Here is a 132,669-nt window from a genome sequence, read left to right on the forward strand (position 1 = left end):
TGGATGAGGACAGGGTCTAAACCAGGAGCTAATGAATGAGGACAGGGTCTAAACCAGGAGCTCCTGGATGAGGACAGGGTCTAAACCAGGAGCTCCTGGATGAGGACAGGGTCTAAACCAGGATGAGGACAGGGTCTAAACCAGGAGCTCCTGAATGAGGACAGGGTCTAAACCAGGAGCTCCTGGATGAGGACAGGGTCTAAACCAGGATGAGGACAGGGTCTAAACCAGGAGCTCCTGAATGAGGACAGGGTCTAAACCAGGAGCTCCTGGATGAGGACAGGGTCTAAACCAGGAGCTCCTGGATGAGGACAGGGTCTAAACCAGGATGAGGACAGGGTCTAAACCAGGAGCTCCTGGATGAGGACAGGGTCTAAACCAGGAGCTCCTGGATGAAGGACAGGGTCTAAACCAGGAGCTAATGAATGAGGACAGGGTCTAAACCAGGAGCTCCTGGATGAGGACAGGGTCTAAACCAGGAGCTAATGAATGAGGACAGGGTCTAAACCAGGAGCTCCTGGATGAGGACAGGGTCTAAACCAGGAGCTAATGAATGAGGACAGGGTCTAAACCAGGAGCTCCTGGATGAGGACAGGGTCTAAACCAGGAGCTCCTGGATGAGGACAGGGTCTAAACCAGGATGAGGACAGGGTCTAAACCAGGAGCTCCTGAATGAGGACAGGGTCTAAACCAGGAGCTCCTGGATGAGGACAGGGTCTAAACCAGGAGCTCCTGGATGAAGGACAGGGTCTAAACCAGGAGCTCCTGAATGAGGACAGGGTCTAAACCAGGAGCTCCTGGATGAGGACAGGGTCTAAACCAGGAGCTAATGAATGAGGACAGGGTCTAAACCAGGAGCCACGTCCTCCAGGATGTTTACCTCAACAATCTTCTCCACAGTTATGACAGATTCAACCTTTTAGAAGCGAACAGGCTCCAGAAAAGCACCCGGCAGGTGAACCGGATTTAAATAATAAAGCTTGAGAGAGGAGAAGGAGCAGCTTTGGAGGCTGCGGTAGAAGAGGCTTTAAAGAGCCTGAGGGCAGGAGAGGGAGGTGGGGGAGAGCTGTGGCGGTGGTCTGGGTGGAGTTCAAGGACTGAGGGGGAGAGGGTGAGGAGAGCAGGTCCTTGATGCTTCTACAGCAGAAGTGGGAACATCGACGAGTGAGAAAGACGAGCAGAACACGGGAATCCGTGTTTGTATATTCCCACATCTCCGGCGTAGATCCACGGAAGGATACTTTTCATCCATATATGTAAGAAACATCTTGACGCCCCCTTTGACACCAGTTAGCTTAGCCTAGCCTCTCTGGGTCATGTCCTTGAAGACCTCCTGGAGGCCCTTGAGGGGGGCATTATAATCATGAATCAATGAGTGTTATAACTGGAGGTGGGGGGGCAGATCTCCAGATCTCTGATAGTCTCCATGACCTGATAACCCCTTTGAAAGAAGATGGTGGTTCTGTTTGGAGTTCTCCCTCAGAGTTCTCCCTCACGCTGGAAAGTTCCCGGGGCTGATTTTCCATTCGGAGTGGATCCCACCCTGATCTCTCCGCTGGACTTTGACACGAGGACTACAGACACTCTGCTGCTGCTGTGCGGATCCTTGATTGGAGCGCTGCTGGGGAACTATCGATCGGTTCTACCCTTGTGGGTGGGGGGGCAGAGAGCGAGGGCATGGAAGTCTTTAAAAAGGGGCCGTCGCCTGCATGCTAACCATCCCGTTTCCGTGTTTTCTGCTTCTGTCCTTCAGCAGGAAGAGAAAAAGATCTTTTGATGTGTCTTGCGTCTGTTATTAAGAATCTCTTGGTTCACGTTTGGGAAACCTGTAACGTATAATCGTCCTATATGGTTGAGGAAAGTAGCATCCTATAGAATGTACTCTAAAGCAAGGTTCACCTTCAGTGGGGGGCATTCGGGGTCAAAGGGCCTCGCTAAAGGCCGGGGCAAGGTGTGGCGTTCACCTCTCGTGACCTTTGGGCCTAGAGGTCGCTCAATATTTCTCCGGCGTCGCCCAATATTTAGGATTATTTAGGGAACTGTGGCTGCAGTTTCCACTGTTGGAGGACGTCCAGATGCAAGAAGTCCTGAGGGTATAAATGAGGCAAAGGAACGTAATCTACAGCAAATGGAGCCATTAAGAAGATGGAACTACTGGAACCCTCGCAGATATGCAGCACCGCATGAATTCAAGTCAAAGAGGCGAGTGTGTTTTGAAGGCTGAGAGTGTAATATACGATCCTGGCGCCGCGTTTTGATGATATTTTCAGAGGAGGAGTGGAAATCTCAGCCTCGCCAAAAGGTCTCGCAGAACTTTCTGCCTTTCTTATCATTTTATTGCCGTTTGACTGAGTTGCTCCTCTGCAGATTAGATACGGCGGCGGAGCGCGGCGCCGCAAATACGGATATTTATGCCACTTCCGAGCGCGGGAAAAAGCCGTTTCTTTTAGCGATTACAGCCCAGTTTTAATGAAAGCGCGTGTGTGAAGTGCTTCACACGCCTGTGGAGGAACGTGGCGCTCCGCGAAGAGCCCGACGGAAACGGAGGCGCCTTCGTCGGGGGCCGATGTTTTTAGCCGTGGCGCTGGATGGACCCGGCTGGCCCCCGTAATGAGGCGAGGGAGGTGGGGGCCGGCTGCTTTCACAGGTCAGCAGGCGTCCCGGCGCGGCGCCGCCGAGCCGAGCTGAGCGTACGTGCGTCTGCGTGGAAGCCATCTGTATTCACCGCCGCCCGTCTGTTTAATATGAGCCGGCTGTAGCCTCCCCGCCCGCCGTCACCGCACCGCAGAGTTCATTCGCAGTGTGTTTTTATCAGCGCCCCCGGGGGCACGTGTAATTGCTCTGTGATGATGAGAACAGCCCCGGCTCAAAGTACCATCTCACACCACAATTACGCCAGTGGTAGTGCAGCGTGTGTGTGTGTGTGCGCGCGTGTGTGTGTGGGGGTGGGAGGGTATAAAAAACACAGTGTAGCAGGTGAAGGACTGCGGCCTTACCTCCTGCTGAGATCACGCCGCGGTGGCTAAAAATCCGCCGTCTCCTCGGGGATAAAGCGTTTTTAAGCTGCTGATCCTCGTCTGTGGATGATTGAGGTGAACATCTGACATTTAAAGGCTCTCACGTCCAAGTTTCCCGGGAGTGGTGGCGTGCGCGTGAGACAGTGGCGGCGGTAAACTTTCAGGAGGCTCCTGTGTCTGACGGACGGGGGGGGATTGAAAGCGCCGCTCCGGGCTAATGTCGACAGCCCGCCGCTCCTCCGCTTATGAAAACAAAGGCTGACATGTGTCGGCCCGGCCGCAGAGAGACGCTTCTCCGGGCTGACAGGCCGACGCCCTGTTTGCATTCCGACGCGCGGCATGTTCGGCCTCGGCGGCCCCGCGGTCGCTGTTGCCCGGCGTTTTTTTGGAGCAGTTGGGCGATGTGATCAGCACTCCGCCTTGAAAGGCGCTAACGCCGCCTGGACGCTTCAGTTTTGGGCCGTCGTTGCAGCTATCAGGCAACATTCGCCGCTTCCTTCAGCCCGTCCTTGCACGTGTCATTCCTTTGTCCGGATGCTACTCAAAGATGCGGCTGGCAGCGCCGTGACAAGCGTGCCGGAGCGCTAAGGTGTCAGGACCCTGGATCCAGCCTCGCCTGCTTCGGTATCAGGTAACCCCGTTGTGGCTGCGCTAGGAAACAAATTGCCTTCTCTTTCCCTCGGCAGGGAGCAGCAACATTCATTCGTTCATTCATCCGTGGTGGCGCAACAGAGACATGAGGGAGTCAGAACTGCTGCCCAGGCGGCCGGACATCACGGGTCAGGCCCGATGGTCCCGCCGCCGTAATGGAAACGGGTCCGTCGTTAATCTGCAGCCATTAGGCCGAAACACAAACGAGGCTTCGCGCTTCTCTTGACGCGTCTCGATGAAATCGGGAAGTCGGCTTGAAGAAGCGGAAGGATCTCGCTGAGCGCAGCAGTTTAGAGTAATCGTTGTTATTTCATCGTTAACCTCACGATGCACCAAAGTTGCCGTTAATAATGGAGTTTTCAAAGGTTCCACTTCTTCAGGGATCGCTAATCTCTAGTTGTGTTCCGCAAACGTGGTTCTGCTGTCGTAGGGAGGAAAACATGGAGGAGGAACGGTCGTGAAAGCGCCTCTCCCACCTGTATTCCCAGGAACTTCAATTACCAGGAACTTGACTAGAACCTTTTTCCAAAGGCATTGAGTCCATGAAGTCGATAAAGTTTTCCGAACACACTCGCAGCAGCTCACTGGCACGCAGCCCTGAGGAATTCTGGGAAGTCCACCTAAATTACTGACAAGTACGCCCAAAGTTTCCCAGAAGAGTACTAGCCCCGCCCATTTTAGGAAGTATGCATCACAGCTGGGGACAGCTGGGTATCCCACAATGCATTTCACCTCGACCAGCGAACGTACAGATGTAGTAGGTATGTCCGAGTACGTCGGAGATTTTCAAAATCCTGGTTAAATTGAAAAGTTCCTTCCAATGACGGACAGTCGGCTTTATGGACACAATTTACCCCCATCTGAGACGACTTCCGTCTCTTCACACGTCGGTTCGGTTCAGCTCGACCTCTTTAGCGTTCGTTACAACCGAAGAGTTTTCCAGAGACGTGACGCATCCCAGAACCAGGAACTGGAATCGGCTGCCTACAAAGAAACATCGAGTCCTCAACGCTGCTCATTTTTAAGGCTGATCCTGTTTCCGAACAGTTGCTTTAAATCTGCCCGAGAGCAGGAACCTAAAACCCGCCGATCTTCACTCACCTGCGTTTATTATGTTTATGTTGCCAAGAACGCACTTACCGCCGCCTCCGGCCGCTGCGCCGTCGCTTGGACGAGCTTTGGCCGTTAGCGTTCGTCCTCCGATAAATAATTACTTTCTCGTTCCAAATAAAAGCTTCACTTCTGTCGTTATTCACTGAGCTGCTGGCTGCTCGCCCAACAGGTTGCAGTTTATTTTTGCTTTAATCTCTTTTTTTGTTTAAAAAAACAACAACGACTGAACGCCAGTTTGGGGGCGGGGCTTAAACCGACAGCACGCTAGCTCCACGACAGACACCAATTTGCGTTTCTTTGGGAAGAAAAGATCTTTTTTCGCAGGATTTACTGCAAGATGTTGCTTCTCTTTGTGAAAAAATGGACTCGGAGCCCGAAACCACATTAAACTCCGTTAACAGTGATGAGTAGCTGTATAATACGCGTCGCGCTAGGACAAACCGCAGTTCTGGTTGATATACGGACCCAAGAACGACCGTGCACTCGGCTATTATTTCCAAGAGGAGTGCTCTTTGAGGGCACGGTGACGGCACATTTCTCACCCGCCGCATCCTGGCGTGGACGCCATGCATCGCATAACAACGCGACTTCAGGCCGACGCGAGCAAAAAGCTAAGAAAGTAAAGGGAAACAACCAGACCCCCCCCCATCATGAGATCAAGGTCTGTTCTGTGGCTGTTTGAGAGGAAACCACAACGCCGACCAACCAGCTCTGTGCTTTGATCTGCTGCTTTCGCCCTTTGATGTCTAGCCGCCACCACATTAGCGTCAGCGCTGTGTGAGCATGTTTGTAATTGCAGTAATTAAACGCTCTCCACGCATTAACCTGGAAACACGAGTGTTTATTCAGCCCCCCCCCCCCACCCCCGACCAGCGTTGATTACAGTCCGGTTTATTGGAAAATGTGGGAATGGAATCTCTGGCCACGAGACACCACCTAAAGGCAGCGCCGCCGCGGGGAGGAGCTTCCACGACATGTTTGATGTCAAATTCCTCTGACGTTTATACGCCTTCGTTGGCTAAAGCAGAAAACTGAGATTTGCTCTGTTTCCTAACTTCCTTTGGTAAATCTTTGTGTTACCTTTGTTCTGATTGTTCAGAGCATCGTCGTATTCTCCAGTTCAACGGCGTCCACGAGCTTTCAGAATCTGGGTTCTGATGGTGTTTCGGCGCCGGAGGCTGATCTTCCTCCCGTCTCCTCGGAGCTCTTTGAAACGTTTTGAACCTTGATGCACTTGTTTACGTCTGGCCGATGTGCTCGCTGCCGTTTCTGCCGCTAGCTTGATCTCATTTAGCCACCGGAGTTGTGGTTTGTATCGTTTGACGCTCGAGGAGGTCAAACAGACAGTTATGCCGTGCCCCCCCTCCAACACACACACACACACACACACACACACACACAGTTATGGTCTTTAAAGTTCCATTTGTTTCATCAGCAACGAGTCAGGAAGGTGGAGGGACCTTTTATCACACCCACAAAGAATAAAATAACACAAATATCAGCGATTCGTGGTAGATACGAGGAGTCCGGGAGAGATGAGGAGACAACAGAGACCTCCTGAGAGACCTCAGCTGACGTCTCTGTCCAGTCGGCCTGGAACCACACCAACAACCGGAAGTTCTCCTGATTCATTTATGCTACATTTTACAGGTTTATTCTGTTCTTTTTTTAGTGTTTTTGAAGATTTAGTTTGGAGCTCTGATCCTCATTTAGAGCGAAACGACTGCTTTAATGAAGCAACGTGGAGAACGGCCTCCGTGACCTCCGGCGGCGGAAGGAAGGAGAAGGCGGTACAGGTGCGGCGTCCTCCGTCTGTACGTCCTGCAGGGCCCGATCCAGCTGTGCAGCAACATCTGATCTGCTGCCCAAGGAGTCAAAACCAGAGGCCACAAAACCCCAAAACGCTGACGCCTTTATTACCACCCAGTTTAATCACTGGCGATGTTAAACGCAGCAGATTTTATGCGGCTACAGTAGCGGGTCACGTGGCGTGCTGTAAACGGCCTTTACGAGCTCGCCGTTAGCATAAACGCAGAAGGGCCGTTAGCTCTGTGGGCCACGTGGACGCCAAACATCAATTCTGCCGGTAGTTGAGAAGTTCACTTGAATTATTACAGCAGAGCAAATGAAGCCGTGCCCCCCTCCAACACACACACACACACACACACACACACGCGCAAGCACAGAAATAAATATCTTGCAGATGTGAGTTAAAAGCCCGGAAGCTACAGAATCAATATTTCATAGGTGTGGGGTGATAAAGAGCCCCGGTCCTGCTCTTCCAGCCTCAGAAGCAGCCGGTAGTCCAGCGCTGAGCAGCATATTTGTGCGGGCCACCACACAAATATAACAGGTATACGGAGGAGCTGGCCACCAGAGGGTGACGTCTCCCACCGGGGGGGGGGGGGGGGGGGGGGGGCAAGGGTCATGGAAATGACGGAACAGTTTCAGATTTAAATCCTGGGAAAACTGCATTTCCAGCTGACGCTGAAGGTTGATGGCTGCTCTCCCAATGCTAACGTGCTTTTCGGCCAGAACAGTCACATGATGGGATGAGACGCTTCCTGGTCCCAATAAATATCTGTTAATGTTGGAATAGATTTAATCACACCTGTTAAAACCTGGTCTTCCTCTGCAAAGGCCTTTGTGCTTACTGTGCATTCCTCATAGCTTAGCATTGTTAGCTTGAGCTAAACACGATCTTTGATAGAACTAGAAAAGAGCAACAGTGGAATGTGCAGCGGAGGTTGCTAGCACCAGTAGCTGTAATGTTAGCCCACAGGCTATTGATAAGGGCACGCAGGAGCTGCGACGCGGTTCATTACGAGCTTGACGTGACTCTCGACTCGCTTCTATCGTCCTCATTTCATGAGCTCCTTTTTAATTTCCCTCTTTACTCCTCAGAATTTTCTTTGGTTCAATAATCTGTGATAGAGATTCTAAATCCCAAAGGGTCCATGAGGAAGTGACTCAAACCAAACACACATTGATGTTTCTATTGTCGAGGCTTAAATGCTAACCAGAGTCCCAACTGGTTCCACTGGGGTAAAGAGCTGAAAGGACTGGTTAGAGTGGACCAGAGAGGCTGTTTATAGTGGGGGAGACGGGATAAATGGACCAGTTTTGCTCAGTTAGGGGATAAACTGTTTTTACTGGGACCGGGAGGATAAATTTGCCCCTCGAACCCAAAGCGGCTCGGCGGCAGCGATGCAGTTCCTCTCCCGGCCACATGGAGGCGCCGCAGACCCGCCTTCCTTCCGTGAGTCGCGCAGTGTTAAAAGTGGCAGAGCCGTTGGTGAGGGGGTGGGCGCCGGTGCGGGGGTCTCTTCTGGAGCGCTTCAGCCGGAGCTCAGATGCTCCCTGTGCGGGCTGCGGAGAGCAGCAGGCGGCGGATGGAGCCCCGAACACAACTTCTGGCCGGTCCCGCAGCTGCTGCTGGAGTTTGTCGGAGGATTTTCTCGGCGTGACTGGACTTTACTTCCCCGCCACAGCCAACATGTTCCCGGCAGCGCTGGTGCTGGTTCTGGTTCTGGGCGTGCGCGTCTGGGCGGACAGCATGGAGGCACCGTCAGGTAAACGCACCGAACATGCGGAGTTCGGCGGGGTGACGCAAAGCGCGCACCTGCGAGCCTGCTCTCACGCACAGTCCCGGGTTAATGTGCGGGATTAAAGACGCTGAATGCGCGTTTCTGCTGTCAGAAACTTCGAATAAAAGTTGCGTTGGCGCAAGAGTCCGGATCGTGATGCGTTCACAGGCGTCAGCTTCCTCCTTTGTGTCCATAATCCCAGAATTCCAGTGAAAACGGACCCGTCTTCATCCCGCTTTGACTAATCTGAGAAGGTTTGCCTCGCAGATTAAAGTTAAACACGAGAAAGTGGATTAATTTCGGGCTGCGCGCGAGGAGCCCATCACCCCTCTCTCGGGTCTCAGGTGGTGATGCGTTCGAGGCACTTTCATTCCTGAGCAAACATGTTGCCTCATGATGCTGCTGGTGCTGGTGACTGGATCTAAAACGGGTCTCTGCTGCTGCTGCTGCACCACTGGTGCCACAACATCTGCGGCACACACAGAACAGAAGGTTCCACGGTTCTCCGGACCCCCGGACCTTCCTGGGTCGCACCGCTTCGGGTCCTCTGAAGCAAAAGTGGCCGTGTCAGAGGAATGCCCCGCAGCTGGTGCGAGAGCCGCGGCTGTTTGGTATAAATACCACGGTGTCGGTTACACGGTAACCAGCTAACCCTCCACCAGTTGCCCGACAGATGCGCGCTCCGCTCTGCTGGTTCCTCTGGGAAACATTCCCAGTCTGGACACGAGGTCGCAGGTCGGCTTTGCCAGAAATCTGGCCGTCGCTGAACCAGCGGGTCAGACGGATGCTAAGCCCTTAGCATCAGGACGAGCAACGACGTAGTCAGTGGGATGTAGCAGCATCTAGTGGTGGGAGTGTCGATTTAACTTTGCACGTGAGTGCGCCCCCTGCAGGCTGCAGTAGAAATGCTGTGAAGCAGTAGCTGTTAGCATTTTCCTTAACGTGTCGTTTGTGTCTTGTCTGTTTCCACCCAAAATGCTCACAAAATGTCGGGGCGGCCTTAAAGCTAATGTCGTCATCGGTCGCTACAGCGCTAGTCTCTGGGCTGGTAGCCCGATTCATCCATGCAACACCAGAATAAGCTGACCTTTTAGCTAGCAGCGGGCTAGCTCAGACTCCTGAACAGTGATTCAGATTAGCTTAGCCGTGTGCTATCAGAGCCTGACGTTGCTCAAAGGTGTCGTGACCACTGGCAGGATGAAGACGTCGGGTCCTGCCTCAGAAATGCTGCGGCTGCGTGTTTATTTACGAAGAAATGCAACAGCTGCAGGATTCCCGTTTGAACCACGCAGCTGTTTTCCACCCCGGGCAGCTACATAAAAGCTCTGGCAACTCCGAGATCGCGTCCTGCCCCCCCCGTTTGTGTGGTCGGACTTTGGCTCCGCCTCCTGACATCCACAGCGTGTGACTGTAGGGGTGAGGAGGAACCCGCCCTGCTATCTAAGCCCCCCTGACCCCCGTTAGCACGGCCCCGAAGACTCAGAGCAGAAAGGTAATTTAATCCGGGGATGAGCCCCCTGTGATCCCCCCCCCCCCCACCACCACCGAGCCCCGCTCCACACTCACAGAGGCCGGGGGGGGGAAAGGTCGCAAAGACCAGACTGAAACACAAGAAGGTGGTCTTTGAGGAGCGGCGGCGAGGACGTGGATCAGAGTCGGCGTTAATCCGACAGAAAATAGCCGGATCTCTGCAGGCTGTAAATGGAGAAAATGGAGCGTCTGCTCGCACAAAAGGAAAAAAAAATCTAAATATCTCTGCACAATGGCGACACGCGCGCATTGTTTAAGGAAAGGAGCGGCCTGTAATGACGCCTGTTACAGCGGCCGTTTATTAAGCAGGAGACGTCAGACGCCGTTCAATAATCGCGGCGTTTAACAGAGATTTCAGGGGCGGCGGCCTAAACAAGCCCACTTTCTCTGTTTAAGGCCAGATAAACGGGCGCCACTTAGCCCCTGATGGCTAAAGATGACCAGTTTGGGAGGAAGAAAGGCGGCGAGAAGGCCGGTGCAGTCGTTGGCGTCATCTGGGACTGAAGGACTCGGCGCCGTTGTTGACGCTCCTACTTGTTATGAAATCAGCTTTCCCACAATGCTCGGCTGTGACACGCGTCCTGACCGCGTCCCCTGGCCGTCTTCTGATGTGTAGGCAGGCAGACAGGTGGACGGCCGCTGACGTGCTAGCTCAGCGCTGCGGCTTGTTTTGTGCGTGAGGTTGCATCATCGTGGATCGTCGTGGCAACGCTGCTCTGGTTGGTTGCTACATTTAGCCACTCAGCTAACCTAGAAAGAGGCCATTAAATCATTAATATCAATTTCAAAAGGACAAGACTCCCTCAAGGTGCCACGTGACCGGGCCAGCGGGGCCTCTTCTCATTGGTCGCTAATCAAATCACCTTGATTTATCACCTCCTGGAATCTGTTTACGGCGTTAACTCTGCCGCCCACCAGGGGTCCTGACAGGCGGAGGCAGCCACTGTTTTTGCTTCTCCGGGCGTTTTGGAAGATGGAGCCGCTGATCCGGCGGTTTTTGGCGCCCTCTGCTGTCGGTGTCGTGGTTGTTTCAGAGAACGTTGACCTGGACTCGGGGGGGAATGAGGGGCGCGGCTAACTGCTAGCTCAGGGGTCCAGTGACTCGATGATGGCACAGGCGGCGACTCCCTTCTTTTAGCAATTTGATGGAAAATTGCTAAACCCCCCCCAACACAAACACAAACACACACACACACACACACACACACACACACACACACACACACACACACACACACCGCTTCTGTTCTTCCCCGCCAGGCGTCACATCTGAAATTGGAAGGGGGAGTCATGGTGCTGACAGCAATATCACGCACGTGAGGAACGTGGGCCTGAATCCCTCCACCATCCGCCGCTCTCTTCCTCTCACGCCGGCCACGGTCTCCTCGGGAACGCCGGCTGGTCAACAGCTGGCACCGTCGGGACAAACAGGAAGTTAGCTGCACCAGACTTTAGCTCTAACCTGTTTAATGTGCTGTGAGACGTGTGGCGAACCATCAGTGCACGTTGGAACCTGTGGCGCCATTAATGCGCACGTGGAAATGATGACCCCTGTTGGACTGGTTGGACTGGGACGAGTGGTGGCCTGAGGGGTCGGGGGGGGGTTGCTTTGACCCCACGTGAGGGTGTGACGTGGACCTCTGACCCCCCCCCACTTCAGCCGTCTGTGGCTGTGAAACCTGCAGCCGGACCCGTCTCCACTGACGGCTGCTCGATGTGACTGGCGGGAAGCTCCCGAGCAGGCGGGGTCGGAGGTCAGATGAGGGACGAACTTCAATGGCGACGGCGTTGTCAGCGAATGTCGCCTCGGATTGAGCCGACGTCTGAGGCTCAACGGCGGGGGTGGGGGGGGGCGGGGGGGGGGGGGCAGTTCCTCCTGCTGCAGCGGCTCCCCAGACCAGTTTTAAGGTCTCGGATGTTTAAAAGCCCTGAAAGGATAAAAACAAAGTTGGACCCAGACCTTTGGCTCGCCGCTCCCTCGGTAGCTGCAGGCGTTCAAAGTTATCAAAGCTTCGGGCCTGGGGGGGTCCCGGCGCCCCCCCCCCGCAGGCCGGAGGAGTCCAAAGACAAAACTTGGGAGAAGAAAAGTCCAATTATTAAATTAATAAGGTGACGTGTCCCTCGGAGTCCACAAGGGCGCGGCGGCGGCGCCCCTGTCAAGGTTAGCGGTGACCCCCCCTGTGCACGCCGGGGGGGGCGGTTTGAGCAGCAACACCTGTGCGTCTGCGTTGGCTGCAGGGCGCCGTTATCACCTGCGGCTTCGCCTCATCCTGAAAAGGTGTCTCTGAAAAGGCAGGGAGGTGTTTGGTGCGTTAATAAAGTAGCGAGCGCTAACGGCGCTCCGCCGGGTCGTCGCCGCGGCGATCTGTAAGAGCCGCCTGTTTGCAGCAGAAGGTGCGAGCGAAGCTGACGTCTCCTCCATAAATCAGCCTGACAGCAGAATTAATAAACGCGACTTCCTGTTGGGGTTTGAACCTCGCTCCCTCGCTCCACCACCTTCCCTCCTTCTGCCATCTGTCCTTTCCTTTGGCGCGCACGTCGACGCCCGTTCTGCTTCTTCTCTTCACGGCGCCGCCTTTGGCAGCGAGTCAGGCGGGCGCGATAGCGTGGCGGCGTGCTGCGGCGCCCGGGTCAAACGGCGCCGTGTTTTTACGCGCGTTGATTGTTCTGAGGGTGTCACATGACCCGTTCAATAGCCGCGACCCGTCAGGTGGGTCTCAGAGGAAAAGAGGCAGAAGTCGGATCAGGTGGACAGACGGTATCGATCCCGCAGGTGAGCGGCGCTGCGGCTCAAATCGCCTTTCATTTCCCTCCGCCTGACCTTGTAGGAGTGAAAGGCTCCGCCGGGGGTGTCTCATGATTGGCCCCCAAACACGCACCCTCCTACGCCCCTAATCTGGGCTTCAATAGAGCCGGAGCAGATGGCGCCGCGGCCGCTGTGGCGGCGCCGCGTCGATAATAGGACAGGAGAGGATGATGAGGCTGACCCAGACAGCAGCACCAGCACACACTGGGAACCAGGAGGACATATGTTGTTTGTGAGCCGGATGAGATCCCGCCGCCCCCGCCTTGACCTTGGAAAGGTGACGGGGACGTGGAGAAAGCGCCGACGCCCGTGGAGCTCATCGCCAGCCCCCTCAGATCTCCGCCCGAGAGGACGCCGGAGCATCAAATGACGCGATGTTTCGTTTTTCTTGATTCCCGATTGTGGGCAAAATTTGTCAGTTTGCTGCTTTGATGTTTGTGAAAAAGTCTTTGATATTTGTGCCGCTGTCAAAGGCCAAGCTAACCCGGCGAGCTAACCCGGCGAGCTGAGTCCACACACGTAACGTTACGTAAATGTGGCTGAAGGGACAAAAGTAGCAAAACCATTTTAGCCATTTTTAATAGCTGTTAGCGCTGCTGTTGTCAGTCCTCTCTGTGTAGCCGCCGCCCCCCAACCCAGAAAACCTTAATTATATGCACTCAAAAATAGGCTGCGTATTGTTTTCATACCCCCCCACCCCCACCCCCAACTACCCCCACCCCCATCCACCCACGCCGTCAGACTCGGATAACTCGCCAACTTTGTCGCACAGTTTTGTGCCGGGACGCAGGGCCCCGTCGTTAATTAAACCTGCCAATCACAGGGGGGTGATTTACGGCCGCGCTTGCTTTGTAGTAATGGAATCAGTCACACCTTTATTTTAGCGCCGCTAGCAGCAGAGCCGCCGCTAGAATGTGTGTACGTGTCAGTATCCACATGAGCGCGTTTAGAGAGGGTGGAGCAATTAATGGGGGGTGGTGGGGGTGGGGGGGTACAGATTAGGACCACTGCCAAACATGACAGCTCCATTTTCTTCTGTCTTTAAAGGCGGCGAGGACGTTGAGGGGCGCCAGATTTGACCTCAGGTGTTGTCTGTGTTTAATTAAAAGCTCCACTGCTGGGGGGGGGGTTACAGTACAAGCTGAGGTGAGTCTGTGGAGACCAAACAAGCAGAAGGTTACAGTCATGATGGGTTAGCGTAGCTGGTTGTCCGGGCGCTAGAGTTTAGCTAGGCTACGGCGGGAGGCTAACGTTCCCAGGTTTTTCAGGTTTCTGTAAATCCTCCTCTAAGTGGTCTCCTGCCTCATTAAGTTGATTTGTTTGGGCCTTAATGGAGGTCGCCAACGGCTGCTCACCGCCGCACAGTCGCTTTTAGGAAGCGTGCGCGGTGAAGGACACACGCGCTTGGCTGAGGGGAAAAGAACAAGTGCACGCGCGCGACGGCGGTGGCACGAACTCCCCCGCTGGTGGCCCTGAAAGGTTTTTTAAAACTTGACCACCTCCATTAGTCCTCTTCACTGCTGCCGCTAGCGCTATTAGCCACGGCGTGCAATAGCGGGCGCAGTGATGTCACGAGAGATCACGCGTGGTGCTGTTGCTCGTCAACGCCAACACTTCTTCTGTGTTTACTTTCCTTCGAGAACACAAAGTGCGCCGGTATTCCGCTCGCGCGCTCGGCTGTTTTAGCATCCGAGCCGCCGCGCATTAGCTTCTGATTGCTGGCAGTTTTTAGCATTGATTGCTGCGGCTCAGCGTTCCCTCACTCCGCTCTCACTGGATCTCACTGGGATTTGCTTGGTTTGGAACGCCGGAGGGCTCGGCCCTGGTTTGTCGGTCACGGCGCCGACTGTCTGCTGGTGGAGGCGCGGGACAAGAGGCTGCGTTGCCATCAGCTCTGACCTAGCCTGGGGCCTGAATAAGAGCGTGCGCTAATTGCCCGATTCTGTCACCGAAATCACCCGTTTGTGGAGTCGGCGAGTTTATCCTGTTGGGTTTCAACAGAAAGAAGCGTGCGGTGGTTTTAGTGCGGGCGCGAAGTTGTAATGATGACATTGGGGGTGGGGGGGGGGTGGGGGGGCACTGACAGTCGGTCTTAATGATCCTGACATTTCAAATATGCTTGGGAGGAAATGTTCGACCTCTCCTTTCGTGTTACGGCGAACAGAACCACTGGCATGTGAAATCTTCATGGTGGCGGGGGGGGAATGGGGGGTTGGGGGGGGTAGGGGGTTTGGGGGGGGGGGGGGGGGGGTAGCGCGGAGTTTTTTTTTTTTTCTTCTGCTTGATTAGGCGGCTGAAATCATCCTTTGTGAAGGAAAGAGAAGCTAACCCTGCCAGAGGAAGGCCTTTTGGGTCCGCTGCTGCTGGACCGATGCGTGGGGGGTGTGGGGGGGCTCTTGGACTTGCTTTTAGGGACACTGGTCCATTCACAGGCAGGACCGGAGGCTCTCAGATTTATTCCAGCACAGTGGGTAAACGCAGCGGAGCCGTCGGGCTGAGCCGGAGGATTTAAAGCCCCTGTCACCGCGGTGGAGAAGCACGCTAGCGCAGAGTAAACGAGAGCAGGGGAGCAAAGCTGAATACTCATTATCAGAGTCCACACTGGGGGGGGGAGTGTGTGTGTGTGTGTGTGGGGGGGGGGGGGGGGGTAGACGCAGCCATCACTGCAGAAACGGTACCGGAGTTAGCCACAGGAACAAAGACGGCAGCGAGACATCCAAAGTAGGCTTGGGCAACTATGGGTGGCGCCGGCTCCGCGCTGATGAAAGAGCCGCTCAGTGGTGGGAGATGAGTGCCCCCCCCGCAGATAGATGAGTGCCCCCCCCCCGCAGATAGAGGGCTGGTTGTCCGAGCACACGCACAGCGGGGGCTCTGTGTGCAGCTGCCTGGGCCCTGTGGCGGAGCTCCGCGTGTGGGACCACCGCCACCACAGCAGCCAGAGAGAGACGCGGCGAGGATCGTCGCTAACGCGGATTTCTTTTCCAGGCCCTCTTCTGTCTCGGCCTTCTTTCAAGACACCCGAGGGAGCCGCTTTGTTCCTGCAGCAGCTGCAGCAGAGGTGGTTCTGGGTTCACTTCCTGTTCCAACGACACAAACGGTTCTGCCTCTGACCTGATACGGTCAGGGTCAGGGTCAGGGTCAGGGTCAGGGTCAGGGCTGGAGCCGCTCCCGTCCCGCGTCACGGTCGGCGATGATGGAGGGACAAACTCAAGGACGGCGTCCTGAAGTGGCGTTCTCTCCTGGACTGTTGTGACCTTGGCGGTAAAGTCCAGTGTCCACAGAATCACATGAGCTAGCATAGCTCAGCCTATCAGGGAGCAGCACCGAAGCCCCCCCGGTTCTGCACGTCTGTCGGATCAGGTGTGTCGGAACGCTCCAGAAACAAGGCCGCCTCTAAAAGATGGATTAGCTGCGTGCGGACCGCCCCCCCGGCCCCCCCGGCCCCCCCCGGCGTGACACGGCGGCCGTCAGGGATGGTCGTGATTACTTCAGCCAATAGCACAAGCAGAGCTGATTGCAGATACCGCTGCATGAATGCGCGTGATTACCCACAAAAGGACGCGTTTCACGCACGCCGGCGCTATCTGCGCTGATTGCTACGTCGCTAGCATCTTCCCGATACCGATGATAATTACGGTCCTTCACTTTTATTGAGCGGCGAGTGGAAAATGAGAAAATTGTTGTTATTTTATCCTCAACAGCAGCTTTTTTTCCCTATCCGGTCGTGCAGGAAAATAAAAACCCGCTCCGACGCGCGGCGACGCTTCGTTAGCGAACTGGTGCTCAGCGGCGCCCCCGCCGGCCGGCTGCCTCAGCCTTCTCAGAGAGCAAATTACCGGATTTGTGGGTGACTCATACACAATCTAATTAGAAGCGTCCTGGAGGCGTCGGGACGCCTAAATGGGCTCAGAGGTCCCCAGACGGCAGCGGAACCGCGTTTGAGGCGTCGCCGGTGTGGGTTTATTCCAGGCAACGCTCCACAGGCAGGTTGGTGACGGGCCCCCCCCCCACCACCATCCCTGCTCTTCTTATTCCCTCTGATGTTCTAGTAAATTCCAGCGAGTATCTTCGGAGGAGCGCGGCGCTCCGCAGGGAGCCGCGTGTATTTGTAGAAGCAATCGGTCGAATTGAAGAATGTGTCTCCGGAGCGTCTTAACTCTCATTCCTGCTCTCGCTGCCGGAATGAAGGAAGACGTGGAGCCGACTGCCCGCTATCCTCGGGGCTTAGCCTCTCCTGTCTTTGGAGATGAGACTAGACGAGTGTGTGTGTGTGTGTGTGTGTGTGTGTGTGTGTGTGTCTGTGGAGGAGTATAAACATTTGTATCCATCTACCACAACAAAGTGAACTGAATGATGATATTTAGTCTCATCAGCTTAGAAAATAGATCAGAATATGACACTTTAGCTCCGGTCCAGCGGGGCCCCCCGGGTCCTGCCGGGTTTTCTGTCCTACCTGCCGGTAGGTGACCATGTCGGTGGGCAGCTAATGTGGATGAAATGGTTCTTCATCGTTTAGTAACAATAAATTAGAATTTACGTCACATCGAATGGGCTCCAGATCGTCTGAGAGCCGACGCGCAGGAACATGCGCGTAATTAGCTTCAAACTTGGAAACAAAACACACAAAAAGATTTTGTTATTGTTTTGAGGGTAAAGATCCATCAAAAATAGCTTTTATAGGCTCTTCCTGCTGAGGCTACATTCGTCAATTTAGCCGTTTCTGCTGGTAATAATGAAAAAAACAAGCTAGCTGACGAAAGCAGATTTTATCGAGTGCTAACGTAATAAGCCCCGAACGATTAAATCACAGGAAGAAACAATTTAGCTAACTGTGTTAGCAAGTCACACCAAAGGAATGTGTAATAAAGCTACAAGCTAGCGGAACAGTCGTCAATGATTCATCACAGAAATGTTTGATGTTGAGTTTAGAAGCTTTAGAAGATCCACCTGCAAAAAATAAGTTTCAAGAAAAAAGGCAGCGTACCGAAGTATCGGAGGAGGCCTGATTACGATGCAAATTGCTTTCTGCATAATAACAAACCGAGTGTCAGATCCCCCCCGACTGGATGCACTTTTGTCTTGTTAAAGGCTTCGTTTTCAGGCCGGCAGCTTATGAAAACATAGTTCAGGGTTTTATCGTGTTGCCAGTGAATTCTGGCACGCCGCACGATGCGCGCTCTCCGGTCCGATAGCACTTAATGCTAATTTTCTTTCTATTGTTTGTGAAATGGTGGTGAGAGGCTGAAAGTCCAGAAACAAAAACATGCCACTAAAAATCAGTGAAATCCTCCTAAAAAAACCTCCAGATGACGTTTTTCCCACGGAGTTCAGCCACTGACGGGGAAGTCTTAGCAGCTAAAGGATGCTAACGGAGCCCAGCTCGCCCATGAATGGCGGCGACAGGTCAGCGTATTTGATCACCATATCAGCCAAACACCTCCTTTAACCTGACTCCAGTAACCGGGTTATCATCCCGCTACGAGCTAGGCTAGGCACACTTTTAGCAAGGATAGCGATCAGTCGCTGCGCCTTAGCTGCTTTAAGAACCGCCACAGCAAATTTCTGCCTGAATAAATTCCCTTTGAAACAAAGGGAAAGGCGACAGCTTAGCCTCTACCGATGCTAAAAGCACCTTTAGCTGCTAAAAGCACCTTTAGCTGCTAATTGCTTAGCCGGCATAATTTCGATGACCACCCCCCCCCCCCCCCCACCACCACCACCAACACAAACCCTATTTAACTGTCTTGGAAAGCTCTGAGGATCCGAGCAGCAGGAAGTCTCAGAAGCTCACGCCGCGCTAGCTAAAAAAACAGGAACAGCTGAAGGCGCCTCTCTTCCTCCCGCACGTTCACACTCGACAGGTTTTGTCTTTATTCCTGCTCTTTCTAAGTCGTCTCCCACGGCCCCGCCCACCGGCCCCGCCCACCGGCCCCGCCCACCGGCCCCGCGCCTCTCGGATGTCCCGGCCCGTCACTCAGACCGTCTCCGTCAGCGGCTCTGATGCTGAGCCGGAGCGATGGAGCGGCAGCAGGGAAACACGCCAAACAAACAGTCAGGAATGTTGCGCCGTGCTTCCGCTCGCAGCCCCTCGGAACGCCGTCAGCACTCCGACGGCGTTCCGAGCGCAGGGGCGGGTGCCCCCGCACAAAGACTGCACACGCAGCCGCATTGTAATTGGATCATTTCCCACTGATTGAATCCTGCGAGCTTTTGTTTTCATGAATGCCAAAACTGTATTCAGCCGGTTTCGGGTGTGCGGCTGTGCTATGCTAACCCCCCCGCGAGCCTCGGCCGTGTTATTTACACAGCTTTTGGTGGAGGATTATGGCCGCGGCCCCGAGTTTTTCCCCTCGCATGGACGGCATTAATGTGTCTGGCGAGCTAAAAAGGCCCGGGCGATGCACAGAAATGCACAGGCTCTTACCTCAATCAGGGCCCGGATGATCCCGGATTACCGGAGATAGCATCCGTTCATTCCCCACGGGCTGAGGTTTGCGTTTCTCCAAGATGTCGCCTGACGCTACATGCTAATCGCCGCCGAAGCATCTGGCTGATTGTGCCAAAGCATGCGGACATAAAGAATTCGGCTGTAGGTGGCGTCTGGACCTCCTCGCATTCGGGATCTTTCTGCTTCTCTCAGGCAAAAATCCCGAACGTGTGGAGCCCGTCGGGAGCGTCGGGGCTCAGAACGATTCCATCAGCGAGCGCCGCTGTTATATTGACCGTGTGAAATCGTCCTCTCTTTGCTGGAATCGCCATTGTCTCCCCGTTATGTGGAACACCGACCAAGGAGATTAAGAGGCTCTAATTCCTCTCAGAGATCCACTTCAGTGCTCCAGGAGCGTCTGTCCGGGGGGGGGGGCTAACGGGACGGGAGCGTCGGGATGCTGGGCTCCGCATTAATCTGGACCGCAGGTGCATTATTTAACAGGCTGTGTCTAGTTTTAGGTGACCTTTGACCTCGGCTCTCCAGCGAACCCGCCTCAAAACGCGGCAGACGCACGGCGGATGGATCCGAACCGGCGTTCCCAGGTTGCGTCCGTCTCCGTGTCGTAAATCACGTGGAGGAACCCTGCCGATCTTTCCTGGCGGGCGCCCGCGGCCAGATGGAGCGCGTTAGCAGGTCGTTAATTTACCCCTCGGTTGTGACGGACCCCCGCTGGAGATGGGCGGCGCCGGATGCCGTCTCCGTTAATTACTCCTCCGCTCACGAAGTGGCGCCCGATGCGTTTGAGTGGGATTCATCGCGCCTCGCTGTCGGGCTAGCCTCGCGCGGGAAGCTTCCCCGTTAGCCCGCGTTAAATAGCACGGTTTAATAAAACCGGCTCGCCATCGCCCGCCCGCTCCAAGGACGGGAGGCAGCACCTGTTGCTAACATGCTATTTATTCCGCTGCTTCCTAGCTTGTCCGGCGCCTCCACCGCTCGCATCATTACCAGGAAAAATATCCGGTTCGTCCTTCGGCGGAGGTCCCGTGGGCCTCGGTTGCCGTGAGACTGAAAAGAAATCCAGTCATTAGCGGAGCGCGGACGCAGTTTTCGAGGCCCCCTGCTGAGCGTTAGCACGTGAGTGGGCGGCTCTGTTGAACCCCTCCATCAGAAGGGGGGGCAAAAGGGGGGATAATCCGTCGACCTCGATCCTTGATCGTGTTTATTTTTCCTGCCGCCACTTTTTACTGAGCAAATGTGCCAAAGTTCTCCAGATTCCGGGTCGCCTGGTCGTCCCCGACAGACGGCGTCAGTCTGCATCAAAGTTAATTAAACACTAAATCGCCGAGGGCCGTAAACTTTAACGGCTATTTGTCCACCTGCTGCTCATTTTATGTCTCCTGCGCAGCGAGACGAGGGTTTTTATGTCGACCATCGATTTGAAAATGAGCTTTTTTTGAAAGAAAATTCGTTCTGGTCTCACGTTAGCGTGAGCGCTAGCGTGAGCTAGCGTGCCGCGAGATCGTACCCCTGAGAGATGAGATGTGTCCTCTCTGCCCGCTGGGCTCTGATAGATGTTTAAACGGCTCATTTAATTCCTGTTTTTCCAGAAGAATTGGTCGATGCGTTGCTCCGCCTCTGGGCTCCTATTGGATATCCATAAATCCAGTTGGCGTTCCCATTAGAGCCCGTCAGGAGCTGGACAGGTACAGGTCGGCCGTCCAGCGCGTGACAGAGATTAATAGAGGCGGGGGGGGGGGCCCCCGCGGGGCCCCGGGAGGCGTCTCCGCCCGCCCTAAAATAACCCCGCCGTTCCCAGGCACCTTGCCGGCGGAATCAGGTAAATATTTGATGAACCGCGGGGATTTAAGAAAAGCCGCTAACGATTTTCTGAAGTGAGGATCCAGCGGCTGGAGATGGACGAGCGAGGGCTCGCTCTCTCTCCCGTCCATACGAGGACGCGTCTGCTCGTCCCGCAGGAGGAGACAGACGGCCGAGCTTCCGCCAGAGGAAGCGGAACCGCGGCACAGATGGCGGCGCTTCTCGCCGTTGTTTGCTGATCGTGTCTCAGGCGATCTGGGACTCGCCAAACACGGCAGTTTCGCTGCTTCCTGGAACCATTGCGGCCTTTGGCTGATGATTCCGAACCACTTTAATCCCCTAACAAGCATGTTGGGAGAAACATCTCGTAAACGGAACCTCTCGCTCCTGAGCCGGGAATGCTGGGAAAACAGAGCTGTGACCCGTGAATCACCTGTTCTGGTGTGACGTGAGGTCGGTATTGATCCTTCCGGGGTCACCGCCGACCGCTCTGACCTCTCCGGAGTCTTGATTTTCATCTGTGCTCCGGAATGGATGGAGCCGGTCTGGACCAGTAGGTTGTTGGTTCCGAGGTTTGTTTTGGGATCCTATGATTCCACCGGGATTGTGTGAAGGGAAGGTTTTGATTTCCTGTGGCTCAGCGCAGTCACGGAGCGGAGTTCCCTTATCCCACCTCCTGAATCGGGCTTTAGCGCAAAAACGAGAGCGGGATCGTAATAATAACGAGCATTATTCCCTAATCTGTCTGTGATTCCTCACATCCCGGGAGGATCAGAGCACAGAGACACAACAACCCGAACCCACTTCCTCACCCACGGAAGCAGGTTTTTCCCAGCACGAAGGGAAGCAGATGGTGCCGGAGATGGGATGTATGAATCCAGCCGGCCGACGAGCCTCCAGGTGCGTTTGATTTGCTGCCGGGCGCACGCAGGTGCTAGCTAAACACCGCGCCCCCGCCGCTCCGCGTGAGAGCGTTTCTGTGCGACTCCGACCGCCTCCCCTTGAATAGATGCATGTTTTTTTCAAATTGCACTCCATAAACGTCAGAGCGGAGTACATCAAAAGGCTCATTGCCCCCCCCTTCCTCTTCTCCCCCCGGCCCATTTCACCTACCTGCTGGAATTGCGTAGCCTCTAAATCTCGGCTCCCGCTGCTCCATTCAGGCTAAATTACCTTTTGTACACAGCGACGCATCGTTGCAGGAGAAACTTCCGAGGTTTCATCACCCCCCTGTCTCTCCCCCACCAATTTTTTCCAGCTCTCATTTCCGTTCTGATGAACCTGGGCGGGGGGGGGGGGGGGGGGGGGTGGAATAATTCCAGTACAGCTGGTGGGGGGTGAGGCCAGGAAGCGCTGGTTTTGGGGGGGGGCAGATCTTTGGGGACCGTCCCTGTCCTTCATCCCTCTGCTCGTGTGAGGACGCAGACTTGTTACCCCGGAGACACTTCAGCTGTCAGCAGCATCGATGCAAATGACCAGCTGGAACGCTGGCGTCCTCACAAACCCCCCCCCCCCCCACCGACCCCTCAGGAAAACTCTGAAGAATTCAGGCACCAAAGGGTTTCAATCCCAAAATTCTGGAATGGTAAACGTGATTCCCAGATGATGAGATGGGATGTGAAGCTCAATCTGAGTGCTTTGAAGGTTGGAGAACTAGCCTACAGCGGGCTAGCCTCCGTTAGCTAGCCTCCGTTAGCTAGCCTCCGTTAGCTAGCCTCCGTTAGCTAGCCTGCCTGACTGTGGAAACACATTTTCCAAGTTAAACTAGAATTTAAAAACAAAACAGCTTTCCAGTTTGGCTCCAAACCAAGAACAGCACAAAATCCTCGATGCTTCTGGTGACGGAAGCAGAAAAGTCCTGACTTGAAAAGGAATTGAATCATTAATTATCGAGACACTTGTTATTATTCTCTATGCCAGGTAATTAATGAACTAATTTTCATGCAGATTTAATTATGTTGGGCCCACATTTTCTACCCCTGGTTGTTATTTTCTGTTTATACTCAATTAATCAGCCCGCGGCTAGCTAACTCTCTATTGACATTTTAATGTATGTAACCAAATAATAATTAAAAAGCGACAAAAAGCCTTTTTTCCAGCTTCACACGTGGCGTCAACGTGTTTAATTTCCTCAACACGCAAACCGACCAGCTTCTACGCAGATGATGTGATGCTAACGCTATTTGGTGATGATTCCGTTAGCAGACGGATGTGCGCGAGCCATAATTCCTGGTTCTCGAGGTGTCAGCTGCGACTCAAACCGGGGAATCGGATGTTCCGGCTCTGTGGGGGGTTTGGCTTTATCCATTTAGCTCTGGTCTGGGTTCCAGCCGGGAATAGAGCTGTACTTCCAGGAGGAGCATTAGCATTGTGAGCTAATGCTAGACAGGCATAACAAGCATTTGGAAAGACCCGGTTAGCTGGTAGCATTTAGAACTCATTTGCAGCTCATGCTAGCGCCGGCCACTGGTAAACGTGTGGAACCTTTTAAAGAGGATTAAAAACAGGGTAAAATTTCAAGTGCTACGTGTAGCTTAAAGGTCAGTCCACGTTAAAAGAGGAACGTTCTTTCTTTCCACGTATTTGTGTCAGAGCGATCACGTACGGAGGCACTTTAACGGGGCCTGTTGCATTAACGCCGCATTAACTGCAGCGAGGTGCCTAATTGACCGTCTCTGCTCCAGCGAAAGCTAATGGCGCCGCCGCCGTAATGTAATGAGGTTTTAGCAGCTACAACATGCTCGGGAGCCACTTTAGTCCCGCGGCGTTTGTCGTAACGTTGGCCTTTGTTCAGCCCGCGTCCAGACTGTCCGCGCGCTCGCTTGAGCCCGATGCTAACGGCCGCTGCGTACGGCCACCTGCTCAACGGCCACTCCGGTAAATCAGCGGGAGCAGCCGGCGAGAGGGACGAATAAACTGTGGTGAAGACGGTTTTAATGTCGGCTAAAATAAGAACGCGCCTCGCGGTGCGCCGAGCTAGCGCGCTAGTTCGGATCATGTTTTATTTGAAAGACGGCGGCTCACAAATCAGTAAAGACCCACTTCGGTAGCTGCTTTTTGTTTCATCTTGTTTTGCCAACAGGTTTTTTTTTAAATATGAATGAGCACGTGTAGCAAACACGGAGGCTGGAGTCTGACTCCGAGAAAGCCTGTTTTCTCGCGCCTCCCGTTCCCCCGGAACGCCGCGGCGTGCCAGGCTGGAAGCGACGTTAATAATTGAGGCTGTGAAAGTTTGATGGCGCAACAAAGGAAAACCGAAGCGTTTCTGTTGTGCTTGGCGTTAAAAATGAATGACGCCACTCTGGGCGGCGAGACGATGGCGTCGCTCGTCAGACAGGTGACATTCAGGCTGCTCTCTTCAGGGGTCGTGACCTTTGAACCCCCCCCCCCCACACACACACACATCAAATAGCAACGTCAAAGAATAAAGCCGTTTTCACTGAGTTGATGCTCGGAGCTAATTTAGCGTAGCTACTCTCTCCCATTGCTGCTGGTGTCGCTGGTGAAATGCATTGTGGGATACCGGGCTGACACTGTTTGTGTGGTTTATTCTGCATCGTTTAACATTGAATAAAAGCCTGGGAAGAAGAACCCAGAACATTTGTTTAAAAAAACGGATCATCCCGCTGGGATCGGTTTGGCGGAATCAAAGCCCGGGCCTGGAGCAAAGCGTGCGTCCACATGCACGACGCGGCGCTCGCGGAGTCGCCCGATGGAGCTAATCTTTGTCTCGGCGGCGGTCAGATCGCCTCCACACGGAGGCCTCGTTAGCCCCCGGGAGGCTCTGCGCTAATGCTGTCTTTGATTCCTCTTTAAAACCGCTAGCGGCGCCTCTGAAGACGGCCTCCGAATACAAAAGGATCGTCTGTGTCTTCACGGACGCAATCGCAGCACAATCGAGGACGCTTTGATCAGCGGGTTAGCTTTGATCAGCGGGTTAGCGCTCACGCCGGGAGGCTAAAGCGAGCGCCGAGGGAGTCATTCGGACAGACGTGAGGTTCAGCTCGGTGCCCCCGTGTGGTGATCAAGGGTCTGTGCAGCTGGCGTGATGGCGGCGGTGACCCCAGTCCGGCCTCTTCCTGGCGTTCCGTGCTCGGAACCACCGCTTGAGGGGAATTCTGCAGCATCCTCGGCATCAAACGTTCACATTTTAACCTCCACATTCAAATTAATTCCCACCGAGTCGACAAAATGCTGATCCGTCCGACTCGTTTGGCCTTTTATTCGGTTTTTTTTGACATTTTTAATTCTTGTAACTTGATTTTTTTTAATTAGCGCCATTTTTTTAATTAGCGAGTTTTATTTAAAGCAATTAAAAGGTGGTGATTGACAGTCGTGTCGGTCGGTGATGATGTCACACGTTCATCAGCAGGAAGGTACATTTTAGCTCCGCGGCGGCGTGTTATCGGGTTTACTGATTACGGCGTAATTACGATACTCTTCAACTCTCTCTCTGCCTGTCGGCCATCGCTAATGACGTCTGGGCAGCGCTAACTGCCCTCGCGGCGTCGAGCGGTTAGCAGCGCTCAGAATTCCTCAGGATCCGGCCGTAACCTTCTTTTATCACCAAACATTTGCGATATTAATCCCGTTTCTGCAGCTCAAACGTTCCGTCTGCTCAGAGCGCCGGTTTCTCCTTCTTGTAATGAAAATGGCCGCCGTCGGGCTAATCTGCGCCTCTGGGACGGGGCCGCGGTATCCATAACGCTAAAAGCTTCTTTTTTCACTTCATACATGCGATTAAGGCTAAAAGGCTAAAAGGCTCATCGGCTGCACCTGAACACAACTTTTACGCCTCATTGGCGCCCGGGGCCGCCCTGGCTTCTGTCGGGGGGGTCGTTTTTAGTTAGCGGTCGACCTGGAAGGACCCGAGCATCCGAAGACATATGGAGGAGCCGCTGCCACACGCCGCCGTCGACACTGATGGCGGATGTCAGGGCGCTGGAACGAGGCCCGCCGCCCGACCTTGAGCCACCTGTTCTCCTACGTGCGTGTCGACGCGTTATCGGAACGTCGTTTAACGTGTTGTTGGCCACAGCTGTTGGTCGCGTTTCACGACGGAAACAATATGAACATCTGGCTCCGTTTTTATGAACATTTTGGCTCCGGAACGGAAGATGAAGCTCGTTGTTTAGCGTCTTTGTCCCGCGGTCACTGAAATATCAGCAGATGTTTGAAAACGAGGGCTCTTCCGTGATTCACCTGATTGATGAGGCCCTCGGTGGCCCCCCCCCGTTCTGTAATCTTATTACCGGGTCATAAACTGCTCTCCATCGTACTTGTTGCTCCCGTGTGGACGGGCACCGACGCCAAGAGATCGCCATAAAAACGCCGCGGAGCTAACGGCTCCGGTTAACCTCTGCAGGGCCCCACTCGCTCTCTAACTCGGCCCAGATGTTCCTATGAAGCGTCGACACAGTCTCAGTATTAGCTAATATAGCTATTAGCTAACCAATAGGCAAACGATTCACATCTCCTCCCCCTCGAACGCCTCGCTGCCGTCCGACCTCGGCTAATATGATTTTACACAGATGATGCTAATTTACGTCAAATTGCTGCAGATTTTCCCCGAGAGGTTAGCTGATGTAACGCTGGACGCTAGGCTATCATTAGCAGGGGATTGAACGTCACGGCGTGCTGCGTTCAGGAAAATCCTGTTCCTTTTGTTCCATCGCTCTTCCCTTCAGTGTCGAGGCAACTTCTCTTCAGCGAAAATAAGCCTTTCGGAAAAAGCTGTTTTCTTTCCGCGTCATCTAATCCAGAAGGATTTGGATTGTTGCGGGTTCTGCTGACCTGAGGTGATCGTGACCCCAGAAAGACCTCAAAAGCAGAGTCCGCCATCTTCTTGCTTCTGCGGTAGGATAATATTTATCACGCTAACATTTGCAGAGGACGAGTTTCCTGTCAGGAATTGTCTCCCGGCTCATTCTGGTTCCTCTCAGGTCTTTTTTTTAGCTCTGGCTGGTTGGTTGTTTTGGAAATGGAGGCTAATGCTACGCATGCGTGGACGGGATAAATGCTCCTGGAAGTAGCCTGCGCCGCGTTAGCGTTTAGAAACCCCCCAAAAAACTGAGAAAGAGGATAAATGTGGGGAAAGTCAAAGGTCGGGACCTGGGAACGGCGACGGATGAGGACTAATTGGGCCGACGTTGACGCTCTGTGTTTCCCGGCAAAGTCGGGCTGTTTGGGTGAAGCTAATTTTCCCCCCAATTAGAAACAAATGTCAGAGGGAGACTCGGCGGTGGCGGAACAAAGGCGGAGTTTAGCGTGGAACAAGCAAAAAGAACCGGGAACTAACTTCCCATGAAATCCCGTCAGCAGGGGCGGAGGATTGACCAGAACGGGTCGTTACCAGGCCGCCCCCTTGATAACGAGGCCCCTCCTAACGGGGCCGTTGTGGAGACCAACTCTTCCTCCGCTACTCCTCCATTCCAGTCCTCATTCCCTTCAGTGAAATTGGAGTTGCTCTAAATAAAAGCCGCCGTTCCTTCCCCGCCTGCTGCAATTAGGTCGGCGACAGAAAGTTTGAAGGGCAATTATGTGGCATCTTGGACGTTTGTGCGGCGTGTTTTTAATCAGAATAATGGACCGCTCTCCCGGCTAAGCCTCTTATTACAAGTGCTCATTTAAATGTATATGTGTTAAAGTAGTCCTGCCTATAATGGATGCAAAGCCTCTCCCGACACAATGGCGCTCCTCGCCGTCGCCACTTCCAGCCTCGCGGCGGAGCGGCCACGAGGCTGCTCGCCCGCCCGCTCACCTGCCCTCCCGCCCTCCCGGCGTTGGTACGAGCGATGGAGAGAGAGAGGAGAGTTACCGACGCCACCGGAAGGATGAAGCGTTTGTCTGGATCAAAGACATCCCCCCCCCCCCGTGGAGCGGGAGGGGGTGTGGGCTGTAATTAAGCCGAGGCGAAGGCGAAGGCGCCGCTCTCTCCGAGGAGCGCCGCTCTCTTTCAAAGACGGGCCTCTCGTGGCGGCGGGTTCCGTTACGTGAGGTTAGCGTGTTGTTCTGGAACGTCACGCTAACAGCTGCGCCGCGCTGAGGAGGAGCAGAGGGATCGGCCGATCGGATCGGATCGACTGACAGAACCCTATTTGGATGATTAAAAAGGTTGCAGGTTCAAATCCCGGCCCCAGTGGGGTCTCAGTTGTGCGACACGGTGCTTCAGTGCGATATCGGGGTCGTCGAAAATCTCTCATTCTTAAAATTCTGATGCTTTTCATCATGATTGATGATGTTTTGGAATCATGACCGTTGCCACGGTGACCATCTGTAACTATAGACTCAAATCCTAAATAGGAAGAGCACAGCTTCTCCGTGGCCCGGGGACCGTTGTCATTTGAACCGTCACTTCTATTTTCGGTCGTCCTTCCCCTCCAGTATTTTGCATCCAGAATGCAAAAAATAATTAATATTAAAAGCGTATAAAAGCAGCGGAGCGGCGCGGCCCTGCGTGTGACCACCTGCGGGGGCCGCGGGCCCCCGGATGCATAATGGATTCCACAGAAACGTGGAGGATGAAGTCCCTCCTGAATAAGCATCACTACCACCACACTGCAGCGGAGACGCTCCCTCGCTCCCAAGTGTTTGTGGGCATTTTTACCGTATGGAAATGGACGCTTAAAGCAGCCGGTGGCCATGGCAACGGGCACCTTGTTGGCATTAATACACTCTTGGCGTATACAAGCAGCCCCCTGCTGAGCCGGGCGGGGATTTTAGGTTCAAATATTCCAGATTTCCAGAAGATCCGCGATGGATATGCCAGGACGGGCAGGAAGGAAGAAGCTTCGGAATAGTGGATCTGGGTCGGGATGAGCGTTCCCGTCATCCAGGGGGTGCAAGAGCCTGACGGGGGCCGCTAATCCACTAACGTCCCACGCTATGTCTCCGGGGTGACAGTCTTGGAGGCGATCTGTCCCGTCCCACCTTCCCTGGCGCTGGGGAACATTCCTCACTTTGGGTCGAAGTTCTTCATCGGCAGCACGAACCGGACCTGGGGGAGATGGAGGGGTAATCGATGGAGGGGGTGAAATGAATGGACACGCTGGGACTCTGCGGACAAAAGGGTGGGGCTTATCTCTGGCTCCGCCCGTATCTGTCCATCTGGGCTTTATCAGGCCGTGCGGGGGGCAGCTAATCTATGCTGGGGGGTCGGTTCAGCTGATGCTCTCAGATAGAAAACGCTCGCCTGTCGTCTTTTCTCTCAGAAAGTTATTGAGATTCAGGCTCAGCAGCCAATCAGGGACCTCCGTTCACCTCCGCCAGTAGCTCGCTCGGGCTCCGGTGCGTCTTATTTCAGCCCCCGCAGGTAAACCAGACGCAGGGCGGGGGGGTCGCAATCGATCTACTGTTGAAGAGCCAGAAAGATGCAAAGGAGCGATATTGATCTGTGAAAGCGTAGCAGCCTGGGCCGGCGTGGCCCTGGAACCTCTGTGGAACCATAGAGAACCAATTTTAGAGACCCCCCCCCCCCCCCCGCCCCCCAGCCCCAATCTAGCTGGTGAAGCTGGAGAAATGCACCGTGGGAAATAAGATTCCAGATGGATCCGTGGATGGAAGGATCGATGGGGGGGTGTAGACACATGGGTTCAGCTGCAGAACTTTACTGGGCACCGTGTAAAGGTCAGGGTTCAGTCCTCTGACCTCTGACCTCTGTCCAGGCCGGCAGGCCCGCTGTAACTGAGGGCGCCACGTGGCAACGGTGGCCGGTGGATGGTGGATGCCCCGGTTGACAGATGCCTGAGGTTAAAGGTCGCCGTGGGCCTGACGTAGGTCTCCATGGGAGGGAGGCAGGACCTCCTCACCTGGTCCTCGGCCGTGGAGCCTGAACCTTTAGCGTCTCTAACGTCAGAGTGTTTGGGCCCATTTTGCTCGTGTCTCCTCTCAAATGTGAGGTTCTGGTTCTGCTTTACCAGCTCTGCATCGTAAATAGCGAGGGGCCTGATGGCGTCCTGCCTCCTCTCCCTGCTCTTCCTCACACTGGCTCACTGTTGATGAGCCGCACAGCTGCGTGCCCCCCCCCACTGTCCCCTCTCCCCGACACCATCCAGCCTCTGTAAGTAAACTTGTCAGACCTGATGCATCGCCTGCGTGCGCTCACATGCAAATCACGCCGCGGCAGAGCTTAATCTCCCAGCAAACAAGAGGAGGCGCGGAGCAGCGCCGGTCCTCCGTCCCAGCAGAGCGGCACCATCTTAGCAGCTCTGATTAAACGAGTGTCTGCAGAGCTCCACTGCTGGTTACGCAATATCAGGTGCTTTGCCGGGGAATTTACTTTGATGCCGGGGATAACGAGCGGAGCTGTCCTCGCCGCGCACAGAAGCCTCCACCATGAACCGAGTTAGTGGGTTTGCGCTGGTCCAGGGGTGGGCAAGGGGAGGGACGAGTTCTCCTTCTCTTACCGAGTGCCCCCCCCCCCCTCGGTAGAATGCGAGACTTGCCTTGAATCCGGCCATCTACAACCGGTCTGGCGTACCCTTGGGGGGGTCCACGTGTGCAGGAAGTAGTATTAATGTGTGAAAAGTGGCCGTGGTATCAGCAGAGTGTGAGAGCACCTGAGGAGTAAACGGATCCACGCCGTTGATTTATTCACCCCGCGCTGAGTAACATAGGCTGAGCCTTTAGTCTGCCCCACCAGCAGGGGGCGAGCTACCCGGACCTGCTCCAATCACTCGTCTTTATGGTAAACTCCCTCCCTGTTGTTCATAACTCGGGTCACTGGCGGCTAAACGTGCTAGCGTGCTGGCGGCTGGGTTTGTTGATTTAAGCCCCGACTAGCTGATCTGGATCAGAACCCGTCCTGGTTGGACTGCTTTGATCTCTTTGATGCTGTCCGGTGCCTTCAGAAATTCTGTTTTTCACGAGAGTCTCTGTGATTTGTTTTCATTATCCTCGTCCCGCTTCGCTCCCGCGTGTCCTCCGTCTGTCTCCGGGTGAAGACCTCTTCACCGGGCCTCAGCCTCCGCCTTGCCCGCCCCCTCATTTATTTCTGCCTCTCCAGGATTCATTTGACGGCGGGAGGCTTGTATATTCCAAACTCTCTGCCGCCGAGCATTTATGATGTGCACGCCACGTGGGCCATTACTCAGGTGGGCCGTGGTCGACGCGGGGCTGTAGGTTGTGGATGGGATGGTTCCGACCGGGGCTCCATCACCACCATTCCAGGCCGCGTGCACGTTGGGCCCATTAATCTTCCCCCGGGGCCTCTTCTGGCTGCCTGGGAGCCACTTTTGTGTGAGTTATGATCTTCCTTCCTGATTCCGGCGACACACAAACGCTGCTAACGGGATGTGCTGAACCCATCGGTGGCCACTAGATGGCACTAGACTCACTAATGAAAGCGCCGCTGCCGCGCGGCGGACATAGGAGGCGGAGCTTCACACGTTCTCACCTTCGGGTGGAACCAAAATGCAGCACCGCTTCTTTTGACAGCAGGAAAAAAAAATCCCATTACGCACGCGATAGCCTTGCTACACCGGCTATCTGTCAGAGCTCCTGATCCAATTCCAAATTTGAGTTATCACTTTCAGAGGTCCGGACGGCCAGCAGCACATTACCTGTCTGGGCATCTGCAGCCGCGTGCTGGAGCCAGACAGCCGAGGAATCTCTCGTAGGTCCTGCTCAGAAGGTGATGGAGCGTTTCCAGTGGGTACGAGGACTCGAGAGGTCCTTTGGCCTCTCTGTTGTTTTTCTTTGGGGGGGTGTTTCTTTAGATTGCTTTCAGAAGTTAGCATATCTGATGTTTCTGTGGTGATGCTAAGACCGTTTTTAAAACATAAACAGGAAGTGACTTGTCGTCTGGGGGAAACCCTCCGACGGAGCATCAAGACCTCCAGTGTAGTCGTCGTTAATTATCTTCTCAGCGGCCTCCTTCAGCTTCTGCTGGCTGTCTGCTGAAATCCCGGCCGATACTCCAGAGAAGATTACTGTGATCAGCTGCCTCATTTAAAATTAGCAACACAGAGAGGCTTGTTTGGAATCTGATCCAGTCCCGCTGAAGATCTTAGAGAAGCTGCCGAGCAGAGCCAGCGGAGCCCACTGTGCCGGTGGAGATGAAGCGGCGACGAAGACGAGGCAAAATCTAGATTTAATGGCCTCTCATCGTGGTTGTCGCCGGCGTGGCGTCGCCTCTCGTGGCCAATTAGCATTGACGACGCCGCTTCCTCTCGGAGCTCGGGCATGTGCGCCATTGACGGATTGATTTATGATTTTAAAACATCAGAACACGGCCCGGGGGGGGGGGAGGCTCCAAAAAGAACCCACCCGCTAAAAGTTAAAGAGGCCGGGAAGGATGAGTCTTAATGAGGAGTCAGTGGAACGTGTCTGATGGTGACATTTCCTCCTGGAACCGCCGGGCTCACGGCGGAAGCCGGACCCACCGCCGCAGGCGCCGCTCCAGCGCTCAGCCTCCGCGTAACCGGGCGCGACGCGGCACAACTAGCAGCCTCTCAAAACAGGAGGCAATTAAAACCGCGATCTGCTCACGCACCCGGAAACGCTCGGGCGGCCGCGGGCGGGGGGGGAGGGCTGTTTGTGGCGAAGCGGATTTATTTGTTTGTCAGCAGGAGGAAAAAGGGTTTGGAGTTAGCGGTCGGTCCCGGTAGCATCCAGACTTTAATTTATGCTTTAATAAACCGAAAAAAGGATGCGCTGCATATAACATAAGTAAGGTTTTATTAAAGGGGCGGAGCCTAATCCTAATCTCCTGACCAACATTCATTAGCATAACGATAGACTTGAATGTGCTAACGCCGACATTAGCGGCAGCAAACATCAGGCTCTCTGCTGAGCCAAATGCTGCTCATTTTTGGATTTCCTAAAGTGCACTTTTGTGTTTGGAACAGCTAAAGAGGAGTATTTTCCTCTCCACTCCTGACAGGTTTTAGGCTGTTGCCTCTAAAAGCCCTTTTTTGTGATAATGGTAGAATAGTGAATGCGGCCCTTGGAGGTCAGTCAAGGTTCGGGCCCCCTTCAGAGGCTAAGAGCCTCGCTGCTGTTAGCGTCCGTTAGCTGCAGAACCCCCCCGTGGTCATTCATTATTCGAGGCTACCGGATGACCTGTGTCTGCCGTGGCGCTCTCACGCTGAGGGGCTAATGGCGGAGGGCTTCCAGGGAGCGGCGTGTTCTCGCCGCCCCAGCTAAATTACAGTTAATGGCTAACTGTAATTTAGTTCCTAGCTGGTGACGTCCTGAACCATCTAACCAGCGGTTCTCTCCTCTCCGCAGCCGGCTGCACCTTTGACCAGGACTCGGACCCTGGCTTCTGCGACTACCGGCAGGGCCAAGACGACGACTTTGACTGGCAGCTCATCAGGACCTACAACTGGCCCCACCCGACCCCGGATCTTTTACGAGGTACAATTGCGAACTGTAAAGTTTTACTTGACGCCTGCGTTTACGGATTCGGCTTTATTTTACGGTTTCAGGTGACGCTGAGGTGAAACTGTATCGGGGGTTGTGAGCTTTCTGGGCTCTGTGAGCCAGCTTCTGATGGGAACGTCAGCTTTACGGGAGGTTCCTTCCTCCCAGGTGCTAATTGAAGTCGTGACTTCTTCTGCTGCAGTTACAAACAAAGGAAGCAGCCGGAGCGTTTCGGCACCTTTCAGCTCTTCTGCCCATTATTTTGAGCTGCGTCCGGGTTCACGGTGGCGTAAACCAAGCTGAGAAAAAGCATCGTCTGAGTAATTCTGAGATGAATCCAGGACGCGGGATGATTGCAAACCAGCGTGTTTGCCTGGGCGAGAGCAGATCACCCCAACAGAACCTCTCTTCATTGATCTTTTTACATCTGCTCAGGGCTGACAGTCTAATCACGGTTTCATCTCCTCTCGCTGGACTGTTTCATTCCTATTAAAGCGGCGAAATGAGTTATTTCAGAGGTTCTGAGGTGGTTCCAGTCCTCTGAGAGGCCCGTCAGCACGTCCACAGGTGTGCGACAGCGCGTTCGCACGTCCACGCACGATCCCGTCGCCCCTCCGGAGACTGATCGCTGCCGAAGCCTCCGACAGATCTGAACAGGCTGCACTTCCGACTGTGATTCCCTCCGACACAATTCGGATTTATGAGCCCTTCACTTGGGGGGGGGGCAGGGAGAGGGGGAGACAGACGGGGGAGACAGGGAGGAAAACACATCTGTTTGGTCACGCTGCGACTGTTGATTGTCGCCTTCAGGATGCTGGGAATTTTTATCACCTTGTGTTGAGTCATTTGGCAAATAAAATGTTTTTTTTAGGTTTTTTAGGGGTGGTGGTGGTGGTGGGGGGGAGTGTGTGTGGGTGTGTGTGTATGCGGGGGGGGGGGGGGCAGGAATGAGAGGCATTTGCATTTGAATGCGACATGAAGAGTTTGGCTGCTTTCACAATTTTATTCTCAGCTGCCTGCAAAAGAAATCTCACCTGACACGAGCGGGGACGGTTACTAAAGCTTTTAACCCCCCCCATCCACCCCCCCACCCCCCACCCCTATCCATCCATCCCCCCACCCCTATCCATCCACCCCCCCCACCCCTATTCATCCATCCACCCCCCCCCCCCACCCCAGTGGTCCCTCAGAGTCAGGTATAGAACTCCGCGTAATCATTTGGTCTTTGCTTTTATCTTAGCATTAGCTCTGTTAGCATGAAGCCCCTCCCCCTCCTGACAGACCCCCCCCCCCCATCATGCCCCCCCCCCACCTCCTCAGCTGAAGTGCTTACATGAACACGCTGCAGCTCCGTCGCGACTTTCCAAATCATTAAAGAAAAATCAGTTGCTGAATGAGGGAAAATATCGGCGTAAACAAACAAACACAGCTCAGACGTGACCGACTGTTCGCACAGCGAAGCGACAAATCGGCAGTTTGACGCCTTTTGATCGATTGGCTGTCAATCATCTCGGGGTCCCGCCCGCTCGCCGCCACCGCCGCGCCACTTCGGGCTGTTTTCGAGGGTGATAACGTTTACAGCCAGAGGAGAACCTGGTGGAGCAACGCTAGCGTAGCGCCGCGCCTCCTCTTCTCTCCAGGTTTCCAGCCCCTCGCCGCTTCCACGCCGGCGTCCCGCCTCCAGTCTGCGCTGACATTTTCCACGTTTGCGTATTTGAAGTTCAATCAGGGCCCACGCGGCGTCGCAGCCCGGAGGCTCTGGCACATTTGGGAAGAAGCAGCCGACAGTCGACTGAGATCTTCATCATTTATTCCCACTTATCCAGCTCTTGTTCTGCTGCCCCGGGCGCGTCTCCCGTGGGGGGGGGGGGGAGGAGCCTGTCGGCGATCTCTCTGGAGTCGTGCACGGGTCACCGCTGAATCCTGGTTCTCTCTGGGGCGGCGGCGGCCACGTTTCATCTCCTCCTCATCCATTAGAGGAGGTCAGAACGACGGTTTGTTGCCTCTGAACTTGTTAGGCGCTCCTCTCTGGGGAGTCCTGGTCAGATCCGACCACGGGGACGGGAGGCCGCCGTCGGATCGTCTCATTATTTCCAGCTCTCATACACGAAGGTAGGGGGAGATGTTTCCTTTAAACCCAGGATGGAAGCTGCGGGGCCGTCATCTCCAAGTCTCAATATGCGGATCAGGAATCTGCCATTGATTATCCGTCGGGCGGCAAGCGAACGCATCACCTCCGTGACCACCGTTATAAAAACATTGCGGCCTGTTTAACCCCCCGGTGTCTGTCAGGAAGGTCAGAGGTGCTCCGTGAGGACCGCCTCAGGTTTTTCCAGGAGCTTTAAAGTCCTTCAGAGACACTAAGGAGACAGACGATTGAGACAACAGCTTGGTTTATTGGGCAGCAGCGGCTCGATGGCATCGATCCGAGCGCGCTAGCTGCTGGAATACCAATGCCCGGAACTGCTGCAGCCCCCCCCCCCACATCAGGGGGAATTTCTGATGCCGGACTCCAGAATTCAGAGGCGCCATTAATGTTCTGATCGGACCACTGCTCTCGCCAGCGACTGGATCATAGATTTAACACCGCCGAGCCGGGGTGGAAACCTCGGAATATTTGGTCGCTTGCTGCATTTCCACTGCGTAATCAGGCGGCCAACAGTCGGTCCAGGAGTGACCCCGACCAGCCCGGTCTGCTCATGGCGTTTGCCTCAACAGCCACGTTGGCGTTGCCGTGCCGACTCGGCCGCGGCGTCGTTAGCATCGCGTTGTCAGTCACTGGCCAGCGGAAACAGACTTCCTGTTGGCTCCCGGCTCAGAAACGTGTCGCTCACTCAAAGTTTGTTCCCAACGTTCGGCGTGTCAGATCCGTCAGTCACGCTCTGGAGCGGACGCTGACGGCGTACTGAAACGGCGGCGTCTGATTGGCTATTGTCGTGCGAGCGTCTTAATCAGACCAAAACGGAGGAAAAGCTCCTCTCTCCTCCCGAAACGAGCGCATCAGCGTGCGAAGTGGTTTATTTGGAACAAAGGTGCCCATTGTGTCGTCGCTCCTCTGGGAGCGCTTCCTTCCGACAGATGCTTCCTTCTTTATTTAACGTGACTAACGAACATGTGTGAAGTCACCCCCCCCCCCCCCCCACAAGCTATTATTTCATAATTTATGTACATTTTTTATAGTGTGATCCACAACGATCACTAAAACAATTGGGTTTCTTCCTTTCTGACCATCAGAAAAATCCCTTTTTCCCTTTCCTGATGTCCTGTTTATTTTATCCATAGGTTAGCATGTTGGTGCTGATTAGCATTAGCTGATTAGCATTAGCTGTCGGCTGGTTTCTAATGGTTTAATTATGGTTTTTGAGCTGAGCGCTAACGAGCAGGTCAAGGACATGTTCTCTGTAATCTGGGCGGATCGTTCCATAGCTTCACCCGCGCCCCTCCAGACGTGCTCCGAGATGACCTCTGACCTCTGCGCCTGATTGGGAGGCTGCTTAAAACCGTATTTATCCTGAAATTTTAAGGAACCCTGGCAAAGGCGCTCCAGCTCTGACGATAAGATTAAAGTTATTTTAAGATTTTCCCGGAACAAAGTGAAGGATGAGGGATTACAGCCGGACCTCTGAGGGGAAGAAGTGATACATCACATTTGCGCGGTAATAAGTCGGACGGCGGTATCCCTGCCGCCACCCTCCTCTTTAAATATCAGTTTTTCAAACCTTCTTTCCCATTAATACTTAATAGCGATCTAATATTGACACATTAATACTTAATTTAAGATAAATTGCTCAAAATAATTCCTCATCTTTCAGATCTAAAACCCTCTCCAACACTTTTAAGCAGTATTTTTTCCCCTCCTTCCCCCCCTCAGGTGCCGGCGTTCTATCTTTAGGAAGTATTTCCATATCCTCTCGCTGGTCTTTGTCTCGCTGTCAGTGTAATTGATATATTTTATATTACAGGTTCCAGAGTTGGGATGAGTCATTTGCATATAATAGGCTGATAACTGATGGCGTAATGAGAGCCTGGAGCCCAGCGAGGAAGGATGGAGCTCCAGAGACTAATGACCGCTTCAATAATTCACAAGAAGTGACTCCCCCCCCCCCCCAAATCTGCGGAAGAAAAACGGAATCCTGGAAGAAGGAAAATAGAACAGAATATATTTGATGCGAGCGGATAAATGGTGATTTTGACACCTGCTGGTGAATTTGAGGGTGAATGGTAATGGGCTGGAGTCCAGACGGGACCGGTGGCGACCGTGCTACTTTAGTTTGCCGTGTTTACTTCTTGCCATTTTTCCCTCTTCCTCTGAAGGAGTTACTCCGTTGTTGCCCCACAGTTGCCCCCCCCCCCCCAGCCTCTGTCGGAGGCTCGCCGGTCTCTCCGGCTGCAGGTTGTTGTTGCCGTCCTTGCAGCGTTTCCCTCAGAGGTGCAGATTAAAGTTGTGGTTGACACAGAGGAATGACACGGGAGGGTTATCGGACTCGGCGCAGGCGGCCTCGCCGCAGCATTTCCCCACGCTTGGCTTCGCCACGCCGGGTAATTGGCTTCTTCTTCTTCTCTTGTGCTTCCCACTGATGAGTGTTTGTGGCTATCTCTCTTTCTTCTCTCCGTCCTCGTCGGCTCTTCTCAACGACGGCGGAATTGAAAGTTTGTCGAATTAAATTCTGAGACATCTTCCACGGCTCTGCCCTGAGTTTGAAAGGGGCTGATGCATGCTGGGAAAAGGTGGGGAGGCGTTTTCGCTCAACGCCAACAGAATCGCACAAAGAGTCGTCGGCCGGACCCTCCAGTGGGGGCCTTAAACTCAATGTGTCTCTTTCTTTCCTTCTTTATGCATATTTTCATTCATTTTTGTGCGGTGGCTCAGAGAACGTTGTAATTATGGTAAATTCAGCTCAAAAAGGCCCCAGTGAACGAGCTTAAGCCAGCGAAGGGACCCTTTTGACTGGGAGCTCCAGGTTTTCACACTTCATTTTCACCTCTGTCCATTCAGGAAGTTTTGTTTAAGTTTCTCCAGTTTTTCCAAAACTTTCAAGGACTTGATTCCTTGCCCCTCCCACAGACGTCACAAAATTCGGCGCCGCGGTGAAGCGTCGTATGAAGTTATTCTTTGTGCTGATCTGGAGGCTCCACCCTCTTCACATCACGGGGTGCTGACGGAGGAGGAAGTGTTGCCCCCTCCCAGTGTAAATGATGATGATGATGATGGGCGTCCTCAAGTCCACAATTAGTGATTTTGAGGGTTCATTTAAGATCTCACCATCACCGAATCCACATGTTCACGCCTGTTGATGACAAAAAAACACATCTGAGAGGCGAGTTTGATGAAATAGAAAGAAGTCAATTATCAGCAGAACCACCAAAAGTTCTTCAACTCTTCGCGTCTCCTGTTGTTCTTTCATTTCGCAGGCGATTCCCGACGAGCCTTTTTTCCCCGTGTAAATCACAAACTGGCGCGCGGCAGTGACAAGCTGGCAATTATTTCTGCTTCCTGTCTTTTGCCCTCGTTTGGCTGCTTGTCTTCGCGGCGTTCCCGTGGTGCCTGTTAGAGACGAGCAGGCAGGAGCCCCCACAGGCTCCTCGATGTTCCCGAGCTGGTCCTGGCAGTGGTGGTGGTGTGTGTGTGTGTGTGTGTGTGTGTGTGTGTGTGTGTGTGTGTGTGTGTGTGGAGGGGGTCCTGACCTCCCCGCGGAGCGTCTCTCACGTTGAGATGAACTGACATGCTCTCCTTGGAAGGCGGAGAGAGGAGCGCCGGTGGCTCCTCTTCTCCCCCCGACTCCAGGATGTTCTGTTCCGGGATGCTGTCTCCACCGGGGGCGGCCGCTCCTACGGGGAAGAGCGGCCAACTTTGATTGGGCCGCCTACGCCGCGGCCAGAGTTTCAGCGCAAATTTTGACCGCAGGCCAGAACGAAGGGTCGCGACCTTGAGAAACCCAGAGACGTTGGGAGGGCTAAAATTCCTCAGAAGACCCTGAAGTCCGTTTTTCCAACGGTGGTGGATCCTCTGAGATGGAACCAGGAGGCGGCTGTGGTTGTGGTTGGTCTCCACAGCTGGTCTGACAGCATCAGGAAGGCTGAAGATGAGCAGAGGCACAAACACAACGCTCATTAATTGGATGAAAGACAGTTGCGCAAGCCCCTTTTCCTCGGTTTCGTTCCTCGATCCGGGACCGCAGAGCCGTAAAGAACCTGACAGACGAGGTGAAGTCCCCCCCCCCCCCCCCCCCCCCCCCTTCTTTTTCTTTCGCTCTGGTTCACTGTGAAATATTGTAAAGATCGAGGAAAATGAGAGCGATAAAGTAATTAAAAGTCCGGAAAGTTTTGGGCGCATCAAATTAGTTTCCTGACTAATTTTTGCCTCCTCGTGCTCCGTGAATGCTGCTCCGGCCGTATCTGCACAGCAACTGTAATGAATTAGGATTCAATTTGTGCAGGCGCTCCTTTTCTTTGTTCTCTCTTCCTCTCAAATGGGGCCCAGATGATAAGATATCATTAAAATATACGAGAGAAGGTAAAATGGTCCAGCTAGAGGCTCAGTTTTAATACCCCCCCTCTCTAAATATCAAAGACAGGTCTGTGACCCCCCCCAAACCAACACCTCACAATTTAAAATGAAATAAAATAAAATGAAGCTGCCTTGACTGGTTAGCATCTAATGCCAATCCGGATCTGTGAGGGGGTTCTGCGGGTTAGCGGCTACATGCTGCTAACTGCCCCGGCCACAATTGCCCCACAGAAGGAGCGCGTCCCCCGCGGAGCCCCTCGTTCACCTTCTCAGGAAGTGCCGGACCTGCTCGTACGTGCCTGGGAGTGGAACCCCAACCCTTCTGTTTGAGGTAACCAGACGGACGTGGAGTTGGACAAAGGTCAGACAAAGGAACCCACTCCAACGGCACAGCAGGACGACCGTCCACGCTAGCTCCAGCGGAGCGTCGGGAGAGTATTCCCGCCGCCGATCTTTGGGAACTACAGTTAAATTGGACAGGTGTGAGCTGAACTTCAAATGTTCCGTCGTCTTTGACCTTTAACCTCCGTCATTCTGCCGCTTTCACGCCTGAACGGTAAAAAGCTGTCGGTGCTAGCGCGGGCACAGCCGCGGTGCGCCCTCTACTGGCGCCCTCCAGGAGAACATTTATGCTATTTATTGATTTAATGTTGATTTGCTAAAGTCCTGCTCGGAGTGGTCCCAGTCCGTCCAGGGCGACCGCGTATTTTTCCTTTTTTCCGTCCGTCCGAACGGCTGAAGCTGATTGGACGGTGACAGATGATGATGACGCCGCTGACATCGGCCTGCGGAGTTCAGCGGACCTGTCACCGAACCTCGGGCTCCGTCCACGTAGAATGAGAAGAGGCAGACGCCTCGATGTTGACTGACAGCGATGGTTGCCGCGGCAACCATGATTGGCGAGCCCGCCGACGGATGTCGAACTCGCAGTGGAATTTACGAGGACTTGATGCGTCGCCGTTTCTCAGCAACTTTTAGCCCTTATTCCCTTTTCTCTGGCGGTGAATGACAGCGGCAAATTTGTCTTCCATCGGAAGGGAGCGTTTCCCAGGAGCGCCGCCCGGCTCCTCCCGCGTCCTGCAGGCATTCTGCTATTTATCATCCCAGCTGACACGGATCACTCGCTGACATCCCGCCTGTCACCCCTCCGCTGCGGCTCGCTCATCTCGCATTAACTCCCCGGGTCCCTGGAGGAGCTGAAAGTGCACGCTTGGCACTTTCACGCCAACTTCTGGCACTGATGCATCGTGGGGTAGCGTAGTTCTTTCTTATGAATCCTTTAATTGGTGTTATTATCAAACCTTCCTCAGGTTATCTCTCTCTCACACACACAGACACACACAGACACACACAGACACAGACACACACACACACACACTATTGTTTCCTGCACCGTTTCTTTGAACCTTGTCCAAACGGTCTCTGGTCGTGGATTATCTCGGTACTTGATCCAGTTCCAGTTGGTGTAAAATTCTGCTGTGTGTGTGTGTGTGTGTGTGTGTGGGGGGGGGGGGGGGATGCCTCCCCCATCCCTCTTTGACCTCTCTCAAACTTAAAAGCACCCCCCCTCCTCCCCCCGCCCCTCATTTAACTGCTGTTTTTGTTCTGCTGGCATTCTGGGACCTTTGTTTCCTTTTGAGTAGGGGTGGTGTTGGGGGAGGAGTGGGGGGGGGGGGGTGTTGTGGCTTTAAGCTCATCCTTGCTGCACCTCGCAGGATGGATGGAAACTCTCCTCTCCTCCTTTTTTAGTATTTAGTTCTTATCTGTTGTGGGAGATCAGAGTTGGTGTCTCTGAGGGGGGGTCGGCAGATGCAACGCTCTGAGGGGGGGTCAGCAGATGCAATGCTGCTGTTCTGCAGTCAGGCTGAACAGCGGTTGGAGCTGCTCAGTCGGGTTCTGCAGGAGGAGGCTGATGCGGATCGTCCTTCAGCCTTTAATCAGGACCTCTCGCCTCTTTCTCGTGCAGGCGGGGGCGGCCGGGTCCAACTCCGCCCCTATATTGTAGTCAGTGGGGCGGCTGCGCTCCTCCTCCGGCGGTGTCATAAATGTCAGATGATAGATCTGAGGACAGCCTTGAGACCCCCCCCCCCCCCCCGGCTGAGATGCTTATTATGCTGATTTATTGTTATTGATTTCAATTTCGGGGCTGTTATTGCCTGGAAGCTGCATTAAAGCCGCAGCCCTGCAGGAGATGAATTGAGATCCCAAAACACAAACTCCTTCCGATAGTGTCTGGCAGAGCCACGACTTTTAAACGAGCGACACGGCGAGGGGCGTGCACGCTGGCCTGGGTGGATAGGCGGACGGACTTGTGCTCCGTTTGGCCCGTTTGAACCCCGCTGCCAGCCCATTGGCTGGTCCCGTGGCTGCTGGCGTCCAATGGGTTTGAAGCGTGGCCGATCTTGAAAGGCTCAGCCTGGCTATTGTGTGCCGGACGTTAAGCCGTTACTCCTCCTGGAGTTGAAAAGCCCCCCCGACAGTTAACGGCCCTCCTCTGAATGACACATTTAAAATTTAAAACGCCCAGCTTCTTAAATCCGGCGGAGTGGCGCGTTCCCGGGATGTGGGCCTTTTGTTAGCTGGAGCGGCTCAGGAGGGGTTGGAGGCTGCCCCCTGCTGGCTGACTGATGCGCTGTGTTTGCTTTGACAAAACACTGACAACACCCACAGGGAAGGAAATGAGGGGAGCGAAGCTCCTAACGTTAGCTTTTCAGAATGACACGTTTGCTTTTTGTTCCTCTGGAATAAATGAAGACTTTGGTTTTAGGATGGCAAATCAGGAAAAGCCTGATTGCTTTTTAATCCTTGAACCATCAATCAGCGCAAATTAGCTGCCGATAAAATCTGTCGGAGGTGGGCGGGAGTTGCCAAAGTTCAACTGGAGTCTTTACTTTCCTAGTTTCAACCATTGTTTGCCTGGCTGTTGCTCTCCCTCCTCCGAGGCTTTGCAGAGGTGCTTCTGAAGGGAGGTTATTTGCTGGTGCTCACAGATTTAGTCAGAAAATACCAGAAACTCCTCTGACTCCAACCTTCGGGCGTTTCTGTTGTGTTAAAAAACCGGCATTCTGCTGTTTTTCCCGCCCGCGCTAGCACGGACGGACACCACCTGCGATCCAGGCTCGTTATCTGGGACCAGTTCCCCTCTTAAAGACCAGAACACGCTTATCTCGCCGTGGGAGCGTTCGCCGATGCCGTTCCTGACCCACTTGTGGGCACCAGAGGCACCGACTTCGGGCTGAGACCCAGCCTGGTAGCTCCAGTAACATCCCCCTCCTCCTCTTCCTCTTCCTCTTCCTCTTCCTCCCCCTCCCCCTCCTCCTCTTCCTCCTCCTCCTCTTCCACACAGATGCTGCAGCTCTGCACTGCACCAACTGACAGAAATCTGATCTCAGGCCAGTGGACTCAAACCTCACAGTCGCTATCAGAGACCGGCAAATACAGCCGAGCTTATCGAGAGGAGCCGGTTTGGGTGGTGTGTGCCGGCGGGGCTACGGGGCTCTGCCTGTTGGCACCTCCGGTGCTTCCCTTCACGCTCGGCGTGGCAGAAATGTACCTGCCGTGCGGGCGTTTAATAAGAAATGATCCAAAGTAATTCAAACAGGAAGTCCACGCTCGGAGTCGGGAAACGGAACAAACCTGTGGAGCTTCTGGGACGGGAACAGCTGCAGCCACAGACACAAGCCGCTCGCTGTTATCGCAGCTTCTGATGCTACTTAACACCTTAATTACACTTTGATCTAAATCCTCCTGAATCCACTTACGTGACTCTAATGTGGACGAGCTGCTCTCTGCTGCCCTGGTTTAATGAACCAAGCCGACCGCGTTTAGGTTCCTCCTTAACTTTATATTTTTATGCCCTTTGAAGCTACAGAATACAGCTAAACTCATTCTTACGGAGCATCAAAGGGCTGTTTTCAAATTCAAATGAGCGATCTCTTCCTGAAACCTGTCCGTCTGCCCCCCCCCCCCAAAGGCAGCTAGCAGGTCCTGGAAAATGACTTTCCCTTTTAAACGACCGGAGCTTGAAGGAGCGAGGCGAGATGAGCAGAGACCTGGGGCCGGGGGGGTGAGATGAACCAGAGAATAGATCAGCGGGGATGTATGGAGGCGCTGCGGGCGGACGCTTCCCACTATATCAGGATTGCAGCAGAGAGCAGAAAGTCAGGTTGCCCACACAATGTTGCTGCTAATGCGCTATTGATTTCTGAAAAGATTCATCCACTCGGGTCTGGATGCTGGTTCGGTCCAGCATCCAGACCCGCGGGTCAGAAACGGTGCTGAAACCACATGTGATTCCGCAAAACTGTCGGGAAATGTTGTTGGAGCTTTTTTTCCTCGGGTCTCTTAGTCAATTTGGAGGGAAAGTTGCCTCAAATCGATGGAAGAAACATCAACTTTTGGCTGGAAATGGGGAATATAAAAGTAAAGCTAATGTTCCGACAAATTAAACGTTTAGACCCTTGGTGTTAATTATTTCACTGGCAATTGTTGCTATAACGGTTGTACGAACGCAGGCTGGCAGCTAGCTAACATAGGAGGTTGGTCTAAAACTCCAAAGTTCTGGCGTTGGATCGTCTCCTCGGACCGATGAAACTCAGCTCTGGTGGTTCGGAGGAACGTAGCGATTCGGCTGCTCATTTCAGGGCCGTGTTAGCTGCGTGGATTATTCCAGACTACTGCAGCTGTGATCCATACGAGCTTTCTTCAACCCGTCGGCTGAGCGCAGCAACACACCTGCGGACCCGGACTCCTGTTGTTTGCAGGCGTTTCGGCTCCGTCAGTGTAGCGTTCAGGAGCAGCTGCTGCTGGTTTGCAGATTTTCCCATTTGCAGCGTGTCATTCTGTAAATTGCACACTCTGCATCTCCTGTAAACACCCCCCCCCCCCGACGCTCCTGAACAGACCACACAAACTCACACACGCACACACACACTGCACACACACTGCACACATCAGCTCAGGCTGCCACGGCTCGGTTACAATACCGAGGAAAAAAGCAATATAGGACAGAAAGCAAATGAAGTTCTGAAGAATAGAAAAACGTGGGACGACCTTCTGCGAACGCCTGGAGGGAAAAGGTCGAGGAAAACGGTCCCGACCAGCACGCCATCTCCATCAGCACCTCCAAGAAGGAGCTGAGATGAGGTGGGGGCGGTGCCAACATAGGTGGGGCGGTGTCAGTGGATTTGGGGGCGGTGTCAGTGGATTTGGGGGCGGTGCCAGCGGAGTTGGGGCAGGATCAGTTCAGAATTTCATTAGATTACAGCTGTTTTTCCTGTCAGTGTGTTTGGTCCCGTGTAGAACATCGACGGGGATGTAACGCCTTATTGATGGCGTTGGCGGTAAACTAGCGTAGCTCGACGGAGACCAGAGTGAAGATAAAACATCATTTCCTGCTCCCCTCGCGGGGCACTCCCGCACCTTTCACATCTTTCCACATCATGACGGTCCCCATTTATTCTTGGTGTGAGTGAGATAAAAGGAAAGGGACGGTTGGGCGGACGGCCAGTCGGGTTCACGTTCTGATATGAATTCAGGGACCCGAAGCCGTCGGCTAATCTCTTCCTGCATGTTCTCGCGTCCTTGGCCGGGTCAGTGGAGGAATAGATGGAGTCTTATCAGCTCTTATGGATTTATGGAGAATTTTTCTGCACTAGGATGTATTTTTTAACACCAGCGTGTGTGTTTGTGAGTGTGTTTGTCCTCAAGGGTGCTGAGTTTATCAGAGTCAATAATATGTTTATGAATCATATCAGGTTTCCAATTAAGACATCGATCATGTTGAATAAGTTTGTTGAGATCAGATCTGAAAAGCTGCAGCACAAAATGCTAGTTTTTTCTTCAGATTCTGCTGTTAGAAGCTCGTTCGGAGCTCAAAGATGCCGTTAGCTGCTGCTGTCCAGCTTTCAAAGGTTATTAATCTAACTTGAAAAGGAAACACAAATGCAGTTTTGTTGCATTTCCTGGTGACCTTTGACCTCCAGAAATCACTGTCCCAATCCTCTGCCGTGAATTTCCTCTCCGTCCCGCCTCACTTCCTCCCAGTTTGGGAAAACAACAATAAACATTTGTGCAGCAAACTGAAGAGTTTAATTTAATTTCATTGATTAGCTACGTTTGGCTAATTACAGTGTTTTCAGGTCCTAGTTTTAACACTCGTGGCCCGTGTGGCGGCTGGCGAGGTGGCGAGGTGGCGGCGCCGCTGCCTCTGACGAGGACAGTTGGAGACTTGCCCTTCAACAATGAGGGGTTCCAGCACTTGGAGCTGAAGAAAAAGCAATTTTCACTGCAGAGCTCCCCCGAGAACGCCACATCAAAGAGGTGGCGGTGGCAGGGATGAGCTCGGGGGGGGGGGGGTTCCTCGCCGCAGACTGCCAGGTGAGAGAAAAAGCAGCGGTGTTTGTCCGGGGTCTCGGAAGACAGCAGCTGCTTGTTATCGCAGGATATTTCTGGCAGTTTGACGTCTCGTCTGTGCTTTTGGGGCACAGACGGAGCCTGGGGGGGGGGACGGGCCCTGGGGGGCACTGTGACATGCATTTTAAATGGTTTCATATTCAGCTTGTCTCCGGATCTGACCTGCCTTTTGACCCGTTTTCCGCTGCTTCTCCATTTTGGGAGTCAAACATCGGCGTGGGATGACACTTCTGATCAGATCCTCCAGAGTCTGAATCTGGATCTGGCTTTGATGTCAGCCCAGATTCAGGCGTCCGCTAAAGAGCAGATTAATCAGCGTCTGAACCTGGTGGAGACAAGATGAAGATGGAACTTTTAATGAGACCCACCTAAACGGGGCCGAGTCCTACAAGTGTCACCACAGTTTAAATCTAAGGGCCTTTTTGATCAAAGACACATGAATTAAAGAACAAAGCAGAACAAAGACAAGGTTGCCAATTGCGGATTCTTGTTTGATGAGCAGAACTGTTGATGTTTCCAGGTCTGAAATGATGATTTAGAAGAAAACGGGTGCAGCCCCGAGTGTGTGTGTGCGTGTGTGTGTGTCCGTGTGCGTGCGTGCGTGTGTGACTGTTTCGACCATCTCTCTGCTTTAAGCATTCCCTCGGCTGCCATTACAGCCTAATAACTGTGTCATTGTGATTAATGCCACAATGGCGCCTCCTGATTGTGCTCTCGCTCAACCGCGGCACCTCGGCAACTACAATACCCACGATCCCATTCTGCTCTCCGTCCGGCGCCCTGGCCGCGAGGGTTATGTGCACAATTAGCCCGCTCGCTCGCTCATCAGAGGCTCCGTTTGAGATCAGAGCTCCTCCACAGGCCGCTTGCTGGCGCCCAAAACCAAACGAGCTCACAACTGGACCCCCCCCGGGGGGCCCCGCTAACACAAACGCCTGTTTTTTGCAACGTGCAACAATTTCGGTCCGGCGCTCACATCATCCGTCTGCCCGCTGGGGAGGCCACAGTCACAGTCCCGCCCCCGCGTCAATCTCCCCGCCCCCCCCGCTGGAGTGGTCTGAACCTCTGTCCGAAATCACCCCCCCCACCACCCCACCACCACCTGCCACTGCTCTGATACATCAAAGGTAGAACCACAACAACAGGAAGGAGGAGAGCGGCGCCGACAGACCCAACACAAACATCAGATCACAGCTGCTCCGCTAACGACCGTCAGCCGGCGCCGGAGCAGACGCAGGTTCTGCTGCTTCAAAGCTAACATGACGTGTTTATTCGCCGACAGCCGTCCCGACTCTCAGGTCTCGTTACGCTGCCGGTCAGCCCGCCAGCGCAAAGCCGCCGTTTGAGTGGGAAAAGTTCTACGGCCTCAGCGGTCCATAAACGCTCCCTAAGCCGTGCTCTCCACCCGCAGGCTCCTTCATGATGGTCAACTCCTCGCAGCACTTCGGGGGCCAGAGGGCTCAGCTGCTCCTGCTGCCGCTCAGCGAGAACGACACCCACTGCATCCAGTTCAGCTACTTCCTGTACAGCCGCGACGGCCACAGCCCCGGGGACCTGCAGGTCTACATCCGCGTCAACGGGGGCCCCAAGGGGAGCGCCGTGTGGAATATCTCCGGGTCGCAGGGACGCCAGTGGCACCAGGTGGAGCTGGCCGTCAGCACCTTCTGGCCCAGCGAGTATCAGGTGAGGGCTGCCCGTCAGACAGGTGAAATGTTGCTAAGCTAACGTGGGTCCGGAGCTGCTGCTGCCAGTTCTCTCTAAAATGGTTCTCAAGATCCGGAACGGGGAAGATCCAGGTCAGGATCGTCATTTTAAACGTTTGATCTTTGTGAACTTCCTTCACTTGTTGAACATTGTTCATTACGAGGTTTTTTCTCTCCAGCCGTTTTCTGCGTGTAGTTGGGAAACCAGTATTTGGCTCACCTGTATACGCTGACGAGATCCCGACGTGAGCGTCAGCCTCGTGTTTGCTTTGTATCCGTATTTACTGGTCAATTTACCTGCCTGCTGCAGTGGAATCAATATCTCCCTTTGGTTCCGTGCTCTTATCGGGGCCGTTGTGCAGCTCGTCACGTTGTGACGGCTGAATGGCGCCCTGCCTCGCCTCATTACACCCCATAATTTATCCTTTAGTGCCCCCTTTCCTCGCCGCTCCCGCCCTAACCCTTTAATGAGGAGGCAGTGGCCAGCGCGAGGGCGTGTAGGAGCGCCGGGCTGCGGAACACTCAATTGACCTTAATTCCCGGCGACCCTCAGCGCGGAGGGATCCGTCTGGATGTTTGCTTCCATAACCTTGGTGACTCTGGGCCCCGTCTTAATAAATCGAGAGCCAGTTAATGAGATTAAGGGGCCGCAGGATCAATGAGGACAGTCCTCATCCATGCGGAGCGTCGGCCCTTTGGCGTGAACGGCAGCGTGGGGAGGTGGGGGATCACATGAGGCAGTGGTTAGCGTCCGCGCCAGCGCACATTAGCGATGTCATCTGCCGCTCCGCTGCCTGAGCCGCAGGGCGCCGCCGCCCTGATGCCTCCCGCCAGGGCGCGGGGACGTTTGTCCGTATTTGTCGGACAAGCGTGGGCAGGTGGGGCGGGTGGGGCAGGAGGGGCGGGGTAGATGAGCGCTGATTCTGAAGAAGAACCTGGAGGGCGAGCAACTGTCTACCTGCTTCTGCATCCGGGTCCAACCCGTCACCGCGAGTCCGTGAGGTCCCCAGAGGCGCCGCTCGTCCATCCAGGCTCGCTGATAATAAAATCACCATCCAGCACGGCCAGGAGATGGTCCCCGCAGGGCCGCCAGACGGCCGCCGCAGGGCGCTATGTAGCTTCTGCTGAGATTAAACACAATGAAAGCCCAGTAATCAGTGAGGATCAGTGTCCCCCCCCAGTGTCCCCCCCAGTGTCCCCCCTGTCCCCTGCGGCCCGGATGACTATCCGAGGCTGGGGTTTGCATAAAGGACTAGCGTAGCATCATCAGAATCAGGAGGTGTAAATAGGAATAAAAGATTTCTGTTGTAAAGTCACAATGTCACAATCTGCCCCCTGGTGGACAGTCTGGGCATTTGACTGATCAGCCCCAGTATTCCCAGTGTGTTTCACCATTATCTCCAGTTTTCCCTCAGTCTTCCTGCCTCACTTTTCTTTCCTATCTTATTGCTTTTTGTCTTCAGGATAACCTCTGACCTTTAGCGATGCGGCGCTAATGTTGTCCGCTAATGCTGTCGCTTTAGCTTTTATTACACGACTTATCATCTGGTCCAGAGGTGGGAACCTCGGATTCTCCCGTGGTCACACGTCTATTACGAAAGTAATTGAGAATTTTATGAAAATAAACTTTTATGAAGTGGGGCTACTGTGTTTCCGTGGTAACGGCTTCCCGCTTCCTACAGCCATCTCTGAGTTCCTATTTTTGTATTTTTCAAAGTCGTGCTTAGAAGACACAGAAATGCAGGCTAGCAATATGTTGCTAACAAGTGTTAGCATCTTTGGTTAAACAACAGCGCAGAATTGCTTTCTGAACGCTGTTGCGACACCACGCAGTAGTTTGGTCCATAGTTAGAACCCAGAACCTTCTCACCTGTGAGAAGGTTCCCCAAACCCAGCCAGGAAGTGTAGAATAAAAGGTTCTTTGGTTCCCCTCGAGGAACAGTCCTCAGACAAATTTGGTGCGTCCGCTAAAGTAGTTAAAGACGCGTACGTGATCAAATTTAGCTTGTCCAAAAATTAATTTTAAGCCGTAATAGTTTAACCAGAGGGTTCCCTCCATGTTTAATTCATTTTCAACGTTAGCCGCTAAAGCAGTGATGAACGGCGTCCCTTCACGTCCTCTTTTATTCCTGAACAAAAGCAACCGTTGTACATTTCAGTGCCTTCCCGCCTGGTTGCCAATAGCGATTATTAAACTGGATGGACGCGGAACGGCGGCGAACTTTGGCGTCCCCGTATGAATAATCTGCTCAGCATTTTCCCCTAAAAAATTAAAAGCCGAGCGTATTAATTACCCTGCGAACCTGGTTTTTAATGTAATGGATTTCGTTACCCGCTGCTGATTTGCTCTCGTGGGACCAGTATGGATTTTGTTTCCATCAGGAATTTCCCAGCGTTCCGTCTGATGAGGCCAACACGATGCCGAGGGTTCGGGCCGGGATGTGAATTAGAAATGATTCCTCGTGTTTTTCGCTATCTTAGCCGACGCCGGTGTAGCCAACAGCCGCCGCGGCTCCGGCCTGAACCTGAAGGCTGACGTTTCCTCGGACTCGATGTGCTTGGAAAATCCATCTTGATTTTGTTTGCAGAAATGGATTTTCTGCGGCGCGGCGGCTTGTTTGAGGTTGAAACGCTGCTATCAATTATTAAAGATGCTATCAGACCCCGTCCAGACAAACAATATCAGCGCCTTAAGCTTCCCGCTTCTCCGTATCGCCGCGTCCAGACGTGCAACATCTGCTCGCCTCGGTTTCGTGCGCTTGTTTTTTCCCCCCAACGCTTCTGCAGCGACCTCGGCAGCGGCGCACGCCTCCGCCACTCCAACATCAGACGTCAGAATTCCAGGAAACCCTGAACCGCCAGATAAACAATCCTTTGATCTACGTTGGCACCTGTATCACCACGAAGCAGCGATTCACAGTCGCGTCGTCGTCGCCTAGCATGAGCCGCAGTCCTGAAAGTCCCCATAAGTCCCATATTACAGCACAGCGCCGCATGCTAGCGGTGTGTTAATGCCGCCAGGGTCTCAGCCCGCCCCGCTGTGGTTGGAAACTCCCAGAGTTCCGTTGCTGGTGGTAATTACCACTCGGCGACCTGCAGAGACGTTCTTAAAGGCCTCCTGATTTGCTTTCAGGCTCAGCGTGTGACCAGCTGATTTAGTCTGGGGTTATTTAATCTGCCGCCGTGGCGTCGCCGTGTTAAAGTTGAAGGCAGAAAAACCCGCTGAGACCCATCGTCTGCTAGCGACGGCTAACAGCGATGCTGTATTATAAACGTGTCAATCTTTCCTCTTAGCTAGCAGCGCTGAATTAGAAAAATCTGCCGCAGCGCTGAAGCTCTTCGTGGTTCCTGAGCTCCTCAATTTGTCGCTTCTTTGCAGGTCATCTTCGAAGCAACCGTCTCCGAGGAGCGGCAGGGCTACGTCGCCCTGGACGACATCGTGCTGCTCAATTACCCCTGCTGTAAGTATCCGTCCTGCGGTACCTTTAGCATAGCCGCTGACCTTTATCGAGCCCGGGGAAAGCGTTCTGTCCTGGAATGGAAAGTTGTCCAACCCGGGCACGCTGAGATGGAGGGGGGGCACTTGGAAATTGCCACGGCAACAGTAACTCAGCGGGAGTGCTGTATTTTTCTCCAGCTGGAACGGCTGACATTTACCTCCCCAGAGTGCTAGCTGGGTGCTCTTAGGGCTAATGTGATGTTCCGGGAAGGAAAAAAGACAGTTAGGTGTCGGAGTTTTCGCTTCTTCCCGCAACTTTCCGGAGCTTCGCCGGTGCCGGGAATATTTCTGTCGAGTTCACCGTCGGAGCCCTGAGGTTGCGAAACTCTACTTCACCTCCGGGATGTTCCGGATAAATTGGATCCAGTCACTCTTCCTGGAATCGGTCGGAAACAGAAGACAAGTCTAAGAGCCTCGAGTTTGTTTTTTCTCATTTTCTTTTCTGGTTGATCCATTAGCTACTAAGCTAAATATGTCGGTAGCTTCAGCTGACGCTGCTTCCCCTTGAGCTAATGGAGGAACTCGTCCTTGCTGCTGTCCTTCAAACCTCATTTAGCTGTTTTTGTTGCTGCGACCGACGGTATCGGAGAACCTTCTCAAGGTGGAGCGATTTTATTAAGGATTAAGCGGCGCTGCAGTACCACCTGCAAACACAGGGGCAGTGTTGAGCAGCCACAGTGAGAAACAGCTAGCAGGAAGTCAGTGTCGGGGCTGGAGCTCCCCCTGCTGGTGGACAGCACTTATAGCGAAGCAACAGATCTCTGCTTTTAAAATGAACAAATTGAAATAATTAAATAACTTTTCACTGTTGTCAGTAGAAGTAAAAAACAAAAATGATTTTCATGTAAAAAGACAGGATGATATTTAGAGACACTTCTATCTCCTCGGTGCTGAAGAACATTTACACCTGGAGGTGATGTTAAATATCTTTCTGAAGCAGCTGAAGTTTGAAAGTGACCTTTCGCAGTGGCTCCTCCCCCCGGAATATTCTCTCCATCCCCTTTTCAGCCGTAGTTTCTGATGGATAAACAGGGAAACGATGGTGCAGCTGGTGAAAAGCTCAGGAAGCTCCAGAGAGGATGTGTCCATCTTGTGTGTCCTCCCGTCCTCAGTGGATGTCCCTGTCTTTTCCACTGTCTTTCCTGGCCTGTAGGTGGCGCTGGTCCGGACACTAAAGCAGCTTTATTCCCACCTTTATAGCTGTTCCAGTCACACATTCCCATATCTGCCTTCACTTCATTCATCTTGTTAAAACCTCTTAACATCCAGCAATCGTCACCTATTGACTTCCTGTTAGCGTCGCTTCCACGTGAGGAGTCGGCCGACAGAAGAGCTGCCATCATTCCTCGGTTATTCAGTTTTGAACATGCAAAAATCCTCTTCTGGGAGGTTGAAATTGCTTTCATGCTAATCGCTCCCCGCCGTCAACGCTCGTCCTCCCGCGGTTGTTTGTCCTCAGTCTTGTCGGACACGGTTTTACGATCCGTCACAAACGGTGGCGAAAGCCGACGTCTCTCCGAGGGAACACGGAGCCTCAAATATCTCCGCGACATTCCGTGGCATGGCGGAATAACGGGAAAGAACATCCGGCCGAACCAGAGAGGTAAAGCTCCAGCTGCGGGAGAACGGCAGAGCAGGGAATTGAGATGAAACCCCAGTTTTTTCAGTTCTTCCACGCTGCGGGACTTCGGAACATTTTTCCATCCGGCTCAGGACGGACATCACGGAGAGTCGACAGCACGAAGAATTAGCGTGTCAAGAGAGCGGGACAAACATTCAAAGATTACTGCGACGGCTAATCCAGTGTAAGAGGATTAGCAGTGAGATGGTTGTTAGATACACCAAGAATACGGATATTAGCTCCTCCGCCTGTAGCCCGGCTGCGTCGGAGTACGAAGAAAGCCTCCGATTCCGATGTATCGCTGTTTCTAGATATTTGCCGGCTGGTGTCACGTCCGTCTGTCCTTTCTCCACAGACAAGGTGCCTCATTTCTCTCGGCTGGGGGACGTGGAGGTCAACGCCGGGCAGAACGCCTCCTTCCAGTGCGTCGCTACGGGCAAAGTTTCCGAGAGCGAGCCCTTCCTGCTGGAGGTGAGAACGCGTCGTCTTTTTATGTCGCCTTCGCCCAAGCGGCGTCTCGGCGGAGGGGAGGTGGAAGGAAAGAGGAGGAAGAGGAGCGGAGCGGAGCGGTCCCTGGAAGGACGTCAGCGTGTCTCTCAGTGCTTTTCCCTCCAAAAATAATGGACGAAAATGGTTGTTTTAGCAGTAAAAATACATCAAACCTGAGTAAAGCAGCTAAACGACGTGCTAAATTTAGCATCGGAGGGGTCATTTACGTTTTAATATTGGAAATGCATGAGCTGGTAGACTCTGGTGGTACCTTAGCGTAGCATTTTGATGCTAAATTTGAGAGAAAATCTTTTTAAAAAATTACCCAAATGACAAAGATAAGATGCATTAGCTTCGTTGTGAGTGTCTGATAAAACCTGGAGAGGCTAAAGCTAACTCCACACATCTCAACGCTATAACAGCGATTTGACCCAGTCGTAGCCGCGTGACGCCACCGTTTCGTAGCATGAAGTGGGTTTTTTCTACTCTTCTTTAGCTCGTGTGAGCATCATTAAGTGGACGTCTTTGCTTTCGTAGCTTCCTTAATGGATGACATTTAGTTTACCGGAGCTCCTGAAGTGGCTCCACTCCTGCAGCAGCTGAAGACGCTCTCATAGGTCAATTTTCCTGGTTTGAATAAAAGCTAATATTAGCCTTTCACAAATCCATTACCTGAGTCTCCATTCCTCATCTGGCCTTGATGCCGGCACATCTAAGTGCTACTGAAACGACCACAGCGGGGGGGGGGGAGCAGATCTGGCTCCCGGACCTTTGAAGATCTCTTGCATATGAAGGAGGCGTGTTCAGCGACCTCTTGCTTTCCTGCTTTGGCATATTAGCGCCTGTTGCTAGCTCCGCTCCCTTTGTTGCTCATGGCCTGGTTGGTTGTTAGCGCCGGCTGCTAATTGCTGTTTTTGTGTTTGGTTTTTTTTTTTCATTGGCAATGAACTGCAGTTCTATAGGTGCAGTCCAAACTGTTAGCATAATACTTCCTAAACAATTAGCATGGGCCCTCCATCTGTGTCAGGACCGTTTTACGTGCTGTTTTTATTTCCAGCAGCAACGGGCCAAAACGCGGATCAGTCATCACACTTGCTCCTGATGGTGATTGGTTCGGGGCTCGCTGCCAGGCCAGTTACGGCCGACTTGGCAGGCGAAGCCTGGAGACGGCGGCAGGTGTTATGAGCCGAGGAAGTCCAAGGAGCTTTTGTTTTTAAGGGAACCGCGTTAGCAGAAATGTCCTCACGGCTTATCTACCGCCATGTTGTCCAGCGGCTGAGGCGCCGCCGTCGAACCCGCTCGGTTCTGAAGCTGCCAGGAGACGCTTCCTCATAATAACCTGTTTCTCCTGCACCTGGAACGGATCCTCGCCGCCGCCTGAGCCAGCAGCCGGCGTGACCGGAGCTCATTAGCATGAGCGGCCTGTCCTCCCGCGTGTCACAGGCGTCCTCGGTGAAAAGCACTGTTGATGTTCTTTACCGCGCCGCGCCGTGAAGCTCATTCCCGTGGCGCTCTCCCTCCCCCGGCGCAGCCTTCAGCGCGTGATGGCGCCCGTGTGTCCACGGCTGATGTCTCTCTCTCTGTGTGCGACCCTCAGCGGAGGAGCGGCCTGCTGCTGGACGCTCCCGCGCTCTCCCGGCTGAGCCACAAACGGCTGATGGCCACCTTCCAGGTGGAGGCTCAACGCGGCGAGCAGGACCTGTACCGCTGCGTCACCCTGTCCCCCCGCGGCGCCGCCATCTCCAACTTTGGAGAGCTCATTGTGAGAGGTAAGCTAACGGCACGCCAGCAGGCTAACACGGGTGCATGGGTGCTTGACCTTGTGATGAAAGTCCCGATTGAGATCAAACAGAGAAAATGTCTATCCCAGCATCCCCCCCCGCCTCCCCTCCCAGTGGGCCATCAGCTGATAATGGGAAGAGGCGGGGCTTATTGTCACCTATACAGAAGATAATACACAATTTGAGTTTTTTAGACTTCATGAGGTTTCTTTCAATTAATCATCTCATAACAGTGGTGAAAGCACCCCCCCTCACATACACACACACACACACACACACACACACACACACACGGTGTGATGAACGAGGGTCATGTTATTAATCAAGACTGAGGGGAGATGAAATCATTTATACAATTCATGCAAATGAGCTCTTACTCAGCATCGTTAGTGGGGAAATTGGCAATTTCCCCCGTTCACCCCCCCCAACACAATTATAGGTTCTATGATTCGCTGCTGTCGCCGAGCAATAATGATATTTATTAAGAAAAGCGTAAACAACTGCAGGAATACTTTGATTTCTGCTTTGATGCCTCTCAAAGGGGAAGCAAACTGACATCCAATCAGGTTCCAGCTGTCGGGAACGTCATGATTCCTGTTTTGTCGCAGTGCCTCCGACGCCGATCGCGCCCCCCCAGCTCTTGCGGGCCGGACCCACATATCTGATCATCCAGCTCAACACCAACTCCATCGTGGGGGACGGGCCGGTCATCCGGCGGGAAATCCAGTACCGGGCCAGCCAGTCCATGTGGACGGAGACGCACGGCGTCGGTTCCCTCACCTACAAAGTCTGGCACCTGGAGCCGGACACGGAGTACCACATCAGCGTCCTGCTGACCCGGCCCGGGGACGGGGGCACCGGAGCTCCGGGACCCCCCCTGATCAGCAGGACTAAGTGTGCAGGTGAACAACAATCATTACACAGACACACCCCCACCGTTGGGAGAGATTTAACCTCCATGCTAACTGTTAGCATTCGGACGCTACATTTATTGTTGCTCGTGTAGCTGTTGGAGACGCGATTCGTCCAAAAACGTCGGTTAAATATCGTAACCGCCAGAAGATCCAGGACGAACAATCTCTGCCCGTCCAACACCCGGCGCTGTTGATTGTGCGATCGTTACAATGCTAATTAAACGTCAAAAATCGTTACAATCTGAAGCTGCGGATGCTCAGCTTGACATTTACATTTTTTTTAATCCAAACCACAACCTGAAGCCGCAGGTTCCAGACCCACCAGCATCTCCTGTAAACTGACGCTAGCAGACACGGAGCCGGACGTTTTCACCCTAGCGTAGCGCCTCTCGCTAATGTAGCCTAGCGCGGCTGTTGATGGATGTTTAAAGAAGGGGAAAATGAAGGCGAGGCTGCTCTGGAGCGTGTTTCCACCGTCAGGCTGACGTGATGAATCGCCTAACGAGCGGCGGTTTGCCTGCAGCCATCGAGAACATCAGGACCGTTCGGCGTCTCGGCCCAGACGCCGTCTGATGATTCCCGCGTTTGTCTCGCGGAGAAAACGAGCGCGCGGGCGTCCCGCGGTCGTTCATGTGCAGACGCCGGCGGAGGTCTGCGGAGGCCGCCGAGGTTCCGGGCTCGTTCGGTCGTCTCAGCCGCGCCGCCGCTCACGCGGGTGGGAAAAGGCACCGTGCCTCTCAGCCTGACGGCGCCGTCGCCTGCCACGCGCCGTGACCCGCCCTCATCGGTGTCTGTCACTCGCCTACACGCTGTCAGGTCCCATTGCTCAGATCTGATGCCCCCCCTGGGGGGATGGGGGGAGGGGGGGGGGGGGGGGTAGCAGCAGCGCGACGAGGCTAACCTCTGGAAATTTGTCTTCGTCACGTGTCGCACGCGTCTGTCGGCGAGGAGCGGCGCCGTTCTGGACTTGTGGAGCCTGTCGAGGGGGGGGGGGGGGGTCACATGACTGACCCCCACTCAGACGTCACTCTCAGTTATTTAAATTAATGCTCTTCAGAACGAGGCCCTCCGTAATCCTGCCCACTACCGGACCGTCGATGCCCCCCTGGGGTCTCTCCTTAAGTACCGCAGTCCATCATAATCCAGCGGATCTCCCAGTGGGGGGGCGGCGCTCGCTGACAGGAGGCGGGGGTGAGCCGGAACGTGCACGCTCTCCACGCTCATTCATCTGCTTCACTTCTGCTGGGCTGGTGCGTGTCCGCTCATCCCTCCTCCGCTGCCTCCGGCTAATCCCTCTGATTCAGCTAATCGGGCTGGATGTCAGTCTGGGGCAGGACCGCCGGAGGGTCGGCGGGTGGAGGGGTCGGACCCCAGCGCCGCCGATGTGATGATGACTAATGGCGTCCTGAGGAACCCTCCAATGTTGCCCCTGCATTTCCAGGGATCACTGCCTTCCCAAAGCTAGAACAGACCGGACTGGAACCCAGAACCTTCTGGCCTCCCCGCTTGGGTTTGTGTTGCCTTCACGACCATCAGGAATATTAACGTTAAAAACTAAAGTCAGGTGGAGGTTTGAGGGGAGGCTGGGGGACAGAACCCCTCCCTGACAGGGACACACGACAGAACCATCTGGATCCAGAGCTGCAGAACCGCCCAATCACAGCTGCGGATGTAAAAATGCCAAACGTTAAATAAATGTTGCAGACTTGTGAGTAGCTTTTGTTCCTCCCGGCCCGCTCCGCCGCCCCCACCCGCAAATAAAGGGTTATTGCTGCTTTAAAAGAGGCTTTTTTAGCACCTGTGTGAGAAAACAGTCCCACACCGACCAATTAGCATCACGGGCCCGTTTCACCGGGACCGTTCCCGGGGTTTCACCGCCGTCTCTTCCTCTCTTCCAGAGCCCATGCGGGCGCTGCGCGGCCTGACGGCCTCCGACATCCAGCCGCGGCAGCTGACGCTCCAGTGGGAGCCGCTGGGCTACAACCTGACCCGCTGCCACACCTACACGCTGTCGCTCTGCTACCGCTACTCCGTGCCGACGGGCGGCAGCGGCGGGAACAACGCCACGGTCCGGGAGTGCCTGTCCGTGGACCGCAACACGTCCCGCTTCACTCTGAGGGACCTGCCGCCGTTCCACTCGGTCCACGTCAGGCTGGCGCTGTCCAACCCCGAAGGCAAGAAGGAGAGCCGGGAGGTGACGTTCCAGACGGAGGAAGACAGTGAGTCGTGATGTTCCGTGTTCTCAGATCTGTACCGCTGAGCGCATCCAAGCGGGGTCGGGCGTCAGCGTAGCTTAGCGCTGCGCTAGCGCCCGCCGCTGTCCTTTAGAGGCGATGGATGGAACGCCACCTTTAAACGTACCCAGCTGCGATATTCCAGACTCCAGCCTGGCTCCGCCCCCGGCTTCTAGCGCTGACGCGGATCCCAGGACACGGCTGTCTCTTCCTCGTCTTCAGAACCTCCCAGATAGACGTCGCCGCCGGTTTATTTTTAGCAGCGCGTCAGATGTTCCATTATATTCCCGCAGCTGCTGCAAAGGTGGAAGCGTGTCGACGCGTTAATTCCGGAGGTGTCGGGCTGGTCCCGGTTCAGGAGCGAGGAACCAAACCGGAAGCTAACCTCGCTGTGAGGAATCTCGTAAACTTCCATTAGCGTCCAAAGACCCACTCCCGGCTCCTCCATTAAAGTCGATTAGCACCAGGAAATGAAACTTCCCCGCGGGGTTAATTGGTTTCTGTGATTTCTGAGGCGGCGGCGCTTTATTAGCGTGTTTGTGCGCTAAAGCCCGTTTAGCTCTGGCGGCGTCGGTCACGCTGGTGTTTACGCCGCACCTCGGAGATGGCTCGCTCCCGCTCGCTCCCGCTAGCTTCAAATGGGCCCCTCTTAATTAAAATGGCTGCGGCTGACACCGGCTCCACTTCCTCGTCAGGTTCTTGATCGTCTCGTTCTATTTTTAAATGTGTAATTTTGCTTGTTTAACAGTAAATTGAAAGCCTGGAAGAGTCTCCGGGATCCCTCGGGAGAGGCAGGCGCTTTCATTTCCTGCTGACATTTTCCAAAGGAAATATGAGAAGCTGTCACACAGTCGGCAGCGAGGAGAGAAACCCGCGTTCTGGGGCTCTCAGACGCTCGTCTTCCTCAGCTTCATCGTGCAGCTTCAGAGCCGGAATCTCGTAGTTTCAGATTTTTGCTGAAGGTTCTGAGGTGGGATTCAGGTTCCTGCTGCACTTAGGCTCAGATGTGAGCCGAACCAGGTTCTTCCCGTTCTTCAGATCTAGATCTTCAGATCAGACCTGGACCCACAGCCTTGATTCCAGGTCTGTGCCTTCCAGAAGTCGGTAACTCTCCCCGTGCTCCGGTCCAGTCCGCCCCCACCCCCGATCCCCGAACCAACAGCAGCCGTCCATGTGTTTGGACCGGGTTTGCTTTGAGGACCTGGGTCAGAGCTGGTGTGACAGTCCAAGGTCCTGAGTTCCTGGGGGGCACCTGAAGTACTCGGGGAACTCTTCAGGACCTGAGCACAGACGCGTGGAAGAGAAACGGACCGTCATCGTGCTTTGTTATCAGAACTATAATCCTCACTCCTGATCCCCGACCCCCCCCGGCCTCCTTCTGTTTTACTCTGTCAGCAGTGCCCCCCCCCCACCCCCCCCACGAGTCCATTACCTTCAGATCTGGAGCCGTTTGTCTCAGTTTGTTTCTCTCTCTAGTTCCTGGAGGAATCGCTCCGGAATCTCTGACCTTCACGCCGCTGGATGACATGATCTTCCTGAAGTGGGAGGAGCCAGTGGAGCCCAACGGCCTCATCACACAGTACGAGGTAGATTCTGTTCACGCGCCACAGCTGCCTTCCACAAAGGGGCGTTTGTTTTATCCCCCGGCCGTGACGGGAGAACCCCTGCGAGTCTGAGCCGGCGCAGTGGGCGGAGCCACTTCCTCACGGCTCACTGGCTCGAGTGTCGGTATGCTAATGAAGCTCCAGGCTGTAATTACTGAGAGGGGACAAAGTGTCTAATTACCAGGTTACCCCAGAGATGCCTCCATGAGGGGGCAACGTTGAACGTTGCTTTTTAATTACTGAAGGCCTGCATCAGCCTCCAGAACCTCCAGAACCTCTGTGTTCCCAGCTTCAGAGCGTTTCCCTTAAATAGACACGAGGAGACGGCGCAGGATCACAGACGGAGACGCTGGTTTCAAACGGAGCGTGGAGCACAGACTGTTGCCCCCTGACCCTGCTGGACCTGCTGGGCCTGTCTGTGGGGTTCTGTCTGTGACCCGCGCTGCTCGCCCGGCCCGACGCGCTGGTCCTCACAAACACTTTTTCTCTCCTGTCTCTTGACTTTATCGGCGTTAGAATCAGGCCGAGCGAGCGTTCCCGGGTCCGATTAAACTGCGGAGCAGGATTTATTAGATGTGAGGCGACATCGTTCCACAGCGAGCCGAAGATTAATTGAGAGGCGTTTCTCTTGAGAGAGCCTTGAAATAAAATGCCATCTAAATTAAATCGTCTAGGTTGGCTCGTAAATAAACCATAGGCGGTGAGAGGTTCGGGTCCCTCTGACCCGACAGCGCTGCCCGTCCGGACCTCGTTGGCCGCCGCTAAAGAGCTGAATTTGATCCTTTTTACCTCGAAAATCAGAGAATCTCAGAATGAGGAAGGAATCAAGGAATCGCACAAGGAATCAAGAGGCGAAGCTTTAGGATGGAGCTGATTCAGCTTTGATCCTCTTTGATCCCCGTCGGACCTGTTAGCATCGTGTCGCTGCGTTCTTGTTAGCGTGCTGTCATCATTGACCCGAGCTTTGTTGACCCCCGTTTTCAGATCAGCTATCAGAGTATCGAATCGTCCGACCCGGGAATAAACGTGCCCGGCCCGCGCCGGACGGTGTCCAAGCTGAGGAACGAGACCTACCACATGTTCTCCGGCCTCCATCCCGGAACCACTTACCTGGTGTCAGTCCGGGCCAGAACGGCCAAGGGCTTCGGACAGACGGCGCTCACCGAGATCACCACCAACATTTCAGGTAAGGATCTGGATCCTGGTCCCAGTTTGAGCGTGAGCGTTTGGATCGGTGTCTTCATACAGGAAGGCTTTGATTTTGCTTTGATCCTGAATAAAAGGTTCATCTCTGAAGAACCTCCAACCTGTTGGAGGCTAAATGGCCCAGTCAGGCCCAGTCCTGAAATGAATCGATGTTCCCTTTGATGTTTGCTAATTTTGCTTTGATGTCCGCGTCACACGTTGGTGGTTCCGGGATCTGAGGGCGTTTCTCAGGCTGCTGCTGCTCACACACGTTTCTGCTGCCTCCCTCCTTGGCTCCCGGTGAGGTCTGGAGTGGAGATCAGAGGGAACCCAGAGCTTTGTCTGGTCCGGTGCAGCTCTCGTTAGGACTCTCGCCGCCGCCACCTGTCATTAGTGATCCTGAGACACCTCAACCGCGTCTCTCGAGGGAACAGTTCAACAACTCGGCGAGAGAAAATCTACCTCATCTGTTATTAACGCTGCGCAGAACGTGGCTCAGGAGTCGGAGTGATCCCGACATCCAGCCTCCTCTTTCTTCTCCTGCGCTCGGAGCGTTCTTTGATCCGCCGCCACGCAGGCGGCTGCAGAGCCGGAGTGGAGCCTCAGACTGGGATCAGCATGAATCCGTGAGCCTCTGAGACCCACCTCAGATGGGCCTGTTTCCAGGAGGAGCATTCCTAGCTTTGATGTTTTCATGCTCCTGACCAGGATCACTGGGAATGCTGGAGTGTCCCAGCAGTGCCCGGGACCCTGGACGGTGTCACCGGTCCGTCACAGGAGGCGCGCTAATCTCATAAAAGAGGAGGGACTAGACTAAAGTCATGCTAGGCTAACCTACGTTCCAGCTACACGACGGGGTTTTTTACTGTTAGCATGACGCCTCTGCACATTAGCATCTCTGTAGCGCTGGAACAGCGCGCCAACTGACGGAAGAATCAACCCAAAATGGAACTCCGGGGGTGGTTTCCATGGCGCCTGCCATCGCCCCGTCACGCTGCGGTTTCTGGCGGCCCTGACGCGGCGTGATATTGCCGACAAACGAGGCGCTCGCGCGACTCCTGTCGGATTAGTCTCGGCTCGTTAGCTTTCAAAAATCGATAAGCGCGCCACGCCTCCCTCGCACTCCCTCGCACTCCTTCGTTGTCGACATCAGCGCGGCGGCAGCTTTTCACAAACACTCCGACGCGGCGTTTCCTCCGATGGCAGCTTACGTAACCCGGCTACAAAAACACGCCTGTGCCTCCGCTCAGGAGCCGTTTTGTCCCAGCTTATCTGCGCTAACCGGCGCTCCGCGCTAATTCACTCTCCGTAGTAAACAGAGGAGGGAACACTCGACCTCGGCCTCCCCGGAGCTGCGCTGAGGTTATTCTGATTCAGATCTGCCCTAATTATATTATAAGAGCTTCTGGTTTCCCTGTTTGGAGCCGTCATCAGTCATCGGCGGTGTGTGGGAGGCCTCCGCGCTCCGCGGCACGCCGGGGACGTGCGCGGCTAATGAATACAGCTAGCACCAACCAGCCATTTTCATGTGTGACTGGGGAAACGACTAAAACATTCCCGTGTCTCCCCCCCTCAGTGACACCTTCTCTGTTTGCTCTCGTTCCTGTTTTCCAGCCCCCGTCTTTGACTACGAGGACGTCCCCTCCCCGCTGAGCGAGTCGGAGAGCACCATCACCGTGCTGCTGCGCCCGGCGCTGGCGAGAGGCGCCCCTGTCAGGTACGGCTGGTACCGCTTCCCTCCGAAGCCAGCACCTGCTATTCGTAGCTGCAGGTGAAGCCAAACGTAGCTGCACAGCTAGCAGCAGTTTTGTTGTTCAGTAAAGGACCTGGAGCTCAATCAAGGTCTCCAGTACCAAGTGGGCGGGGCAAGGGCACACCTGGGACAGGGGGAGTCGGACCAGAACTGGGCTGTTGATGTTTCCCAGACTAGAGTGTAGACAAACCAGCTAGCTAGCGTATATTCTGGCAAGCTGATGATTCCTTAGCATTAGCTTTCACCAAATCATCTCCCGCCACCCTGGAAAGTTTTGGAAAGTGCTTAAATGGTTTCAATGACAGGATTGGTGAGCTGTGTGACAGCAGCGGCGCTTTAATGAGCGCCAGACGTCGATTTCAGTCAGGAACTCAGTGCTGAGGCAGACGGGGCGGGGGAGGGGGGGGCTAACCTGTCAGAGGAGATTGAATCCCCCAGAGTGAAAAAACACCGGTCCAAATAAATCAGGCAGGGCAAACTTTTAGGATTTCTAAACTCTGTGGAAAAGAGCCCTGTTAGGACTTTTGCATCTGTTCCTCAAGTTTCCAGGATCTCTGTCCGTTAGCTGCTAGCGTTAGCTTCACCTGTGTCTCCGCCCCCTCCTCAGCGCGTACCAGGTGGTGGTGGTGGAGGAGGACGGGTCCCGGCAGGTGCGGAGGAGGGAGGTGGGCTCCGTGGACTGTTTCCCCACACCCAGCTCCCACAGCTCCCAGAGCAGAGGGGCCCCCCATTACTACACGGCAGAGCTGGCCCCCAGCAGCCTGCCGGAGGCCACGCCCTTCACCGTGGGCGACAACCACACCTACAACGGTTACTGGAACAGCCCCCTGGACCCCACCAAGAATTACCTCATCTACTTCCAGGCCACCAGCAACTTCAGAGGGGTAAGAACCACTTGGGGGGGGGGGGGGGGTAATGGAGACGTAGCATACGGAAGCTAGCTAGCATTTGGCGACTGGAGGCGGCGCCCCCGATGGGCCCCAGCAGCGTTCGGGCCTCCAGAACCAGCAATTAAATGAAAGTTCCCCAAAAGTTTCACGCGATAAAGTTTGAAAACAACAAACTGGAGAGCAGAGCTGGTGTTGGTGTCCTTTTGTCTGCGCGGGTTTATCGCCGGCAGGAGAGCCGGGCTGCTGGGGGAGGAAGAGGAAGGACTTGATTTTCACAATTACCGCCGTCAAATTAGGCTTACAGGAGCTTATCGCCGCCCGTTTGCTGCCGTCCGGCTGCACCAGTAATTGCTTTGGCAGATTTGTTTCCACTGGTGCTCAAAAATGCACAAATTGTCCTGGAGGCCTCGTTTTACACGTCCATAAAGGACCGACACACTCCTGCGGTCCGTGTCCACCTCCAGCTAGCGATAATGTGGCTAGCAGAGGTAAAAGGAAAGGCGGTTAAATGTTAACGTGAGCTCTCGTTAGCGCTCTGAACACGCAATTAGCTTAAAATATCAAATCTGGGAACGGAGGAACCGCGTGCGTATCGCTTCAGTTCAGGCCAAAGATGAAGGTGAGATGAGGGATTTTCCCCGCAGATTCCGACGTCTCATTTTTTATAATAAAGCTGTAAAAACTTCTGTAATGTGCTGGATCGGGGACGTTGAATTCCCGCTGTGGGAAGGTCGAGACGAGGCGAGAGTTCCACTGGAGAGCCGTTTCAGACAAAGCTAATTTTGGCAGCCATTTTAAAGGCCTTTGAGTCCAATCTCAATTTAGCATAATTGCTCGTAAAGGCTGTTTTAGCTTAAAATCTAAATTTGGGAACACGTAAAGCTGACTTTGACGCGCTTGAGTGATGAGATGTTAAACGGACTCGTTATTAAGCTACCTCCTGCTAATTGTCGTGTGTTTTTGTGCTTTTTTTCTCACTCTTGACAGGAGACCAGAATCAACTGCATCCGGATCGCTCGCAAAGGTACCGGCTGCCGTCCTGGACAAACGTCCACCAGCTGGACATCATGTCCTGTTGTTCGTGCCCTCTCATCTTAACCTGTCCCCTTTAGCTGTGCACGCTAACGCTTGAACGCTACGTTCTTTCAGGTCAACAGTTCAAGATTTGTGCCAGTTGACCTGGAGCTATGTGAGCTAAAAATGCTATGCTGCTAGGATGTGCTAGCGAAGCGCGTGGCTCAGAGCCACATTTGTCAGCTAACATTAGCTTTAACACACTTCGACACATTAGCCTTCTCCAATAAGCCGCGCTATTATTGTAGCTGTTAACGTTGGGGGCTAAAGAACCGCCTGGTTTTAGCGGGAACGTTCGCTCACCATCGGGGACCCGTTGGCGCCGTTTAGGTTTGTTTGTTTGTTTGCTGAAGAGTCGTCAAGTGGTTGAAAACATCAACCGGAATCGCTAATTAGCTCAAAACAGCAGCGGAGAGGGTGTCGTCACGGCAACGGCTCAACTACAATCCTGACGCAGGAAATTGGCTGATGCTGAGAGGGTGATCGGACGGGTTGCACACCCGCCGTGACATCGTTTACCCGTTAAATTTAGCTCCGCCTCAGACAGCTAATTAAACTCATCAGGTGTTCCCGTCTGACAGCCTGGCGGCGGGGGGCAGAAAACGCCGTTTGTTCTGAACACGGACCAGGTCCAGGTGGTCCTGTTTGGTCCAGAACCTTCCACGCCGGCTCCGTGCCCTCGCCAGTCTGCCAGCGGCGCCCCGATGACCAACGCCGCTCCTCGTATTCTTCTGCTCTCCGGGCCGAATTTCCGATGATCAATTCCCGGAGACGTCCCCAGAAGTTGTTGCCATGGAGACGTGTAAAGTAGCATGAAGCTAGCTAGCGGCTAACTCATCAGGTTTGGACCCCCCCCCCCAGGATACGGCAGTTTTAAATCCTCCATCTGTGACATTTCCTCAGCAAACACGCCGGAATGCTTTAAATGTCACTTTTGGGCGGCGTAAACATCAGCCGGCGGCGATGTCGGCGTCTTTGTTGACATTCCATTCGTAGATGCGGCCCCGGCGCGGGGGGGCAAGCGGCGTTTTCAGCTGTGCATGGGGGGGGTAGGGGGGTGGTCGCTCGCTCGCCCCGCCTGGTGGCGCTCGCCAGTTATCCAGGCTATTGTTGCCGTGTGTTTATGCTAACGCGCGCCGCGATAGCCCCCTCCCCCCCCCCCCGCCGCTTGATGATCAGCTGTTATTTTAGCAGGAAACGGCCGTTCGGACTGAAAACGTCTGCTCGTCTCTTCCAGCCGCCTGTAAGGACTCCAAACGTGCGCTGGAGGTTTCCCAGCATGCCGAGGACATGGGCCTGATCCTGGGGGCCTGCGTGGGCGGCCTCGTGGTCCTGGTCCTGCTTCTGGGAGCCGTGGTCGTCATCGTCAAGAAGGGGTGAGAGGCCGGGGCAGCGCTGGGCTGGTTCTGTTGCAGAGTGAATTTGTCTCCGCCCGCTCGGCGGCGAGCGTCCGCGGAGGGAAGCGTTTGGCAATAAGAGTGAATTACAGCCGGAGCGCCGGAGCGTTAATCCTTAACTCTCCCCCCGCCGCCGCCGCCAAGCGTCCCTTTTCTTTTCTTTCTCAGGATAAAAAAAAATCTCATCTTTTAATTTCAAGGTCTGCGCCTCGACCGAGCGCTCAGATCGCACCTGTGGTGTGTCCCCTCCGCCCCCCCCCGCCGGCGGCGGCGGCGGCGGCGCTCATCTGACTGTGAAATATTTCATCAAGGGCCGCGTTAGCCCGCCGCCCACTCAATTACATGAGTGGCGAGCAGCTGCGAGGCGCCGGCGGACGGGCTGGTAATTGGTTAGGAGGGTTGTTTTTGCCTCCTCTTCCCTATTTTCCCTCCTCCTTTTAAGACGAGCGCTGGAGGCGGCGGGAGAAAATTCCGCGGAACGGCGGGAGGGTGAACGGGACGTCTGGGCGTCTGTGGCGGCCGATAAGATTCAGCCAATCTGGCGTCCAGAACGAGCCGCAGACGGACACGCGGGGACGGGAGGGGCAGCAGATTGAGCCGTAAATACGCCGCCTTCGCCCCCCCCAAACAAGCACAACCTCTTTGTTCTCTTTGATTTAATTAAGATTTTCCGGCCTGGGTGAATAAACGTGGTCCGGCCAAGCGTTCCCGGCGTTCCAGGATTAAATGTGTCGCCTGTTTTTGAGAGAATCCTGAAATGAAAAACGGGGACGAATATTTGGGAAAAATGTCTCTGATGTGTCGGAATCAAAGCATCAAAGCGCGTCAGAGCTGGGAATCAAAGCCAATCGGGACAAATCCTGCAGAATTTTCCGGGTTTTGAGGGAACATTCCCACATGCTGAACATCCTCATTTATCTCCTGACGCCACCTTGATGAACCATAATCATCGACTTTTTTTGTTCTCTCTCTCCCCCCCCCCCCCCCCCCCTCATGCTAATCAGAAGGGACTTCTATTCTTACCCTTACTACCCGTAAGTTGCCCCCCCCCCACCCTGCCACCGCCCCCCCCACCCGCCCCTGTAGCCTCGGGGTCCCGTGTGGGAAACAGCTTCATCCTCCCTCCCTCCTTCCTTCCTTCCTTCCTTCCTTCCTTGCTTCCTTCACCCTCCCGACACCTTTGCTACCCCCCCAGCTCCTGGTCTCCCCCCTTGTCCCTCCCGTCCTGACCTTCTTCTCCTCTCTATCGTCTCTCCATCCCTCCATCCCTCCATCCAGGAGGAAGAAGGTGGCCATCAACAAGGCGGCCATGTCCTACAGGCAGGAGAAGAGTCGGAAGCTCAGCTCCATCGACTGCAGCATGACGGAGCAGAGCACGCTGCAGCAGGACGAGCGCATGGCGCACGCCTTCATGGACGCCCACGGCTCCCGAAGTAAGACGGCGAGGAGCCGGCGGCGGCGCTGTGCCCCCCCCCCCCCCCCCCGGCGTCCTCCTGGCAGCGGCGCCTCTTCATCGGTGTGTTTTTATGTTCCCAGATGAGCAGCGCAGCTCCGTCAACGAGTCCAGCAGCCTCCTGGGGGGCTCGCCGCACCGCCACTGCCGGAGGAAGAGCTCGCCGTACCACACGGGCCAGCTCCACCCGGCCGTCAGGGTCGCCGACCTCCTGCAGCACATCAACCAGATGAAGACCGCCGAGGGATACGGCTTCAAGCAGGAGTACGAGGTCAGCGCCGCCCTCCTTCCAATCCGGATCAGGCCACGCCTCCAAATCCCTCAGCAACGATTAGCCGTGCAAATCTATCCTGCGCCGCGATTAGCGTCCGTCCGGCCGCCCGAAAGGTTCCGTTAACGCTCCGGTTTCGTGGACGTGTCCTGATATTTCCAGCGCCGAAGGAACCGCTCTCCGTTCTCTCCTCGCACGCCGTTCTTCACACGAGGCCCGTGGAGGACGACGCCCACATGCCTGTTTTGATTCATTAGCATCCCCGCGTGGCTAACACGTCGTCCCTGATCAGCGTCCCGGGCTCTCCTCCTCCGTAGCTGGGAGACCAGAAGAGGATGGCGATCGGCGCACGCCGCCGTCAGGCACCGCGGCCCTAACTCCCCCCCAGCGCCGCGCTGCTGTCATTGATCAGCCGTGCTGCAAAGCATCGTGGGAGGTTGTGAGAGACGCGGGCGCCGCTGCTGTGCTGTGGTTTGACGCTAACATCTGGAGCTGGTGAGCAAACACAGGCGGGAGGTGCGTGTGCCGCGGCGCTCCCGTCGCTAAAGCCGGGGCTCATATTTAGAGAGCTAGCTCGAAGCGACGCGTATCGACCGCCCATTGATCTGCCCGTCCTGCTGCGTTTTGGGATTGTTGACAGGTCACATGACTCCTGACGCCAGCGAGGCCTCATTTTCAGCTTTTCAGCTTTTTTGCTGGCTGCTGTTGCACTAAAAACTTTCTCTGCCAGCATTAGCATATTCTAGCGTTAGCGTGTTTCTGATGCCTTGTTTCAGCTCGCGGCGGTTTTGTGCTGCAGCCACTTATTTTGCCTTTAGTTTTGGGTTCGGAGCTAATGCGCGTAGCCCAGAAGATAATGAATTAGCCACGGGAAGGCGGAGAGAATGTTTTTGCCGGGTGCTTGTTAAACAGGATTAGATCAGGTATTACCAGCACCAGCTCCAGGAACAGATGTAATCCCCTGATCGGCTGCAGACTCAGGTGGTCCCAGACCCCCCCCCCCCCCCCCCCCCTTGTGCCCCCCCCCCCACTCAGCGGGTGTCGGTCGGTGCAGGGCGGAGCTGGTTCTGCTGTTTACATTGATGATTATTGTGTGTTATTGGCTCTTCCCTCACAACGCTAGCATTAGCCTTTTTCCCCCCAGGGGTTCCTCCTTTTAAAACGCCCTTTTTCCTGTTGTCCAGAGTTTCTTTGATGGCTGGGACGTCTCAAAGAAGAAGGACAAAACCAAAGGACGCCACGATAGCCTGCTCAGCCGTGAGTAGCGCCGGTTGCTCCACCGGCTGCGGCGGGAGAGAACAAATATTCAAGCTTTGGGTGTCTTTCAGACGATCGTCACCGGGTCAAGCTCCACTCTCTGCTCGCCGACCCCTGCTCTGACTACGTCAACGCCAACTACATAGACGTGAGTCCGCTATGATGTCGTGTGAAGCGTCCCCCCCCCCACCACCAGCAGATGAAGGTGGGAGGCACCAGCTGATTTTATGCAACAGCAGATTTTGATTGAATCCCAGAAATCTGCTCCCAGCCGCGCTAACGCTAATGCTAACGCCCTCTTGTGTGACAGTAGGCCCCGCCCACCGTCGTTTTAGCATTCAGGTCAAACTAAAAACAAAAGTCTGCCCTTGTGGGTACTTTTAGCAGGCTGATTTATGTCTGTGCCGGGGGTCGATACTTATTTGATGACATAATTATTTGATAAATGGTCGTCCGAGCACCGCAGTCGATGTGGCGTCTCCACGCTCGCTGGTTCCTGTGAATTCTGTCCTCCTTTTTTCCATCCATCCTCATCTTTGTCGCACACATCTCTCCATCCACTGAGGGTTAGCGTGGAGGTTTGGCTAACGCGGCGTGGGCCGTCCTCTCGCGTCTGGTTGTTTGACGCTAACGTGGCGTCGCGGCCTTGAAGCTAGCTGTCTCCACAGGTTTTCCTGCTCTTCAATAACTCGCTCTCCTCTCCTCTACTCCCCCTCTTCTTCTTCCTCTCTCTCCTTTTTAACCCTCTGGTAGATTCGGATAAACAGGGAAGTAAGTACCCTGCTGCTTCTCCTCTGCTCTCTTCATCTTCCTCACTTTCATGCCGTCCGTGGCTCTTCCTCCATTCCTGCATGAGGTCGTGATTTTATCCAATCGCAGCCACCTTTTCCCAAATTTGACGGTAATTCCGGCTTCCCGCGGCGCCCCGGGGGAACCAGGGACGTCCATCTGGGTTGGACAAGAGCTAAATGGAGAAATGTTGCAGCCTGGGAATTTAGCAATGCTAGCTTGTGAGCTCTAAAGAAGCAGTTTTAACCACGTGATGATAGCTAGCTAACGTTTAGCATTATTTCCTCTGAAGACAAGAGTTTAGTTCCGCACATGCTACGCTACAGGTTGGAATGCTAGCTGCATCCTGTCGTGTCCGATGCTAGTTTCTGGGTCGTTGTCATCAAACAGGGAATCCGAATTGAATCCGCTCGAACAATTAGAGGAAGCAGATTATCGACAGCAGGTGGGTGCAGCTAAAGCTAGGCTAATTCAGCTAACCTGATCAGCAGGGGGCTCTTAAACAGCACTAATCCCATTAGCCTAATTGGATCGGCGTAGCGTTGAAATGTTTCTCATGGATTTCCTCATTTTTGCCACCGACCGTTTGATTTTAACATCCTAAAAGAAAAATCGATGCTCGAGGGGAACAAAAGTTTCAGAGCTGTGAAGTTCCTGTGGAATGTCGGGCGTTCCCGTCAGATCGGATTCCCACTTACTGTTTCCTGAAAGGAGACAAAGCGTTTTGCTCTTTGATTCTATTCTTGATTCGAGCGGCTGCATCTTTCCTGTAAACCTCTGGCCGCCTGCTGTGGGAATAATGTGGTTGCCACGGCGACGGCCTGGAAAACGGGCCTTCCCGTGGTCGGTGGGCAAATTGGGGTGGTTATGGGAACGCGGGTCCCTGCTCTCCTCCATCTCCGCCTCCCTGTGTGGCATGACAGTCATGGAATGTGTTGGTGTCCGTGTTTGTGTCACGTGCACGCCTCCGCCATCCGCATTCAGAGCGCACGCTGTTCCTGGGGGGTCGGGAAGGCTCCCTCCACGTGCTCCTGCCCAGTGGAGCAGAGGGGAGGGGCCAGCTTCTTGGCTCCTCGACCTTTGACCCCGCCCCAGAGATCGGACTCTCTCTGCGTTGGGCTCCGGCCCCTGAGAGGGATCTGGCCCCTGAGAGGGATCTGGTCCCTGAGAGGGATCCGGCCCCTGAGAGGGATCTGGTCCCTGAGAGGGATCTGGCCCCGGCGGGGGGGTCCTGGGACAGGCGGCGAGGAGCCGAGAATGAGTCTGAAGGGGGGGTGAGGGTTGGTGCTGCCTGAGCCCCCCCAGTGTTATTAACCCTCTCTCTCTCTCCCCCCCCCCCCCACAGGGTTACCAGCGATCCAACCACTTCATCGCCACTCAAGGTGAGTGAGAGTCACATGACCTGCGTTCCTGCTTCTTCTTCATGCGTCCGGAGGAATTGGGCTGTTTGGATTTTATAGATTTTGTGTCGGACGGCGAGAACGACGCGTCACCCCGCACTGTCCTGCTCCCGCCCTCCCTCTCTCCCTCCCTCCCTCTCTCCCTCTCTCCCTCCCTCTGTCTCTCTCCCTCCCTCCCGCCCTCCCTCTCTCCCTCCCTCCCTCTCTCCCTCCCTCTGTCTCTCTCCCTCCCTCCCTCTCTCTCTCCCTCCCTCCCTCCCTCCCTCTCTCTCTCCCTCCCTCCCTCCCTCTCTCCTCCTCCCTCCCTCTCTCTCTCTCTCTCTCTCCCTCCCTCCCTCTCCCTCTCCTCTCTCTCTCTCCCTCCCTCCCTCTCTCTCTCCCTCCCTCCCGTCCTCTCTCGTCACTCCTCCCTCCTCTCACTCTCTCTCTTCCCTCCTCCCTCCCTCTCTCTCCCTCCCTCCCTCTCTCTCTCTCTCTCTCTCCTCCTCACTCTCCTCTCTCTCCTCGCTCTCTCTCCCCTCTCTCTCTCTCCGCCCTCCCTCCCTCCCTCCTCCCCTCCCTCCCTCCCTCCCTCTCTCTCTCTCTCTCTCATCCCTCTCTCCCTTCTCTCTATCCCTCTCCCGCTCTCTCTTCCTCCCCTCTCTCCCCCTACCTCCTCCTCCTCCTTCTCACCCTCCTCGCACTCCTCCTCTCTCTCCCTCCCTCTTCTCTCTCCCCCTCTCCTCTCCCTCCCCCCTCCCTCCCTACCCTCTCCATCCCCCCTCCCTCTCCCCTCCTCCCTCCCTATCTCTCCTCTCATCTCCCCTCCCTCTCCTCCCTCTCTTCTCCTCTTCCGTCTCCTCCCTCCCCACCTCGCCTTCTCTCCCTCTCTCTCTCCGCTCCCCCCTCCCATCCCCCTCCCTCCTCTCACTCCCTCCCTCCCTCTCTCTCCTCTCTCTCTCTCTCTCCATCCCTCCCTCCTCTCTCTCTCCCTCCCTCTCTCTCTCCCTCTCTCTCATCCCCTCCCTCTCCCTCTCCCTCCTCTCCATCCCTCACTCCCTCTCTCTCCCTCCCTCCCTCCTCCCTCTCTCCTCCCTCCTCTCCCTCTCTCTCTCCCTCCCTCCCTCTCTCTCCCTCCTCCCTCCTCTCCCTCCCTCCCTCTCTCCTCCCTCCTCTCTCCCCTCCCTCCTCTCTCCCTCCCTCCCTCTCTCTCCCTCTCTCCTCTCCTCTCCTCTCTCCCTCCCTCCCTCTCTCTCCCTCCCTCTCCTCCCTCCCTCTCTCTCTCCTCCTCCCTCCCTCTCCCTCTCTCTCTCCTCCTCTCTCTCTCTCCCTCCCTCTCTCTCTCTCCCTCCCTCCCTCTCTCTCTCCCTCTCCTCTCTCTCCTCCCTCCCTCCCTCCCTCTCTCTCCCTCCCTCCCTCTCTCTCTCTCCTCCCTCCCTCTCTCTCCCTCCCTCTCTCTCCCTCCCTCTCTCCCTCCCTCTCTCCTCTCCTCCCTCCTCCTCTCCCTCCTCTCTCCCCTCCCTCCCTCCCTCTCTCTCTCCCTCTCCCTCCTCCCTCCTCTCTCTCCCTCTCTCCTCTCTCTCTCCCTCCCTCCCCTCTCTCCCTCCCTCTCTCCTCTCTCCTCCCTCCTCTCTCTCCCTCCCTCCCTCTTCTCTCCCTCTCTCTCTCCCTCCTCCTCTCCTCTCTCTCCTCCCTCCCCTCCTCTCTCTCTCCCTCCTCTCTCTCCTTCCTCTCTCTCTCCTCCCTCTCCTCTCTCTCTCCCTCCCTCCCTCTCTCTCCCTCCCTCCCTCTGTCTCTCTCTCTCCCTCCCCTCCCTCCCTCCCTCTCTCTCTTCCTCGCCATCTGTGTGTGCGCTGTCTCTCAGATGTGGGTTTGATGCGGCGTCGCCGTCCCCGAGTGCTCCCCAGCTCTCGTGCTGATGGGAAGAGGAAGAGAACGGCGGCGGCGCTCTTTATTCTGCCGACTCTGATCCTGTTTGTTCAGTCACTGTTTTCTACCCATAATCCCCTCTGATTTCTCTCCGCCCCTTCGTGTTTGTTCTGACGCGCCGACACAACCTGGAAAAGTTTAGACAAGATGTGGACGTTAAAACCGAGCCGCCGGATTCTGATTGGACGCGCAGTGAGCCGAGGACGGCCCCCCGACCTCCGGGTTCTCACACGTGTTTGTTGTGGCCGATGTAGCATCTCCGGCGGCGTCTGCCGCCTGATGTTTCTGCGCCGAGCAGAGACGGGGAGACGGGCCTGTTGAGACGATGTCGCACAGATGTAAAAGGCCGCATCGGCGCCGCTGCTTACTTATGCATTCCTGTTCCCGTCTGTTCGGAATGTTTGAATTCCTGGGCATAAACACGGCTAACCCGCTAGCCTGACCCCAGATGACCTGCAGACAGGAAGCAGCTTTGGAACACGCCGTGTTCTGCATACGCTGTCGTGGCGGGTCGAGGTCAACGTGTCTCAATGAATGTGGAAGCGGCAGCTGTTCTGCGCTAACGTTAGCTATACGGGGGCCGAGGCGGCGGGCCGGTGCATTCCGATCCGCCGCCGTCACGCATCATCTTTGTCTTTTAAATCTCGATTTTATTTCAGGTAGCTGCGATTTGCACAGTCACACTTCAGGACAGTTCCAAAACCCTTTGATCTGTCTTTGATCTTTTGAAAATAAAGTCATTTTTGATGCCATCGGCTCGATTTCAAAGGTCAATCAAGGAATTCTGGCACCTGATTCCTGACAGTTTGAGGTCAGAGGTCATCAGGTCAAATAAATAATCCAAGCGGGTTTCCGGCTTTGATGGTGCCGAGTTTGTGTTCTGGAAATAAAGCTGGAATAACGGCGGATGAATGGAAGCCGGCGTGAAGATGTCGGGACCTCGGTGTGATAGAAGGAGTGGGAGGGGCTTAGTCTGAGGGGGCTGAGGATGGAAACGAGGGCATTAGCAGAGACGAGCTAGCCGTAGCTCAGTGCTGACACCTTGTTACTCTTGCCGCCTCCACGTTCGTGGTTATTGCTGCCATTTTCTCTGAATTATAGCCCCCCCCCCGTTTTGCATCTCCTCCCCAGGACCCAAGCAGGAGATGATCTACGACTTCTGGAGGATGGTCTGGCAGGAGAACTGCTTCAGCATCGTCATGATCACCAAGCTGGTGGAGGTGGGCCGGGTAGGTCCCTCCCCCTTTATCATGTGACCTGTGCAGCCAGCGTGTCAGACAGACGGAGGGGCGGGGCTTCTATTGATCCCGTCATCTTTAGCATGGAAACAGGGCAAATTCCTGTTTGCTTTGATGTTGGTGTTCTGAGGCTTTGATCTATGTGAGTGAGAACAACAAGGAGCTGTCAGAACATACGGAGGAAGTGTAAAAACACTTTACATGATGATATTATAAGAACGAGATGTTTTACATCTGTAGCAGCTAGCTAACACGTCCAAGAACCCGCAGAAAGGCCGAAACACTCGTCAGGTTTTGAGGCTCTTCTAGTCAAAAGTGTCAGAAAGTGATGAAAGCAAACTTAAAAGAAGCGCCGCGCTGATGCGGCTCACCACCTCCATCGCGCTTCCTTGGGTGAGAAAGGGGAAGAAGAAAAAAAAAATGTTCGTACGAAACGTTCCCTGAAATCATAAAATCCGATTTCACCTCAACGCCTCACGTGTGATGTGGGAGCCAAGCGAAATAATGAAGAATTAGCAAAGGTCGTAGCCAGATTAGCGCCGCGCGCTGTGACATTTAGCAGGTACAGGTGCGTCTATAACGGCAGGTGTGTGTGTGTGTGTGTGTGTGCGTGTGTGCAGATGAAGTGCTGTAAGTACTGGCCTGACGACACGGAGCTCTACGGTGACATTAAGATAACGCTGCTGAAGACAGAAACCTTGGCGGAGTACACCGTGCGCACCTTCGCCATGGAGCGCGTGAGTCACCTCCCTCCGTTCTTTTCACCGCCGCCTTTGATCCGTAAACATGTTTTTCCATTCCCGCTCTTTTGCTTCTCCCTCTGGCAGCGAGGCTACCCCGCTAAACACGAAGTGTGCCAGTTCCACTTCACCTCCTGGCCGGAGCACGGCGTGCCCTATCACGCCACAGGCCTGCTGGCGTTCCTGCGCCGGGTCAAGGCCTCCACACCTCCGGACGCCGGCCCCGTGGTGGTGCACTGCAGGTAACCAGCGCCACCTCTGACAGCATTTTCGGCTGTTTCCCTCCTCATTTCTGGACTTTTACAGTGGGGAAAAAGCAGCGTTTAAGCTACAGGTAGCCACGTTAGCGGTATGTAGCTACATTAGCTACATCTCAGCTGGAAGCTCACCCATCACATGACATCAACAAAAGCCTGAAAAACCGGGATTGGCTGCTTTTAAGATGCAATTTTCTGAATGAATTTCTGGAGTCCTGATTATGATGATGCTAATGCTACTGCGGCGTGACCTGCTGTCAGTCCTCGGATGGTAATTAGCCCCTCGCGGCTCCGCGCGGTGGCTGAAAGCCCAAACTGTCAGATCAATGAGCTAACCGTCACTCTGGATAACGTCACGCTGGCGGCTTCTGGATCGCTAGAAACGGTAACAGGACTTTAGCCACGGAGGCTAACGGGTTTTCTTCTTCTCCTGCTGCAGCATGGGCGCGGGCAGGACCGGCTGCTACATCGTGCTGGACGTCATGCTGGATATGGCGGAGTGCGAGGGCGTGGTGGACATCTACAACTGCGTGAAGACGCTCTGCTCCAGGCGGATCAACATGATCCAGACGGAGGTGAGCCGGCTAGCTTTGGTCTGGGAGTAGAGGCAGCCGGTAAATGCTAACACCGCGGTACTCGTCTCCTCAGCCTCGTCTGTTCCCCTCTGAACGTTCGCGTTCTCGCAAATTAGGAGCGATAAAGACGCTGGCGGAGAGACGGCCCCTGTGCTTTGATCTTTTGTTGGGTTTGATGTCAAAGCGAATTTCTCACGCGTCTCGTTAGCCGCGCGGCTCGCGATGGCATTTGAATCCCGCGAGTGGGTCGTGTTCGGGGGCTTTTTTTTTTACATTAACAACAGGCAAAGAACATTTGACAGTTGAATTCAGCAGCCGTAAAAAAACGAATCAAATTCCTCATTGTTCCCGCAGAAAAGCGGACTAGCGCTCTGCGGCGCGGACGTTCTTTTTCGCGTATTTACGGATGTTTTTCCTCGCCGTGTGCCCCTCAGGAGCAGTACGTCTTCATCCACGACGCCATCCTGGAGGCCTGTTTGTGCGGAGAGACCGCCGTCCCCGTCAACGAGTTCGCGCTGACCTTCAAGGAGATGCTGAAGGTCGACACCCAGAGCAACACGTCGCAGCTGCGGGAGGAGTTTCAGGTACTAGCGCTAGCGCCTCGTTCAGACTCTCTTTTGAGTCTTTGTTCTTCCGCAGAGCTCGTAGCCTCGCGGTAGCATGGCTAGCGCAGCAGCTCCCAACCCCGAGGCTAACGCCGCTTCCAAGGTTCTTACATGAAAAGCAAATGAATGTTTAGCGGCACTGTTGTGTGTTGTTTAACGGCCTCGCTTTTGCAACGCTCCGTAATAGCGCTATCGATCCGCGACCTTTGCTCGGAGCAATTACGCCTTTTTTTTCCCTCCCTGCGTCGCGGCCCGATCAACCACTTCGGGGACGGAAAAAACCCACGATGATTGTGGCTCGTCGCTGAGTCGCAGTTCTGTGTTCGTCTCTTCGTTGTGTCGAAACGTCTCGGACGAGATAATTGGTTCATTTCAGCTCCTGTTATTCTCCCGTGTGATTTAAACCGTTACCGCGTTTTTATCGCTCAAAGCTTCGAGTTGGGTAATCGATGCCTGAGAGTCGAGTTTGAATCTGATCCTCTCGCCCCCCTACTGCCCCCCCCCCCTCCTCTCTCCAACCCCCCTCCACCTGCCCCTCCCCCCTCCACCTCCCCCCTCTCCCCCTCCCCCTCCTCTCTCCAACCCCCCTCCACCTGCCCCCCCTCCTGCTCCTCCCCTCTCCACCTCCCCCCTCTCCCCCCTCCCCCTCCTCTCTCCACCCCTCCCTCCACCTCCACCTCCGCCCTCCACCTGCCCCCCTCCTCCTGCTCCCCCCCTCCCCCTCCACCTGCCCCCCCTCCTCCTGCTCCCCCCCCCTCCCCCTCCCCCTCCTCTCTCCACCCCCCTCCACCTGCCCCTCCCTCTCCACCTCCCCCCAGACGCTGAACTCCGTCACCCCCCACCTGGACGTGGAGGAGTGCAGCATCTCCCTGATGCCCAGGAACCGTGAGAAGAACCGCAGCATGGACGTGCTCCCCCCGGACCGCTCGCTGGCCTTCCTGGTCACCACCGACGGCGAGAGCAGCAACTACATCAACGCGGCGCTGGCCGACAGCTTCCTGCGGCCCGCCGCCTTCGTGGTGACGCCGCACCCGCTGCCCGGCACCACCACCGACTTCTGGAGGCTGGTGTACGACTACGGCTGCACCTCGGTGGTGATGCTCAACCAGCTGAACCAGTCCAACTCCGCCTGGGTGAGAACGCCGCCGGGTCCTTTCGGATCAAAGATCTGTCGTTGACGACGGGACCTCTCACTTGTTTTCCATAACCACGAACCCACATTTTAAATGTTCTTCATCTGTTCGCACTGTTTTAAGTTACAGTTAAAGTAACGAGTCGGAGAGCCCGTCGGGATCGTACAGTATTCCGTGACCGTCGGCGTTCCCGTCATGGAACGCACGGACGGCCGCGGTGACAGCACGTCGTCCGTATCGCCCCTGATAAGGAGGCGACGCGACAGGCCGCACAGCTATGACAGGTCCGCCAGGCGTCACGCCACGCGGCTCCTGAACATCCCCTCGCTCCGCTCCTTTAATTTAACACGGGCTGTCGTGGCGTCACCGCTCCCTTATCGTGTGGCGGCGCGTCAGCCCGCGCTCCGGTTTGTTCCGCCGCCTCCTCTATCGCCCGTTGTCATGTTGAATTCCCTCCCAGCGCCGCCGTCAGCTGCGAGCCGTCCTTCTCGCTGCGTATCACCCTTGTCAGCTTCCCTCTCCTTGCGGGTGGATTAACCTCCCATCTCACACACACACACACACACACACACACACACACACACACCTCCTGTCTGAATGTATAAATATTTTCCTGCCCTGTGTCACCTGCTAATACCTTTCTGTCACCGTGAAACGCCGCCGTCACCTCTAAACACATCAGCGTCTCAGCCCGTTTAAACTTCCTCTCTGACAGGAAGTCCTCAGGGTCGGTCCCGGACTCAGCCTCTTTGCTGACTTCCTGTTTATCTCTTCGCCATAGGCAACGCCAAAGTTGTAAAGGTGCTAAGAGTGCTGGTGCTAAGGAGCTGCTCATGCATAATTCCCCTTATTTGCCAGGAGTTCCGGGTCAGGAGGAGGTTTCCGTCTCCGCCTCCGCCTCCTTTAATTGGAGGTTGCTGTTCGTAGCTAATCGTTGTCGTTCAGGTTAATCGTCTGTCTGTCAACACACGGGGGTGTCGAGAGGCAGCTAGCACGGTCATTTGTCCTGCCGGAGTCCAGTGAGCACTAACACGGCGTCTCTGTCCTCAGCCCTGCCTTCAGTACTGGCCTGAACCGGGTCTGCAGCAGTTCGGCCCAATGACCGTGGAGCTTCTGTCCAGGACGGCGGACGACGACGTCATCATCCGTCTCTTCCGGGTTCAGAACATAACCAGGGTAGGTGGTCGTGCTTTTCTTTTTAGCGCTCCAGTATATTTGAGCTATTTTACGCTCAAAGGCGTTTTGGGGTAACGGCGTGTGCCACTTTCTAAGCTCCACCCACAATGTTTGCACTTGCTCGAGTGTCCGCAGTGATGAAATAGCGACGCTAACGCTAGCATTTTGTTCCACTGGTTTGTATTCCGTGTCCAGGTGAGTGCCTTCACCCCACTAGATTAGCCCCAACTCCCGTTAGCTACTGCAAACATCTAGCAGCTAGCTAAGTAGTTAGCAAACCCATTAGCGGCTGACCCATTAGAGGTTCCATCCCTTGTGTCCCATCCAACCCTCCCCTCCTCAAATATTTAAGGTCTTTACGAGAAACTGATCCAACGTTGGCATCTCTGCAGGACGCCGAGGAGGTGGACACAGAGCTGGACACTGTTAGACTCTGTCCTACAAAGGTACTTCCTTGTGTAGTGGTTCTAGCACAGGTACAGATCTGAGGGTTTGGGCTATACCCTCCACTGCCTGGGATCTGCTCTGGATCCTCCTGGTCCTGAAAACCCAGAACAACCACTTGGAAGGTTCAGTCCCTTCAAAACAGAGTCCAGAATATTCCTGCTGTTGCGCTGCCATAACTACTGCTGTGCTAAACATGCTAATGTTAGCATAGGCTCTGTGGAGAGAGAGAGGAAGCAGGTGTAGCAGGTGCCAGGTAGTCATAGTGTTGCAATAAGGTCACATCTATTAGGTTTGGAGGCAGTTTTAGCCCCAACATGCTAACATGCTAGCTGTTTCCCGGGCCTTTGCATGACTCCTGATGAGAATCCACTTTGTCATGTCTCTGGTTCAGCTTCAGGAAGGCCAGCTGGTGGTGCGTCACTTCCAGTTCCTGCGATGGTCGCCGTACCGCGACGTGCCCGACTCCAAGAAGGCCTTCCTCAGCCTGCTGGCCCAGGTCCACAACTGGCAGAGGGAGTGTGGAGAAGGACGCACCGTGGTCCACTGCCTGTGAGTGCTCCTCGATGACCTTCCTCGGGGGGGCGGGGCCTTTGAGCGGCAGGGGTCAGGCGGCGTGTTGGATGCGTATCTGATTAAGTCGCCGCTGCTGTATTTTAATGAGAACTTTACTGAGATATTCATCTTGAAAGCGGCCGTTTGGCCTCTTCTGACCGCCAGGGCCCCCCTCTGAGGGGGCCGTCTGTATCGGGTCACCCCCCCTCTGAGGGGGCCGTCTGTATCGGGTCACCCCCTCTTCACCTCTCTGGTTTCCTGTCTGTGTCTGCTTCCTGTTCGGGAGCAGGAACGGAGGCGGCCGGAGCGGCACCTTCTGTGCCTGCACCATGATCCTGGAGATGATCCGACACCACAGCGTAGCCGACGTGTTCTTCGCCGCCAAAACCTTGAGAAACGCAAAGCCCAACATGGTGGAGACGATGGTGAGCACAAGTAAACGTCTTTATTCCAATTATCCACATCGTTCCCACCACGGAGGTGAGCTCAGCCTGCTGGGAGACGTTCCAAGGCCGCTGTGCTAAGCTAAGCTAAGCTAAGCTAAGCTAAGCTAATGTGTTGGCTGACCCGCTCTTGTCTCTGTTGTAGGAGCAGTACCGGTTCTGTTATGACTTGGCCCAGGAGTACCTGGAGTGCCTGGAGGTCAGATAGCGCCAGTCTGACTTTTCCTGCTAGCTTGAGGAGAAGAACCGGATCCCTGGACACAGGATTCCGGATCTCCTCGTTCCACGGATACGCCTGTGGTTTCCGGAAAGAACCATCCGCCATAAAGACCCGAGAACGCCTCTGGACACACCTGTAACATACCAGATTCTTTTTTCCAGCCTTCTGCTCTGACCCGTGTCCCTGGCGACGCCTCTCAAACCAGACGAAGGCTCACAGGAGCCCCCCCCCCCCTCCGCTTCACGGACTTCCTGTTCCACACCTGGCAGGATGTGGAGAGCTCAGCTGTGCTGCCTTACAACCACACCGAAGGGACCCGGTTTGTGTGTAACACTGTAAATGGTGCGGTCTGCTGTTGGTGTCTGTTCCATGTCGTACTGTAACATATATGAACTTTATTGTGCGCGAGGGTGACGGACGGAGGTCAGCCGAAGGTCAAATGGAACAGCGGGTCCCCTCTGATGGACACATCTGTACAGTCGAGTCTCGGACCTGACTTCTCTTTATTTATTGTCTGTGTATATATCCCCCCCCCCCCATCCCCCCACCTTCCGCAGGTGTTGTAGATGTTCTCGGTGTTCCGATCCATCCCGTCATGTCTGTAAATGGGGACCAGTTCAGCATCTGCATGCTCAGTCTTAAGTGTTTTCATCGCAGCGCGCGGCTAACGTCTGCTAACGCCGGCGCCCAGAACGGCCCAAAGCTGTCGCTTTCTACATTTCTATTTATTCAGTGTGTTTTATTTTCTAACTCGTGTATAAAAAAAAGAAAGAGAAATAAACTATGTTGTTGCCTAACAGTCACACTGTGGCTTTCTTTAAACTTCCTGTCAGAAAAGGGCGGGGCCTAAACGAGACCTGCTAGCTAAAACGGCTCTCGCGTTGTGATTTGATGCCCGTTTTCTCTCTGCCGACCCGCCGCCAGCTGCTTAAAAACTCCTCCGTTGATTCACTTTGACCTGCGTTTTAATTTAGCCTTATCACTTAATTAGCAGCTTTAATTGGCTTTTTTATCGTCGCCTCCAAACAGCCTCTTTAATTGGAGAGCCTTGATGATCCATCGATCGAGGACTCGCTGCGTTTAATCTGCAGGCGACGTTTTGCACAATCGGTGTCAGAAGCGGTTAGCCTGAGTGGCTGACGGGTCGTCTTATCTCACTGTAACTCTCCCAGCTAGCAGCTTTAGCGCATTTAGAACAAGACGCACGATGGAGACAAATGATCCCCCCCCGCATCCAACAATATGTGTCATCACAACTTCAATGCGTGTAGATCAAAGCAGCTCCAGGAGAATAAAGCGATTAAGTTCAAAGGTCACGCTAGCGCGTATCGATGGCCGCTCATTTAGGAGGGCGCAGATGCGCTTTTGTTGGAATTAAATGCTGATAAATTGCTACATTATCGCGTCGGAAACACGGTTGCTATTGTGTGAAGGGAACAAAGAGGAGGGCGACGCTTCCCTCAGCAACTGTTTATGTTACACAAGCATGTTCCAGCTCTTTATTCCCTCTGCTTGATTTTTTTTCCTGATCCGAACACCCAACAGCGATGCCTTTTCTCATCGTTACGGCAACGGCACCTGTAATTACAGCACTAGCCATTGTTTTCATACTGAAAGGCTGATTTCCCGAGATGGGGGGGGGGCAGGTTTAGCGTGATCATTTCGTTCATCGCATGACGTTACCGCTCTTATTGTTTTATTCCCTCGCTCTCTTGCACCTTTTTTCATTCCCCCCCACCCTCCCGCTAAGGTTAGCATTGGACGCAGCCCTGCCCTGTAGCTGGAGCTTTACCCCCTTTCCCGTGACCTGACTACGCCTGTAAGCTTTCAGCAGCGAGTCCAGGTTTGATTAGGACAGAAACCCCCACGGTGGGGTTCTTTGTCTCCAAATTTAGAACGCTTTGAAATTCTCCTGTTTGCTTTCATCTGTTTGCTTTATGATTCCAGTCAGGTTTTTTTTTGGGGGGGCAGGAAACCAGAAATAATAGCAGCAACGATGAGAGCAACCCCAGAGGCTTCCAGCTAACTGTGCTAACCACTCCGCCACGCTGCGGGACACCAGCTCCGATAAATAAATTAGACCCGTGTGAATGGGAATCCAGCGAGGAGTCGATTAAAGTCCAGCGGATCCTGGGTGTCCAGACGAGGACGCGAACAGAGAGCGTGATTATCTGAGACCGGCTGCTTTATGTTGGCGGTCAGCATCCGGCCAGGAACCAGCCCGCAGCGTCCGTGCGCGGTTATATCCCCGTTAAAGAGCAGCTGCGGGCGGAGGACAAAGGAATCTGCCCTCGGCCTGGCGGCAGATTTAATCTGAGCTGACTTTATCTCCGACGCGGCTTTACGTTAGATTAGATGGCTCTTAAGGGGCCGCTGCACCCGGAGCGTTTTTCTCATCGGAGGTGGTCAGACCGCCGAAGATTCCCGCTTTTTTTTTTTTTTTAACCATCGTCCCGTTCGGCCATTGATTATGTCGCCAGGATGATGGAACGCCGTCAACAGCAAATACATCCTGCCGTGACGAGCGGGAACAATGAGGCGGGTTCGCCTCTGGCGGCCCTGAATCGGTGGCACGGGGAGGGAAAAATGATGAGGCCGCTGCCCCCCCCCCCACACCACCACCCCACCCCCGCACACAACATCATCTATTGAGGTTGGAGGAAAGATGGGAAGCGATGGCTCAGGGCGAGTCGATAATGACCCGGCCTTATCCCCGCGGCCGCCACCTCCATCTTTTCCAGTCTTTGTGAGGCGACGGCTCGGAGAAAAGGCTGGCGGTCGGGGGGGGGGGCGGTTGAGGAATGTGGCGCACCATGAAGGACGTGTGGCCAACAGGACAAATCCATGAGTTTGGTCAACACATCCAGAGTATTTGGTGGAAAACCAACACAGAAATAAAATTATTGAATTGAGACGAATAATTTATATTTAGTAACGTCGAAATGGCCACTAGGGGGCTCTCTTCTCCAGATGCCGACTCCATTCCTGAGGAATTTTGAATCAGCAGCCACAATCGAGCGTCGATGGCGTTCTCCGTCCTCGCGAGCATCACAACAACATGAAAGTGTCCGACCATGAGGGTGATGGCGACTCTGTCGCGTGCTGGTCCCCTTCCGGAGGGCGTGACCACAGGCCTCCCACGCATCGGCACTTTGATTTACCATGAAGTCGTTGACGTCTTCATTTTTGCGTTCTGAATTCCGGTCCATCTGCCGTCTGCCCCGGCGGACCGAAACAAGGAGGCAGAAGTGGGAGAGGATTTGCAGCCGGCTCAAATAGAAAGATAATCCAGCCAAAAGCAGTGACTCAGTTCCTCTCCGACGCTCCGCGCTCGCTCCTCTCGGCGGCGGATGAAAGGCCTCTCCGCCTCTCCGACGCTCTTTTGATTTCTTTATTCGCTTTAGATGGAAAGCGAAGCGAGCCTGCGGTGGACGCAGAGAATGCTAATACCGCGCCGCTATTCATTAAACGGCTGACTCGGCTCGCACCTCTCTGCCGTGCCCCGAACGGCCCAGGTAGCGGTGCGGATGTCAGCCGCCGCCGGAACGTGCGATTCCGAACCATTAAGCTCACCAATTGATTGTTGAAGGAGACTTAACACGGTGGAGCGGCGGCGTGTCAGGAGGTGACCGACAGTCCCTTGATAAGTTCCTCCACGCTAATGGCCCCAGAAATGAAAAGTCCCGGTACCGCCGCTCCGAGTCCGTCGGGCAAAAGCGAAGACCGATCCGCGGCACAGATGGAAAATCAATAGTCAATCACCCAGAAAAGACACAAATGGTTGTAATTACGCAGCTGACCCCCGACAAATGTAACCGTTCCGTGTCAGGTACAGAAACCAAACGCTGGGGTTAAAACGGTTTTATCACGAGCTGAAGAGACCCGAGGAACACCGAGGAAACCCCGCGGACCCCGCGGACATCGGCGCTAGCCGCTGGTACCAGATGTCAGCTACAGCGAGGAGGAAGAGGAGGGGGAGGAGAGACGAAGAGGTTTTCCAGGAGGCTTTGGGAAGCCTCACCTTGAACAGCTGATCCCTTCCTGTCAAGGGTGATCTTGGGTTTCCAGTGATCTTCTTTGTCTCTAATTTGCTCGTTTGAGGTTTCGGTGTGGATCCGCTAACGAAGACGCCTTCAGGACGCTCTCGCGGGAATCGCTCCTCTGCAGGCTGAACGCAACATCGAGTAATTAGAGTGGATTTAGGGCTTAAATCGATGCTAGCGAGGCTCCCGGAGCCGATTATTCTTTAACTGGAATCAAAGTGATTTTCACGCGGTGACGTTTACAAGTGCGCCGGCGCCGCGGCGTTCAAAGACCCGAACGGCACGATTTAAGAACGCCGCTCTTTTCTTTAAAAAGAAAAAAGCCTCAGAAGTCTGTTTTTGTCCCAGATGGTGTTTGTTCTCCACTTCCTGTTCACCCTCAGATGATGAAGAGGAGCGGCCGTTGACCAGGGAACTGCTAACCTCGTCCGTTTGAAACTCGCATGCTGGCTATTCAGCACCTGCTGAAGCTCGTTAGCCTCGAGGCTTGAGTCAGACCTCCAACTGCAGCATATGTTTAGCTTAGCATTTCTTCCCTTGCTAACGTGTGGGTATAAATGCAGCTCTGTTCAACTCTGGCTCGTCCTGAGATGACAAGTAGCAATGAAAACAGCCCCGTAGAAGGCAGATGTTAGCATTTCTGTCCTTCGTGGCTAAATTAAATAAAAGAGTTTGCAGCTGAAGTCAGACCCTGAACATGAGAGATGAAGCCCCAGCTGCTGAGGAAGGGCAGATGGAGAGAAGCCGACGCCCACAAACGGAAGTCCGTCGTGGCGTTGGATCACATTCCGGCGTTTTATTTTCTCTTTTTCACTAACCTGAAGTCTTTTTTGTTCTTTTTCAGGGAGAAATCCCAGTAAACGTCCTCCTAAAGGAGCGAGCTGCGATCACGTCGTACCGGTGTGTGGTTTTTTTTTTAATCAACTTTTATCGTCAAGCATCGCATTAATCCAACAAAGGCGACACAGCCCGAATTATTTATCTTGGAAGTGCAGCTGGAGATTTGTCAACGTGCACCTAATGGACTTTTAAACAAACCATGTTGTGACAAATAATCGGACGTTTAATCAGCGGCAGACAAACGGCGGCTGCTCAGAATGTTTAAAGAAGCTGAAAAGCATCGAGAAGCGTCACGACGGAACGGACGAAAGGGCCGGGATCGAGCAGATAGAAGCAATTTAACGATCTCCTTTGATGTTTTAAGTGGAAAATTAGCATCGGTTAGAATTGACGCATTTGTAAATCTCGTAAATCTTTGTGAAATCGTTCTATGATGGCACAAACTGTTAAACGTCACAAACACAGACAGTTCTTTTTTTAAAATATAGTCTTACGTAGCATCATGGCTCCGCCCACTTTATCAGCAGCAACGGTAGAATCCACGATCTTCGAGCTACAGACCCAAGTTCGTACTCCGGACGTTTACCGAGTCCAGAGAAACGGACCAGCTGGTGTTTTCTGTCGACTGATCTCCGATCTAAAACGTTAGCGTCGACCTCGGAGGCGCCGGAGGGAAGTTCCGCCTTCGCTGTCATGGAAATCTGCCTTTTCTGCGGCTCCTCTCCGCGGCGCCGCGGGCGGCGCTCCGGCCTCATTCTGTCAAACGCTGTCTGACAGTTTGGTCACAGCCAAACGGAGCAGCGGCGAGTTTTTCGGGCCGATCGCTAGTTTTCACGATATCGCAGCCGAGGAAAGTTCGCACCGCGGAGACGGCGAGATGAGAGCCGGGCTCCTCCTCCTGGAGACGGCGGGAGTGTGAAATACACGTGTCATCCCCGACCAGGTGGACCGAGCCAGAACGGGCGCCACGGGTCGGAACTGAGCCCAACCCTCAACCTTTAACATCCCTCCGACGTCCCTCCGCGCCATCAAAGATCCACCGCTGCTGGAGCCGGTGCTCATCTGGCAGGACCTCTGCACATGAAAGCTGGCCTCCGGGCACGGCTTCAGACGCCACCCACCGTGGCGGCGAGGCGTCTCCGTGGAAACACGAGGCTGCCGCGTCGTCCGAGAGACGGACTCCCGAGAGCAAAGTCCGGGCGAATCAGGGCCAGGCTTTTGAACCCCCCAGAACGCGGGGACAGAGAGTGACCTCACGGTGACCCCCCCACCAGCTTCCTGCTCGCTCATCTGCTCCGTTTCATTTCATTTAGCCGGCGGCGTCTTGGTGTGAGGCGTTCAGAAACACCCTCCTGACCATCGATCAGCGCCGAGGTTATTTCATGTGCTGCCACCAGGACTCGTCTGTGTGCCGCTCACACACCAACGCCGCTAAATTAGCTAACGGACATCCCAGAAAAGGCGAAACACGCAACGCGACCACGAGCGTTGACCGCTGCTACAGTCGGGTTTCAAACGGCGCCGGCGAGGCTAACATTTTAGCTCCAGTCGGCTGCAGCTTGTGTTTTTTAATTCCACCTCCATCCTCCGTGTACGATAACACATTTAAGATAAACGGGCGGGGACGTGGCGGCGCGGCTAATGAGCTCCAGCAGCGCCGCAGGTTTCGGGCTCGGTTACAGCTGCAAAAGGTCAGCGCTGTCCAAGCGGTTTTCCGTTTCTCCTCCAGAGCCGATTTGCTGATTACAGGAGTTCCACTGAAGCGAGATGATGGAGGCGTTTAGTCGGGAAAGAAAACAAATCAGCCTTCCGACGTGGAGGTCAGGAGGTCGAGTGAAGAAACGTCCGCTGGGGCCGCCAGGAAGCTAATATACAGCACCGCTCGGAAAAGCTCGGAAAGCTAAGATTGGTCCAAACATTTCCACCTAACTGGGCCTGACTGGTCCAGTTAGCTGTTGGTCGTTAAGCTAGTTGCAGGCTGGTTCTGTCGTGAGTTGCGTTTAAGCACGTGTACGTTATTTGTTGCACGCATCGAAGGCCTAGCCTTGGCTAGGCTGCCTATAGCACACGTTAGCTCCACAGGTTTATCGTTCTCACCGAGACCGGTACTTTGCTCTGTCACATTTTGATGTGAAGTGCTACGCTAACAGCCACAGCCAGGACCATTTAGCATCCCTGACCTAATGGAGGTCCACTGGAAAACGTTGCTGAGATGCTAATCTGGAGGGAAGCGGCTTGTTGGGTAGCGACGGGGATCCTGACAGGAAGGGGGAGTGAGTTGTCACATCGGGCTCCCCTCCTCCGTCCCGCCACCCTCCTCCTCTTAATCAGCGCTTCCTCGCCACAGGATCCTTCGCCGCGGCCTGATGGAACGACTTACAGCCCTCAGCTGGCAGCGGAGAGATTAACGGCAACAGTTTGAGCGAGTGGATGAGTCGATTGTCTGAACGCTGAAGTCTTTCAGCCCCCCCCAGCCGCCGCCCCCCCCCCCCCCCCCCCCAGCAGAGGCGCGTATCCGTCAACTCAGCGAGCCTCTGATATTCCCACCAATCAGCCCTTCGCTCAGACACGCGGCCGCTCGGGCGAAGACGAGGGAAAAAAGCTGCGCGTGCTCCAGTCGCGACAGATGACAAGTGTTGGATGCGCCCGTGTTTGGAGAGCGGGAATGTGCTCGGCATGGTGAAGGTGAGGGGGGGGTAATATGTCAAGTGATTTACATACAACACCCCCCAACCAGCAGCCCGGCTGATTTCCCCCGCTGCCTGGAAGCTCCAGAGACGACGTTCAGCAACTCCGGGACGAACGAAAACTCGTAAGAGCTCTGATGGAGGAGCGACGCGCCGCGGCTACGTGGAGCCGCTCTCGCTGCTGTTGGACTGAAATGACCTTCGGTGCGCTCGTGCTGCGGTAACGGCGGTTTCTGTTGCACCGTGGTGTGTTCAGGGCCCCCATTAGCAGGTTACACAACAGGTTTTTATCCAGCTACATGATGCCGCGAAGGCGATGCTAACAACAGTTTTTGTGGATACGAAGATTTTGAACAGATGAGTCACTCTGCTCTGGGTTGAAGCGATCTCCCAGAGGACTCTGGGGTGTTTCAGCCTGGCCATGAAGCAGCCACGAAGGGAAAAAATACATGTTCTTGTTTTCAACGAGGTTTTTACCAAGGTTCCACTTCAGGAGGGAAAAGATACTCATCCTTGAATGCTAATGTTAGCATAAAGTTTTGCTGAATGAGTTCTGAAGCATGAAGCAAAACCCGATGCTAAAGCTCGTGGGAAATGTAGTTCATCATCTCGGCTTGATTAGCATTAGCTTCAGTGTGTTCGGAGTATTTTTTTTTTTGCATTATTACATTTCATTAGCGTCAAAGCAGCGCAGGAGCACGAACAAGGACGCGCGGCTGATGTTTTCAGAGGGATAAAAGCTCCACGAGGAGGTCGAGCCGGAAAAACGCGCGACGCAGGAGCCGAACAATCAATCCGACAGACGGATGAAGAACCGTCGGAAAAAGAGACAAAACCCATCCGGAAACTGGCGGAACGATCAACACGCCGGACGGGTGAAACGAATCGGACAAGCAGATTCATCGTTTGTTAGCGGAAAAATTGTTTCGTAACATACAGGACAGCGGTATCGCCATAGCAACCTAGAGGATGTAGGCGGGCCTCCCGCCAGATGTCCAACTGGTGAAAGACCAGTTTTCCCAGCAGAGAAAGAAGCGGTCCATTCGGAGCCGTAGGGAATATCTGAGGGGTGCGATGCTGATTTACGCCAAACTTCCGCTTTATTTTTCCCCGATTTTCAGACCGAGGCTGCAAATTTGTTCTGATTTGGCAGGAAAATACCAAGAAGGTCGCAGCACCGGAGCCGGAGGTGCGCTATTGTTGCCGTCAGGGCCCATTCCGGAGCGCTGACAGCTGTGATTTAGGGAGCCGCCATAGCTTCAGAAGCTATTTCAGGGCAAATTCCCGGCCTCCAGGCCGCCGTTAAGTGGGTCAGGAAGACTTAAGAGGCGGGTTTTTCACCATCCGATGGCGAGATCCCCAACAAAGGTTTGAAACAAAATATTTGAGGCGTGGAAATCAAAAACCCCGGCGCTGATTTTACAGTGGGTGACAGAGCCGCGCTGATCCAGGCAGCGTTTCATGCGCTCCGATGTGCGGCGCCGCCGGAGGGAGGCCGCCGAGCTGTCTTCTGGCTCCGCGGCGCTGTGATGGGAGCGTGATGTGGCGGCGCGCTATCGCTATTGACAGCACATTTATCACACTTTGTCTGCGATAGCGTTCATTTGCATGGGCCCGTCTCCAGCCGGAAGGTCGTCCCGCTCGTCTCTGCGTCGACGCCGCGCAAACACGGCGAACCTTTGTTGGGCGCCAAGCAGGCGGCCCGTGCGCTATTATGCAGCTAAAAATGGCAGCGCACCGTTGGCTCTGCTCCACATTTATCCTGTCACTGTTTGCATGTGCCGGCGTGGGATCAGAGGAGGCTTCCAACGGATAAAACCGGATTCATCCAGTCAAGCTAGTTTTAGTTTAAATATCACCGATGGTGAAAACGTGGTGATTTATCCCTCTTTCTCCATCGTCCCCCTCTCAGCTAGCGCTTTTCTACCTCCATGCTATCGTTTTAGCATTCATCTCCCTTTTTCATTCATGGCTTTCTCCTTTCCCGTCACACTTTCACGATTTAAACGTCTTAAGCTTGATAACTTTCAAATGTAACTATTAGCTACTAGCTTCCGGCTTATCCGCTAACTGTTGCATCATCTCGCTGACCTCCATAACGGACACCGAAGATCATCAGAGTGATGCAATATAAACATGAAAGCTAAAAACAGGATGAAATACACAGGCTGCCTTTTACAAATGCTAATGCTAAGGTAGCATAGGAAATGACTAAGACATGTTGAGAAGTTTTCTTCTTTGGAGTTAGCCTGAGCTCAAGAACAAACCAAAAGGATTTTTGATGACTATCATCTCGTGGGAAACTCTCCCCCGAGTCCTGATGAACGGCGCCCAGGTTAGCGCAGATGGCGGAGGTGACGAGGCAGAAGTCTGGAGGACGTCTCTGGCGAACCCGCAGGAATTTTCACAGCCGCGGCGCTCAGCAGGACGTTAGCAGATGCTAGAGTCAGCGAGGCAAAACAACGAAAAAAGAAACAGAAAATCAGCATTTAAATGACAAATTAGCACAAACGTGCAAATTGGAAAATGCTTCGCGCGGAAGGAACAGAAAAACAAAACCTTCAACTGCGACAAGTTGTCTTTGATGAGATCTAATTAGAAAATATTCATTAGATTTATGAATTGCCAACAATAAGTGCATTTTTAAGAGTAAACAACCCTTCATTTAAGCTAGCTATTAGCTTCGACTTCAACCGCATTATTTCACTCATCTGGCTGGAGATGAAAGAACCCTCAGATCAGATCAAAGCAGGAAGTGACGGAAGCTTCTTATTCCTCCTTTCAACCATGTTTTCTCCTCTTTTCTTCTTCTCTACGCACAGCAGGACTGTTTTCAACGGGGTTTTTTTTAGCAGAAAACGGTTTTGTTTTTTCTACGTTCCAAAAGGAAATTGAAGCGAGTCCATTTGCCTCCTCATCTCCTGATGTATATTCCTTCATTTCTCCTCATTATTCTCTCGCTCCGGGGGAGGTTTTGGACCGCTGACACCAGATAAACAACCTGTAGATCTTCCGTGTAAATTCAGCCAACGACTGTTTTCATAACAGCAGAATTCAACGGATTAAAAAAAGAGCCTGAAGGTCAGTTTGGAACTCCAAATGTAAATGTCACCCTGAACGAGCGCCGCGGTTTTCTGTGGCTGCTCGGCGTTTGCACGTGTGCTAATCGGCGGCGTCCGCCGGGAGTCTTTTACTCATCTAATCACCCGGCTCCCCTGAGTCGTTGAGCTAATTAGCTCTAAAAGATACATCATAGCTCTGCTCCAGTCTTTAATTAAAAGTTGATGGTCGTCGCTCGGCTTTGAAGCGACGCTCCGAGGAACGTCGAGACGTCCGCTCCGTCGGCGGCGCGTCGGGATGATTCAATGATTCATGGACACCTGCACCGACGCCTCTTTAACGGAGCCTGAGACACGAAGGCAACCGTTCCCGAACGGAGCTGCTCCGGATAATTATTCCATTTTCAGCATTAGCGATTGGTGTTAGCTAGTAGTAAAACGGCTGACGGTGGTGGGGAGGCCATTATTTTGAATTTGAAACATCATAATTGCTCCGGCCAGGACGCCGCCGTCGCTCCGTTGGCCTCTGAATCGCTGCACCTGAAGTCTTACAGAAGGACTTTTACGAGTTAGCTGAAATGCTCGCTGTTAGCATGCAGCTCGTGCCAAAACAAAAGTTGCTGGATAACCAAATTTCCACTCCACCGTGAGCTTAAAACGACATCGTGTGTTCGTCATCAAGATGGAAGCGAACCGTTGGAATATGTGTTTTATCGTCCTGCTGCCAGTTAATTCATTAGCAGTAGCGTAGCGTAGCACCAGTTTGGCGCTGGACAGCAGCCACGTTTTACCTCAAACTGCTGCCAAAACGAGTCCGACTGAGAGTAATTAACAGTAAGTGAGCTGTGAATTGCAAACAAAGAGCTGAAAAGAATCACGTAGGAGGCAGCTTTTAGCTTTTACCCTTTCTGTCGTTTATTTGCAAGCATTGATTAATTTGGCACGTTCCTGCCATCACGTTCTCTCAGCCTCAGGTTGTTCTTTTATGCAGGTTTAGCAACTTGCTACGGATATCAGAGCAGAAGCTACGGCTCCGGAAACCGGGGATTCATTTGCTAGCAGCGGTGGTTCCAGTCCCGCAGGTCCGGCCTTGAGCCGCCTCGTGGCTGATGGACAACGAAGCGGCGAGCGTCCAATCTGCACCTTCTGATTTGGGTGTTTTCCATCCCGGGGACACTTCGATTCATTACCGGTGCGATTCATCACGGCGGGACGCTTCCAATCAAGCTCCCGCCTGTTAGCGGGACTTGAAGGAGCGTTTCACTCATTCTTTGCGCACCTGCTTCGCTAATCAAAGTGTCGTTTGTGCGCTGAGTGATCGATGGAGGGAACGCTGTCGTTGGGGGGGGGGGGGAATCCCGTCACCTCCCTACCAGATCGGATTTAAGAGTTCCAGGCGAAGAAAATCTGGGAATGTGTAGCGTGGGTGGCGCTAATGCGCAGTCATCCATCATCTCCGGACGCAAACAAATTATTAACGATGATTCCGAGGAAATCAGAGTTTAACGCATCGGGAAAAAAAAGTGTCGGGAGCTTTCAGGCGCAGGTGGGAGGGCAGCTCACTGAGCACAGCTACCCCCCCCCGGGGGCAAATCTAAAATCAGCCCATTCTTTGATGTTTAAGCTTTGTTCGATTTCAGCTCCACCACCAGGGGGCGAGGGGCACGCCCTCACCAAGGACCCTCTCCAGACGATTCCACGGATTTACTCTTGGAGACAGTTGCCATAGCAACAGTGAAACTTGGAATCAGAATCACGGCAGAATAAATAAAAGCTGGACCGGATTTAAGGTGTCAGGCGTCACATCGCTCACGGTGTCGCTGCGTAGCCCCGCCCAGACGCTGCCGCCGACCTTTCCTACCCAACATTCATCACCTCTAAAGGGTCTCGCCGTGAATTATTCAGCCCCTCTCTCGCCTCGCCACGGGGGCTGCAGGAGGTCATTTACAGGCCTCGGACCTCCAGATGGCGCCGCCTGCGGCGCCTCAAAGTGTGTTTCCCTTCAAATCAGCCCGTTTCTGACATGATGAGCAAACGGAGCGGCGCTAAAAAAAGAATTACAGCATTTTAGCGTCGTGGAAGCTGTCGACGGCAGCTAGCGTAGCGGGGTAGAGGGTAGCAGGGAATTTGAGAAGTGGCATCCACGTCTCATTTTCTGTTGGGTTCAGGAACACGAGGGAATGTCAGAAATTAGAGCGTCGTCCTCCCAGAAAACACAACGTTGGGAGTCATTTATGCTAGCAGCAGAGACGCCACAGGAAGTTCGACAATCTTCCGACGTTCGGCCTTGAACGAGCCGGCGCCGTCACGGCTGTAATCTGAGTTAATTCCATAATTCTGCCAGTTCTGAACAAACACTTTCCATATCGGCCTTGTTTGATCGCCGTATCTGCGCTAACACTTCCTGTCCTTGCCTTTAATTGACGCCCCGGGAGTTAGCGTGGGACTCCCCCCCCCCCCCCCCGGTGCTACAGGGTCAGGAACTGAACTTTACTTTCAAGCCGGAGACCCTAATAGCCAAGATTATCTCTAGCACTTTTTATAACTCGCGTTAATTAAAGCAGAGGCCGCAGCTAGCGTGGCTAACTCGCTCGGAATAACTCCTGGAAAGAGCGAGCGTGAGCGATGTGAAGGCTGATGACAGTGGGGGGGGGGGGGGGGGGGGGGTTGATAACGACCAGGAGGGGCCGCGGCTGTGATTTGCTCGCCGTTCCTCAATTCCAATGACCTCAATAGCAAGAACGCACTTAATATTCCCTCCTTCCTGCTCGGCAGCACCGCTCTTTCGCCGCCACGTCTGCACTTGAAGATTACATGCTCTTCAACCACGCCGCAGATATGTGACCTTCATGAATATGCATCGCTCTCCTTGATCGGGAACAAAACAGAAACCTCGGAATATTCAGCGACAGAGGAGGAAAGGGAAGGATCAAAGGTTGGAGGAGCGCCGTGTTCAAGGCTCGGGTGCGAGGAAGTCCGCGGGATAAAAACATCTTGTTTCAGGCGGTGACCAGACCCCAGATCTGCTGGACCGGGGGCGTCACATGACCTGACACCATCTCTAAAGCTGGTGAAAGAAACGGTCCTGCACAAGGTTTCCTCCTGGTCAGACCGAGAGCTGTGATTGGTTGCTGGTGACGTCACGCCAGGGATACGCAGGTGTTTCACAGCGCGTCATCGGATGGACCGGCACCAGGTTTCACCCGTTCTTTAAATCGCTCATGAAAACGTGAAGAAACTCCGTCGTTCGATTAATCACCACGGAGCCACAACGCTAGCTCTCCTGAATTAGCATAATTAGCATAGATAATAACCCGACAGCTTCAAATAAACAAATTTAGCGCCAGCGCCGCGCGGACACCGGTTCTGTCCCAGAATCAGAACGTTAACGTCTCCGAAGCGTTCACGTTCATCACGCTAATGAGTTTATGAAGGGGGGGGGGCGGGGGGGGAATCATTAAAATAATTAAAGTCATTCTTTGTGGAGGACAAATTCACAGCGGTTTTAATGGGTTTTGGTTCCGCCGAGCAGATGTCAGACGAGATGAATATCCGAATATTTATTTGCCGTTTGTTTTTTCACTCGTTCCAAACTTTAGCCTGTTAGCAGAGTTCTTTGCTAGTTCTGCTCATCTTTTACTGCTGACAGCTGATGGCGGAGAAAACCTCGTGTTAGCAACCAGACCCCCCCAGCTCCGACGCGATCTGGCTCCGACGCGATCCGGCTACATGCTTGTTGCGTGTTCTCTGGGAACCTTTGTTTAATTTCCAACAAAAAATAGACACAAAGCTAATGCCATAACCAGTGACAGCATTTAAATTCTAATTAGCATAATCACGCTGGAGTTGTCGTCTGCTCGGCAGCACATTTATAATCCTTCTGTGCACCAGCGATTCCCGAATTCCCTGTCAAAGCCAAGAATGAGCGACCGGAGTAAAGAAAATAGAAGCAGGACAGACTCGTCCCGTCGTTTGTGTCGGCTAAACGCTCGTTTGCTCCCATCTGTTAGCTTCCACATGCCTGTCAGTTTTCACTGATACCGATATCGTCTCTTATCATGTTTTCAGTGAGGTCATTGTCAGCATTTACATTTGTCTCCAGTTCTCTGAGTTAGCTCATCTGCTAACAAATGAGCATCGACAGGAAATTTAAAGGGTTGAACTGCCGAGGCCCAAAGACCTGCTGGACCACAAGAGGGCAGCACCCCCGCAAAGTCTGCGTGAGTTTTGTTATTGTCTTTTGTTAGCAATTATCGAAGTCACAGTTCTCGTACCGGTGCACCGAGCGAGCTCACAGCTAACGCGTTGCTTTCCTCCGTTGTGGTCATTTATGTCATAGCTAATATTATCGTGAAGAATCCTGAAAATAAGGAAAAAATCGGCATTTGTTTCTTTTTGTACACCAACGTGATCCAGGCTAACGTACAGATGGTTGAATTTAGTTAAATCTCCGTTAGCATGTGTCGATTCTTCTCCGAGGACAGAATGTTGCGCCGGTGCTGGCGACATTTAAAATCCCGAACTCTGACGGTTGAGGGTTCGGCAGGTCGCCGAATTATCTCAATAATGTCCGCATCTCCATTTTTCCGTACTTTGAGGATGTTCATTTGTTTCCCGTTTTCCAGAATAAAAGTGCTACGGCAGCGTAGCGTCCGCGGCGGTATCGCTGCTAAATATGGCGTCAGCGCGCTAACCTTTCCGACGCGTGTCACCGTCACGCTCTGGCATCGGCAGCCGCGGCACCTGAAAGCTCCCGGGGGGGTCGCGACCCGTTCTGGGGGCCTTTCATCCCCCCGACCCCCCTCCTGGCTGTGAAATGGAGCCCGTCTCACTCGCGCTGTTGTTTTATTCCCTCATCTTTGATTTTTTTCGTCGCCTCTTTCTCTCTGGCTGCGAGCTTATCTGAGCGGCTCAGCTGTGGTCGGCCGTCCGCTGAGAACCTCGGGCCAGAATCGCAGAGCGGAGCTGGCAAACGTAGCCGCGCGTCTACGGGACTTTATTCATATTAACGTGGAGGCACAAACTCCACTTTCGCCCAAACAGGAAGACCAGACCCAGTTGGCTATTCTTCTATTATAACAATAGAAAAAGTCCACGTTATGTCCATCATGATCTGTGCTAGCCGCCGTTAGCTCTCTGCAGTTCTGGTCATTGTGGAACTGGGATGTACAAATTCTGTTTAAAGGGATGGGATGTCTCCAGAGGGCCCCCCCCCATCTCTTCCGTGTCAGCCGAGGACAGATCCGCCGGTTCATCGACGAGGGCCCCCAGTGGGGCCCCGGATCATTTGCCCCGTCTGGATGGTGGTGCAGGTGGATCGATCTCTCAGATGGTTCCTCAGAGGAACCCGAAGTCGATGCTGCTTCATTTCCAGTGCTCGATACGTCACTGCGCCGATGCTCTCCTGAGAGGCGATACTAGCGCCGGCGCTAACAGCAGCCGCAAGGCGGTTCCATCAGGTGTGAATGAAACATCTGGACCGAACGAGGAGGATTGTGGGTAAATTTCTGTCTCTGCCAAAGGGGCTCAGGGGAAACACCCCTTCAGAAATGTACGCTTTGGTTAGCAACATGACTAGCTTCAGTCCACATCCCAGTGCTGCCTGGTTTTAGATGGCTTGCTGTTTTTAAGCTAACATCTTTTCCCACCTCTGTTTCCATTTCTGTTAGCTAAATGCTACATGGGAGAAAAGCTTCAGCTCCTACATCGACGCCCTCCGCGTCTCTTTCATCTGTATGCTGTCACAGTGCGCTGATGTTAGCATCGCCTCCGTCTCACCTCCAACCTCTGTGTACAGACCTAGCGCGATAGCAACAGCCGGCGTGAAACCGCTTGTAAAAAGCAATCAGCTTCCATGGAATTCCGTTTTTTTCTCCCTTCTGTCTCTGAACTTCCGGATGCTAATAAAACGGCGGCTTCAGGTCGTCGTTGGCGAGAAAACGCTGTTATGAGCAATCGGCTGGCACGGACTGGGGTGTTTAGCATTCCGCGGCGTCCTTCTGTTTGACTCTGCTTGTCGACGGCTTCGTCACAGCCTCTTCAGAGACGACAACAAGGCTTTGAAGCCGGCGTCTGCTCGGCATCATCACGGTCAACAGAGAGCAGGAGCCTCGTTCGGACCAGCTGTTCTCGTCGCCGCCGTTCTGCCCGCCTAAATACGCTAATGTTCAGCCTCCGACGGACATTTCCAAATGAATTTTAGCCAGGAATGGGAATTAAACTGATCAAATAAAAGTACGTGAGAAGTTTACCGCTTCAGTTACTTGAGATTTCGCCACAAGCAGCAGCGTTTTTCACTAAATTTGGAAGGAATGTCGTCACCAACAGAAGCCTCAAAGATCTGGAATCCACGTGATCCACAGGTGATCTCCGACCGATCCATCCTGTTATCACAGCTAGCACAACAACCAGCTCACAACTCTTAATCCAATTCAGCCGCTGACGTTAGCGGCAGAGATCCACTTAAAGGGAACAAAGCAATTATGAAATTAAGCAGCCGACCAGGGATGAAACTTCTAAATAAATAATAACGTTCAGAACCGAGCGGCGGCTCCTGCGAGTATCGACTGTCTGTCCGACGTAACAGGATTTTAAACGCTCTCTGATTTCATTTGAAAAATCCATAAATGCTAATTCACTCTGCACTTGTTGCTGCTGCGTTGGATTTTCCGCCTGTTCATCGTCTAATCCGGCGGATCGCCAGATTCGCTAAATGAGAGGAATTCCGAAAAACGCCGCGCGAGGAAGAAGATGTTTAATCCCATTATTTCATCAGTGCTGCGCTTCTGGATGCTAGCGGCTCCACAAGCAAAGGTCGATCCGCTAAAGCGGCGCCGCGATCACGTGTTGCTCTGCGCCGATGTCACCACGACGTTGACATTTCTTCGGGTCTCTCAGGTCGGGAATAATTAAATGTCAAAGCTGACGTCGCGATCGAGCGTCATCGCCTGCTAACGACGCGCCGCTCCTTGTTGTTTATGTTTTTTGGGTTTCATTTGTTAGCACACGAAGGTCGTCGGTCAGAGCGCAGACGCGTCGCTGTGTTTTGTCTGTGAGCTGATTAGCTTTTTAGCTTCACCTGACATCAGGAGTGGCCACCAGGGGGCAATGAAGTTACCTAGCGCTTCTTTGACCAAAGTTTCCGACTTTTCTTTCCTTCCCTGAACGCCTCCTGAAAGCTGCTCAATAGCTGCTGATTTATCTGGTGTCGTTTTGTCAAACGTGGGATTTTTCTTCTTCAGCTTCAGCTCGTTTCCGCTCTTCCCGTCTTATTTTCGACGGACTCGGCGACCGCGGCCTTAAAAGCTGTCGGCGTTTATTGGATCGCAGGACGAGCGGCGGCTGGACGCCGACGCAGGAGGCGACAGGCCGGATCGATGGCTGCATTATTTATCCGCAGGACGACCACGCAGAGACGGGCGGAGCCGATGAGTCGGCAACAAACGCAGTCAGAGAAGAAACACAAGCTAAAGCGAGAGTGACGCTAACGAGGTTTATTGCCGTTTATTACCCTGATTTAAGACAAACGCACTTTTCAAACGTGTCAGACAGTCGAATAAAGTCCGACATGTTTCAAAAATGAGCCCGACAGAGCGCGAAGATATCGCGTTTATGAGAAGAAAACCTCCGGTTGACGTAGCGGCGCGAGCTAGCAGCTGTGAGGCAGGAGGTGCCGCTTCTGAGGGACGCACGGGCGGGTCCTTAAAAACATGGAGCGGATCGGGATTCGATCAGGGACACAACTCACTTTTGGGAACATTTTGGGGCGACGAGAAGACAGGCCGACCCTCCGGGGGACGACTGGGACAGAACATCTGGACGGAGGTTCTGGAGACGATTCTCGTTCCTGGACTTCATACTTGACAAAAGGGGAGGAGCAAGTGCACAGCTGGGCACGCACGTAGAAACGGAAAACGCAGGAAAACCTTTGTGGTGTTTAAGTGTACGAGAGATGGTGTCACCATCTGCAGGCTAACGTTTAGCATTCGGAAACTTCAGCGACGTTCCAGTTGATGGAACTGGAGGTTTTTTCCAGAAACTCGATGGCATCGACCAAAGCTCGCACACCCTTTTTCCTGACGTGGGTAATTAAATCTTTGCCCCAATTAGCTCTGACACATCGATCCCCAAACTTTTTTTTTCCAGTTTTCCGACCAGTTTCCCGGTTGCCCTTTCAGTCGGACTATCGTGAGTGACCCTCGCGGATATTTTTAGTACCTTGACTCTTTCTATGCTACATTTCCTGACCGCCTCGGCCACTAGCGCCACATGTCAACGTTGCTCGGGAGGAAAAGGTTGCTAAGGGACCTCAGCACGGCAACATTGTCAAGAGGTCACGAGTCTTTGATTTTGGGCTCCAGGCAGGAAACTGGAATCACGACAGCAGCACGGTTAGCGGCTAGCGCGCAACCTCATCCTGACCGGACCGAGGGAGTTCAGAATCTCCGCTCGTTAACATGATCCCAGCCGCTCACGCAGTCGACCTGCGACCCCCTGCTGAGACCTGAAGCAGCTAGAACCTGAGGCCGGTTCACTCCGGGGTGAAACACCTCTGCCGAGGGTTCAAACGGCAGCGCGCAGGTGAAACACCTGACAGAGGAGGAAAACAATGCAGGTCGGACAGACAACCTGTCGCAGTGAGGAATCCGGTCATCCGTCTCAGCCTCTTCGGTCCGAACCGCCGCTGCTCCGGAGTGGTTTATCCTGGAAAAGACTTTGATGGGGATCCGGGGAGACTGACCACCTCTGGTAGCATTTAGCAACCGTTGCGCCTCTTTAACCTCCTCACAGGAAGAACCAGAGAGACGAATCCAAGCTTTTTATAAGGCTGCTGAGGTTGAGGGGAGGCTCTTTTCTGGGCGTTAGCGTGTTTGTTAGCATCCACGACCTCCTCTTACCTAACTCTTGCACATTAACAGTTTGGTTCGGTAACACCATGCTAACTCTCTGCTAGCTAACACTCAGCACGCGACCTCTTTTGAAGTTTAAGAGCAAAACAGGTGTAGCTTCTTTACAGTGAAATCAAAAATGAGAAAAGTGCTTAAACGATGAGCTCCGTCTTCATTTGCACGTTAGCATCGTAGCACATTTTTACATTCGGACATTTTAATGACGCTGTTGGGATGCGAATTTGGCAATTTTCATAATGAATGCAAGTTATTTACAGAGACAATCAGCAACACGCACGCACACACACACAGAGTAAATGAGGTGCCTGAGGTCTGAAGATTGTTCAACTTTTTACAGCTAACATGTGGCTGCTAATGTTCCTGTTGATGACACTAGCAGCTAGCTAATGAGTAACATCAAATGTTGCAGATTTCCGCCACATCTTCTGCGTTTCCTCAGTTTTCCTGGTGAAGGTTGATAAACTGGTTCCCAGTAAACCTGATGAGACCTAAACTGGCCTGACTGAATGATTCACAGTTTAAAGTCAAATGTGGAAATGTTAACAAAAAAAGGAAAGAAAGAAATGATGCTAACAGTAAGATGAATTGGACCATTTCCTGGAAATTGCCAACTTTGAGGTCCCGTTGCTCCTGATTATGGAACATTTACATCCGAACAGTTGTTTTTTTTGCTGTTTTCCACGGCTCTTCTGGTGTTTCTGGTGGTTTTTACACCATCATCATGAGCAGAGATATTAAAACTGCCGACGTACGACAGAATCTCATTACCGACTGCGAGCAAATGCGAACAAATTACGATGTGATTCCTTTTCATCTTGATACAAACTCATTTTCATTTGATAAACAGGGAAAAAAGCAATCTCGGGGAAATAAATTGACTATCCCCGATAGCGTTCAGAAAGGTTGCGCTCGGAGCCGATGAGCCAAGAAATGAGGCGAGGAGCCAACAATCGGCCTTTTACAGCAGACGCGCGGCGGCTAATGTTGACAGGAAGCCCAGCAGAAGGGAAACCGGATCAGAACGATTCCTGGCTGATTCCGACACCTCCTCGGCTTTCACCTCTGAGAAAGGTGCTAATTTGCTAAAGGATCAGGGTTGGGGGTGTTAATGCGCCTCAATATGTTTGAACCAAACAGCCATGTGACACCCGGCAACCGTCTCCTAGCAACATCAACTGTCTTTATCATCCGGCAACAGTTGTTGAGTTATTTCATGGAACTGAATCAGGAGCTTTGAATCATCTAACTAGCTAACTAGCTAACGGCATTACAGATTAACACCACACACGCGGATCATTTAGCTGCAACAATTTCCCTTTGCTATAACTTTATGGGCTCTCCCAACCCAGGTGGATTATGCTAACAGAATTAGCATACGTATCGTCTTCTCTTTGTTCGAGATATGATTGTGAACCTTGCAGCTTATTAAATCAGCTGCAGCGGTAAAAGATGTTCTGCTCCTGGTCTTATGGCAGCGATCTGTGTTTCCGTGTTGTCGTCTGCTCTTTATTAGCAGCGCAGGTGATCGGCGGGAGCGCAGGTGTTGCCCTTAAAACTGGGCTCATTTACGTTCGTTTTGACCCCGAAGGTGTCACGTTAGCGTCATTTATGAAGCGAAACTGGTTGTTTTGCGCTTTGAAACGGTAACTTTGGCGTAAAAAGAGGAACATTTGGGTGGTGACACCGATGCAGCCTGTGTGTTCCACCTGTGCTGAGGAAACAGACGGCTCCCAGCTAATATCGTTACACATTTTTCTCCCCCTCCTGTGAGGCACAAACGCCGCGCTCATATATATATATATAAATTGATTCTTGTCACATGGTTTGAGTTATCTGGCGATTTGAAGGTCACAGGATTTCAGACGGATTCTCTTTCTTCATACTTTATATCGTTTTTCGCCGCCGAGGGCGATATTGATCCGCTGCGAGCCAATTAATCATGACAGGAGCGCCGGGCCCAGGAAACGTGTCTCTGAATGTGACCTCGCTGGAGGAGGACGGGCGGCGGAACAAAACACCAGCTGCCAGTTGAAGGTGGATTACGGCTCACGGCTGGAACAGAAGTGACAGGAGTTTAATCTGGAGGCGGGATCTCGGAGCGCGCTCGGGTTCTTCAAAGAAAAGATGAAAAAGATCAAAGAAATGTGTTCAGTTTGACAGCAAACCTGATTTTAATGTCCTCATGTCTGTGTCTCCTGAAGGGATTTAAGGCGCCGCCGTCGCTGATGCTAATGCTAATGCGCGGTCACGTTAACCTCAGCGCGTCTCTGCCAGCAGCATTTTTAGCATCAAATATTGACAGAGCTATTGATGATTAGCATCTGTGTTTTACTCTTTTGCAAACAATGCTGTTAATTTTTGCTAATGCGTCCGATAAAGATTTGCTATTTTTGAATTATTGATAATTTGACGCTCAAACAGGTGACACCATCACATCCTGTCAAACAAGTAAACATAAATGCTAGTTTTGGGAACTATTTTTTTCCGGTGACACAGATGTGGACACTTTTGGGAGCGTTTGCCCGGAGCGCCGTCATCTGTCAGTCATCCCGATTCTCCTGGTTTTCTCTTCAGTTGTTGTCAAAAACTGCCGAACTCCGTCGCTCCTGGAGCGGTTCCTCGTTCGGGAGTGTTCTGATAGTCGGTATCAGTCCGAATCAGGCTCCGGTGACCCTGCAGCTATCGGCCCGTCAGGCGTCACCGTCGACAACCAACGACTTTAATCCGGAGATCAAGGACTGAGCGTAAACTGGGCTAATAAAGGTCTATTCCCTGTCCTACTGTGAACCACCATCTCTATGGAATAATGCTGACGTTTGACGGTCTGGAATCTTCATCCGATATTGCGGAGCGACTCCTCGCCGGGTCGAGAGCGGCGCCTTAATAACGCCGAAAGGTCGACCTGATCAGTGGGACGATAACCAGCAGATTTGGGGACTCGGGAAATCTCCGGGAAGATTGAGGCGGCCTTCCCCTCCGGATTTGGCTGTGGTACGAGGAAAAGAGCGACTTGTTGACCAGGTAGCTGGAGGCAGATTATCCCTAACGGTGGGGGGACCTTGAACACTGTTTTTAAGGTTAAACGTATCCCTGCGCCACGTCGCCTTTCCAGATGCTCTCATCCGCAGCTCAGAAACACGTTCCCAGACTACATTATCAGCAGGAGTCACCAGATAGAAGAAAGGAAGCACCGGGAATCTGAGATCTCCGTTAATTCCTCGTGGTGTCCCAAGCTTGAGCCGATGAATGACTCGGGTGACCTTGAAGACGACAACTCGCACAGGAAGCCACCTCTTACCATCGCTCCGTGAGGAAAAGCACTTTTCCTAATCAGTGGTTTGCAGAGATTGATGGGAAAGACGACACCAAAGTCACATTCCCTCATCAGTTAATTCCCACCAGTCTCCTCCCAACTTGCCACATTCCGAGGAGACCTCATTTTTCACATCTCTTCTAGACGCAGAATTCCGGCTCAATTAGGAACAAAAATTCAAAGAAGCTTTCATTGTTTTGTTACAGACAATTTGCAACCTTGTGCCCCGGAATGCCATATTCATCCATCCCGGAATTAAACCGAAGCAGGAAGTGGCTAACAGGACCCACGAGATAAAGGCGGTAAATGCCATCATGCTAAAGATGGAGGTCGGAGCTACAGGAAGTGCCTCACTGGCCTGAGCGAAGTAGTCCGATACGACAGTCCGATCTGGAGGTACGACGGTCCGATCTGGAGGTACGACGGTCCGATCTGGAGGGGCCGCAGCACATTTCTGCCACAGGAAATGGTCGATTTCCCTCTCATAGGCCTTGAAAATGAACCTTACAACCTTTTACCGATAACGACAACATGTAATAACTTTAGCTGGCTTTCCGCTCCAATGCTAATAGTGACACTGCTCAACAGCTGGAATTAATGAGGCTAATTAGCAACCGCTGCCCCTGCTGTCGGCGTGTTTCCCGACATGTTTCCACGTTGACGCGGCAAACGTGTTTAAGCGCGACGGTTGTTGATTAGTGTATATTGTCTTATTTTGACTGTAAGAGCAGAGAATCGCCTGCTGTTGATGCTAGCGTGCGTGTGCTCACTGATGCGTGAAGCGGAGTTGCAGGAGCACAGCTGGCACCAGCTAAAACGTGTGTCCTCTGTTTGCACTTACGACAAACGACAAACGTTTATCCCTCTTTATGATTCCATAAATCATGCGACGCCGGTCCGTTAGCGGGGGAAACCTGCAGCTGCCGCTGGCGGTCAGGTGCTAATCCAGTCTGTTTGAATGGTTTTCAGAACATTAGCTTTAAATATTAGCACGTTTCGATCAGGAGAAACAAGCAGACGAGGGCTAATCGCGTTGGTCTTAGGAGTTTTAATCCTACCCTGAGCGGCGGCGGGATAAATCCTGTCTGGGGTCAAAGATCAAAGCAGGAGCGAGTGCTAGCATCACTATCGTCTGGCATTTCATTCTTGGATAGCTTTCTGTCTTTGCGCTCCCGTTCATAGATTTCAGGTTTCTCCGTATTTTTTCTCCTTCTAATGTGTTCTGGTTCAACTCAATTTCCCAGCGGGAATCATTTAACTTCCACATTATCTTTGGTCCACATCTTATCTTAATCAGCCTCCGCTGTGTCTGATTGTTTTTACGCCATCCGTCCCTCGTATTGTCTCGTAGCCCGAGTCCGACTCGCCGGGCGCGTGGCCCCGCGGCTGCCCAACCTTTTTCTCACCCCTGACGATGATCAAAGCTCGAAGGCCAAAAGCTGAATGTTTTTAATAAAGATGCAGCAACAAAGAAGGAGATAAGAGATAAAAGCGCTTGCTAATTGTTAGCTTGTCTCTTCATCTGGCATTTTCATTATCGCAAATAAGAGATTTTTATGTGATATTAGGCCAATTTCAGGCCTGTGACTGAAATCTTTAATCAGATTACTCAGGAAAAAGGAGGAACAAATTACAATTTTCTTAACACTGCTAAACATTAGGTTGCTGCCCAACACCTAGCTAGTGTTAGCATGATGGGTTACTGTTCTGTTAAATCATTTTAATTTATTTAGCAAACTGCAAAACTAATATTACGTTACCACAGATTAGCTACTTCCTGTTTCATCTTGCTTATGTTTAGAAAAGCTAACAGCTAACACCAGAGTTACACGACATAGTGTGTAGCTACGACTTTTTTGGTGAACGTCAGATTTTGAAGTGTTCATGGCTGAGATACGACGTTGCTCTCGCTAATTTGAAACTCCCTCCCGAGTCCTCGGTTTGTAAAACATCAACCTCGTTTTAGGCTTTTGTCGTTCTCGTCTTCCAGCCGCGGGAGCCGTTTTATCAGATCTCCACATTTGCTGCCTCAAACGTAAACACGAGTGTAAGAAATTAAATGTTCCCAATCAATAATGTATCGCCGGAGCTGTTCGCAGCTGTCGTGCAGAAGCTCACTTAATCCCTTTTAGTTAGCTTCCGTTAGTTTAGTGGGGTTAGCGTGTTGCTTAGTTAGCATTAAAGAGGTGTTTGCTGTCAGATCCACTGGGATCTACAGGAGCCTGTGAGGGGAGCGGAGAGGAAGAGCGCTGTTATTTCCATCCGTGCCCTCGGAGGAAGCGTCAGGTTGGCGCTGATGGATGTCCGTGTTTACAAAACGGGGCGATGGCGGTGGAGAAGCGCCGTCTGACGGATGGACGGCGGAGCCCCGAACAACAAACACTTCTCCTCTCAACCATCCGCACTCTTTAAAATTCCAGCCTCCGACTCCAACAGCCCAACTCATTTTTCCAGGCGAGTTGAGCGTCTGTCAGCCTGCGAAGTTCTTTGATTTGAAAACGTGGCTTTGAATTTGCCTGGGAGCCCGACGGCACCGGCGCCGCTCCGGCAGTGACATTTGGAGTAATAACCGCGGCGCCCCGGAGAGATGAGGTCACGGCGCGAGTCAACAGGTTGCCCGGATCCGTCCCGCCACTATTCATAGATTCATATTCACGCGAGGGAGGGAAAAAAGGGTCTGGGAGGAGGAATCTGCACCAACAGGCTGGCTCAGATTAGCCGGCGGGATTATTCTCAGCCTGGAAGTTGATGATTGTTGTCCGTGTGTGGAAACCCCACACAGATCTCTGCGTCGCCATGGCGACACACTCACAAATGTGCTGTAGTTCCTGTCCGTGCTCGGATTGTTAAACGTCCCCCCGGTGAGCGACACAGGCGGGCCGCCAGTTTTTAAGGAGAAAACAGTACAGGAAGGTACGGTTTTCTTTGTTTGTTTTTGTTTGTTTGTTTGTTTGTTTGTACCTGCTTCCAGTGCAGGTAATTACGCCATCCGTGGTGGGAACGCCGCGGCTGCAGCTCTGGCATTTCCTGGTCCTCCGCTCGGATCAGATTTTCGAGCTTCCGCTGGCCTTTAAATAAAAGTTCGGCGGTTGGCTCATTGATGTGAACATCAGTCGGTGTTTCAAAGACACCTCTGGGCCCCAGAGGGAGACGGCGGATCCACGGGAGGGTCGGATCCGTCAACATTTACAAATCGGAATGACTGAAGCAGAAGCCGGGAATGAGGGAAGGTCGTCGCAAAGGAGCCGCTGAATGTGTAACTAGCAACAGAGATGAATAGCAGCTAACACGGAGACACTGGTCCAGGAGACGCGCGTCTCTTTGAAAAGTCCCCAGCTTCCGTCTCGGCGCTCTCTCCCATGACAACGGGAAATTAACGGGACTAACAACAGGAATTTGATTGAAAAGATGGACCAAGGACACTTGAATCCAGCAGACAATTTGTAGCGTTTTTATCTCTCATTTGCAGACGATACTTTGTTTTTGTTTTTTTTTATTTTTCAAGCAGATTTCAGCAAGTTTTCCTGTTGTTCCCACTTATGTGACACCAGAGGGGAAAATTTAAGCCTGGACATAAACCATGAATATATGATCTGAGGCTTTATATGGACAGAACGAGGCTTCGTTTTTAGCCCAGAGTGTTAGCCTGTGTTAATAACCACACAACTGAGGACCTGCTGGTGCTTATATAAGTAATGTGATCAGAATGTGAAGGACTCGACCTTTTGAAGCTCAGCTTGAAAAGAACGACTTCCTCTTTCGTCTTCAAACGTCCTGAGTTCAGGCTCTGAAACATCAACCTTGCCGAGGACCCGGCAGCAGGTTTAAACTCTGCTGCTGAAAATGACTCTAAAAGCAGGAATGAGTCCTCCCGTTCCCAGTGGAGGGACAGAGACAGTCTGACGTTCCCTTTCCTGGAGCCAAACTAGCAGCTTTGGTTTCCACATCGATTCAATTTATAAAGAGAGCTCAATTAGTTAAGCCCCGCCCACCAGAAAGCTGCACACGACACCACCTCGTTCCAAATCAGCGTCACAATCGAGTCATTATTATTTTGACTTCCCGGCTAAAAAGTGCGGACGACTCTGTAGGGAAGAGTGGTCACAGCGCCACCCAGAGGTCAGGAGGTCAACACTTTAGCGTAAATTCAGCTCAAAAAGTTGCCCAAAACTGGAATAAAACATTCCTGTTCTTTTGAACTCTTGAACTGAGAGCAGAGTTTCAGAGAGCTTCTGCTCAGCTCCGCCACATCGGAGGAGCCTATTTTGGTTTGACGTGCGCTGGACTGCCAGAACGTTCCCGTCTTCACTCCGTAGGGAGTTTCTGAGGATCTCCGTCTCCCCGAGGTGAAGCCTCACCGCTGCAGGAACTCGACAGGTGGAAGAAACTCCAAAAACACCTGATGCCACCTGCAGCCAACTCCAGTTCACCCTCCGATCGGAGCGTCCGCTAAAAGCTAAAAGATGCTAGAGCTGTATGAGACCTCCCAAAGGCTTTTGATGCTTCCTGAAACAGACACCCACGAGGATCTATTGGTCTCGTTACTGCCCCCGCAGGCTGTCGCTGGTTCTGCAGGACGTGGACAGAAAGACGTCCACCTCCAGCATAAACGCGTCTGTGCCGTTTCAACGGTTGGGACCTGATTCAACCACATGTGGAGGTCTGTCAGAGCTAATTTACGGAGCTCGTTATTCTACCGTCTAATCGTCTCAAAGAGCTCCTTGTTCTGGCTTTTAGATTTAATGAAGCTAGCACGCTAAAAAGATCAAACGGTCTCTCACCTTGAAGATCTCCAACAAAGTGAACAAAGTAGAAATTAAAGCGAAGAATCTGAGAGTAAATTGTGTGTGTGTGTGAGTGTGTGGGGTGTTAGAGAGGTTAGCTGCTACAAAAACAGTTAAAATGAACATCGCTGAAGGAAATTTTGATCAAAAGCCTCAATTTCAACAAAATCAAACATCTTATTGTCTGATAAATGAAATGTTAGCAGGTGAAACTACGATTTTTTTCACGAGCGATACTTTAACGCCATTGTCATGTGCCCTTTTAAAACAACCTTGGCCACAGGTGTTAGCTTCTGGGAACATCCAGAACGTCCGACTGGTCAATGTCTGAGGTTCTGATCCATTCAGAAGCATCAAAAAGGAGCAAAAAAAAGGATTCTCGAAACAGCTAAAAGCCGCTGAAAAGAGGCTAAAACAGTGACTAGTTGTAGTCCAAGTTAGCAGCAGCATTTTAGGCTAGCTATAGCCAGCTGAATCCCAGCTGTCCTTCCAGACGTCCACCTTCTAACATCACTTCCTGCCCTTCCATCCGTGTTCAAATGCGCCTTAAATAAGGAAAAACGTCATTATATAAATTAGATCCGTAAAACCTTTCACACCTGCTTTGACACTGACGGCAGCGTTAGCATTATTAGCTCTACTTCAGCTTCTGCTCGCTCTTTAGTAAAGGTCAAGCTAAAACTAATTATTTATCTAATTCTTTGCTAGCTTGCGCTGTTGGGTTAGATAATCCTGACCTGGGATTTGCTGGGAGCTCTCCCCGCCTCCTGGCGAGGACTTGCTCACCACGGCGGCGGCCTCTGCGAGCGTGACGCTAATGTCACGGCGCCTTCTCGAGGACGGCCCAGCCGTCTCCGCTCTGAATAATATCCTCTTCATTATACTGATCGTAATTCCAGGCTCGGAATTCTTTTTCCGTCCTTTCAATAAATCCGATGAATCATATTCGGCTTTCAATCAACTCGTCGCTTCGCCGCCGCGCACTCGTTTCCACAGGAAGCCGCCATCATTAAAAGTCGTTTGGGCTGTAATGTATTGGGAACGGAGAGAAGTTTGAAGTGGAACGAGTTCTTCCGGGAGCTCGTTCCCGTCTGACCCGTGACAACTCGCGGCGGAACGCCGGTAAATGCAGCGATTTGCCTGAAAAGTCCGGAGAAACGGCAACAACAGCAGGTCCAGGAGGTCAACGCGGCTTCGCTCTGGTTCTGACAGGACAAAGGACGCATCAAAGCGGGTGCAGGGCTGTGGGGAGAGGGTTGCTTTGATGTTTGCTTTGAAATAAAGATGAGCCTTTAAATCAAAGATGGAACCCAACGCTGTGGTCGGGTCAGGTTCTGGGGCTCCTCTGGAGGACGATGATTCTGGCCTGTTTTAAACTCCTGCCAGCGTCCTTGGGTTTGTTCGCCGTCTCCTGGACCGCCTGCCTGCTTCCGTCTCTTTGACGCCTAAATCTGCTGCGTCAGTCGTTCCGGACGCCGTCTGCAACGTTCTTGCCGCCACCTTGACGATCCTGCTGGAGGAAGGAAAAGAAATCCGAAGAGGAAAATCCATCCTGGGCACTCAGTGAGTGAATTATTCCACCTGCTAACATGCTTTTATAGTGAAGGGATGTGCTGGACCTCGTGACCCAGGAGCCCCTTTGGTCCCCAGGAAGGACTCAGACCTGGAGGCCTTCCTGGTTTCCTCTGGTTCTTTGTTCTTTCCGCTAATGGCCCTTCAGACTTGACATCCTGGTGGCTAAAAGGTCTGAACACTTCAAAACCTGACAGCGGTTGAATAATGGGGGCGCGCCACCGCCGCAGCCTCTGAGCTAACGACTCTAACGTTACACAGTCGGAGGCAGCGCGACGTTCGTGGCCCCCTGCCGTGACTTCAGCTCCCTCCCACTAATTGGTATGTCTGTACTCCTGGTGGGACTTTCAGGGCAGTTATTAGCGCGCGCAATGCTAATGTCTTTGTTCAGATTCCCAGACGTGTAAAGACTACGGTTTAGCTTGGCTTGGTCATGGCGGCGGCGCGGTGGTAAAGGTCCCGCTACGGCATTTGTTAATGGGCCCAAACTCAACCGTCTCACAGGTTTAAATCTGAGCTAACCAGCGGTAAAGATGCTACGATAGCATCGCATGGAGCGACGGGGAGTCGACCAGCGCTCCAGCTAGCTAAAGTCGTCCCTCGTACACTGAAGTGCAGAAGGAGCCACTGTCGGTTTGCGGCGCTAAAGCGGAGGCGCCACGTGCAGCGCGGCTAAATCATCGCTCGCCTTCACTTCCCGAACTTCCCGAAAGACTCCCTGCGTTCCCTAATCCTGTTACGGCTGGAGATATTTCCCCTCTGGCCGACCCGACTTATCGGGCTTCGGCAAAAACGGACGGTTTTCTGGAGCAATGAGCAGAATAAAAAAGCCCCGGCGCGGCGCTAAGGCGGCGCCGGCTAGCGTAGCTGTGACTCGGCATCAGATAAACGGAGATTCGGATTTGTCGCTTTGCTCCGATGGGACAAACGCAGTTTACTCTCCTGATCTATGTAAAAGGAAACAAATGCAAGATTCCAGATACATCAGTGAAATATCTTTCAGGGGGGTGAACACGCCGAGTCGACCGCGGTCGTTCGGGTCGTTCGCACGTCGCCTGTCGCTCCACAACCGGAGGACAATCGGGGACGGGACCGCAGCTACGCTAACATTGATCTCGAGGTCGCCCTTATCAGTCGCCGCGGGAGATCTCAATCCACTCCGAGTGCCGGGGTCACGCCGGAGCTTCAGTCCGCTGAGGCACCCGAGAGAGGAGCCTCTTCCTCTACCGTCACCATGGAAACCACTCGGCTGCCGGCAGAGACATAAAGCGGTTAAAGCTACAGATAAATCGCGGAATCTAGCCCGCTAATTTGACTGCTACATTACGCAAGGGCAGAACACTTGACGTTAGCATCAGCAAACCAGCTGCGGTCACACGACCCTCTGTCAAACCCCAGCGCTAATCTGCTAGTTTATCTGTAACCAGGGCATTTGTGACGCCTGTTAGCTAGCTAGCTATATATGCAGAAGCATGCTGATGTGGTAGCACATGCTAACAGCCGCGTCACAAGACATGTCCATATTTTAAAAGCTCGAAGAAGCCTGGAAGTGGCGGCGAAACCGCGCGGATCGATTCGCCTGTCGACCAGATTAAATCTTGGACTATTAAACGAGCCTAAACTCGTGCTGCGCTAAAATCAATAACCGCTTCTGCGGTGATGCTAACATCGTTCTGAGCGCCGACGTTCTTTGAAGCAACAGCTGTTTGATTATTAAAAACCCTGACGAAGGAGGTAAAGCGCCAGCTTTGGTGATGAGGCAGACAGAGATTAAAGCTAAACGCTAGCATCTGCGGGTACGCTGGGAGGAGGAGGAGGCTGATAATCATCCATAAAGGGTGTTTTATTTGTAAAGTTCACATCAAACTTGACTCCATAAACTTTCCTTCCGTCTTCCAGCAACACACTTTGTTTGTTGTGTTTTATTAAACGACTCTTGGATTCAGGCGACTCCCCTGAGGTCGGACCGCGTTGATGTTCGGCGTCCCGAAACAAACTTGCTAACTGCGGTTTTTGTTACATAAAGTCAAGTATGTTTTATTTATCCGGCCCCAAAGTCTCATCAGGAGAGAGAAGCAAGAAAACTCACAATAACGGCTCCCGTCGCCATGGTAACCTGGAAAAGAATAGGGCTAATAGATGCTGTGTGGATTAGCATCCCCTAACGCTTGACTTTTCATCACATTCAAAGGCCCGAAAATCATTTAGCTTCAGCGCTAAGAACCGGCGACGGAAGCTCCTCCCGCCTTCCTGCATCCGGCTTCATTTCCAGCCGCGGAGCGCCGCGTCCCCGGGGTGGCGCCCACGTTCGAGGGCTTAACGAGCGATCCAAAACAAAGACGCAGCCGCTTTGTCTTTGGAGATGGGCGCCGTGTTCCGCTGCTCGGATTATCTACCTGTACAGCGGCTCCCACAGGAGATGCTAACCGACGGCTGCTGCTTCCTGAGCGCAGGCCGTTGTCACCGCCTCATCACGTCCGGCCGCGGCCCATTTACCTCCCAGTTAATCCTGTCTGAGCGCCGATAGCTGCGCTGGGACAGGCTAGCAACGCCAAACACCAGCGAAACTAAATCGCTGTAACGTTAGCTTCTACGGTGAAGCCGCTACTGTCCGCTGTATGTAACAAAGACACAAAAAGCTACCCATGTAGCCCCGGGCTACACATCCAAACAATCTAATTAGCAACGCTATTAGCGCTACTCTGCGGTAATGGAGCTAATGTGGTGGTAAATTGTGGTGAAAGCTAGTTTTCCTGGACACAGTTACGAAGGGAATTTGGTCTCATCAGGATGTTCCCTCCGTCTGTTTTCCTCCTCTTTGCATCTAAAGTGACTCCCCTGCCTTCGTTTCAGTCCATTAGCCGCCGCGCTCGCACGCCGCGCTCTTATTGGAACTCATAACCTATCGTTAGCTGCGTGTTTATAGCAAAGAATTGCCAGTGCGACGGCTCTGAGCCGCCGCTGCTCCTGCTGATCCACCGCGGCTCCTGTAACAGGTCACGGCGAGGACCATAATGAGGCAAGGCGTTTGAAAAGTCGAGAATTAGCGTCACATTCCCCAATAACAAAACCAAAACACGAGGGATCTGCCGAGTTACAGCGCAACCTTGGAAGAAAGTTCTGCACGTGAGTTTGTGATTAGATGTCGGATGTTAGCCGAGATGCTAATTTTTACCTGCTAACAGAACTTTCTGTCGAATTTCTCAACATGACGGATTATTTAGCGTTAAGACTGACGTTAAACCTGCTTTGATCTACTGCTGGGACTTCATAGGACGTCTTATTGCTACAGTTCTCTACCCAGAAGTCCCGGGGTGAAGGATGGGGCCTAGTTTAGTGGGTCTGGATTCTCCTGTCGTCTCCTGTTCAGGCCTGATTTCTGGCTTTGATCTATGTTCGTTAAAGGCAGACTAGCGAGAACTTTACCTCCTCCAAAATAGTTTCAGTGACCGACCTGGTTGAACCGTCCATAGCGTGATATTGCCTTCGATCTTGTTTTGATCTCGTAGCTCCGACTCGTCAGGATTTCCGCATCTTATTTGTCTCCGCAAGGACGAGTTGCTGCATCGGAACAGTTATTCCCCTTTTGTCGACGCGTTTGGAGGCTAATTACGCTCCACGCCGCGCGGCTGTCTGACCTAGCCTCCAAAGATCCTTGAGCGTGTTTACTTCACGTATGGACTCATCAAGGTCAAAAACATTGATAAGCAGGCTAACGCCGCGGCGCCATTTATTGCGCTAACGCCGGCGCAGACGTCGGCCGTCCGGTACTGACGGACGTTGTTCATCACTCCGTCTGTGCTGTCATCGATGAATCCCTTTGATTTCCGTTTCTGCGGCGCCCCGACGTGACAGCCGATTAGCCGCCGCCGATAAGATTTTTAACGGACGGCGTTGTCGGGAGATTACCGCAGACGTGTCGGCAAACACGGGCGGCGTGAGTGATGCCCGATCATAAATCAGCCCGGTTAATCGTCCCCTCGGTCTAATCTGTCTCCGAACTGTCTCCCCGCAGCGCCGTCGAGTGTTGACGCGATTAAAACGCTAGAAATAACGCAGGAACAGGTGTAGATTTAATCAGGCGCCTCCCGCCGGCGCCGGTCGATGGCGGCGAGTATCCGCAGATGGAAATTGAACGCTGCAGATCGTCGGAGGCAACCTGCCCGCTGGCGCTTCCAGGCAATTATGAGGGAGGCTGGAGAGGATGGAGGGTCCTCAACCAGTTCACAGACTGGAGGGTTTCAGAGGGATCGCTGGGTTAGCTTTAGCATGTAGCACGGAGGAGTGGCGGCTCTGGAATGTCATTTCCCGCAGCGCTGATGCTGGTTTTGTCAATAATCACTCTTTTATGTTGGGGTGATGTTCTGACACATCCTGGGTAATTGTGTTTTGATCATATATTTTCTTCTATTTACTCCCAGTTTTGTTTCCTTCGTGTGTAATTTAGCTGAAAAGTTGCCTTCGCGCTGCAGCTCCTCTCAATCAGGGAACCGTCTGTGGCTCCCGTCGCTGAAACATTGGCATCATTAAAACGTGCTTGATTGCGTCTTTTCTTTTCCCTTTTTCCCCCCCCAAACAGCAGCTTGTATTAGCATTTTAGCAAAGGTGAACATCCAGAATGTACTAGTGAAAACAAGCTCCGCCCTCTGGAGCTAGGACAGGTTTAAGGCTACGGCGTAGCTACGTATAAACATCATTAATACACGGCGTGGTGCTGAAATTAGCAGTTAGCAAACCAACGCAATGCTGCCATAAAGACAGAAAATTAGGTTGGAACAAAAATGCTGAATATAAACATAAATTAGTTTGTAGATTTAAATCTTTTGATGCACTTGTGTTAATAAATGCTAGCAGGCACCTTTCAGCAGCTGTTTAGTCTTATTTGACTGCAACTGTTGGCTAACAGAAGAAAAGAAAAGCCAACTCTTTTGTTTAGCCGATGGCGCTATAGGCTAACAGGCACTCTCTCAAAACCTGTTATGCTAATGCTAGAAGAACTGCACCTTGAAACGTGCAGCAGTTTGATTGCACGTCTGAACTCGCCTCATATTTCACGATAAGCCACGATTGTAATTCTGTTTAATTAGCGATAGCGACCAAACACGAGGCCGTGTGCCCTCACGCAGGGAGAAGTGATTAACCGCCGCCACTGTTTAAATATAATCCCGTCAATCAACGCGTCCTTTGTCTGCACCGCTAATAAGCATTTCATTGTTCGGCAAACACGATTTCCCCGAAAATAAGAGGGATTAAAAATAATGAAGGTGCTGAATCGGCTGAATGTTAACGAAGAATTCACGAGAACACGTGTCACAAAGTCAGGCTATCGCTTATTGTGGCGCTGACAAATCTTCCCAGGAACTAGCATGTGTTCCATTTCTGTACTGCTGCTTTTATGTTGCAGCCACTTGATTAGCGCTATTCAGCGGACACGATCTCTCCATTTTCTGCTCCATCCATCCATTTAAACATCCATTAATCCTTTCATTCTTTCATATAACTGTCTATTTACAACACACACACACAAACACACACACACACACACACACACACACCGTCAACATCGCTCGACCAGGAGACGAGGCAATTTACCGTTTCAGGCACGGCGTCACAGTAATTAATTAAGTTGCATAAAGAGCAGATAATTAAAACGGCTCCTCAACAGCAGAGTTTTGGAAAATGTTTAGGTTTTTTAAAGAAGTGTCGACTCTTGTTTTACATTTCAATTAATTTTGAGCTAATTTAGGAGGTTATGACACATAGAACAGGGATAAAATGGTTAGCGTGTTCAGGCTAGACAGCGGCTAGGCTACGTGCTGAAACAGCTTTTTCCCGTTTTTGAGAAGAATCAGCTTTTGTAACATTTGTAAAGAATAAAGTCAAATTGTTCAAAGTTAATAGAAACGTGAACAAAAAGCTCCCGAGAGGCGACATTTAAGTCCCCCGCTGTTCTCCGCGGGAGCTCGCGTCGCTATTGCTGCTAGCAAAGACCAAACTTTATCCGTCTGACCTCTGGTTAGCTTTGAACATTAGCATTCTTTTGATCGGCTTTGATCAACCGAGCCCGTTTTGGCAGGTTTGTCCAAAAACGAAATGTCACAAATCTAAACGTTCGCGCTCTCTGAAGCTAACCGGCGCTAAAACTCAAACAACAACGTCGACGTTTGATGGTGAAGTTCGGCCCTGATCCGAAGTGGCTAGCAATCACCGTTATCAGGAGTACGACCTTCCCACCTTTGCTGCTGGCTGAGATGAAATGCATTGCGGGATGCGGCGTATATATGATGAAGGGGGCGGAGCCAGTCCACATCCGCACGGCGATAATTAACCTGTAAAACTTGTAAAACAGAAATTTTCCGAAACTCCGAGGAGCCGCGGAGTTCTGCCTGTTCCCAAAGGTCCTTTTCAGATTCCTCGGCTGTCTGAATCAATCAAGCGGTGATTGAAGCGTGGAAATCCGCTGATTTCCGCTCATTGTTCGGATAATAAGCGTTGAATTTTAAAGAGAGGTCCGACTAAAGAGGCTATTAAATGTGGGCAGAACCCTTGGAGCTGTTTGATTTCACTCTAAACTGTTGCCGCATAAATATCTAAATTAGCTTCTGATTGTAAAGCTAAAATCAAGGAGTTGGTTTTATGGCTACAAAATAGCCTTTTGCTAGCAGTTATCTGAATATTTAGGTTTTGTCCACAATAAATCAGGTAAATCCAGGAGCGGAACCATCGAACCAGGAAGAGAACGAGCTGATAAGAGTCGATAGTTATTCAGAGGTTCGTTTATCTGAAAGCGACGATTCGTGCGACGGAGCCTGATTGAAGATCACTCCGCTACGAGATGGCAAAACAAGAAGCGACGGCGTTAGCGGCGCGGCGCAGCGATCCCGCTAATGTGAGGCATTAAAGCGCCGTTATCATCTGGACGTTTATTCACGTACGGAAGGAAGCTGAGAGACACTTTCAAAGTAAAAGAAGCACCGTTGAACTGGAGACGTAGCTGTCGCGAGCTAACGGCGTCGCCGATTTGCTAGAAACGCAACTTAGCTGTGGCCACAAATGAGCGGGGGGAAAAAAAAGATTGGATTAAATCCCATCTTTGCATTTTTGAAAGGATGTTTATTTTGAAAAGTCCGACTTATTGAGGATCTTTAGTTGAAAGGTTTATTTTTGCCACCATTTGGATGGAAATCTGTTGTTTCGCTGAGAGAAGCGGGTTTCGAAGGCATCTGTCCACCGTCCGCTAGTTAGCTAACTGCTGCTAAAGGCTCCGGGACTTCTATCGGACCATCTGCAGCTCCTCCCAGTCAAGAGCTTCAACCTTCGCCATCTTCGTCACCATCATCATCATCGCGCACGCCTCCGTTTCAGGAGTCGAGTCGAGCCTCTTGAATATGCTACGTTCAGCACATCAAAGCATCAAAGTGGATGAAAGCGTCTGTACGTGCGCGTCGTCGAGGAAACGCCTGCTTTCCCGTATCGTTTCCTGTTTTCCTTCCGTTTGCCTCCTCTGTTCTCCGCAGCTCTGCGGATCTTTCCCCTTTTTTCAGCCGTTGGCTCACATCAAAGGAAGCCTTTTCCAGTTAATGGACCATTAGCTCCGCTCCGAGTCCCCGTCCAACGGCTCCCCGCCCGTCTCATCTCGTGTGTTTTAAGGGCAACAAAATAAAACAGTCGCGCTCCTTTTTGATGGGAATTGAAAATAAGGGACATGAAAGGGAACAAGCAGCGGATCACAGGAGCAGAACTCCGCGTTACTCTTTGGATCGCTCCGAGATTGTTGCCAGCCCCGTGGTGAGTTCAGGGACCGGCAGGTTGCTGTTGTTAGCCTGGCAGGGTGGAGGTTCAATTACCCCGCTCGCCCGTCAGGACCTCCTCGAGACACCGGAACCTGCAGCTGGTTCGTAACCTCCAAGTACCTGAACGCACCGTCTCAAACCAGCCGCGAACTTGGAGAAATCAAAGCATCAAAGGCCACTTTAGGTATCAGCGCCTGTCTGTCGGCGGCCCGACAGTAAAATCAGGAAGTGATTAGAGAGAGAACATGATGTTTTATAAATGAGCTGTCAGGTGGGTTCTGGAGTCGTCAACGTTCCCATGGCTTCCGTCCCATTCAGCCCTTTCAGCCCTAAATATACAGCCGAGAACACTTAAATTGGATCCAAGTGCTCCGATGAGGGGGAATAAGCAGCGCATTTAAGAGGAGAGCTCTCAGACGTTAAAGATGTTTTCCCAGCCGACTTTGAGTCCCCGTGTCCGTGTTTCTGATTTAAAAATAATCCGGCTTATGAAAAACAGCGGCTCATTTTTTTCCATCCTGCCCTCTGAAAATGGATGTAGCCTTTTCCGCTAATCAGGAAATTGTTGTTTTGATCTATCGGAGCCTAAAGAAAACCGCCGCAACAGGCGCCAAATCTGTGGAAATGTTGCGAGATGGCAACTTTAATGACAACCTGCAACCGTGTGGAAAATCTTCAAACGGCTCTGGAGTCCTCCAGATGAAGAGGGCTGCCGGTTTGATCCCCTCCGTGACTGCATTAGCATGCAGAGACACTGCAGCCCTCCCCGGCTACACGCCGCCACTGTCGGGTCCTTTCACGCATGAATACACGGCGGGAATTATCGGAGCTGACGAGCGGTTCAAAAGCTCCGCTCGTCGATTCTCCGCTCCGATACAAAGTTGAACTCCGCCGCTGCGGCTCCCGACGATGCTAAAGGCTCAATGTTGTACTGCTGCACCTTTGTTATGTGTGCTAGTGGTTAGCATAGCTGCCTCAAAGCAAGAAGGTTCTGGGTTTGGTTTCAGTGTGATCAACAGCTCTGCATGTGACAGGCAACGCTAAACATGCTAAAAGAATGTTTGGTTTAGCATTTTTAGGCTAAACTACCACGTGATGACTCTTAATTCAGGCTACCATTAGCAACAGCCGTCACATGCCAGGCTGCCACATGTTGGTGTCACAGATGCCTGAAGCAGCTGGTCTACTGATAACTGATGGTATGGAATAAGCTAGCTACCCACAGGATGGGACTTTGCTAACGATCTGCTCGTGTTAACGACCGTTTAACAGCTTTTATAAGATACAAATACGTATAAAACACAAACAGGCTTCCTTTCAATCGTAACAGTTTCCTGCTCAACACAACATAAAAGGGCCAAAGGAAGCTAAACAACAGCAGCTGAACCCACGCTGGGCTGATCAGCCGCTCTCTTTCATGTAAATATGCTTTGATCTGACAACCGCCGGGCTGCTCGACCAACGTTTCCATGTGATGATCCACCAAAGTGTCGGGTAACAACGCTAAACAACTGCGCATCGCTAATATTACATCCGCTACCCGTTAAATGTTTGTCGGAGTAATCTCGTAACCTTCACGCGCCGCGTCGATGCAATTACAGCTTCCTGCTTTGTTGCCGATTGATGTTTCCGCTCCGGCGTTCCCGAACGAGCGTCGCCATCGAGCGGCCGAGCTTAAAGGTGGATAAAGTTCCTGAGACGGAGCCGCTCCGGCCTCGTCTGGACTTGACTGAAAATGTTCGCGGTCACAGAAAAGCGTCGTTACGATAAGATGATTAGATTAGATTCAACTTTATTGTTATTGCACATGTACAGGTACAGAGCAACAAAATGCAGTTTAGCATCTAACCAGAAGTGCAAAAGAAGCAGCAAGTGAGGATAATAACTTAATAAATACAGTATGGCGGTTATTTTACAATTGTTTACCGGGTTGTGCTATAAACATATTTTACAGATGGTGTTTACATTAAATGCCTTGGACTATAAGTGCAGGAGCTATTTAGCTATTTACATAAGATAGAGGAGATGTGCAAATTATAAATTACGTGTATACAGATGATAAAGTGCATGAGTGCGCAGGACAGGTTTAAACAGTAGCTACATTGGTTACTAAGCTAGTGAGTTGTTGTGTAAACTGCTGTAGTGTAGTGAGGTGTGGAGTGTGTAAGGGTCAGCAGGAGTTCAACAGGGACACCGCTCTGGGGAAGAAGCTGTTCCTCAGTCTACTGGTCCGAGTCCTGAGGGTTCTGTAGCGCCTCCCAGAGGGCAGGAGGGAAAATAGTCTGTGGGCGGGGTGGGAGGAGTCCTTGAGTATGCTGCGTGCTCGATGCAGGCAGCGCTTCCTCTGGACATCTCCGATGGCAGGGAGTGTAGTCCTTGTGATGCGTTGGGCAGTTTTCACCACCCTCTGCAAGGCCTTGTGCTCAGCGATAGTGCAGCTTCCATACCAGACTGACACGCAGTTGGTCAGGATGCTTTCTATCGCACAGCGATAGAAGTTCACCAGGACAGCCGAGGATAGCTGGTTCTTCCTCAGTGTCCTCAGGAAGAAGAGGCGCTGGTGAGCCTTCTTGATGATGCTGGAGGTGTTTGTGGTCCAGGACAGGTCCTCTGAGATGTGGGTCCCCAGGAACTTGAAGCTGGAGACACGCTCGACGGCCATCCCGTTGATGTGGATGGGGTCCTGTGTGCCTCCTCTTGCTTTCCTGAAGTCCACGATGAGCTCCTTGGTCTTGCTGGTGTTGAGGACCAAGTTATTGTTAGCGCACCATGTGGTCAGGCGCTCTACCTCCTCTCTGTAGGCTGTCTCGTCGTTGTTGCTGATGAGACCGATCACCGTTGTGTCGTCTGCAAACTTGATGATGGAGTTGGATCCATGTACAGGTCTGCAGTCGTGGGTGAATAGAGAGTAGAGGAACGGGCTCAGCACACAGCCTTGTGGCACACCGGTGCTGAGTGTGATGGTGGTGGGGCAGCTGTGACCTGACCTAACACGCTGTGGTCTGTCGGTCAGGAAGTCCAGAGTCCAGTTGCAGAGGGAGGGGTTGATGCCCAGGTCTCCAAGTTTGGTGATCAGCTTGGAGGGGACGACGGTGTTGAAAGCTGAGCTGAAGTCAGCAAACAGCAATCGTGCGTAAGTGTTCGTGTTGTCCAGGTGTGTGAGCACAGAGTGCAGTGCTATGGAGACTGCATCATCTATGCTCCTGTTGCTGCGGTAGGCAAACTGGTGTGGATCGAGTGTGGTTGGGAGGCAGTCCTTCAGGTGAGCCAGGACCAGTCGCTCGAAGCACTTCATAATGATGGGGGTGAGTGCTACCGGGCGGTAGTCATTGAGGCAGGTTGGTCTGGAATGCTTCGGAACTGGGACGATAGTTGTGGCCTTGAAGCAAGACGGGACCACTGCGTGGGCGAGGGACAGATTGAAGATGTCCGTAAAAATCCCAGCGAGCTGTTCTGCGCATGCCCTGAGCACACGTCCAGGGATGCCATCAGGACCAGCAGCCTTGCGTGGATTGATCCGGCTGAGGGCTGTGTAGACGGCGGTAGATGATAGTGTGATGGGTTGGTGGTCTGCTGGGAGAGGGGTCCTAGTGGCAGTGTCCTTGTCGTCCTTTTCGAAGCGAGCATAGAAGGTATTAAGCTCGTTCAGGAAGGTGGTGTCCATGACTGTGGGGCTGGAGTTGTTGGGTTTGTAGTCGGTGATGGCCTGGATGCCTTGCCACATACGCCTGGGGTCAGAGCTGGAAAAGTGACCCTCAATCTTGCGTTTGTAGGTGTGCTTGGCCTTTTTGATGCCCCTCCTCAGGTTAGCCCTGGCTGTGCTGTAGGCCTGGGCTTCTCCTGATCTAAAGGCGGTGTTGCGCACCTTCAGCAGGAGCCGCACCTCCTTGTTCATCCATGGCTTCTGATTGGGGTATGTGGTGATCCGCTTTGTGGTGGTTATGCTGTCGATGGTGGTGGTGATGTGGTCCAGAACAGTGGAGGTGAAATTGTCAATGTCGGTGTGTGTGTGTGAGCCACAGCTGCCCTGGGGCGTAAACATACTCCAGTCCGTGTGTTGAAACCTGTCCTGGAGTACGGAGTCTGCTCCCGCCGGCCACACCTTGATGGTCTTCATTGATGGCCTGACGCGGTTGATGAGGGGTGAGTACTTGGGGGTGAGGAACAAAGAAAGGTGGTCTGATTGTCCTAGGTGGGGGAGGGGTGTTGCCGTATAGGCACCAGCCATGTTTGTGTAGACATGGTCCAGAGTTTTGTTTCCTCTTGTATTGCAGGAAACATGTTGGTGGAATTTTGGAAGAACAGTTTTTAAGTTTGAATGATTGAAGTCACCCGCAACAATAAATGCAGCCTCCGGGTGGGCGGACTGTTGTTGGCTAATAGCCGCATGAAGTTCATTCATCGCAAGAGTGGCATTAGCATCCGGGGGAATGTAAGCTGCTGTTATGATGACGGATGTGAATTCCCGAGGCAGATAAAACGGTCTACATTTAACCATTAAAAACTCCACGTTGGCTGAGCAGTGTCTCCTCAGAGTAGCGGAGTCGGTGCACCAGGTCTTGTTGATGTAGATGCATAGCCCCCCACCTCTGGTCTTACCGGAGTCGTCAGCTGTTCTGTCTGCCCGATGTGTGGAGCGCCCGGTTAGCCCGATGGCTGTGTCCGGTATGCCACTGTTTAGCCAAGTTTCCGTGAGAATCATGGCATTGCAGTCCGAGAGTCTCTTACTGTGGTTGAGTCGGAGACGTAATTCATCCATTTTGTTTACCAAAGACCGTACGTTGGCGAGGAAAATGCTGGGAAGAGAGAGCCGATGCGGTGTTAGCCTTAGCTTCGCTCTTAGCCCTCCGCGCTTCCCCCTCCTTTGTTTACGATCTCGACGCCGCCTGCGAGCACTTCCGCCCGGCCGGGTAAAGTGCGTAGCCTCCGGCGTCCTGGAGATCTCAGGGATGAGTTGAAGATCGGTGATAAAAGTTTCCTGGCATTGCGATCTAATATCCAGGAGTTGTTCACGGGTGTAGGATGTGAACCCGAGGCTGTTCTGTATGAACAGACTAGCGAAGAGCAGGTAAATCACTGCAATTTTGCAAAAACTGGAGAGACGCCGGGCCTCGCGATGTGCTCGCGCCGCCATCTTGGCTGACAAAAATCGTTCTGAAGGGAAGAAAACAGACGTTTGTCCCTTCATGTGAGGAGAAGGAGGAATGTTTATCTGATCAATCGCACTCAGGGTTAGATCAAAGGAGTCCTAGCACCTCAGAATAAAGAGGATCTGTTAGCGCAGCTGAGTCGTTAGCACAGCTAACAGTGTTGACGTGAATAAACGACACATGACATCTGTTAGCATCACACATGTAGCGCAGCGACAACACAAAAGCCCTCCTTAAACGACTTTTTCCACCTCTGATTGCGACAAAAGTCCAGATTCAACACAGAACGTCTGGAATTATGTTTATTTATAACGCGGCATCGACAAATGAGACAATTTGGCCTCAGAGAAGCGATACAACAGTGTTGACATCCGTTGCCTCCCAAACTCCACGTTGACTCGGTTAGCGGGACAACCTGGCTAGCTGGGGCGCTACAGCCGGGGAAGCTAACCTGTTTATCTTAACGTCTATTCATATTTGCTGCCAGCTAGCTTGAGCTGCCCAAGGTTGTTTTGAATAAAATCGTAATGATATACGATGCGTCGGAACTCTCCTTTCCTTATTTTCACATGTTGCCATGGAGACGCGCCTTTTTAGAAATGTTTAGAAAAAGTCTTGAAAAGCAGCACAGTGGGAGGAGGAGGAGAAAAAAGACCTAAGGCAGAGTTCTCAGAGGGTTAGGAAACATAAATCAAGAGGCTGTGAGAACTTTGGACCGAGCCGCACAAGAATATAACGAAAATAACCCAAAGTTCAGACGGGCGAAGGAAAAGATTCCGTAGCAGCAGCGAGGACGGAGGTGAGGTCTGAGGCCGAGGAGGAGAGCCTGTCGAGGAGCCAAAGAGGTTCTGGAATCATCTCAGAGGGAAGTCCCGCGTGTTTAATCACACGTCTGGTTCAGGAAGTCGTCACCTGGAGGTGGAGACGAGGAGCCAGGGAGCAGCAGGGGCAGACCTTCCATCAGGCCTCCAACGTTCCCTCTGACCTTCGGGGAGTTTTCCTTTGGGCCGGTGCTACGATGCCGGTTCTGAAGAGAACCTGAAGGAACCTCGGAGCCACGACCAGCAAAACATCAACGTCGCTGAAGAACCGGAGATGGTTGAAGGTCGCCTGTGGAATGAATCGGGTTAGCGTGAACACGGCCCCTCCTGGACGATCCGCCATCCTGGGAGTTAGCATCACTGGGAGGATAAATACGGAAACTCCGGCTCTGTAATTCCTACCACACTTCCTGTCTGGACCCGGCAGACTTCCTCGGCCCTCGGAGGGGAGGGGGAGTTAGCGAGCTAGCGAGCTAGCTGCAGGCTGAATAACTGAAACCTGAGAGGAATTCTAGCGTGATCCCGTCGCGCTGCGTCCCCGCGAGGTTCCATCTGCAGGAAAATGACAAACAAAAGGTTCTGCTAGGCTCTTTTCCTCTGCACAGCGCAGACTCCTGCGCGGCTAATTGAGTATCAGATGCTAATCTTCCCTCTGCCTCCTCTGGAAGAGGTTCCCCTCTTATTTATTTAGCGATGGCTCAGAGCAGCAGATCGACTTTCCAGGAGATAAAAATCCTCCCTGGCAGCCCGGATCAGCCCACAGGCCCGCGGAGGCTCCGACTCCTGATTTTTAATCAAGATTCCCTCCGGAGGTCACATGGCCTCGTGAACGTTCCCCAGAAATCGTTTTTAGAAAGAACGGGGGGTGTTTGTTTTGTTGCGTTTGATTTTGAAGGTGTCCAGTTTAGCCACGCCCCCCGGGGGACTCTGAAGGATGCTGGGATAGCGAGCGGGAGGCCCCTGACTGGGAATAAAGGACATTTAAGGAGACGCCGTGTTTGGGAATCACCAGAATTCCTGCGATACGATACCTTCACCGAACTTTTGTCTCAACGCAACATAAATGCGATATTGAGCAACATTCAGAGAGGAGAAGTGTCTTTTTTACATGTAGCATTGTTAGCACTGTTAGCAGTGCTAGCAGCGCCGTTGTGGGTTTGGACTCCTAAAGGTTAGAGCTCGAACAGTCCGGAAAACTTTTCCTTAGAACATAAAAGAGAATTGTCGCACTGATTTTCCATCAAAGACCTCCCGTCAGGGCAATCAAAGGAGAAATTTCAAGCGGAAATATTCCCGGGACGTTAGCGTCTGTACCACCGGAGAAGCGTCGACTCTCTGAATGTCTCGTGATTGCCCAATAGGAGAACCTCCAGAGGGTCGATTCTTCGGAAAAAGAGAAAATTAGGAAGTGCGGCTTCTGTGGTTTTAGCCTCTGTCGTCACATCAGCCGTTTTTCCTGAGTTTTCCACACACGCTGGTGGACTGGAGGACATTCCCAGCCCGTCCCTCCCGGCGGCTCCTCTAATGCATTTTACCACCGAAAGGAGACAAATCTCGCCGATGCTAATGGGGGCAAAAGGAGCCTCCGGCAGCACTTCCAGATCCTAATGTGGAGGGCCGGAGCGCCAGAAACGAGGTGGTCACGCTGAAAGGAGATGGGATTGCTGGGATTATAATGGCTTCTGGAGAGGAGGAGAGGCGCCGATGGGCTGCGAGGGGAGCCGCAGCCAAACCGGGCGTCAGTGGTCGGCGTCGGTCACGCGGGTGGCGGCACGGCGGCGTGTTTGAAATCCCGTTAAACTCTGACGTCTGAATCAGGCCAGACACACAGGTGCAGCAGGCACCTGCTGCCGGCATCGGTACCACTCCACGCTGCACGCTGAGGTTTTCCCGACTCATTCGTCACGTGGATTTCTGGCGTGGTTTTCCCTCTAACAAGGACAAACATCCGACGTCTCCTTTTGAAAGGCTCCAGCTAGTTGCAGCGCCTCCGGGCTCTGTGGCGCCCCCTGGTGGCCGCGCCGCCAGCTTGATCCACAGACACAAACAGCCCAGCTCTGTGACGAGCTCGTGCTGTTAGCGGCCGCGTGGCTACGGCGTGAAATAAAGGGAAAATCTCCACGACGGCTGAGGAAACTGGGCCGTCGCAGGTTTGAGTCCTGTCCAGGTGAGACGGGAGGAGGTCGGATTCATCCCGATGATGTGATTATCCTGCACTTGAAGTCGAGAAATTAAGAATGCCAATAACGAGCTAGCAGCCGCGGCTAATCTTTGTGATAGTGAATAACTTAACTGTAACATAATGTCCAAATCTCCCCGTTTGAGTCTCCGTAATCGTGTCCCTGATCTGTTTCCTGCAGCCTTTAATCACTTTGAGGCGCGCGGCGCCGCCAAACGCCGCGTCGCTGCAGACAACAATCAAACCATCCGGTTAAATCTCAGGAAAGCGGCTCACATGCTTCCTGCCAGCCCGTCTCCAATCTCCTGCATCTGCCGCGCAAATACAGAAATAAATAAATAAAAACGGGGCTTTATTGCCGTTCCAGCATCAATTTAAAAAAAACAAAACATGTGGCGTTGTAGAAATCCTCTGGTGGTTAATCCCTCCGCCTCAAACCTCCAATCCCACTCTTGGGAAGGTGTTTTTGCATTTCGGAGCCAGACAAAAAGCGCTCCGTCTCCAGACTTTCCTGCGCGTAAGGACAATTCATCCTTCGCTAAACAGCCGCAGTTTAATCACAGCGAGGGCGAATGTATGAATTCCCGCTCGTTACGGATGCTCGGCGCGCGGCCTCGTCCCGCGCGCAGCCATTTCCCGCTACAGCGGCGAGAGTCGTGGCCATCGTTCATGCTGCCAGCGTTCACGCTTTGTGGCGCGTTTAGCGACACATGCTCGGGATACGCAGGGAGAGCGGAAGGCAATTGTGTTTAATCATCCCCGGGGAGAGATTTGCCTTGAAAATCATCTCGGCGTGATTGATGACTCCCGCGGTTTCCTCCTTACATCTCTCTCCGGCTCCTCCGACACCTCCTTTCATGAACACATATTGTGGGATGAGATAAGCGAGCTGTAGAACATTATTCCGAGATAAGACGCAACCGCCGAGCCGGAAAAAGGACTCGCAAACACAAAAATCGCACCTGCCGTCGCCGATTAATGAGCGGGATTCTGCGCTGCCTGAGGGGTGATTTACGGGACGGGACTTCCTGTCACATGGTGTCAATCGTTCCTCCTCCCGTGGGTCCGTGATGGCCGATTGATTTGGGAGTATCCCGGACGCCAACGAGGACCATCACAGACCATCACCATCATGCGCCGCATGCACGAGGAATGAAAGTCAAGCAGTGACACGACGGTTTTCCATCACAGAGACCCCCCGCGGAGCGGCTGAAAGGCGGAGGGAGGAGCCCGGGAATGTCCCGCAGAGGCTGCAGTTTTGGGATTATTGTTTTGTGATTAGGTTGCTAGCAATCAGATGTTTGCTCAGTCTCTGTTCTTATGTCTCTTTTCTTTAGCCCCCCCAGACTCCAGACTCCGATTCAGGCTCCGCTGGGTTCTTTATTTGTCCGAGACTTGAGGATTAATTACCTTTTCTTACACTTCTGCGGCTTCAGTTTGTCACACGCTGGTCCTAATTGTAGCTGATTGATCTCTTCAGAAGGAAACCTTTTTTTGGTCTTTTGTGTTCAGCTCTGTGCTGTCGGAGAACCTTTAACATTCCGGCTTGATGGCATTCTTAAAGCTCTCGGAGCGTCAATGATGTTCAATCAGAATGCCTGATTGGTGCTACTTCTGCCAGCGGGTGCCTCTATAGCTAAACAAATGCTCACATTTAGCTAGTTGGTAGCATTGTGCTTTGACTTTTGAAAGGTTTGGGTGGTCTGAGGCTACTCTGGGCCAACTCAGACCACAGGAAGACTGGTCCCTTAGGAAGCTCCAATCAGGAGTCCAAGAGTAGGACACACAGTTTTCCTTCCAAGGTGAGGAGAGAATTGGCTCCTGTCAAGGGGAATGCTATTGGAATAGAGGAATGGACACGTTAGAGCAGCTTGGCTCTTAAAAGCTGTTAACAAAGAGTGGAATCCTCCGTGTGCGACATCGGAATCCTGCGTGTTAGCCTGGAGCATCAAAGTTGGGCCTGGGGCCGACTGTCTGGACAGACTTGGTTAGCGTGTTGCTCCTCTCATCTCAGCTGGGAAGACTTGTTCATTCCCATAATTCTCAACCAGGCACCTGAACGGCCTCCTGCCAAGGAGGCAGAAACATGTTAAGGGTTTCCATGACAACAAGTGAGTAGATTTTTTTTTTTTTTTAGAGGAAAAGGGCGTAGAGGGAAGGGAAGAAAGACCTCCTGGTGCTGGGATGTTGGAGTGGTCGTTGTACTCTCAGAGCAACGCTCACGAGGGATCGAGGGGTCAAGAGCCGATCCAGTGGACGAGGGAAAACACAGAAACTTCTGGGTTTCCGGTGCCGAGCGTTGAACCCGAGGCTGTTTCCTGAAACCGAAGCTGCCTGAAACAGACCAGCTCAGGCTGCTGCCGTGATTAATTATTCCCATCGTGGAGCAAATTCGGAGAGACAAAATGAAAAGCGCGGTCCAATGGAAGGCTCGGGACATGAGTTCGGAATAATTACACAGCGACGCCACCAACAGAATCCCACTAACTATTTAGGGCGGATGAGACGCAAGTGGGTAATAATTTTTGAATTAGCATGAATTAGCACGTTGTGCCTTGAGAACGTCTGTTGTCATGACGGCGATACCGATACCAATTTGAAGAGGCCAAAAGGCGTGAACAGATGAAGATCGTGCTCCATGAAGAGCGCGGCTGATGAGCGCTGAAGTGGGCGGGGCTTTAGCTTCTGGTGGAGTACAGAACGGCCAGAATAAACTATGTTCTGATCACCCTGAGAGTATGGAGCCGCCTCACATGACCCCTGAACCCTGACCCTCCTGAAAACTTCATGAGTGCTCCCTTCGAAACATCTCAGAATAATTTTGAATCATCATTTCTGTAACTCGTGGTTCTGATCGTCTCCCTGCCGAAGAAAACGACCTCTGACTCTTCCAAAGGACGGCGGCCTCCGGCCAGCAGAGAGGATCAAAAGGAGAACTTCCAGTCTGGTCTCATTAGTTGGAACGGGAGATGGAAATGAAGTGGAGCGAATGCAGGGGAAAAAGGGCCGTTTTCACCTCCAGGTAATCTGCTGCAACAATTATTCCTGATGAGGTCACAGACACAGCGGAGGACGCTGCAAAGTCTGGATTCAGCATTTTGGAAGGACGGAGATTCCACCGAATTCTGCTAATAGTAGCAACTAGTAGCTAATGGAGTCTTTTGGAAAAACAACACAAGCACCAAACAAACCGGAAGCTGCTTTGAAGCACATTTTCTGGAAGTTTTAGCTTTTCATTAGGACGTGATCTCATGCAAGACGATCCCAAGAGTGATATAATGGTGCACAGACCGAGTTAGAATCCTTTCGCATCCTCATAACTGAGCTGTTTTAGCTTTCAAGTCTGGAGCTGAATCCTCATTTCAGGAGTTGTGGAACGTGTGTAGTTGCAGGTGGAATCACAATCGCAGGCTGTAATTACGGCTCTCACCTGCCGTTCTCTCCCTGAACCGTCATCAGAGCGCCCATAAGTCACGCAAATCTGATTCTAAGTCAAGTGTTAGTCTTCCCTACCAGCTCTGACAAGTTCATTTGGGTATAATTACTCCGCCGCTCAGGTATTCTGTCGACATTTTTCACCCACGTTACCCGACCGGATTAATCTGTCATATTCCCCGACTTTTCCCTGCAGCCGCTGATCTAATCCTCCCAACTCGGCGGAGTGTGGCAGCTCAAGAACTTCCTTTCACCTGCGAGCTCGCAGTACTTTTTATTTCAGTGGGCTGCTGGTTTATTCATGCGCGCGGCCCCTGTGCTAGCAGATAACGTCATTTAGCGCGACCCTGATCCTTCTCCTGGTCAGACTCGACAACGTGCAGCCGATTCCGCTCCTTTGCCCCGACTCTGCACCACTTAAACTGCGGGCCGTTTGGGTATCCATTAGGAGAATCATTTCCTAATGAAACCTCCTCCTCCAGAGGGAGTGATTAATGGTCGCGGTCAGCCAGCGTTGCATTAGCCAACAACGGCGCACTCTGCAGAATACAGTCAGCAGAGCGCTAGCATCCCAGCGTTGTTGGGACGGCAGAGGCGCTTTCAGATGAAACGAGTCTCTATCTCCTGGATATCAGGAGTTTGCTTGTCCTATTTCCGCATCACAAAGAGCTGGCCAGTGATCTGGAAGTATTATTTAGTAATCCTTTGATTCATACTCGCCGTTTGAAGTCCAGAACCGCACACATCCCCGGTAACGATCGCATGAGATTTTCTTTAAGGGCGCCGGAGATGAAGGGATTATGCCGGAAAGGATCATTAGGTCTGTTTAATCACTCCCAGTAAAAAAGCTGCCGGGCCTCCCAACAAACCAGAGCCGCCTCGTTTGGAGACGAGTGAAACTCCCCGACATCGGAAGCCATCGCACAGACGCGCGACGGCCATATGTTGGGGACAACAGGATGGCGTCTTTGCTGGATCCCCCTCCCCCGGGGGGCAAAGTCTGCCAAACTCAGCAGAGCGCCGCCACTTTTTGCTTAAACATATGGCGGCGCCGCTGCCTGCGAGGACGGTGCCTTGCACCAGGGGAGGGTTCCGACAGTCGCGCGGCTCCATCGGCTCGGCGGGGCGTTCGTTCGTCGGTAATGACACGGACAGGAATCAGGAGAGCTCTCTGCGGGGAGAAAAGCTGTTTCCTCCACCATCAATTTACCGATCTATGACTTGAGCAAAAGCCTCGTGGCCCCCGTTACGCCAACGGCTTCAATGCTGCTGGGAAACTTTGGCTGTTTCTCGGCGCTCTGACCTCCAGGAACTGACACAGGAAATGAGTCAGTCATCTCGCCCAAGAGCAATTTCATCAAAACAAAGGAAGATGTCGCGCGCCAGCACCCTCGACTGGTTTGATGAGGCGTCCAGAGCGGCGTTGAAGAGCACTCGGGACGTGGAGAGGCCACGGAGAATGGCTGAGACTGATTACAGGAGCCACTACAGCCTCTTTCAAACCCATCCGAGGACGCTGGCGGCCCACGCCGGCTCCCCAGGTCTTCAGACACAGCGAGGTGCTACAGGAAAAGCCCTCAGCTGCACTCTAATTCCACGGTGGCCTTTAGCCTGTGTGGCCGAGCACAGCCGAGCGTGTGACAGACGCCACAGCCCGACCCGCGGGGAGCCTCCGATTTAAGAAGGTCGCTCCAGCTGAGACCCTGAAAGAGACGTTCGGCGGAAGAACCTGGTTCATTGTTCACATTTCCATTTTCTGGTCACTTGGCACTTGCTCTGATTAGCTCATTATGCTAGTCAATAGCCGGCAGACGCGGTAGAGTGTACTGGTGCACAGAAAATAGCTGCTATTAGGCCTGAGTGTCCCGGTAATGAAGAGACAACGGTGCTGCTTTTCACACGTGCGTGTTTCCTGCTGAGAGGAGGCAGCGGAGACGTGACGGGAAAAACGGATGCCCGAGGAGCCTCGAGAGGCTTCGCAGGGCGGCTTAATGCTGGACTTTGTGGCCCCACTCCAGCGCCGTCCTCGACCGAGAGGTATGAATCAAACGGACACGAAGCCGCGTGTCATCCGGCTGCCCCGGAGGAAACATCAAGTGATGGATCTCGTAGTGCTCGTCTGTCTTAACAGCATCATTTTCCACATTTCAATTTGGACCTGGCCGTTTACGGCCCCCCCGACAGCGCCGGGGGGCCGTAAACGGCACCTCATTGCACTTAAATGTGTTGTTTTTACCACCTCGTGTCCACAATAAAACCGGCAGAGGAGCTCGGGCTGAAAACGAATCGAGGCTGTCAATCAAGCATCGATCCATACGGGGATCAATCGGGGAGCTGCTGGACTATTCGGAACAGTGCGACTGTCCTTGGACGCTGTAGCGGGCAGGCGGACTGGTTTGACCTTGGGCGTTGTTTTGGGAAGAGGGGAGGCGCTCTGCTCAGCCACGAGCACGCGGTCGCTAACAGGCAGATAGCCGGGCTCCTTCTGACACGTCGCTGAGAGCTTAGTGGCAGAAATAAAGATATCCCTCTGCACATCCTGAAGTGACAGCTACTCCTCCTTTCCAGAGTGGAGCTAATCCGCTCCTCTCGGCCCACCGGTTGCCGCCTGATACACATTAGCATAAAACCCCACTTTTATTGTTGGTTACATGGGACTGGGAATACTGTGGCTGCCTTCTTCCCGTGTTCGGGTTGTTTCTGAGAATAAGTCGGGAATCTTGTGCAGGATCTGCCAGGCGCCCCACCCACCGCCGCCTCCCCCGGGCTTGTCAAAGACCCCCTTCAGGGAGCGCCGCCTGGAGATGACGAAGGGGGGGAATGTAGTTGAAAGAGGAATCAGATAACGGACGATAATCCAGAGTTTGAGATCGCTCCCAGATCCCAGATGTGGACGGCAGCCTTTCGGCATCTGGACGTGCTTTAATAAGCCTCCGAACGCCGACGTCAGCCAGTCCGACGGGCTGCTTGGCAACATCGAGAAGGTTGATGCTGAGAGGAGGAGGATTTGAACAGTGGGAAACAAAACGTCCTAAGAGGCACTTAAAGAAGGATCCTGGTGAAGCTCCGAGTCAACAGCAGGTTCAGTTAATCCCCCTCGAGCCCCCACATTAATCTGGAGCGACAAAACCCCCAGAAACGCGTTGAAAACAGCAAGAAGGAGCAAATGATTGGAAAGAAACTTTGAAAGTGATTCAACAGCCGCCCCCACGGGTCGTGACCCGAGTGTAGGAGCGTCT

At 53.0% G+C, this 132,669-nt stretch overlaps 1 protein-coding gene and 1 long non-coding RNA gene across 8 annotated transcripts; one reads left to right on the plus strand and one right to left on the minus strand.

Moving 5' to 3' along the window:
- Nucleotides 1-8,080: 8,080 nt before the first annotated feature.
- On the plus strand, nucleotides 8,081-81,642 carry LOC101079975 (receptor-type tyrosine-protein phosphatase U-like). Of its 6 annotated transcripts, XM_029845357.1 has the most exons (32): nucleotides 8,081-8,353; nucleotides 33,181-33,309; nucleotides 47,649-47,920; nucleotides 51,320-51,401; nucleotides 53,416-53,531; nucleotides 55,147-55,318; nucleotides 55,939-56,232; nucleotides 58,143-58,463; nucleotides 59,955-60,064; nucleotides 61,067-61,268; nucleotides 62,882-62,984; nucleotides 63,628-63,904; nucleotides 64,898-64,934; nucleotides 66,222-66,360; nucleotides 67,386-67,415; nucleotides 67,660-67,814; nucleotides 67,918-68,105; nucleotides 69,290-69,362; nucleotides 69,434-69,510; nucleotides 70,116-70,133; nucleotides 71,497-71,533; nucleotides 74,591-74,688; nucleotides 75,318-75,434; nucleotides 75,525-75,679; nucleotides 76,134-76,269; nucleotides 76,704-76,853; nucleotides 77,693-78,007; nucleotides 79,058-79,183; nucleotides 79,576-79,629; nucleotides 80,022-80,179; nucleotides 80,472-80,607; nucleotides 80,771-81,642. In XM_029845357.1, exons 1-32 carry the CDS (start codon nucleotides 8,278-8,280, stop codon nucleotides 80,831-80,833), a joined length of 4,416 nt encoding a protein of 1,471 aa, XP_029701217.1. In that variant the 5' UTR covers nucleotides 8,081-8,277; the 3' UTR covers nucleotides 80,834-81,642. The 6 variants fall into 6 exon arrangements, with proteins under 6 accessions (XP_029701217.1, XP_029701218.1, XP_029701219.1 ...); XM_029845358.1 differs by lacking the exon at nucleotides 70,116-70,133; XM_029845359.1 differs by lacking the exon at nucleotides 67,386-67,415.
- Nucleotides 45,821-61,258, minus strand: LOC115251778 (uncharacterized). 2 transcript variants are annotated; one of them, XR_003890309.1, is made up of 3 exons: nucleotides 61,193-61,258; nucleotides 48,899-49,061; nucleotides 45,821-46,562 (listed from the first exon to the last, which is right to left on the minus strand). It is a non-coding gene; the product is annotated as an uncharacterized lncRNA (long non-coding RNA). The 2 variants fall into 2 exon arrangements; XR_003890308.1 differs by having other exon boundaries at nucleotides 48,899-49,064; nucleotides 61,193-61,253.
- Nucleotides 81,643-132,669: the final 51,027 nt, after the last annotated feature.

Source organism: Takifugu rubripes, chromosome 12, assembly GCF_901000725.2.
Source record: "Takifugu rubripes chromosome 12, fTakRub1.2, whole genome shotgun sequence".
In the NCBI taxonomy this organism is placed as follows: domain Eukaryota; kingdom Metazoa; phylum Chordata; class Actinopteri; order Tetraodontiformes; family Tetraodontidae; genus Takifugu; species Takifugu rubripes.

Bases quoted from the DNA above. Each gene is read 5' to 3' on its own strand.
- LOC101079975 (XM_029845357.1), top strand. From the start codon at position 8,278: ATGTTCCCGGCAGCGCTGGTGCTGGTTCTGGTTCTGGGCGTGCGCGTC. The intron at 58,464-59,954 runs GTGAGTCGTGAT...TTCTCTCTCTAG, and splicing joins GTTCCAGACGGAGGAAGACA to TTCCTGGAGGAATCGCTCCG. The intron at 75,435-75,524 runs GTGAGTCACCTC...TCCCTCTGGCAG, and splicing joins GCACCTTCGCCATGGAGCGC to CGAGGCTACCCCGCTAAACA.